The 144,179-nt window shown below is 40.4% G+C and overlaps 6 protein-coding genes across 7 annotated transcripts in view; 4 read left to right on the top strand and 2 right to left on the bottom strand.

Annotated features, from left to right (window-relative positions):
* Vps36 (vacuolar protein sorting 36) overlaps positions 1-14,644 on the top strand; it is a 15,629-nt gene extending 985 nt beyond the window's left edge. Inside the window, exon 2 of the mRNA XM_076212697.1 lies at positions 12,496-14,644. Coding sequence (XP_076068812.1) covers positions 12,631-13,794 — 1,164 coding nt within the window. The 5' untranslated portion in view covers positions 12,496-12,630 and the 3' untranslated portion in view covers positions 13,795-14,644. The remainder of the gene's footprint in view (positions 1-12,495) is intronic.
* Positions 14,645-28,963: 14,319 nt separating this feature from the next.
* Positions 28,964-34,266, top strand: BORCS7 (BLOC-1 related complex subunit 7). 2 transcript variants are annotated; one of them, XM_076212700.1, is made up of 4 exons: positions 28,964-30,025; positions 30,412-30,620; positions 33,521-33,643; positions 33,962-34,266. In XM_076212700.1, exons 2-4 carry the CDS (start codon positions 30,447-30,449, stop codon positions 33,980-33,982), a joined length of 318 nt encoding a protein of 105 aa, XP_076068815.1. In that variant the 5' UTR covers positions 28,964-30,025; positions 30,412-30,446; the 3' UTR covers positions 33,983-34,266. The 2 variants fall into 2 exon arrangements, with proteins under 2 accessions (XP_076068815.1, XP_076068816.1); XM_076212701.1 differs by lacking the exon at positions 28,964-30,025 and adding an exon at positions 30,091-30,109.
* Urm1 (Ubiquitin-related modifier 1) lies at positions 34,086-34,382 on the top strand. Its single transcript, XM_076213085.1, has one exon. It carries the CDS (start codon positions 34,086-34,088, stop codon positions 34,380-34,382), a length of 297 nt encoding a protein of 98 aa, XP_076069200.1.
* A 37-nt stretch (positions 34,383-34,419) lies between these two features.
* Positions 34,420-35,639, bottom strand: LOC143041061 (uncharacterized). Its single transcript, XM_076212699.1, has 3 exons — positions 35,519-35,639; positions 35,220-35,382; positions 34,420-34,936 (listed from the first exon to the last, which is right to left on the bottom strand). Exons 1-3 carry the CDS (start codon positions 35,552-35,554, stop codon positions 34,713-34,715), a joined length of 423 nt encoding a protein of 140 aa, XP_076068814.1. The 5' UTR covers positions 35,555-35,639; the 3' UTR covers positions 34,420-34,712.
* A 1,244-nt stretch (positions 35,640-36,883) lies between these two features.
* On the bottom strand, positions 36,884-81,173 carry LOC143041060 (ribosomal RNA-processing protein 7 homolog A). Its single transcript, XM_076212698.1, has 7 exons — positions 80,932-81,173; positions 72,070-72,209; positions 71,228-71,347; positions 67,780-67,903; positions 62,338-62,491; positions 45,569-45,693; positions 36,884-37,042 (listed from the first exon to the last, which is right to left on the bottom strand). Exons 1-7 carry the CDS (start codon positions 80,969-80,971, stop codon positions 36,957-36,959), a joined length of 789 nt encoding a protein of 262 aa, XP_076068813.1. The 5' UTR covers positions 80,972-81,173; the 3' UTR covers positions 36,884-36,956.
* Positions 81,174-132,547: 51,374 nt separating this feature from the next.
* On the top strand, positions 132,548-140,375 carry LOC143041250 (uncharacterized). The gene is made up of 2 exons (XM_076213086.1): positions 132,548-136,942; positions 139,926-140,375. Exons 1-2 carry the CDS (start codon positions 132,548-132,550, stop codon positions 140,373-140,375), a joined length of 4,845 nt encoding a protein of 1,614 aa, XP_076069201.1.
* Positions 140,376-144,179: the final 3,804 nt, after the last annotated feature.

Consider the following 144,179-nt stretch of genomic DNA (forward strand, 5'->3'; position numbering starts at 1 on the left):
TACATGAAAATCACACATTTTAAAGAAAATAATTTGAATAATTCAATTATATGCAAGGTATTACGCTAATAACCCAATAGTAACAAACTTAATAGTGTAGTTTGATCCATACCACCAGTGATCATAGATAGCGGGCAGGACGAATCGTAGCTGTGGTCCGTAATATTACGGAGGATGAAAACGTAACTTCTCTTCGATCAAATTACATGAAAATCACACATTTTAAAGGAAATATTTAAAATAATTCAACTATAAGTCTATTACACTCATAATATAATAGTAAGAAACTTAATAGAGTGAAGTTTGGTCCATATCACCAGTGATAGATAAGATGGCGGGATGGATGTTGATGTTGTTATCCGATAATCCGACCCGATAGAAAAAAAAACTAATTTTAACAACCAATTTCTCAGCTCTACCGTAACATACTGACTTTATTTTGGTATTAGAATAATCCACGATACTAGTAGTTTTGGTTAATTATGGTCAGTTGCCCGCACAATAAATTTGTTAGCTCATTTTTTACGTTGAAACATATACCAATTTTTGATATACTGCTGAATGCAGGCCGCCATGTTTATCTAATGTTTTTATTGACCGACATGTAACTGATGATGTGAATGTTTGAAATTTATTACGATCGTAGTAAATACACTCACGCAACATTTTTATTAATTAAATTTCCCGCGGTATGTAAATTTGGCCGTTTGAACGGCGTGCGCATAAAATGACGCGCTATTGTGCTCGTCATCGACGGTGGCGCCTCTGGTGGTGTTTGACCTACCTATCTATGGGATCATGCACATAAAGTTTTGATCAGAAAGTAGATTTTTCACTACCTGGCAATCTTCAGATCCTAAAATTTTGAGAACAAATGAGTCTTCAACCTGCTTTTAAAACTTTTCTATCTCCTAACCCTTTAAAGTCAAATGGAAGACTGTTGGATAAGATTCCAGAATCACTTAAACTGATATTGGTAAATTTTTAGTTGTCAACACCCTATGCGTCAAAGCAATGGAAAATTATTTTAGCTGTGCACACCTACGTGATATAGCATTAGAAAATTAGATATCAATTTTGTAAAAATGCAAGGAAATAGTATGTGATTTTCTTGTTTGAAATGGATAACAAAAAACTTTGCTACAAGCATATCTACTACGAACGAAGCTACTAGGATATGGTACGGACACCGTGCTATTGTCTATCCAGTCCAGTCACTGTCAGTTAGATGATGGCTTTTACATTGTGGACCAGGTATTCTCCAACTCTAGGTGATGTTAATAAGTGCTGTTACAAAGATAATATGGCTTCCTTGGAGTTTATGAGAGAACATGGAGTTCTGCCGTTGTCTGTTACCGTATTTTATGGCATATAAGATACATCCCGATTTCAGCAGGTCAGATTCAAGAAAATAGTTTTAGTGTACTTAAGCATATATTGTTGAAAACTGTCTAGCTGTACATTACATAAGCAGAAACATGCTCCATGATGGTGAAGGCATTACTGTGTTTTTGTTGTGATTATGAACTCATTGTACCAAGATGTCTAACCTATATGCACTCTAACTACATGAACTGGCAATGATCAGCGTTGCCAGATACCGTACTTTGTAATCAATTGTTGTAAAATAGGGTTTAAAAATGTTGTACAATCAATAGAAAATCAACAATTCATTAAAAAAATTGTACATATGGACTAAAAAGTCGTTAAAATTTGCTAATTAAGTAAAAATGTCATAGGTCATACAGCACTGGGTCATACATCTGGCAGCGCTGGCAATGATCATACCGTAGTTTTATTCTTTGTCAACAGATGGCATTACCAGTAAGTCAGGGCGCCAACCAACCGATGTTTATAAATGCAAGTCACAGCATTACAGACTAGATTGCTTTCATGCACCGGTAGTAGTACAATAATACCAGCAATAAAATAAAGATGCATGGTGTTTAGGGTAGGTAAAAGTACTGAACGTAAGCTGGGTTAGTGAGCATCAGAGAGATTAGCCTAGACCCATGGGAGGTCTCAAACTTTACCTACGATGTATAAGACGCAGGTCGATTTTTGAGCCAAAATTTTGGGAAAAAAAAAAGTGCGTTCTATATGCCGTCAAATATGGTAATTGCCCAAGGTACTCAAATTGTCCAGTAGTTCCAAATCGAACCTAACCATGCCATGAAAATAGATCTTTCAAATGAAAAGAAAAGGGGGGGGGATGAAAAATGTGTTTGCTTACTATTGGAACAGAACCATACAATCTAGGAGTGGCACACTAGTAAGAATGAAAACCAATATTCTTGGCTCAAAAATCTTGACTCAGACAGTGCAAGTCCAACTGTGTGTTGATGCCTTCAAATGGTTGAGTCACATGTAACAAATTTCTCACAGTGGAAAACTAGTACAGAATAACCATGATCACAGCAGAGGGATAAATGTGGTCATATGTTCATATTAAAGATTTTGTTATTGTCTTGTCTTACTTGTCATAGCTTTAGATGGAGCCATCACAGCCAGTCTGGGGACACTCTGCTTCCATGGCTCTGCCTAATTTTCTTGTATTGGAGCTTGTCAATAATGCTGTTGGATACTGCCCCCCCCCATCATATATATATATATATATATATATATATGATATTTTTTCTTTAACAAATGCAAAATGTGTTTGATGAAGCCTGTAGGGTTTTCTCTGTCTTCTCTATTTCCTATGTGAGGGGATGGTGAGAGGGTGGTCATCAATTAAGTGGAGGGGCCTTGCTGTATTGCTTCTGACCCAGGGCAGTTGGCAGGAGCTAAGATGAGAGGGAGGAAAAGGTGGTGGATAGGAGTGGGTACATTCCTGTTGACTTACCTACTTCCTTAATAAGGGTGGAAAAGCCCTTGGTATATAGATGGAAATGTTCATATCTGGTGACGAGTGCTACTGATTTTTCTATCTATAAGGCCCTCTTCCCCCTTATAAGGGAGATAGCCAGTCAAGGCATAAACTCATTCCCATCCACCATCTATTGTTTCCCATTCATCTTAGTTCCTCATGGATGAAGGATCATCCCTTTCACTTGCCCACTGTCTAGGAAGAAATCTCTTTGGGCTACATCAAAATATCATCCATACACAACCATTCTCTACTCACACCCATCCCCTGCTCTCTCCCTTCCCTGCTCAATAGACATTCCCCATACTGAGGTACTTACTGCTTGTTATCATGCAGTATTATTTGGAAAGTATCATGCAACCAAATATATTTTGAGGCAACCATACAGACCAGAGCCACACATTTGTCATGTTAAAGTAAAAATCTCTATTAGAGGAATTATGCTATTTTGTACTCTGGCTCCACTGTGCTGTTCCCTTGACATTATTCTTTACCACTTCTTGGAATATACCTTTTCCCCTATGTCCCCTGAGGTTGGGAGAGGAAAGAATATTGTGCCACCATGATTCCCATGTGAGTTGTAAAAGGTGACATAGTGGGACAGTGATTGGACTAGGTGTCCTGCTCCCTGTATGTTTATTCCACTGATTTTTTAAATGCTTAATGACTATCATTCACCAGAGGTTATCATATTTGTCATGATAAGTTTACCAAATAGATTTGCTTTTATTTTTGTTTTTAATGGTTCATTATTTTAAAGTGAAAGCACCATCAAACATGCATAAAATTGTACAGTTTATGTTTATACATACACATACATCACACATCACATGAAAACCACCATTGGAGTTAAAAAGAATGGAAACAGGAAATCTATATATTTTCATTGCAAACTGCAATCCTCTTCAGTAGATACTGAAGAGGATTGCAGTTTGCAATCAAAGTATATAGATTCCCTGTCTCCAGTCTTTTTTTATCCAGCAGTGTTTTTCACGTGATTGACAAATGTGTGATTACATTTTTAACCTGTAATATACATACATATACCAAAGGCTTTTTCCCCCCTACAAGAGAGGTAGCAATAAAACAAAGGCATAAAAACCACTCTCACCCATTCCATCTCCTCATACTCCACTCCCATCCACTCCACCCTCCCTCATATCTTGGCTCCTCCTGGAAGACTGTTCATCCCTGCATCTTGCCCATTGCCCTGGGTCAGAAGCAGTGTCATAAGACACAGCACATCCACAGCAAGGCTGGTTCATTTAATTGGCAACTCCCCCTCTCTGTTCCCATATGCAAAAATGGAGATGATGTGGAGAAATCCCTTTGGGCTGTGTCAATTTATTTTTCACACATACTCCCTCACCCCCCATCTTCCACCCACTCTTCCTCATGCATCACATCATCCATACACAACCATTCTCCATTCACCCCTATCTTCTGTCCTCTCCTGTCCTTCCTCAACAGACATTCCCCTATTTCCCAATGGCCCTTTTACCCCATCCATCCATCTCCTCCTTGGTTGCACCCCTCATGTTCACTCCTACCTCTGCCTTCCACACCTGTTTTACTAATTTTCACTCATTCTTTTCATGTGTCCAAACCATCCCAATACTCTTTCATCAACCCTATCTTCCAACTCCCTTTCCACCTCCATTCTACTCCTCACCTCATTTCTCACTCTATCCATCGTATTAACCCCTATCATACTTCTCAGGCACCTCATCTCTAACACATTCAAACTCCTCTCTTCCTCTCTTATGTTCCATGTTTCTGCCTCATACAGTGCTGTTGGCACAATCACTCCTTCATACAATCTCCTTTTAGCCTCCATTCCCAAATGTTGTATTTCTCATTACACTTTTTATTCCCCCAAGGCATTTACTTGCTTCTCTTAATCTATATTCTACCTCCACTCCTCCCTTTTCCACCACATTTGCACCCAAGTATCTAAAAATATCCACTTCCACACACACACACGTCGGTCAAAGTGACAACGAAGTTGGACTCCAGAACAATCAAAGTGGCATTTACATACCTGGACAAAGAAATGGCGAAGAAAATACTGGTCACTTTGATAAGACCAAGATTGGAGTATGCAGCACCGACGTGGTCACCAGGTACAAAAAAATGTGTAACAAAACTTGAAAGAATACAAAGAGCATTTACGAAATTGACAAAGAGCAATTACGAAATTGGCACCAACACTCTCAGAACTATCATATGAAGAGACTAGCAAAACTTGAACTACAAACATTAGAGCAAAGAAGAGAGAGGAGACTTGATAACTATTAAAAGAATCATGAAAGGCATAGAAACTATTGATAGAGAGAATCTAATAAAATGGGATAGTAGAGATACAAGAGGACATAGAAAGAAAATCAAGAAAGACAGTTATAGAAGAGACCTAAAAAAAGAACAGCTTTCTCCACTGGGTAATAGATGTTTGGAACAAGTTAGATGAGAAAGTGGTGTGTGCAAAAACAATAAACAAATTTAAAAACAGGCTAGATAAAATGAGATATGAAGACTGGACACCACAAGCATAACTCCCCTTCCCGTAAAATACAACTAGGTAAATACACACACACACACATATACACACTGTTGTTGGATGGACGGCGAGAATTGGAGTTCCGAAGAAAAAACTAAATCTACGCAGATCTCAACGTCAAGGAAGTACCTTATTGTATTTATAGGGAAGGGGAAAGCTCGTGGTGTAGTGGGAAGGTGATAAAAAAGGAGAGGGATTACTGAGGGAAATGGAAGGAAATGAGGAAGGGGAGGACTCGGTCCAGGAGGCCAGGCGTCTTGTAAACAAACGAAGGATTGAGGATTTTGAAGAAGGGATTAACAAAAATGTAAAGATTAGGAATATAGATAAGAGCAGCACAATGGAAGGTGAAGATAATAATTTCCAGGGATTTAATGAGGGGGGGGAGGATACCAACCTCCCCCGATTAGCAAGACTAGAGGAAAAACTTGAAAAAATGACCGAACAGTGGGAGAATAGGTTCGGTAATATAGCAAAGATTGCGCAGAGAGTTGAAAAATTGGAAGAACTAGAGAAGGTGAACAAAAACTTAACTAATGAAATAGAAGAATTAAAAAGACAGTTAAAAGAAGTAAAAGAGGAGAATGCGGAATTGAAGAGGAATAATAAAGACAATAAAGAGGCCATAGCAAAAGAAGCACAGGGTTGAAAAAAAATCCAAGAAAACAGTAGAGTTGCATTTACTGACATAATGAAACAGCAAATCAAAGAACAAACTGAAGACTCAGTTATTAAAGTGATGAGACAGAAGGAGAATATAGTAAGAGACTTAGCAGATATAAAGAAATGTATAATTATATTAGGAATGGAAGAGAAATATAACCTAAATAGAACCACAAGAATCAATGAGGAAAAAGCAAAAGTAAGCAGTTTACTAGAATTGGTTCAAGAAGATGAACCTGAAATCATGAAACAAATTGAAGAGATGTATAGACTCGGAAAGTATAGTACAGATAAGATCAGACCAATTAAGATTAAATTCAGGTCACAAATGATGGCAGAGAATATCTTAGCAAAAACAAGGAAACTAGCAGCAAGTGAACAATATAAAAAGGTATGGATAAAAAGAGAAATGAATAAAGAGGAAAGAGAGGAGGAAAAAAAGAAAAGACATGAAGCTAAGGAAAAAAACGAGAACAGAACAGTCAGAAAAAGAGAAAAACTATTGGAGAGTAGTGGATATGAAAGTAAGGAAATACAACATACTAGAGAAAAACAAAAGGGAAACGGAGAATACAATGGAAGTGGCAGAAAACTAAAAGTGTCTTACACAAATATAGATAGGTCAATAACAGGATTGAATGAACTGAATGATTATCTGAAGGAAAAAGAACCGGACATAATGAGAATTGTAGAAACGAAATTAAAAGGTCCACTACCACCCAACAGTGTAGGATATGATGCATATAGTTATTGGATTAGAAACAGAGAGACAAAACAAGGGGGTGGAGTTATGTTCCTGACTAAGAAGGATATAAATGTGAGGTGTGTCACATATGGAAAGAATACAATAGAGATGATTATGATCGAAGTGGAAGACAGAGATAAGAAGAGCAGAAAGTTTGTGATAAATTATGTGCCTCCAAAAACAGCCTCATGGGAAGAGAGTGAACATAAAAGTATGTTAGAAGACACAAGGATAACAAATAAGATAATGGAAGATGGAGGAAGAATAGTTGTGATGGGCGACTTTAATTGCAAAGAAGTCTGCTGGGAAGAGATGACAGTAAAGGGTGGAAACGGCTCATGGGGAAATGTTCTACTCGAGATGATTATTGACCATACAATGACACAGTGGATACAGGAGAACACTAGGTATAGAAATGAAGAAGAGCCATCGAGACCAGACCTAATAATCACATCTGAACCTAGAATAGTGGAAAAGATTGAATATAAAACACCAATAAGTAAAAGTGACCACATATTGATTGAACTGGAACTAAATGAGGAAAAATACATGAAAAGAAATGAACAATATAGAAAAGGAAGAATGATGTATGAAAAAACAAACTTTGATAAAATAAGAGAATTCTATCAAAAAGAAAATTGGGAAGGAATATATAAAGAATAGACAACAGTGGAAGAGAAATGGAATATTTTGACAAAAATTTATTAAAAAAGGAGTGGAAAAGTATGTCCCAAGACAAAAACAAGAAAAAGAATATGTGAAGTGCTGGTACAACAAAAGTTGTAGGGAGTTAAAAGACAAAAGAGATAAAGCCTGGACCAAATGGAAGACAAAAGACCTGAAAAATGGAAAATATGTACTTGTTATAGAAATGAATATGCACAAGTGTGCAGAGAAGAAAAGAGAAAATATGAAAAAGATGTCATAGAAAAATGTAAAGATCAACCAAAATTATTTTACAGATTTGTAAACAACAAACTGAAAAACAAACAAGACTTGGAGAAATTAAGACAAGGAGGAGTTGAATACACAGAGGAAATAGAAATGGTGGAAATTATGAACAAGCATTTTAAATCAGTGTTTACAAGGGAGAACATACAACCTGAAGAGATCGAATGGAAAGAGAAAGTCCCCCCTATGAAAGAAATAGAAGTAACAAAGAATGAAATAATGAAACACTTGAGTAATCTTGATGTCAGAAAATTGCATGGACCAGATGAAATAGCAAACTGGATTTTGAAAGAATGCAGGAATGAACTGGCAGACAAAATACATAGCATAATAAACAGTTCCTTGAAAGAAGGAAAAGTTCCAGAAGATTGGAAAAAAAGCAAATATAGTACCTATATATAAAGGGGGAAATAAAGAAGACCCTACCAACTATAGACCAGTCTCTCTAACAAGTACAATAGCAAAAATTTGTGAAAGAATGATCAAAAGTAGATGGGTAAAATATTTAGAAAAAACAATATGCTAAATCCAAGGCAATTTGGATTCAGACAAGGATGATCATGCATCACTAATTTAATATGTTTCTATTCCAGGCTAATAGATATAATACAAGAGAGAGATTGATGGACTGATTGTGCATTTCTAGACCTAAAAAAAGCTTTTGACAAAGTACCACATAAGAAGTTGCTTAAGAAATTAGAAACCGAAGGAGGAATACAGGGCAAACTACTTAAATGGATGGAAGACTTTCTGCAAGAAAGAAAAATGAGAATAGTGATAAGAGACAAACACTCAATTGGGATGAAGTAATAAGTGGTGTTCCACAAGGAACAGTTCTGGGCCTAACAATGTTTGCTATATATATTAACCCATTCAACTCCTATGACAAGATTCCTTGTCATTTGGTCAAATAAAACAAAAAATCATAAAACACCAAAATGTTTGATCAAACGCCAGAAAAATATGACATCAGTCCTCGCTTCGCTCGCAAGCGAAGCGAGGACTGACGTCATATTTTTCTGGTGTTTGATCAAACATTTTGGTGTTTTATGATTTTTTGTTTTATTTGACCAAATGACAAGGAATCTTGTCATAGGAGTTTAATGGGTTAATGATATGGATGAAGAAATTGAAAGTTATATGAGCTTTTTTGCGGATGATGCAAAACTATTAAAAAAAGTGAACATGGAAGAAGATTGTGAATCACTACAGAGTGATCTAAATAAAGTCTGGGAATGGAGTAGGAAGTGGGAGATGGAGTTCAATACTAAAAAGTGTAGTATAATGGAATTTGGAAAAAGCAAAAACAGAATAACAGGATCATATAAATTGGGAGAAGAAAGAAAAAAAAAAGTAGAAAATGAGAAGGACCTGGGAGTCATTGTTATGAATAATATGTCACCTGAGAAACAAATAAATAAGATTTTTGGAGAAACTTATAATTTGATAAGAACAAAGTGGCATTTACATACCTGGATGAAGAAATGGTGAAGAAAATACTAATCACTCTGATAAGACCAAGATTGGAATATGCAGCAACAATGTGGTCACCAAGTACAAAAAAATGTATAAAAAAAACTTGAAAGAATACAAAGAGCAATTACAAAATTGGCACCAACACTCTCAAAACTATCATATGAAGAGAGACTAGCAAAACTTGAACTACAGACACTAGAGCAAAGAAGAGAGAGAGGAGATTTGACAGCTATTTACAGAATCATGAAAGGCATAGAAATTATTGATAGAGAGAATCTGATAAAATGGGATGACAGAAATACAAGAGGGCACAGAAAGAAAATCAAGAAAGACAGCTGTAGAAGAGATATGAAAAAGAACAGCTTTCCTCACAGAGTAATAGACAGTTGGAACAAGATAGATGAGAAAGTAGTGTGTGGAAAAACAATACATGAATTAAAAAATAGTTTAGATAAAATGAGATATGAAGACAGGACACCATGAGCATAGCTCCCCTTCCCGTAAAATACAACTAGGTAAATACACACACACACACACACACATATATATATATATATATATATATATATATATATATATATATATATATATATAGTGTAAAATTCATTGCCAGGTTTTGATATGAAAAGCTACAATTTTTTTTTCATCTTATAGAAATCTGTCATTTCCAAATGCTAACATTATTTTTGAGATAGCTTCTACCTTTGGTGTGCTCCTGTATGATATGAAGTAATTGAATGATGCTATAGAAAACATGACAGCCTGGATTTTCTCTTTCCAAAATTGCTTGTAGCCAAATAATGTGATCTACTCCAACTGTGATAAGAACTGTATTTATTGAAGATGAGCATATGTGGTGTTGCAATAATTGTTGTCCTTAATAAAAAAAAAAAAAAGTATAGATTTTGGCTTTGTGACTATTTGGCTAGACATTTATTCCTCAAGCAATGTGAGGGTTGGGGAATTCACAGGTTCAAGCTTCCAAGCTCTACCTGCCACAGTAAGTTTCCCATCCTCTCAATTTATGCTTGCACAAAGAAGGGAAAAATGGTGTTGAACATGTCTCCAATATAAGTTATTTCTTTATTTATCTAGTTTCTTACCTGGATGACCAGCCCCAGTTACAGTGAAATAGGCTTGATCACTAAAAAACATTGGTAGCCAATAACTGCTGGCATGCCATCCCACCACTAAATAAATGTTCAGAATTACAACATTGATGGTCTTCATAGACTTACATACCACACTTATTGTTTTAAAAAATTAATGTTGCTATTATTGTTAGTATGCAGTGATTTATTGAGAAAGTTTTAGGAGAAAAAAATTAGACCTCATAGAAATGTATGTAATTGATGAGTGCAATTACTATTTGAAACACTGTTTACCATTATGTATGCAGATAGGACCTCCAGGATCCTAGCATATGTTCTGTTAGTGTTTTGAGGTAAAGCATATGTTCTGTTAGTGTTTTGAGGTAAAGCATATGTTCTGTTAGTGTTTTGAGGTAAAGATGGGGCTGCACCAGGGTTGTTATGTTGTCTTTGCTGTTTAATATCTACAAGGATGGGATGGTATGAGAGGTAGATGTAAGGGTGATTGGCAGAGGGTTGGAGATGGTTAGAGGGAAATGGTAGGTTAGCCAGTTGTTGTTTACTGATGACACTGCACTTCTGACCGGGTCAGAGGAGGGTTTTGTGACAGCTAGTGAAAGAGTTTGGGAAGGTATGTGGGTAAAAACAAGGTGATGATGTGCAAAAGGAAAGGGTGACAGTAAGCTGGAGGTAAGGTTTGAAAGTGTGAGGTTAGAGAAGTGTTGAACATATCACATTTAGCAGCGAACAGAGGAGTAGGATTGTAGGTAAACTGTTGAGTGATGTTGGCAAGTAAATATTCTTGAAGTGAAAAGTGTATGAAAGTGGCAGTTGTTGACGTGTATCAAAATAGACACCACAAGTGAGGACAGAGCCTTTATCAGTACGATGTTCCACTTGTTATTACAGCTTTTCCAAGTACTTAGTCATACTAATAAAGGCATCATCCTCACATGGTGTTTATTTTAATAGAAATGAAAAGTGTCATTAGAAATAGGTACCTGGGGATGAATGTGAAGAAGTGATTGTGCCTTTGACACTGTATGTGGCAGAGACTTGGGAGTTTAAAGGTAACAGAAAGGAGAAATTTAAGTGTATTTGAGATGAAGTGTTTGAGAAGTATGATGGGTGTTATGAGGATGGATAGAGTGAGAAATGAGGTGAGGAGGAAAGCAGGGCTGGAAAGGGAGCTGGTAGGCAGAGATGATGAAAAAATATTAGGATTGTTTGGGCACATGGAAAGAATGAGTGAGGAAAGACTAGCAAAAAAAGTGTGAATGGAGTGAACTTGAGAGAAAGATTGAGAATGAGATATATGGATGGGGTGAATGGTGCCTTGAGTAATTGAGGAATGTTTGTTGAGCAGGGAAAGGAGAAGGTTTGATTGGAGAATGGTTGTAAATGGATATGGCCCAAAGGGATTACTCTTTGTCTTCTCTGTGTTTATATGAGGGAATGAGGAGGGAGGGTTGCCATGTAAATGAAATGGCTGGTCCTGCTGTGTCTTGCTGTATTGATTCTGACCCAGGCAGTGGGTGGGGGACAGGGAGGACCCTTCATCTATAAGGAACTAAGATAAAAGGGAAACAAATGGGTGATGGGTGCGTGGATATATGGGGGCAAGCCTTGGGTGGTTATCTTCTCTATTAGGAGAAAGAAACCTCTTGGTGTGCTTTTACTCAATCACCCTCCTGGTAATAGGGAAAGGGAGTATAGGCAATACCAAGTAACAGTAATGAAAATATAATTTTAAGGTTTAGATATATAGAAAACAAAGCAGAAAAAAATGAAAGATAAATACTGTGAGATGGAAAACAAAGGGTGGAAGGAAAAAGAATGTGATAAATACAATACATATTTGAAAGCCTAGAAATAACATGAAAGATATAAAAAGACACATGCAGAGATGGAGAGAGAGAAAGAGGAGACAGACACAGACAGAAGCTGAGAAAGAGAGGGGGGATAGGTAGATTAACTTATGATTAACCAATATAAATGTAAAAGGTCATGTTGCTGTTTGAGATATTGGAAGCACTCAATTTAGGGGTGATACTGCCTCCTGCCATTGCATTTCTTGTCATCATGTTTAATCAAGTCCACATTTGATCAGATTTACATATTGACAAGAAATTTTTCTTTGCAGATTTTGGCAGGAGGCAGGCAGTGTGACCCCTTGGAGAGATGTTAACCTGATAGTTTTGGGTGGTGTGCCAAAGGGATGAAAGACAACTCAGGAAATGTGTGAAAGATAGTTGATGTATTGAGCAACGCTTGCACTATGGATCGATGGTTTTGGTGTGATTCTGCTCTTGTGGCAGGAGAAACTGTGTTGGATTCTGTGGATGGGATAAGGTTGTATGATGGTGATAAGAAGACTGGATATGAGGATGGCTTCCTAACACTTACAAATCATCGCTTGCTTTGGAAACACTCAAGCAATAACTCATCTTTAGCTTTGAGTTTAGACCTTGTTGTACTTGTTGAGGAAGAAGGAGGGGGATTTACATCGAGCCCCAAAGCTGTTTTACATTTGTCACTTCCTCCTCATACAAAACCTGCAGGGCCTGTCACCTCAAGTTCTAACTCCCATATCAAGCTGTCATTTAGGCATGGCCGGCCAGCATCTATTATGAAAAATTTACAGAAGTCAATTTCTGACAGAGAGTGGGAGAAAGTACCTAGTCAGAATCTTCCACTTTCAGGAGTCACTTCAGGTCTAGGTGGAAGGCCAATTCGAGCTGGCATCCTTGGCATAGAAAGAGCAATTCATGAAAGAGCACAGAAAACAGATCAGAATATAAATAAAGCATTTGAAGACCTGAATCAACTAATGGGCTTAGCCAAAGATATGGTTATATTATCCAAAAGTATATCTACAAAAATTAAAGAACATTCTGGGGAAATCAGTGCTGATGAAACAACTCAGTTTCGTTCATATTTGCTAAGCATGGGCATTGATGATCCAGTAACTAAGGAAACCTATGGTTCCACCTCTCAGTACCATCAGGAGCTTGCTAAAGAGTTGGCCAGGGCCATGGAGGAACCAATTCGGGAAGCAGGTGGAATGATGCTTGTTTCTGAAGTTTATTGTAGAATCAATAGAGCTAGAGGTTTACATCTTCTGTCTCCAGAAGATGTTCTTAATGCTTGTAAAGCAATGCAGGGACTTGGTTTGCCTTTACGTCTTCATGTATTTGATTCTGGAGTGTGTGTTGTGCAACTTTCAAGCCTTCAAGAGTCTTCAGTTGTGGCAGAAACAGAAATGGTGCTCCTAGAAAAGCAGGAAGGTATTTCCTCAACAGACTTGGCAAGGTTGTGTGGAATATCTGTTATGTTGGCCCAGGAGAGATTACTGCAGGCTGAAAGAGCTGCCAAAGCTGTGAGAGATGAATCTAGTGAGGGGTTAAGATTTTTCCCAAATTTGTTTTTCAGTAAAGCTTAAATCATATACTCACTTTTCTATTATTATTATTATCATCATCATTTATTATAATTATTATTATTATTTATATATATATTTTTCCATATGATGAAGTGCATGGAACTAAATAATTTTCTAAGATGACTGGGATGGTTAGATAGGTGAAAACTTCCCTTCAAGCTGACATGGCAATAGGTCTCCTATAATAAATGATTTGATGTGGCTAATGAGTGGAAGATTGCATTACAAACCAAGGATAACTGCTGTGACCATTAGTTCAAAGGATTGTTTGAATGTTCTGACTTGTCAGCGTGTACCTAGCAATGCCTGCCATTTAGTAACTTCGTGGTGCCTCATATACCTTATACACTAGGCTGCAGAGCAGTTGATTTAGTTTGTAAAGATTTCAGTAAGAGTACACTGATGATTTCTTTGATGTGGTATGAGTTAATGAGCTAGTTGATGCTGTTCTCATGTGATTCTGTGATTGTAAGTTCTTGTGTTGTCAAAGTTAACATGATCCTGTGCTGTGACAGTAGGTTCAGATGAGGAGTCTTGTTGATATCTACTGAATCATGTCCATACAATCAATATTTTTGTTAAGAAGATGTGCTAGTAAACATATATTGCAATACTCACAAATCCATATAAGTACCACATTAGAATTGTACTATAAATATTTTTGTGCAATGAAACACATTAATATTGTTATGTATTATGGAGCAGAATAACTAGAGGGGATGTATTTGCAAAATCTTAAGTCTTGCTTATCATGGATTGTAGTTAGTATAACGTGTTATTGACCAAGTAAAGCTTTGGAGAACCAATACTTGTTGAACTGCTTTACCACAGTAATAAATGCTAGACAGTTGTGTGTGTCTGAATTTATCCTCAAAAATGTATGAGGTCTTGAACACATTATATATGCACAGTTGGGTTCTATATCTGGAGTGTATAGTAACGTGATCAAAATGGGATCAATTCATCTATATACCAAAGGCTTTTCCCCCTTAAAAGGGAGGTGACCAAGTCAAAAGGCAGATAATTTCTGCATGACAATGAAGGAAAAAGATTCCACAGACCCACAAAGACTGAGAACAAAATATTAAAATAATGCCTTATATAAGACACCCCATACTTTGATATTCGTCTTCAGATTGGCATGTTCTTTGTTCTATTCTTTTAGGAATGTCTTTATTCTTTTCAAAGTGAGTTACAAACATGAAATTGGGCACAGGTACCCAGTAATTACCTACATTGTCATGATAAAACACTTTAGAATTCTTTTTATTTCTCCCCTCTCCTCTCTCATCTCTCACTCATCCCCCCCCCTCTCTCTCTCTCTCTCTCTCTCTCTCTCTCTCTCTCTCTCTCATCCCTCTCTCTCTCATCCCTCTCTCTCTCATCCCTCTCTCTCTCTCTCTCTCTCTCTCTCTCTCTCTCTCTCTCTCTCTCTCTCTCTCTCTCTCTCTCTCTCTCTCTCTCTCTCTCTCTCTCTCTCTCTCTCTCTCTCTCTCATCCCTCTCTCTCTCTCATCCCTCTCTCTCTCTCATCCCTCTCTCTCTCTCATCCCTCTCTCTCTCTCATCCCTCTCTCTCTCTCTCATCCCTCTCTCTCTCTCTCTCTCTCTCTCTCTCTCTCTCTCTCTCTCTCTCTCTCTCTCTCTCTCTCTCTCTCTCTCTCTCTCTCATCCCTCTCTTTCTCTCATCCCTCTCTTTCTCTCATCCCTCTCTCTCTCTCATCCCTCTCTCTCTCTCATCCCTCTCTCTCTCTCATCCCTCTCTCTCTCTCATCCCTCTCTCTCTCTCATCCCCCTCTCTCTCTCATCCCCCTCTCTCTCTCATCCCCCTCTCTCTCTCATCCCCCTCTCTCTCTCATTCCTCTCTCTCTCTCATCCCTCTCTCTCCCTCTCATCCTCCTCTCTCTCTCATCCCTCTCTCTCTCCCTCTCATCCCTCTCTCTCTCCCTCTCATCCCTCTCTCTATCATCCCTCTCTCTCTCTCTCATCCCTCTCTCTCTCTCTCTCATCCCCCTCTCTCTCTTGAGCAGACAATCCTCATCTTGAAAACCAGGATCACACAGACCCACTTGTCATTCACAGATTTTGGGGAAAATGAGGAGCATTGTGGGAACATTGAAAATGGCTTAATTTATCCATGCAAATGTATCGGCTCATGCAATAGCTTAAAAGAAGAATTAGTCCAGTCTAAAGTCAGAAATAAATTTAAAGTTAAATAACTAGATTGTTAAAATAAATAAATACAGGACCCCCACTTCTATACCTCCTTTCCAGTATATTATACCATGATACTTGAGAACTAATGATTAAATAGACATACTACAAACAGCACAAAATATAATGACTACAGTAGAATATCTACACTCAGAAACCAAAATATTTCCCATAGAGCAGCATGGGAATGATAGTTTGGTTCTGTGGTGAGGCTTGTTCTGTTTCTGTACTATTTAATGCTGGAGTGTGTCCAGAATGCGCACATGCCATTGTGGTTCATGCTTCTCTTGAGAGGGATTTTTCTGGGAGGCTGATGTCTGAGGGTTGTTGGCGAGATATCAAGTTGTGGTCTTTTGAAAACCTTGTTCAGTAATCTGGATGTAGACATGTTTGTGGATGCATTGCATGGTATGGGTGGTAGGCTAGTGCATATGTTTGTGCAATGATAAGCTGAAGAACCACAGCTTTGAGGAATCCATTTGTAGGAAATTCTCAAAGTTACAAGCAGTTATGTTCCATTTAGCATAGTCGTATAATGAATTTTGTAAAATCAGTAATAGAGTAGGTAGATGACAGGTGATGGGTGTGCAATTCTCTTTCACTGCCCTCAAACTAGTCTCTGCACATCTGAATCATTGTACATCATCATACAGCCCAGATATGTTAGTGGTAGGGTACACGATTACAAAGGCGGAGCATGCCGACAGGAGACCTTTTGGTCCATATCTAGGTCGGATGCGAAACAAAATCATAATAATAAATTAATAAATAAAAACTATGATAATGTAAATAACAAATAAGATACATAAGTAAATGCATAGATATAGTTAGATAATAAACAAACAGGTAAATAGTAAATAATAATGAATTGACATAATAATAAATGAAAATCAAAACAGACAAATGATAACAAAACAAAAACAAATAATATGAAATAAATTATAATCATTACAGCATCTTGCTTAGGTGTGTATCTAAATGATTTTTAAAGCTTCGAATTGAACTACATTGCACTACCTGTGCAGGAAGTTTATTCCATTCATTAACTACATGGTTGGCGAAGTTGTTTCTACCTACAGTATAAGCTCTTTTAACTGGCACGAGTGGGACCAAAGACGTGCCGGAAAGGGGAAATCCCGGTTACGAGAAGGAATATTAAAAAAATACATTTATTGCCTTTATTCATAGAGTACTTAAATAAAATTCATTCAATGGCTTCAATTTTGTTGTTTATTTATTTACCAGTATATTCATATTTATTTATCTTTATTTATTTTCATGAAATTACGTATGTCTCTTTGTTTAGAATGTTTGTCTCTGCATTAAAAATTCATTTTGAAGACACTGAAGAGACATCACGTCGTGAGTCCCCATGTAGGTGCACTGCTCCGCAAACTTGATAAATGTTGCCAATCCTTTAGCGGCATCCTTCCACGTTACTCTTGTCTCTGGGTCATCTTCCTCTTCACTATCAGCCTCTGTTTCCTTACCATGCTTCTCCTCAATCACTGCCTGAATGATTTCATCGTCAGTTAGTGTGGGGGTGATAGCTTCGTCATTGTCGACCTCCATCCACTCCTGAAGAGCTTCATCAGTGACGCTAAGCTTAGCACTACCACGCATATCCTTCAACTCAGCCATCACTGCCTTCCTTTGTTTCACAACGAAACCTTCAAAATCCTCATCTCCTTCCTCTTGAAACATGACGAGAGGATATAATTTACGCCATGATCGCATGCTTAACATCAGGCGTCTTATTACAGTGGGCACTGGGCCTGATGGAGTGGCGGGATTTGTGGGAGATGGTGGGAAAGATGCGCGCTACCTCTGGCGGCGGCGGGACTGGCGCGGGAATTTTAAATTTTATTTTTTCGAATTTTTACATTTTTATACAAAATTGTTATTTCCTCGTGAATAATATGCCAGTTATAAGAAGGAGCCAGATATGAGAATACAGATAAAAGAGCTTTTACTGTACTTCCAAATTGAATCTATTTCCGGACAGTTTGAGACCATTGTTTCTTGTCTGATTCTCATTCAATGTGAAAATTTGGTCACTTTTGATGTCAATTCCCTTTAGAATTTTAAAGACCTATATCAAGTCACCTCTGAGTCTACGCTTTTTTAGGGAAAACAGTTTCATATGTTTTAGTCGATTTTTGTATGATTTATTTTTTATATTTGGAATCAGTTTTATGGCTCGCCGTTGTACTTTTTCCAGTCTGTCAATGTCTTTAATGAAATTCGGTGACCATACGGAAACAGCATATTCCAAATGTGGACGAATTAACGATTTATATAGCTTGTTAACGAGTGATGGACTTTTGAAATCAAAAGATCACGCAATCAGTCCTAGAATCTTATTTGCTTTCTCAGAGGCTGAAATATACTGCTTGGATGATTTGAGATCGCTACTGATAATTACGCTGAGATCTTTTTCACTATTCACTTTTGTTAACGAATTTCCAAATAACTTGTAATCGTACTTGCTGTTATTTTTACCTATGTGCATTACCTTGCATTTACTTGTGTTAAATTTCATTAGCCACTTTTCAGACCATTGCTGTAATTTATCTAAATCTTCTTGAATATCTAATTGATTTAAGATTTTAAGTGATTTGAATTTGGTAATTTTACTCCCTCCAGACTGTTGTATAATTTTCAAAATTGTATGTTGAAAATAGTCTGTAATTTACTCAGGTTGTGTCATTGAGTTCTCATATATTGAAAAGTTTTTTTAATGGAATATAAAAGAAATATCTCTGTGTCTCCTGTCTTCAGAACCCATCAACATAACTTTTATCAGGAGGTGCAGCCCTGAGGGGGCTGACAATTGGTCTTTGGACCAGGCCCAAGATATCTCAACTTTAACTATATTTCCTCCTTTTCCTGTATGGAGAGCTGACAACCAGTGACTGCTTCCCTCTTCTATAGAAAGCTAGTGACATAGAAACTTTCCCACACTAAAACAACACAGATAATGGTCCAAAGACTTTTCACAAAGAGATCTAATGGAAGGGCCCCAAAACCATTGTTAACCACAGTGGGTCTGGTTTTCCAGTTAGTGAAACTCAAAGCAACAGTTATTATTAAAAAAAATATTTATATAAAGGCCACTGTGGAAAGAAAAGAATAAAGAGTGCACCAAATTAAAGTTGTTGCCAGTGTGGGGAAATGTAAAGATTCAAATTCCCCTTCCAGAAAGATGGACGGAAAGAGAATTCCAGAGTTTTTCAGTGAAAGGAAAAAAAAATGCATACTGGTTAATACTTGTGCAGAAAAATGGTGAGATGTTTCAGAAAATATACTGTATTTTGTCTACAGTCATACCTAAGAGGTGGAGTTATAGAGGTGGTAAAGGATAGAGTTAAGGAAGATAGCAAAATTGAGGGTTAGTGGAAGTTAAACTTGACCACTGGTTGTAAGAATGATAAGTTCTCCATCTGGACAAAGCCTTCATAGTGTCAGGACCAGATTAGGCAGGAAAATTTTTGGGTGGAAGGTATAAATAAGTCATGGAGTGGGAGCAGGGGGATAACACTGAAATTGTCCAAAATAGTTTTTAGTGAAAGTTTCAGAAGAGAGGATCTTTTTCAGAGGAAGGTGCAGCAATACTGCCATTGCTATAAAAGAGAGGGGCTACAGGTAAAACTCTTGAAATGTTGGTTTGGAGTCAAAAATTGTATGAAGAATTAGGAGGAACTTGATTATGCTTATTGATATAAGACTGTCTGGCTTGGTGTACAATAGGTTTTGCATGATTATTGGCTGGAACAAATACTGTACTGTAGTTTGTGATTCTCAGGAGTCTGACAGGTATGGTACCATTTGCAAGAATCATCCCTATCAGCATGAGAAAAAGTAAGGTTAAACAAGAGTTCAGATTTAGAACTGGAAAACATGAAATGTGTTTGGAATATATGCCTCCATACCCAAAATACATCATACATTCTGTAGTCACAAAAGGATCAGTGAGAAAACTGTAATTGTTCCATGGGAAATCAAAGAAATACTGCTGCATAGACTCTTAGTCAGCCCAGCCAAAATTTCTGAGTCATTTACTTAAAGGATTTTAATGCAGTAATGAAGCAGTAGGAGATATGACAAAAACGAAATTGTGGTTGGAGGTACCCAGTGGAAAGAAAATTTTAACAGAATAAGTAGAAGAACAAGTGGTAAGGAAGAGGTCAAGAATGTTGGGTCCATCATCAAGACAGCCAGAAATATGGATAGGGTATTGAACTAGCAGTTCTTGGTCATTTAGGACAGAAAAATGAAGGGCTGGTTCACTGGTTGGATCAGTAAATGAGGAAGAAGATTGAAACTGGTGGTGAACATTAAGATTTCTTAATCTAGAGACTTCAGATAGGAGTTAAGGATAGAATGTGTTTTGCTGAAGAAATGAAATAGTCAAAGGATATATACTATACATTATTAAGTGGAAGAATGAAAATTTACTTTTAGCCAGATAGTTGAAAATTTGGAAGGTTCAAATTTGGGGACATGGAAGACAGCAAGATTGTCTTACATATATTTATAAGAGCTAACTTTGGATTGGAAATTTATATAAGTAGGAAATGGAATACAGATTATCTGTATGCCAGTCCTGGACAATTGAGTTTCAGTGAGATAGAGAAAATGAGTTTTGGAGGAGATAGTATTCCACAGTTAGGAAATTCGAGTAGTCACAAATATAGCAGAAATTGATAGTATTAGATCATCAAGGTACCTCCTGGATTGTCAACCAAAGACTGAACTGTGTTGAGGATGATTCCAGTACCCTTCTTAATATGGGACCCATAAGCTCTTTGAAAGTAGTCCGTTAGATTTTCAGAAACAAAAATGTAGGTGTTGTGTTTAATGGTTCAGTATGGTGATGAACAGAAGATATTTCTGAGAACAAGCTGGACTGCTGTGTGTGTCATTTGTAGCATGAGAATTTATAAGGAAGGGTACTTGGTGCAGCAGATAGAATTATGAGGGGCTCCACAGCACCCCATGGCACTGCCTCTACCCTCCTTGGAGTAACAGCCAATGTGGCTGTGGGTGGTGACCTTCTCTCATTGGTCACTCGATGCAGAGCTGAATGTAGTGAATGCAAGGCAGTGTAAGATAATGTGCTGAATATTTTATGTGTGGTGATTGCACCTAAGCCACATGGTGTCTGGTGCCAGGGCAATTATGTGTTGCTACAGTTTTAGTAGTGGGTGATGACCTAATTACAGGTGTGGTAATGTTTTCAGGAGTGGTTTTTTCTTCTGGTTTAATGTCCAGGTGTGTTTGGTAAAATATTGGATGTTTGTCTAGTTTGAACATTTTCTTTTTAGATTATTTATTATTTAACACATTCCTACTTTCGCTTCAGACAGCTCCACAAAGTAATTTTACTGAATGACATATAGATTGAACTAATGACTGTGGCCAGCTTCCTATGGGATACTCATTACCTGTGAGAGATACAGCTCCCAGGTAACTGGCAACACCCATCAGAATGCCCCACAAGTCACCCAAGGAAGAGACAATGTATTGATGTCTGGGTGAAGCTAGAGTAGGGCAGTGTAGGATATGTACAATGTCATCTGTAATTGGATCTGGGGCAATTTGATTCTATGGCCAGGCCTATTCTCTGTTGGTACTCTTTCAAAACTGAGTGGGAGCCCAAACACAGTTTTGCTTGTGGGAGAGATTTTCTTGATTGGGCTGTCTTCGGGGTTGGTCTTGAGTATGTGTTTTTGTATGGATGTATTTACCTAGTTGTATTTTGTGGGAGGAGAGCTATGCTCATAGTGACCCACTGTTGTGTCTTTCTGCATCCAGTTTTTTTCCTTAAGTCATGTATAGTCTTAGGACTCACTGTTTCCTCTTTCAGCTTGTTCCAGATATCTATAACTCTATGTGGAAAGCTATTCTTTTTCAGATCTCCTTTGTAACTGTCTTATTAAGTTCCTTCTCGTGTCATCATGTAGCTCTTCTGTCCCATTTTAGTAGGTCATCCTTATCAAGAATTTCCATCCCTTTCATAATTCTGTAAATGGTTATCAAATCACCTTTTTCTCTTCTTTGTTCTAGGGTTGGTAAGTTTAGTTTATCCAATCTTTGTTCGTATGTCAAATTGCAAATTGTTGGTGCCATCTTTGTTGTTGCTCAGGTGTATGTGGCAGGTAGTTTTAGATGTTTGAGTAGTATGCTGCTGGTGTTTTTTAATGTTCAGTTGGTTGTGTTTGTGTTATGTGTGGGTATTGTAAGTTGTGTGTGCTCACAATTTTCATGATAGGGTAGACAGAAAGGCACTGTGGGAGGTTATGCAGATTTATGGGATAGGAGGAAAGCTTTTGGGAGCTGTCAAGAGTTTTTATGAGAGTAGTAGAGCTTGTGTCAGGATTAGAAATGGAGAGAGTGAGTGGTTTGAAGTAAAGGTGGGACTTCGTCAAGGATGCGTTATGTCGCCCTGGCTGTTCAACTTATACATGGATGGGGTGGTGCGAGAGGTGAATGCTAGGGTAGTGGGTCAGGGATTGGAGATGGTTAAAGAAAATGGAGAAAAGTGGGAGGTGAGCCAGCTGTTGTTTGCGGACGACACTGCGCTTGTGGCAGGGTCGGAGGAGGGATTGAGGAAGCTGGTGGCAGAGTTTGGGAGAGTATGTGATAGAAGAAAGCTAAAGATAAATGTGGGTAAAAGTAAGGTGATGAGATGTACAAGGGGTGAAAGTGGCAGTAGACTGGAAGTGAACATTAAGGGAGAGCGACTGGAGGAAGTGGATAGTTTTAGATACTTGGGTGCAAGTGTAGCAGGAAAAGGTGGAGTGAAGGTGGAGGTAGAATGTAGATTGAGAGAAGCGAGTAAATGCCTTGGTGGATTAAAGAGTGTAATGAGGAATAGACATTTAGGAATGGATGCGAAGAGGAGACTGTATGAAGGAGTGATTGTGCCAACAGCACTGTATGGGGCAGAAACGTGGAGCATAAGAGAAGAAGAGAGAAGGAGTTTGAATGTGTTTGAGATGAGGTGTCTGAGAAGTATGGTGGGGGTTACTAGGCTGGATAGAGTGAGAAATGAGGAGGTGAGGAGGAGAACAGGGGTGAAAAAGGAGCTGGGAGATAGGGTTGATGAAAGAATATTAGGATGGTTTGGACACATGGAAAGAATGAGTGAAGACTAGTAAAAGAGGTATGGAAGGCAGATGTGGAGGGAGTGAACATGAGGGGACGTCCTAGGATGAGGTGGATGGATGGGGTGAAGGGGGCTTTGGGGAAGAGGGGAATGTCTGTTGAGGAAGGAAGGGAGAGGACGGAAGACAGAGGTGAGTGGAGAATGGTTTTATATGGATGATGTGTGATTGCATGAGGAGGAATGGGCGGGGGGGTGGGGGGTGGGGTAGTATGTGTGAGTAAATTTTGACGCAGCCCGAAGGGATTTCTCCCTGTCCTCTCCTTATATGCAAGGGGGGACGGAGAGGGGGGGTCGCCGATTAAATGAAGCGGCCTTGCTGTGGATGTGCTGTGTCTTGCGACACTGCTTCTGACCCAGGGCGGTGGGCAAGGTGCAGGGATGACCCGTCATCCAGGAGGTGCTCAGATGAGAGGGAGGGTGGGAGGGGTGTGGAGTGTATTTAGGGATGTAATGGGTGGGAGTGTTTTTATGCTTTTCCCTTTTTGGCTACCTCCCTTGAAAGGGGGAAAAAGCCTTGGTATATGTATGTATGTATGTACTCTGTGCTGTTTCTAAATGTGGGTATTCTATTGGGATGGTTTTTGTGCCTTTGAAACATTTGGTTTTATGGAGTTTGTAGGGTGTTTTCTTGGTTGTTGGGAACCATGCTGTGGAGGTATAGTGAAGTATGATTCTAAAGAGCCATTTGTATATTGTTGTTAATGTTTTGTTTTGCTGACCAAAATTTGTGCTTGCTGCTGGTCTACTTTCTTGGTGATTTTCACTGTTAGATCTTTGATGTATGGGCTGAAGGATGTGTGCTTATCAAATGTAGGGCCTAGAATTGTAAGAAATTTTATTTAACAGAATGAGATAACTATTCATTTAACTATTGCATGTTTCTTTGATTTATGGTTGTCAGGGATGAACAATGTCACCAGTGATTTTTGAGGGAAGGCTGCAGTTCTGTTTTGTTTTGGCCATTGTTCCAGTTTTTGGGACATCTCAATGCTAGGGTAGGAGATGAACCAATAGATGGAGTGGTTGGAAAGTGTGTAGTGCAAGGAAAAAATCATAGTGTAGAGTTGATGGTAGAGATGTGTAGAGAGTTATTGATAGCAGACACATTGTTTAGGAAGAAAGTCAAGTATAAGTACACATAGGAGAGGGTGGTAGATAAAGCTTTAATGGACTATATAGTGGTAACCAGGAGAAGAGTAGTTTTGGATGTACATGTTCGTAGGGGAGAGAGTGGAGGAATATCAGATAATTTTTTGGTAGAAGGTAAGTTGAGAGTGGAGGATAGATGGAGGAAGAGGAAAAGGATAGAAGGTAGGGAGATGTTTAGATTAAACTGCTTAAAAGAGAAAAAAAAGGAGGAGGAGTACAAGAAGAAGCCAAGAGAAGAGTGGGAGGGAGTGAAGGATAGAGCAGAAGTTGGAGTGAGGGAGGAATAGGGATGTTTCAAGGAGAGAGTCACAAGGGGAACAAGGAGGACAGGAGGAAGGGTAGTGAGTGCTGGGATGAGGAAGCAAAGAAGGTTGTAGAAGAGAAGATATAAGCATTCATAGATTGGTTGTAAAATAGGATGAGAGAATCATATGAGAAGTAGAAAGAAAAGAAAAGTAAAGCATAAGATAAAGGAGGCAAAGAGGAGAACAGATGTGAAATGGGGTAAGAATATGAATTTTTTTTTAAAGTAATAAAAAGATGTTTTGGAAGGAAATTAAGAGAGGAAGAGGAGATGAATCAAGTAGATAAGGTAAAAGGTGTAGATTTAGATATGATAATGGAAGAGACAGCAGTAAGAGGAAGATGGGCAGATTATTTTAGGGAGTTGTTAAATGTGAAGGAGGATAAGGAGGGAAAGATAGTTGCAGTGGGAAGCACTAAGAAAATTACAGTGAATGAGGAAAATGGAGTGGAGATAAGGAAAGGTGAGGTGAAAGCAGTTGTTAAAATTATGAGAACAGGTAAGGCACCTGGGTTAGATGCATGTCTAAAAAAGGAAGGTGGACTGGCTAGTGATGTTAATCACTTACATACGGTGACGCCTACGTAGGCATCATGAGGAGCAAGTGGGTACGCAATGATGCCGACGTCGGCGTCTTGATTATATTTATTGTAGTCGTACTTACGTAACCTCCATTCTTTCTAAACTGGCTTCATCATATTTTCTATGGTTATCAAAATTCATGTGTGAAAGAGAATGAACAATTGAGTACTGACTTTATTTTTTATAATGCGATTATTATGATGCAACATCGCACGTCGGGCAGCTAATGCTGTCAGACGTGCGATGTGCCCCGGAGTGAAGAGGTTAATATTTGTCTAAAAGAGGGTAAAGTGCCAGAGGACTGGAGGAATGCATGTATAGTTCCACTTTACAAGGGAAAAGGGGACAAATGTGAGTGTAGTAATTTCAGAGGGACCAGTTTGTTGAGTGTAGTTGGGAAGGCTTATGGGAGGGTTTTGAGAGGATTAGGAGAGTAACAGAGAGAGTAATTGGTGAGGAACTGGGTTTAGGACAGGTAGGGGTTGTGTGGATCAGATTTTTGTGGTAAGGCAGATATGTGAGAAATATTTAGGAAAAGGTAAGGCTGTTTTTTGGGTCTTTTTTGATTTGGAAAAGGCTTATGACAGGGTAGACAGGAAGGCACTATGGAAGGTATTGGAGATATATGGGATAGGAAGAAAGCTTTTAAGAGCAGTCAAGAGTTTTTATGAGAGTAATAGAGCCTGTGTTAGAAATGGAGAGAGTGAGTGGTTTGAGGTAAAGGTGGGACTTCATCTGGGATGTGTCACTATGGCTGTTCAATTTATACATGGATGGGGTGGTGCGATAGGTAAATGTAAGGGTAATGGGTCAGGGATTGGAGATGGTTAAAGAAAATTGAGAAAAATGGGAGATATAAGCCAGTTGTTGTTTGCTGACAACACTGCACTTGTAGCAGGATCAGAGGATGTTCTAGGGATGTTAGTGACAGAGTTTGGGAAGGTGTGTGAAAGAAGGAAATTGAAGATAAATGTGGGTAAAAGTAAGGTGATGAGATGTACAAAGGGAAGGGATAGCAGCAAATTGGAAGTGAGTATTAAGGGAGAAAGATTGGAGGAAGTGGATAGTTTTAGATACTTGTGGGCAAATGTGGCAGGAAAGGGAGAAGTGGAGGTGGAGGTAGAATGTAGATAGAGAGAAGCGAGTAAATGCCTTGGGGGATTAGAAAGTGTAATATGAAATAGACATTTGGGAATGGATGCTAAGAGGAGATTGTATGAAGGGGTGATTGGGTTGACAGCACTGTATGAGGTGGAAACCTAGAACATAAGAGAGGAATTTAAATGTATTTGAGATGAAATGCCTGAGATATATGGTAGGGGTTACTAGGCTGGATAGAGTGAGAAACAAGGTGAGGAGGAGAACGGGGGTGGAAATGGAGTTAGGAGATAGGGTTCATGAAAATATTAGGATGGTTTGGACACATGGAAAGAATGAGTCAAGAAGGATTAGTAAGAGATGTGGAAGGAGTGAACAGGAGGGGGCAACTAAGGATGAGATGGATGGATGGGGGTGAAAAGGGCACTGGGAAAGAGGGGAATGTCTGTTAAGGAAGGAAAGAAGACAGAAGACATGGGGTAAGTGGAGAATGGTTGTGTATTTACCTAGTCGTATTACACAGGAAGGGGAGCTATGCTAGTGGGGACCCGTTTTTGTATCTCGCAAGATCAAGTTTATTCTTAAATTCTTGTATTGTGTTTGCACACACTATTTTATCATCCAATTTGTTCCATATATCTATCACTCTGTGTGGGAAGCTATTTTTTTTTCAGGTCTTCTGTAGTTATCCTTTTTGAATTTCATTGCATGTCCTCATGTTTTTCCTCTGTCCCACTTTAATAAGTCCTCTGTATCAAAGTGTTCTTTTCCTTTCATAATTCTGTAGATGGTTAGTAGGTCCCCTCTTTTTCTTCTTTGTTCCAGGGTCGGCAATTCCAGTTCAGCCAGTCTTTGTTCATATGTCAGGTTTGAAAGTGTTGGAGCCATCTTTGTCGCTGCTCTTTGTATTCTTTCTAATTTTCTTATATTAATTTTTGTACTGGGTGACCATATCAGTGTGGCATATTCCAGTTTTGGCCTTATCAGTGTTTGTAATATTTTCTTAATCATTTCCTTATCCAGGTATTTAAAGGCCACCTTTATTGATCTCAACAAATTGTATGTTTCTCTGACTATTTTATTTATATGTTTATCTGGCGACATGTCTTTGGTGATGATTACTCCTAGGTCCCTTTCAGAATTTACTTTCTTTACTTCTTTTCCGTCAATTTTATACTGTCCTGATATTCTATTCTTGCTTTTCCCAAATTCAATTATACTGCACTTCTTGATGTTGAATTCTACCTCCCATCTCTTGCTCCACTCTGAGACTTTGTTCAGATCACTCTGTAATGAGTCACAGTCTATTTCGGAGTTTATTCTCTTTAATAACTTTGTGTCATCCGCAAAGCAGTTCATGTAACTTTCAATACCTTCATCCATGTCATTTACATATATAGCAAACATTATTGGAGCTAGTACTGACCCCTGTGGGATGCCACTACTCATTTCTTCCCATTTTGAATATTTGTCTCTGAGCACTACTCTCATTTTTCTTCCATGTAGGAAGTCCTCCATCCAATTCAATAGTTTTCCATGTATGCCTCCTATTGTTTCCAGTTTATATAGTAATTTTCAGTGTGGTACCTTATCAAATGCCTTTTGTAGGTCCAGGAAGGCACAGTCTGCCCAGCCATCCCTTTCTTGCAATATATCTATCAGTCTTGAATAGAAACAAATCAAACTAGTGGTACATGATCATCCCTGTCTGAATCCAAATTGCCTTGGGTTCAATATATTATTCTCCTCCAGATATTTTGTCCATCTATCTTTGATGATTCACAAATTTTAACTATTGTACTCATTAGGGACACCGGTCTATAATTTGTTGGGTCTTCATTATTTCTCCCCTTATTTATTGGCACTATATTGGCATTTTTCCAGTCTACTGGTAGTTTTCCTTCTTTGAGTGAGCATTCAATTATTTTGTATATTTTTCCTATTAGTTCATCTATACATTCCTTTAGTATCCAGTTTGCAACTCCGTCTGGGTCATGTGACTTGTTAACGTCAAGCTTTAATATTTGATTCATTATTTCATTCTGAGTAATATTTAATTTCTTCATTGGAGGAAATCTTACCTCAATTCTATGATCACAGTTTTGTAGATTTTTTCCTCTTCGGTGAATACAGATTTGAAATGTTTGTTCATAATATCTGCCATTTCTATATCTTCTGTGCATTCTCTGTTACCTTAACTTAATTTAAGTATTTCCTGTTTATTTTTTATTTTGCTGTTTACATATCTATAAAACAATTTGGGTTGATCTTTACATTTGTCTATTAGGTGATGCTGTGATGTATGGAAGGGAGTGGGTGGGGGATGGGGGGTAAGGGAGTATGTGTGAAAAATAAATTGATACAGCCCAAAGGGATTTCTCCCCATCTTCTCTTTTTCTGCATTAGGGGATGGTTGGGGGGGGGGGTCGATGATTAAATAAAGCAGCCTTGCTGTTGATGTGCTGTCTCTTGATGCATTGCTTCTGACCCAGGACAGTGGTCAAGATGCAGGGATGACCCATCATCCAGGAAGAGCCAAGAAAATAGGGAGGGCGGGATGGTGAATGGAAATGGAGTATGTGGGGATGAAATGGGTGGGAGTGGATTTATGCCTTTGACTTTGGCTAACTCCCTTGTAAGGGAGAAAACCCCTTGGCATATATATGTATTTATGAATTGTTCTAGTTGGTTGAGGTATGTTTTGGTGTTCTTGGCAGTTTTGTAGTAGTTTTGCTGAGGTATTATATCATTAGGTCATCGGCATGGGTGTTATACTCTGGATTTGGAGTGGGGAGGTCACATGTGATGAGATTGAATAGTGCTGGTAATAGTCATGCTCCATGGGAACTCCATTATACAATCTTTTGGTCCATAATAGTTGGTTGCTTTGAGATACTCTGCACTCTCTTCCAGCTAAGTTTGGTAGCTATTTCCTGTTGTTGTGGATGTCAGTCTTGATTTGATTTATAGATATGTCTAGGGACTGTATCAAATAAGTCTGTTGCCACAATTACTATTCTTCCTGGTTGCACACTACTGATAAATCCCTCTAGTACTTTGGCTGTTGGGTCTTGCTGTGGAGGTGCACTGTCTTGATTCATTGCCTCTGTCCCAAGCAGTGGCTGGGGGACAAGTAGGATTTCATCCACAAGTAGCTAAGATGAAAGGAACAAGTGGGTTTTTGGATGGGTGTGAGAGAGTGAAAGATGGATATATGCTTTGACCCCTTTTGTAAGTGGAAAAGGACCTTTTATGTTATGTATATAGTTGTTGAGTGATATTTGCAAGTAGCATGCTGGTGAAATGGCCGTCTTTGAATCCAAGTTGATTCGTGGAAATGGGTGTATGTTGATGCTTTCCAAGATCAATCTTTCCATCAGTTTGGGAATGGTGAATGGGAGGGAGATTGGTATGTTGGATAATAGGTTTTCTGGTGGTTTGTTTGGTTTTAAGATGGGAATTGTGTGTGGTCTTTTCCAGATTGTTGGGATTTTGTTGTGGTTGAACACATGTCAGGGGTTTAATAGTAAGGCATTGCTGCTCAAGGTCTACACCTCTTGGTTGTAGAAATCTTTATTTCCTCTCCCAAGCATTTATAAACCCCCTAGACCCCGATTACAGAATGATTTGATGTGGCTGTAATGAATAGAGGTTACACAGGAAGAGCTGAAGACAGATCTCATCCCAAAGTCTTCTAATTTTTATGGAAATACAGGTAGGGGTTGCTCTTGGTGTCTGACAAGGTGTCTACATAGATGCATGTGAAAACAGGATGCAGACTGAGCAGGTGCAAATACTCGTAAGCCTGGCATGTAGTGCCCAAAGTACCTTTGCTGCTGTATTTAATGGAATCATATATTTTATGGAATATTCCACTAAATCCAATGAAAATAATGTGAGATTTAGTGAAAAATGTAGCTTGAATTAGCTAATTGAATTAAGAGCTTCTCTATTGTATAATTGTCATGAGGTGAAGTTGTTCTTCAGATATGTAATGTGTTCTAGTGAATTCTCGTAAACTGTGTGACATTAAGTGCCATTATAAATACAAATTCATCATTAACAATACCAAATTTTGATGATTCAATTGTTGATTTGCAGTGTGCATCTAATCTGTAATACACTGAGCTTTGACCATGGCTTCTGCATCAAGCACAAGTGCCAAGAATCTTTTCATAGATTCAAAAATGAGACTGGCAGAACGTGTGCAAATCAACATAAACAACATGGGTTCCATCTGTCGTCAGATTAACAGGGGATCTCGCTCAGCTGACTGCCTTGTGCACTCAGCAAGAAATTTTGCATTACAGGTTAGGGCTGATATTCTTGATGTATAAAGTATCACTATTATTTTATGTATTTATTTATTTTATTATTTTATTTTTTTGGTATGAGGTATCTTGTCCGTATTTTTTTATTGGTAAGTATTGTATAAGATTTTATGAACCCTGTTCCATTTAGTTCCATTTTGTTTCATTTATTGTAATAATGGTTTTTCTTGAAGTCACCAGCATGAAATGAATTTCAAAAATGTAATATTGCATTAAATATATGGCCGGTATACTTCTTGCATCATCCTTAAGCTTGTGGTAGTCTTTACAGCATACTATTTTCTAATAGAATTTAATTATTGTCTTAAGTTTTACTAAGTGGAAAACCTGCAGCCCGGCTGGGAACAGTCCTTGGCTTCTCCCATGGATCTCTGGAAAGAAACTTCATACTATTGTCTGTGTTGTATTAGTGTGGGATCGTTTCCAAGTCACTGGCTAAAAATTGTTGAGGAAGGGGAGTAATTGTTGGTTGTCAGCTCTCCATGTGTGAAAAAAAGCCTAAGAAATACAGTGAAGTTGATTAGAGATCTTAGTCTTAGTCCATAGACTGGATGTCAGTCCCTCAGGGATGCACACCTTGATGGAGGTGAGGGGCCTAACAGGTTTTGAAAATGGGCATTTTTGCTGTCCATTTTATAGGACCATCACATAGAGATACCCATCATTGGTCCTCTCATATGTTCTAAGTATTTGAAATACCAAATAGAGTAAGAAATGTGTAGGTGATGAAGAGAACTGGGTGGTAGAAATAGAGCACTTGGATAGGATAGATCAAAGAATGCTGATGGTTTAAGCATGTGGAAAGAATGATGAATGGCTGGGATGACCTTCAGAGGAAGACCAAGAATTTGATAGATGTGGGTGAAAGGAGCTTTGAATGCATAAAAAATGTCATTTGAGTAGGGAAATGAGAGTGCATAAGTTAAGAGAATGGAGGAATATGAAAGGATTTGGCCTAAAGGGATGTTGTTCTCTCTGCTTCATAAGATATTTTGAGTGGGTGAGGAGGTGGAGGATGGCTATATGATGAACCCTGCTGTGGAAAAACTGTGCCTCACTACATTGACTTTGAACCATGCAGTATGATGGAGGACAGTATGACCTTTCATCCATTTACCTAGTTGTATTTTATGGGAAGAGAGCTATGCTCATAGTGACCCGCTTTTGTATCTTTCAGTATCAATTTTTATCTTAAATTCTTGTATAGTTTTTGCACTCACTGTTTCCTCATTCAGTTTGTTCCAGATATCTGTCACTCTGTGTGGGAAGCTATTCTTTTTGAGATCTTTTCTGTAACTATCCTTTTTAAGTTTCTTTCCGTGTCCTCTTGTTTTTCTCCTGTCCCATTTAAGTTAGTCATCTCTATCAAGGACTTCCATCCCTTTCATAAGGGTTAGTAGATGGTTAGTAGATCTCCTCTTTCTCTTCTATGTTCCAGGATTGGTAGTTCGAGTTTGTCCAATCTTTGTTCGTATGTCAATTTGGAGAGTGTGGGTGCCATCTTTGTCATTGCTCTTTGAATTCTAATTTCTTTATGTTCTTTTTAGTGCTAGGTGTCCATAGTGTCATGGTGTACTCCAATTTTGGTCTTATCAATGCAACTAATATTTTCTTTACCATTTTTCATCCATGTAGTCAAAGGCCACTTTCATTGATCTTAATAAATTGAAAGTTTCTCCAACTAATTTGTTGATATGTTTGTCTGGTGCCATGTCATTGGTGATAGTTACTCCTAGATCCCTTTCTGAGTTGACTTTTTTTTTAACTTCCTTTGTACCAATTTTATATTGTCCCAATATTCTATTTTTGCTTTTTCCAAATTCCATTATACTACATTTCTTGATGTTGAAATTCACTTCACACTTTTGATTCCATTTCCAGATTTTGTCTAGGTCTTCTTGTAGTGATTTGCAATCTTCCTCTGTACTTACTCTCTTTAGTAGTTTTGCATCATCTGCAAAGAAGTTCATATAACATTCCACACCTTCATCCATGTGTGTGTGTTTTTTCTACATCCTTATACAGTAAACTAATTGTGTTTTGTATAATTGTATTGAAAGTGTGCACAGTAGCATCTATGTGATTAGTGTACCGTTTTGTGTCTCAAATTGTTGTTCTGTCTCTTCAACGAAAGCTTCCTAGTTTGTTCTCTTGTAATTTGTGTATGTGTGTCTGTGTCCAACTGGGGTGCATCATGTTTTGGTGGTGATGGTGATTGGAAGGTGGTTGGATCCAAAGGCCCCAACCACTCTCCATAAAGTTGTTGGGGTCAGGCAGGGGGAACAGAAGCTGATGTCATGAGAGGAGGGGTTGTAGAGGGCTTGTAGAGGGCTTGATGGGGGATATGTGTGTGATCATGGGTGTTGTTCAAGATGGTCAATGAGTCAAGTTGTGTTTGTATATCAAACCCTCTGTCCATGTCAGGGTTGTTGAGACACCAGGCCAATGACTTGGTATAAAAGTTACCACCCAGGATATAGTGGCAGTTTGGTCAAAGTTAGGCCTAAAGGTGTTTGGAACTGTGGGGGATGATTGGAGGGGGGATGTACATCTCAACTATTGTCATTGTGGATTTGTTACCAGTTTGAATTTGTATAGATTGGTTTTCTGTGGTGTTGTCTATAGTAGGGAGGAGGGTTTTGGTACTTTTGTCATTACCATCATACAAGAAACAAAATTACGACACTCTCAAAAGACACCCAGTTCATAATTTCACCACCATCAGACAAGACCAGACCAATGGCAATGGTGTTGGACTCATCACCCTTATCCACCAATGTGTTGTTAGTTGATGTAAGTGCTCGACAATGTCTTCTTCAGTGTGATAATGAAGACATTTTGATGTTATTTTTCATTCAATGTTTCTCTTTCTTATGCAGGAACATGCCATAGAAAATTCAGAGACAAACTTAAAAAAACTTGCAATTCTTATGACTCATCTTGGATATCAACAGGAATCTATTCAGCGCTCTGCTTTTAATCTTGATAATGTAAAGGAGCAGGTAAGGTTACTTCAATATTGGTATTAGGCTAGGTTTGTGGAAGGATTTTTTGAAATGGCTTACCTTTGATCTCTTAAATTTATATGTACATACATATACCAAGGGTAGCCAAGGTCAAAAGGCATAATTCCACTCCCACCCATTTCATCCCCACCCATTCCACTCCTATTCACCATCCCTCCCTCTTTTCTTGGCTCCTCCAGGATCTCTTAAATGTAATGTTAAAAACTCATAACATTTGACTAATAGAATAGAATGTGAAACAAGTAATATTTTCTTTTCCATAGACCTGAAGTTTTTGTATAATTTCATTTACAGGTTCGGGACATGCAACGATGAATTATTGAGGTACAAGATAACTTATGTTTTGTACAAGATTAACCTTATTTAAACAAGCAGTAGACTTATTAGTATCACCAAAGTAGCTCAAAACCTGAAGAAAATGAAGGTGACTGTTGAATTTGGAGGTGGAGCTGAGCTGCTTTTCAATAATGTTAAAAGTCAAGAGGTGGACTTGCCAGATTGCAAAGAATCTAGCTGGACAATGCGTTCTCTTCTTGTGTGGATGAAGGAAAACATGGTGAAAGAGAGGCCAGAGCTTTTCATTCAAGGAGATAGTGTTCGTCCAGGGATATTAGTTCTAGTCAACAGTGCAGACTGGGAGCTTCTTGGAGAACTTGATTATGAGCTGAGTGAGAATGATACAATAATGTTTATCTCTACTTTACATGGTGGATAAGTATCAAATTACAGGTTCAATGAAGTCAGCATCAGTCTTAATTCCTATACTTAAGTTTATTTGTTTTGTAAGAAAAGCATTGGATTAATATTAAATATCTCTAATGCATTCAGTTTTATTCTTTTCTACCTGATACATTGATTTCTTATATCTGGGAACTTTTGTGTAATGTATTTTCATGACATTGTATCAATGTTACAAAAGTTTTAGAAGAGAAAATGTGTGTGAATAAGTATTTTGGTTGATAATAAAGTTCTTTTGGCAACATATTATCCCTATTGAATTCTCATTATTTTCACAACTAAGAAAAATAAACTATTGGAGAAAATTTCAATTAACATCTCTTGTTAAACTCTTAATGGCCTTAACATAATGTCTAGCTGGTATCACAGAAGGCCTTTGTGTAGGGACTGGCAGAAACAGGTTAGAATTTCGAGTGGTTGGGTCCATCATGTAGTAGAAAGGATGTTGGTAGCCTGTGAAATTGCCATTTTCCTTTGAGTTGGTTAAGACCTCAAGGATGTCTTCTTCTTCAGGTGTGACACTTTCCAGATCTGAAGTGCAGGTTAATCTTTCATAACAGGAATAACTAATTTTGCAGACCAATTTTTTTTTGTATTTGTTCAGTCTGAATATTATCAATGGAGAACATTGGCAGAAAAGTGACAATGGAATATTTTAGTCATCTTTAAAACTAGTAAATCTATATACATAGTATTCCAATGGTTGTGAAATTTATAGATAAGAAATAATCAAGATGGGATTGTATAATGCCATTTTATATCTAACTTATCTCAGAGAACCTAGGTTATGGAAGGTGTGGAATCAGGCTCTTACCTCTCCTAACATGTTGTTTGGCCACGTCATTTTTGAAGATTGTATAAATAACACGTGCATCTCTGAGTTGATTAGGACTCCGTACATAATTCACCCAATCAACTTCATAGTTGCTTAACGGCACATGGCGGGGTTGTACCATCCCTACCAACACACAGCATACCTATTTCATTGGATGGGAGAAATCTAGAACTGGCAGACATTGAGAATATAGTTAACTGAATGCTATCAATTGAAGTTAGTCCATGGTTTGGATAACTTGTTAATCACATGATTAGCAAATATTCAAGTGTACTTACCACAAAAATATGCTGCCAAAGACTCATAATGTACATTTCCACACAGTTTCCCTATCAATGCCTAGGCCCAACTGTCTGACTCTCCTCTTCCCTCCCTTTATATACACAAGGCTGGGCTTACCAGGACTGGACTTTTGTAGTGGTGAGCTCTGCACGTCACGGAGGCTTTGTTTGTACTTGGCCATGGGTCACATTTTAATCCCTCTGATACTGTTGGTTAGGGGAGAGGAGTGACTGCAATATCAGTAACTGAATAACATTACCATCATACCACTTCACATAAACCTACTATACATGCTAACTTTACACATTAATCATAATCTTATGATTTTGGTCAAAACAAGCACTTATTTGATTTTTTATTATGTAACTTCTCATCCATCTATCTACTTCAGATATTACCCAATGTACACACATTTTAAACCCAGCATGGAATGTCTCAAATCCTCTGGAACTATAGTGTACACAAAGGCTAAACTTGAAACACGGTCCGGTACCCCACAAAAAAAAACAAAATCCCTTGCAAACAAGCATCAGTGATAAAGCAGTCTGTCACAGCCACACCAACAGTTGATTGTTCCTTCATGAACAGTGTATTGGAAACACGAAAAGACTTCTTTCCCCTTAAAAGGGGGTGGTTCTTAATCTTTTTACCAGTGCTGTACTTTATAGATTTTGTTCTGAACAAACTTGGTTGTGAGGTGGAGCCTGAAGAAAAGGGGGAGCTCTGATTTGAATCTGGAATGTCTTTCAATTCAATAAAGTTGTCTGTTATTATCCTTAAGAAATATTTTATATTTTCTAATTATGCTACAATATGAAGACAAAATGGATAAGGAGGGGGTTTCCATATGATGAAGCAGTGAGGTGAATCAGCTCCAGCAATATGTTCCTACTGTGGTGTCTTCCTGCACTGGTTCTGACCCAAACAGTATGATCAGGTACAGGGTGACCTACTTTTGAGGTGCTGAGATGGGAAGGGATGGCTGAATGGATTTATTTGTTTATGATATTAGTGCATGCTTTTACTCACCCACCACACTCTTGTAAGAGAAAAGGGCCTGTGTGTATATGCATGTGATTCACCATGGTCTTGGATCATGTATTGATCTTGTGATTGACAGCTATTACCCTCCAAGGTGAGAGTTCAGAGCTTGTATATGGCCCAATCTATGGGCAATAATGTGGCATTATACCATGTGCATGTGTGTATTTACCAAATTGTAGCATACAAGAAGGGAGCAAAGTTCATGGGGCCCTGTCTCTTGTTCTACAATTCAACCTAGCTATTGTGTATATGTCTGCATATGTAAGTGTAAAACTACATTCCTACATTTTTAATCTAGTTAGAACTAGGATTTCAATGAAACTGTCTTTTTCATTTAAACAGAATTTATTCAGTGTAAATATTTTCTTCCTCAGCTATGTTAAAAAATATTTAGTAGGGTTTAAATTTTCTTAATGTTCTCATCTGAGCAATCCTCTTCTTATCATCCTCAAATTTTTTGCGCAGCACTGCTAGATCTGGAAAAAAAAAAAAAAAAACTACAGATGCACACACTATGAACACAATTTTCTATAGAAAATAATTACATAAATAATCAGATTAAGAAACTGCTTTTTTACAACAACAGTACATTGTGAACCCCTTACTAAGATGATGTATACCAGATTTTATTTTGACTAACGATGAGCAATTTTCTTCAACTGGGGTACTGACTGCATGATGACATGTAATTGACATTTTAGAGATGGTTTTTAAACACCCCTACAAACTAGAGCCATACATCACTAATATGCTACAGTAAAATCTATATTGGGAACCTTGCTATATTGTTTCTGATCCAGGATATTGGGCAAGATGCAGGGATGACCCATCATCCAGGAGGAGCCAAGATAAGAGGGAGGGAGGGTGGTGAATGGGAGTGGAGTATGTGGGGATGGAATGGCTACCTCCCTTATAAGGGGGGAAAAAGCCATTGGTATATGTATGTACTACTACTACTATCTTTTCTATTGAACCCCCAAGTTCTTTACTACTACTATGATAACACACACATATAATGACCCAATTTTTGGGTTCTGGTTGGAGTTCTCCCAAACCCTCTTATGCCTTAACTTCTCATGGGATGAGGATACAGAGAGCAGGATCCCTAGTCCCAAAAGTGTCCCACTTTGTTGCTTTTTATGATTTGCATAGGAATCATGGTGGCAGAATTATCCCCCCCCCCTACCACAGAGGATATGAAAATATATATTCATAGAAATGGTAAAGGACAGTTTCATGGGAGTAACATAAGGGATGGAAAGGTATTGTACAAAAGTAGCATAATTCTTCTATGAGTAGAGATTTTAATCCATCACAGACATATGATGTGCAACTCCAGCCTGTAGGGGAGTCTCAAAACAGTCCTTAAAACATGAGCTGCATGCTGCCATGCAATCACTAGAGCATGACACTATGCATTCAATATCCCAGTAACAGGATAGGAAATAATGGCCTCAAACTATCTGTAACCGTTACTAACCATCACCAACCACGCACATGATCTACACACATGCGACATGGCACTCACCTTGAGCAAGACTTGTATCTTGCAGACTTCACATATTTCCCTATTGCAAAATGCAAAGTAAGACAACAGGATGTCACCACACAAGATGCCTCATGTCACCAGACAGACCCATTGAACCCCTTCTTATACCTACCCCAATTACATTACCTGTAAGCTAACATACACACACCATGTCTAACCACACCCACCAAATCTACAGCAACACTTCTCACCAACTGGATAAAAGAACACAAATACATTCCTCATCTCTATATCAACAACACTAATACCACACACACACACACCCTGAAAATTCATGGTGTAACATATGATATATCCATGTCATTTAAATAACACATCACAAACAAAAATAAATGCACACCTAGACTCAATGTACGTAAATCAATCACTGGAACAGCATTTGGACAAAACAAAGAAACTAATACTACAATATACAAACAATGCATATGCTCAGTGATGAATTATGAGAGTCCAGCATGGACACCTAATCTCAGTGAGATGCACCTCAACACCCTTCAGACCATACAAAACAAAGCCTTAAAAACAATTACAGGCTGTACATATACAACACCTACAGACCATCTACACTATGAAACAAAAGTCCTCAAAGTCAACGATCATCTTGACACGAGAGGCACACAAACACTTGCTGCAGCCTCTACAAACACAGCATACCTGCTACACTACATAGTAGAACACCCACACACACCAAGAAATATAAAAAAACACCCAAATACCTATATCACATACAAATACTCTCTTCTCTTCCTCCAAAACCACCAAATACCAGCCTCCGGAAACATTCATAATCACATCACTCACTGCTCCATTAACACACTAAACGACAATACATTGCTGCATGCCAGACCCCCTGATATCCATCCCTCTGAATCCTCTCTCCCATGAAAGGACAGAGTCCACCTGGCCAGACTGCGATGCGGCCACCACCCAGCCCTTCTAAGCTACCAGAAGCTTCTAAGCTGCCCAGGATGTAACACTTCACCCCATACCAGAAGCTTCTAAGCTGCCCAGGATGTAACACTTCACCCCATACTATACAACACATAATGGAAGACTGCATTATACACAATCATGCACGCAAACAACACAACATACACTCTATAAAGGATTTGTGGGAAAACCCAGTTTCGGCTATGGCATTCCTTGGGGAGACGGGACTGCTCGGACAGACAGTCTAGGGAACAACAACAACAACAACCAGAAGAGACTGGATGACTGCATTGTGTACAAATGCCCAGGATGTAACACTTCACCCCATACTATTCAACACGTCATGGAAGACTGCATTATAGACAATCACGCATGCAAACAATACAACTTATACTCCATGAAGGATTTGTGGGAAAACCCCGTTTCGGCAGTGGCATTCCTTGGGGAGACGGGACTGCTCAGAGAGACAGTCTAGGGAATAACAACAACAGCAACCATATGACTAACCCCTATAAAATAGAACTAACACCAATGCCTAGAATTGTGAACTGACATGTCTCACATATGACAACCCACTAACCCTCTTTATTATGGGATGGCTATGCTGCCGAGAATGCCAGAGCTGGTCAGGTCATGAGCCTGCCAAACAGATTTGCCCAGGTTGTGCACCTGGCAGAGGGCAGACATCTGCCCAGGGCAGTGTCGAGGTGAAAGCCCAGCACTTAGAGTATTCTGGTGAAAGGACCTATTTGTAATCTTAACAAACCCAGATCATATTGTCAATAAATAGAGGAAACTCCAACAGAGAGTTTATCTCACCCGCAAAACCACCATTGCTTGTATCACAGCTTGTACATTGGTAGCATGCCCACCTTGTACACAGACTACAGCTTGTACACTGGTGGTGAGTGGTGCTCTCATGCCACAATCCGTAGAGACACATCTACCTTGTACAACAGCTTGTACACTGGTGGCAAGTGGTGCTCTCATGCCAAAATCCAAAGAGACACGTCTACCTCAGTAGGCTGAATAAAATTTTTGTCTTCAGGCACTCAAGCCACGCCTACCATTCAAAAGGAACAGACCACTGTCTATGAAGGAGACACCACCTGTCTTCGACTTCTCATATCTTTAATCAAACTCCCCGGAATCAAGTTACCAGATTCCATTCAGCTCCAAGCAACATATACACCTACCATTCAGAATAATCAGTCTATCCATTGCCTGAGGCTTCTTTTGGAAGAGACCTATGTAACAGGCTACAGCCACTGGGTGGGGCATAAGTCACTCAAGGAAAAGCTATTGTTGTTGTCTGGGGACTGCTAGTGTGGGGCACAGGAAATTAAGGTGTTCAGTGTTCTCATCTAGGACAATTCATTTCTGTGGCCAGGCCTATTTTGTGCTGATCTGTTTTAATGTTGGATGGTGTCCTGAATGGAAACATGCCAGTGTGGTTCTTACTTCTCTTCAGAGGGACTTTTGAGTGGGAAGTCTAAGGGATTTTGATGGAATATCGAGCTTGATGGCCAGTCCTGAAGTGTTTGTTTGGTGATCTGGGTGTTCCTGTGTGGATGTATTGTGTGGTACTGACAGTAGGTTGTTGTATGTGTTTATACTTGGGTGTTCTACCCAAGACCTGTATAACTACCATGTTCATATGTGTGCAGGTGTCCTGTTGGAGTGGTTTTGGTGTAACCTGTTGTTACTCTTATTTCCTTGTTTTGTACAGTTTGAAGAGTGTGTTTTGCTGATTGTTGGGAAACATGCTGTGGAAGCATATTTTAGGGTGGTTCTTGCAACTGTGAAGATAGTACAGTAGATACACATAATATGCAAATTCAGCACACAAATGTAGTACACGAGAACCCTTCAAAATATATTTTCCTGATAAACGTGGTCACCTGAGAGGATGAGGCTTAGGTGATCAAATCCATCAAAAACTGCATTTCTCATTGCATGCAACCACCCCCCCTTACACTACACTCCTGTTAGTCATATGTGTTTGGTGTTTAGTGTGTAACTGTTATTATATTGCACAGTGTGGATGGTTTTGCGTGGTATAACCATTACAACAGTACCTATACAGATTCAAACTGCCCTAGATGCAACCCCCTCACAGGGACACTGAAGATCTACAATGCTCCACACTAACAATCCCTACACAACACAATATATCTTAACATAGTGACTTGTGGCCCCACCCAGAGGCTGTTGTCATTTGCCTGAAGGCTGCAAGTGCTGGGTTTTTATTGTTAGGCCATTTGCATATGAGAGAACATTGGTGTTTAGTTCTAGTTCTGGATTATTCATGCAGAGGTCAAACAGTAATGTTGAAAGTATTGCTCCTTAAAGGTCTCCACTGCATAACCTTTTTGCTCAAGATTTGGTTGTTTTGGGTTAAGTTGCACTGTCTTCCTGCTATAAAGTTGGTTAATCATTTCCTGTTATAATGAATGTCTGTCCCAATGATCTTTTTGGATGGCATGTTTGGAATGATAGGATGAGTTCTGGATATCCATGTTCTTAAGAGAGAGTGTGGGAATGTCAGAAATTTTTGGAAGGTAAGTTGAAAGTGGAGAATAAAGGAAAAGGGCAGAAGGTAGAGAAGTGCTTAGAGTAAACATTTTAAATGAAATGAAAAAGGAGTAGGAATACCAGGAGAAACTGAGAGAAGTGTGGGAGGTGGTGAAAGATAGAGGAGAGGTGGGAGTGGAAGAGGAATGGATGTGTTTCAAAGAGGAAGTGATAAAATGCGCACAGATGGTATGGATTTACCTAGTTGTATTTTACGGGAGAAGCTATGCTTGTAGTGACCCGCTTTTGTATCTTTCAGCATCTAGTTTGATCTTAAATTCTTGTATAGTTTTTGCACTCACTGTTTCTTCATTCATTTTGTTCCAGATATCTATCACTCTGTGTGGGAAGCTATTCTTTTTCAGATCTCTTCTGTAACTATCCTTTTTAAGTTTCTTTTCATGTCTTCTTGTTTTTCTCCTGTCCCACTTTAGTAAGTCATCTCTATCAAGGACTTCCATGCCTTTCATAATTCTGTATATGGTTAGCAGGTCTCTTTCTCTTCATTGTTCCAGAGTTGGTAGTTCAAGTTTGTCCAATCTTTGTTTGTATGTCAATTTGGAGAGTGTTGGTGCCATCTTTGTCATTGCTCTTTGAATTCTTTCTAACTTCTTTATGTTCTTTTTAGTACTTGGTGTCCAGTGTCACAGCGTACTACAATTTTGGTCTTATCAATATAACTAATATTTTCTTTACCATTTCTTCATCTATGTAGTCAAAGGCCACTTTCATTGATCTTAATAAATTGAAAGTTTCTCCAACTAATTTGTTGATATGTTTGTCTGGTGCCATGTCATTCGTGATAGTTATTTTTAGATCCCTTTCTGAGTTGACTTTTTTTAACTTCCTTTGTACCAATTTTATATTGTCCTGATATTCTGTTTTGCTTTTTCCAAATTCCATTATACTACATTTCTTGATGTTGAAATTCACTTCACACTTTTGACTCCATTTCCAGACTTTGTCCAGGTCTTCCTGTAGTGATTTGCAATCTTCCTCTGTACCTATTCTCTTTAGTTTCACATCATCTGTAAAGAAATTCATATAACATTCCACACCTTCATCCATGTGAAACAAGGAGGATGGAAGGGAATAGAAGGAAGGGTAGTGAATGGTGGGATGAAGTGAAGATGGTAGTAGAGGAGAAGAAGTGAGGGATTAGGGATTGGTTGCAAAATAGGACTCAGGAAGCATATAAAAAGTACAAGGAATAAAGAAGAGAAGCAAAACATAAGAGAAAGGAGGCAAAGAGGGAGTAGATGTAAAATGGGTTATGAGTATGAAAGAAAACATTGACAAGAATAAAAAGATGTATTGAAAGGAAGTTAAGAGAGGATGTGGGGGGGGGAGTCAGGCAGAGGAAAAAGTAATAGGTGCAGATGGACAGTAGGGGAATATGGTTAGAGTATTCAGACAACTGTTGAATATGGAGGTAGACAGGGATTGACTGATTGCAGCAGTGAGGGGGAGCTAAGAAATTTATGGTGATGGGAGAAGAAAATGGTGGAGATATAGGAGAAGCTGAGGTACAAGGAGCTTTGAAAATTATGAGAGCTGGTAAGGCACCTGGGTTGGATGGGTATCGTAGTGTCTGAAAAGGGGAGGTACAGTTATAGTGGACTGGCTAATGAGGTTATTTAATATGTATTTATGGGAGGGGAGAGTGCCAGAAGACCAAAGAAGTGCCTGTATAGTTCCACTTTACAAAGAAAAAAAAGAGGACAAATGTGATTGTAGTAATTTTACAGAGATCAGTTGGTTAAGTGGAGTTGAGAAGGCTTATGGGAGGGTAATTGAGAGGATTAGGAGAGGAACAGAGTAATTATTGAGGAGCAGTGTGGGTTTGGGGAATGGTAGAAGATGTGTGGATAATTTTTTTATGGCAAAGCAGATTTATGAGAAGGCTTCTGCAAAAGGTAATGATTTTTTGGGGGCCTTTATGGATTTGGAAATGGCTGAAGACAGGGTAGACAGGAAGGCACTGTGGGAGGTATTGCAGACATGGAATTGGGGGAAGTTGTTAAGAGCAATTAGAAGTTTTGACAAGAGTAATACAGTCTGTGTTAGGATTGGAAATGGAGAGAGCAAATGGTTTGAGGTAAAGATGGGTCTGCACCAGGGCTGTGTCATGTCACCATGTCTGTTCAATGTGTACATGGATGGGGTGGTATGGGAGGTAAATGTGAGGGTAATGGATAGGGGATTAGAGATGGTTAGACATTGTGCAGAGAAGTGGGAGGTGAGCCAGTTGTTGTTTGCAGGTGATACTGCACTTGTCGCAAGAGCAGAGGAAGGATTAAGGTAGTGATAGAGTTTAGGAAGGTATGTGATAGGAGAAAGTTAAAGGTAAATGTGGGTAAAAGGTGATGAGATGTATATGGGAAGAAGATGGCAGTGAATTGGAAGCAAGTCTTAAAAGAGAGAGGCTGGGGGAAGTGGATAATTTTAAATATTTGAGGAGGCATGTGGCAGGAAATGGAGGAGTGAGTGAAGCAAGTAAATGCCTTGGGGGATTGAGAAGTGTCATGAGAAATGGGGATCTGAGAATGGATGCAAAGAGAAGATTATATGAAGGGGTGATTGTGCCTATGACACTGCATGGGATAGAAACTTGTAATTTAAGAGGCAGAAAGTAGTAGTTTCAATGTGTTTGAGATGAAGTGTCTGAGAAATTTGGTAGGGATTACAAGGTTGGATAGAGTGAGAAATGAGGAGGAGAACTGGGGTTGAAAGGGAGTTGGCAGATGGGAATGATTACTGGGATGGTTCGGACACATGGAAAGAATGAGTGAAGAAATATTAGCAAAAGAGGTGTGGAAAGCAGAGATGGATGGAATGAACTTGAGGGGACAACCAAGGATAAGAGGGATGAATGGAGTGAAAGGGGCTTTGAACATGGAAGGGAAAAGGCAGAGGTAGAGAACAGCTGTGCATGGATAATATACTGATGCAGCCTGAAGGGATTTCTCTCCTACTCTATTTTCTACATGAGGGGATGGGGAGGGTGGGTTGCCTTGTAAGTGAAGCAGCCCAGCTGTGGATGTACTGTGTCCTGCTGCATTGCTTCTGACCCATGTGGTGGGCAAGAGACAGGAATGACCTTTCATCCACAAAGAGCTAAAATAAGAAGTAAATGTGGTAGATGGGAGTGGGTGCATGCCTTTGATTTGGCTACCTCTATATATAGGGGAAGAAGCCCTTGGTATACAGATAAGAGTAAATATCATAATAAATTATATTTATTTTCTGTCTATGGTGAGTAAAGTGTGATTAATTTTCTTAACCCTCCCCCACCCATATCTAATTTTCCCTGGAAGTTTATATCTTTACAGTATGCAAAATTTACAATACTTGAGGTTGAAGACTGCCTACATTCTCGCACACTGTGCAAGCCTACTGTAATCAAAGTTTCTGTTGTCTGAAGCCAGTGTTTGTAATGGATTTATTATGTTTATTTTCTTGTTGATTCTTGCTGTTAGATCTTCAACAAGTGGATGCTATGAATATCAAAAAACAAGGCCTTAAATTTTTGGATTCTTTTCCAATGCTTGGCCATTCCATTTTGCTGTATGATGATTTTTTGACTTATGGTTGTCTGGATTGAACAATATTAATGATGATTCCTGAGGTGATGCTTCCATTCTATTATATCTGAGCCACTGCTCTATTTTGTCTAAGTAGGGATGGGTATTCTAACTGCTATTTTGTAATTTCTATGCTGGGTTATAATAGGTAATCTGCACATGTAAGTAGGTTGAAACAATTTCATCAACTGCATTGTCAATGAAGGAAATATGCTTCCTGCCAAGGCAGTTTAATGTAATATAGTTCAAAGTTTGAAAATTTACTCGGATATAAGATTTTTTTTTTTTTTTTTAATCCAACTTCATTATGGATCAAAAGGCCACATGTTGGCATGCTTTACCATTGTGACTCATTGTATACTTACGTTCCATCTTCTTTTCCCGCTCTTGGAAAGAATAGAAGTTAACAATTTGCTTCTTCTTCTTCTTTTTCTTACTTCGTTTTTTCTCAACATCATTTAATTTTTCCACACGAGGCTTCTTTTTCTTCCTGAAAAATAGGAATAACAACCCAATATTATTAAGAGAAACTAATTCATGACAGTTTCCAAATACTCTTATATATCAAACAAAGTAGGTTCTCATTTTGGGTTTGAATTATGTGATTTTGGAGTAATGTGAGGGACCAATGTTAAGTACCTATTAGTGGCGGCTCTGTAAGATGAATGGCAGAGGATCAACTCCTTGTTGCTCATTCTCAAAACCTCTCAACCCTTTCTCCATCTGGATGTGCAACCCCAAAGATCTGGCTCTCAGTCTCCAGACTCATTATTTTTCTCTATGACTGTTCCCTTCCTCCTACTTCTTCCACCAGGCCCAATGACAAGTACCTGCATATGGTGCTCCTGCAAGATGGACAGTCAAGCTGCCCATTTTCAAAGCCTATCAACTCCCTCACCTCTACCAGGAAATGCTGCCCCAAGGGGCTAACATTCAGTCTCTGAATTGGGACCAACTATCAACTTCAACTGTATTTTTTACATTTTTTCACACAGAGCTCACAACCAGCACTGCTCCCTTGCTTCTACCACTTTCAGCCAGTGACATAGAAACTGTCCAACACTAATACAACACAAACAACAATCCAAATGTTCCCATAGAGATCTGTAGGAGGGGCCAAGGACCATTGCCAGCCACTGTGGGGCTGCAGGTTTTTCATTTAGTGAAGTTTGAGGCAACAATTAAATTAATTACTGCCTCCAGTTGGTTACATTAACAGTCCTACACAAAAACAACACAAATACCAGTCCAAAGTTTCTTCTTAAAGAGATCTATTGGAGGGCTCAAGAACCATTGCTGGCCGTTGTGGGGCTGCAGGTTTCCAATCAGTGAAACTCATGGCAACAATTATTATTATTGGTGTCCAACACCAAAAGGCCATTTCCCCTTATAAGATTGGTGGCCCACCCTTCACCCATCCCACAACCATCCAAAAGTTATTTGGATGAAGTATCTAAAGTACACTGCACAATTAAAACTATATACTGAGAGCTTTTTCCTCCTTATAAGGGAGGTAGCCAAGTCAGAGGCATTACCTATTCCCACCCATTTCACTCCCTTCCACCACCCCTCCCATCTCAGCTCCTTATGGATGACAGGTCATTCCTACATCCACCAACTGCCCTGGGTCAAATGCAATGAATCAAGGCCACTTCACTTAATCAGCAACATCCTCCTCTCTGTCCCCTAATGCAGAAATTGAGAAGGGGAGAAATCCCTTTGGGATGCATCAAAATATCATTCACACATAAACACCCCCTATTCCCCATCCCTCCCTTCCTTGCATAACAGTACCATCCATAAACAGTCATTCTCCACTCATCCTATCTCCTGCCTTTTCCATTTTTTGCTCAACAGACATTCTCCTCTTGCTCAGCACCCCTTTCACCCCATCCATCTATCTTATCTTTAGTTGTCCCCTCAAGTTCACTCCCTCCACCCCTGCCTTCCACACCTCTTTTACTAATCTTTCATCACTTGATCACCTCTTTCTCTTCTCTGCTCCAGTGTTGGTAGTTCCAATTTTGATAATCTTTGTTTTGTATGCTAACTTGGAAAGAGCTGGTGCCAACTTTGTCATTGCTCTCCGTATTCTTTCTAGTTTCCTTATATTCTTTTTAGTACTGGGTGTCCATAGTGTCACTGCGTATTCCAGTTTTGGCCTAACCAATGTAACTAATATTTTTTTAAATAATTTTTTATCCAAGTAATCAAATGGGGTGAAATGGGTGTTGAGCAAGGAGGGAGGAGGAGATGGGGGTGACTGGTGAATGGCTGTGTATAGATGATACTGTGATGCAAGAGGGGAGGGGTAGGAATGGTTATGTGTGAATATTTTGATGCAGTTCGAAGGATTTCTCCCCATCTTCTCTTTTTCTGCATGAGGAGACAGAGATGGGGGGGGGGGAGGGGTGCTGATTAAGTGAAGCAGCCTTGCTGTGGATGTGGTGTCTTGCTGCACTGCTTCTGACCAAAGGCAATGGGCAGGATACAGGGATGATCACTCATCCATGAGGAGCTAAGATGAGTGGGATGAAAGGGTGGTGGATGGGAATGGAATAGGTGGGAGTGGGTACTTGCCTTTTGACTTGGCTACCTCCCCTGTAAGAGAAAAAAAAAACCTTGATATATAGATAGACATGGGCCTGGGTGGTTGGTGGGAGAGGAACTGAGAAAGCATTTATGGATTATATGTTGGTGTCCAAGAAGGTGATTGGAAGGGTTTGGGATATGAATGTGTTGAGAGAAGAAAAAGGTGGAACCTATGCCAGGAGTTGTGTAGCTGTGGCCAAACACCTTTACCCTAAGTGCTTGGGCTGTTGGGGCAGGTAATAATAACTGCTAGGAATTGGGGAGAAGTGCAGGATTTGACAACACAACTAAGCAAATGCAAGACCAGCACACTTCCAATTATGCCACTAGTGTAAAGGAATGTAGTGGAATGTCTGATTAATTATCATCTAGCAGAGGAAAGATTGAGTGTGACTGTAAGGTGGAGAAATGAGAGCAGGGAAAAAGGCAAATCGATGCTGAAATTGAACAAGTTGAAGTACAAAGGGAAAGAGAATGAAAAAAGAAAAGGGGAAAGGGAGCAGAAGAAGAAAAAGAAGTTCAAGAAGAAGAAGAAGAGAGATACAAGTAGCATAGAAAGATGTGAAACCTGGAAAAGCACTTGGATTGCATGGATGTCAAAAGGTGTAGTAACAGTGGAGTGGCTGGTGAGACTTCAATATTTACCTTAAGGAAGGGTGTTGGTGGATTGAAGAGTGCAAGTACAATGCTGCTATACAAGGAAAGAGTGAGACAAGTATAACTAGAGTAATTTTAGAAGGATCAATTTGTTGAGTGTGGTTGATAAAGTGTATGGCCATATGTATAATTCAGAGGATTAGGAAGAGAACATTGAGAGTAATTAGGAAAGAGCAGTGTAGGTTTAGGAGAAGATGATTCATAGATTAAGTTTTTGTGATAGGACAGGTATTTGGCGAGTATTTAGCAATAGTCAAGGATGTTCTTTGGACTTTCATGGACTTGAAGTAGGTGTATGATGGGGATGAAGGTGGTCAAAAGTTTTTACATGAGTAGTAGGGTATATGTGAGGGTTGGGAATGAAGAGAATGTAGGGCTGCACTGCAGTTATGTGATGTCATCATAATTATTTGATGTGCATGTGAATGGGGTAATAATGAAGGTTAACACAATAATGCTTGGCAGAAGTTTGGAATTGAAGAGTGAGAATGAAAGTATATGGGATGTGAACCAGTTGTTATTTCAAGATGACACTGTGCATAAGGCTGAATCTATGGGAATGACTGAAGCAACTGATGATCGAGTTTGGAGGGGTAAGGGGAGAAAGTTGCAATTGTAGGTAGGCAAAAGTAAAGAGATGAGATTTGTCTTTCTGAAATGACCACAGCATGTTAAACACAAAACTGTGTAAATTTGAACTATCCCTGGGATAGGAGGAGAGGGGAAGAACAAACTTGTATGATTTTACATCTAATGAACCATGTGCTATGAAAGAGTGGATGTGGAGTTGAATTACAGTACAACATAAAGGATGGATGTATAAATGGATGCTGAGAGGAGATTGTATGAAAGGGGTGATTGAGCAGACAGTGCTGTATGGGGCAGAGACACGGAGCATAAGAGAAGAAGAGTTTAAATGTGTTTGAGATGAAATGCCTGAGAAGTATGGTAGGGGTTACTAGGCTGGATAGAGTGAGAATCGAGGAGGTGAGGAGGAGAGCAGGGATGGAAAGAGAGTCGGGAGATGGGGTTGATGAAAGAGTATTGGGATGGTTTAGACAAATGGAAAGAATGAATGAAGAAAGATTAGTGAAAGAGGTGTGGAAGGAGTGAATATGAGGATAAGATGGATGGATGGGGTAAAAGGAGCATAGGGAAAGAGGGGAATGTTTGTTGAGGAAGGACAGAAGACAGAAGATAGGGGTGAATGGAGAATGATTGTGTATGGAAGAAGCTGTGATGCATGAAAAGGAGTGGGCGGGGGATGGGGGTGAGGGAGTGGATGTGAAAAATAGTATGATGCAGCCTGAAGGGATTTCTCCCTGTTTTCTCTTTTTCTGCATGAGGGGACAGAAAGGGGTGGTCGCTGATTTAAGGAAGCAGTCTTGCTGTGGATGTGCTGTGTCTTGTGACACTGCTTCTGATCCAGGGCAGTGAGTGAGATGCAGGGATGACCCATCATCTAGGAGGAGCCAAGATAAGAGGGAAGGAGGGGGTGAATGGGAGTGGAGTATGTGGGGATGGAATGGGTGGGAGTGGACTTATGCCTTTGGTTTTTGGCTACCTCCCTTGAAAGGGGGAAAAAGCATTTGGTATATGTATGTATGTATGTATTTGAAAAATATGGTGGGGGTTAGGAGGATGGGTAGAATGAGAAATAAGGAGATAAGGAGAGCAGGGTTGGAAAGAAACCTGGTAGATAGGGCTGATGAAACTATATTGGGATGGTTTGGGCACATGGAAAGAGGAAAGATAAGTAAAAAAAAGTGTAAGGTAGAGGTGGATGAATTTGACAGGATGACTGAGAATGATATGGATGGAGTGAGGGGAGCCTTGAGTAAAAGTAGAATGTTGAACAGAGAAAAGGCAAAGGATAGGCGTGACTGGGGAATGTCTGTGAATGGACAATAAATTGGTGCAGCCCAGAGGGATTTCTCCTTGTCTTCACTATTTTTGCATATAAATGAAATGGCCTGCCCTACTGTGGATATGCTGTGTCTTGCTGCAATGCTTCTGACCTGGGCAGTGGGTGGGAGGTAAAGATGACCCTTCCTCCACGAGGAGCTAAGATGAAACAGAAACACATGGGTGACAGATGGGAGTGGGATGGGTACTTGGCTGGCTACCTCTCTTATAAGGGCAAAGAGGCCTTTGGTATATAGAGAGTGTATAGTGTGTTGCTTTGACTAAGCCATCCCCCAATAAAGGGAAAAGGTTATTTAATGTTTGTTTAAGAGAGGGTAGAGTGCCGGAGAACTGGAGGAGTGCCTGTATAGTTCCACTTTACAAGGGAAAGGGGGACAAGTGTGAGTGTAGTAGTTTCAGAGGGATCAGCTTGTTGAGTCTAGTTGGGAAGGCTTATGGGATGGTCTTGATTGGGAGGATTATGAGAGGAACAGAGGGAGTAATTGGTGAGGAACAGTGTGGGTTTAGGACAGGTAGGGGTAGTGTAGATCAGATTTTTGTGGTAAGAGATATGTGAGAAAGCTATAGGAAAAGGTAAGGATGTTTTTTGGGCTTTTTTTGATCTGGAAAAGGCGTACGACAAGGTAGACAGGAAGGCACTATGGGAGGTACTGCAGATATATGGGATAGGAGGAAAGCTGTTAAGAGCAGTCAAGAGTTTTTACGAGAGTAGTAGAGCTTGTGTTAGGATTAGAAATGGAGAGAGTGAATGGTTTGAGGTAAAGGTGGGACTTTGTCAGGGATGTGTTATGTCGCCCTGGCTGTTCAATCTTTACATGGATGGGGTGGTGCAAGAGGTGAATGCAAGGGTAGTGGGTCAGGGGTTGGAGATGGTTAAAGAAAATGGAGAAAAGTGGGAGGTGAGCCAGTTGTTGTTTGCTGATGACACTGTGCTTGTAGCAGGATCAGAGGAGGGATTGAGGAAGTTAGTGACAGAGTTTGAGAAGGTGTGTGAAAGAAGGAAGCTGAAGATACATGTGTGTAAAAGTAAGGTGATGAGATGTACAAGGGGAGAGAGTGACAGCAGGCTGGAAGTGAGCATAAAGGGTGAAAGACTGGAGGATGTGGATAGTTTTAGATACTTGGGTGCAAATGTGGCAGGAAAGGGAAGAGTGGGGGTGGAGGTAGAATGTAGATTGAGAGAAGCGAGTAAATGCCTTGGTGGATTAAAAAGTGTAACGAGAAATAGACATCTGGGAATGGATGCTAAGAGGAGGTTATATGAAGGAGTGATTGTGCTAACAGCATTGTGCGGGGCAGAAACATAGAAAATGAGAGAGGAAGAGAGAAGGAGTTTGAATATGTTTGAGATGAAATGTCTGAGAAGTATGATAGGGGTTACTAGGCTAGATAGAGTGAGAAATGAGGAGGTGAGAAGGAGAACAGGGGTGGAAAAGGAGCTGGGAAATAGGGCTGATGAAAGAGTATTGGGATGGTTTGGACACATGGAAAGAATGAGTGAAGAAAGATTAGTAAAAGAAGTGTGGAAGGCAGAGGTGGAAGGAGTGAATATGAGAGGGCATCCTAGGATGAGATGGATGGATGGGGTGAAAGGGGCTTTACAAAAGAGAGGAATGTCTGTGGAGGAAGGAAGAGAAAGGACAGAAGATAGGGGTGAATGGAGAAGGGTTGTGTATGGATGATGCTGTGATGCATGAGGGGTAGTGGGTAGGGGATGGGGGGTGAGGAAGTATGTATGAGAAATAATTTGACGCAGCCCAAAGGGATTTCTCCCCATCTTCTCCTTTCTGCATGAGGGGACGGAGAGGGGGGGTCGCCGAATTTATGAAGTGGCCTTGCTGTGGATGTGCTGTGTCTTGCAACACTGCTTCTGACCCAGGGCAGTGGACAGGATGCAGGGATGACCCATCATCCAGGAGGTGCCAAGATAAGAGGGAAGGAGGAGGGTGGAGGGAAGAGGAATATATAGGAAATGGAATGGGTGGGAGTGGTTTCTATGCCTTTTTCTTTTTGGCTACTCCCCGTGTAAGGAGGAAAAAGCCTTTGGTATATGTATGTATGTGTGTGTGTATATATATATATACATATACTATATATACATAGTGTATATATATATATATATATATATATATATATATATATATACACAGTATATATATATATCTTAAATTTTTTGTAACTTTGGTGACTGCAGTCACCTCAATTCATGGTATATAGGTTCAACCACTACCAACTTGTCAAAAAGGATGACGGCACATTTGCAGGACGGGGCCATACTCCATCACACCAGTAATACACATGGACACTCCCTCACCAGGCAACAACTAGAAACACAAACAATGATACTGTATCGAGAACAAGACAGAAGGAGATTAAGGATGGCAGAATCAATTTTTATTCGTCTGGATAAATCTGCCATCAATATCCAGCTACAACCTGAAGTTTCACTCCCATCAATGAGGAAACCTTACCAGCAACCTACGGGGAACCCGTTGGCACTCTGTGGGTAGCTATGTTGACCTCCTGTCTCAGGATTTCTTCCTAGGTACAAAATCTCCTGCCACACCTCATATGACTTCCTGTCCCATTATTTCTTCGCGGGTACAAAATCTCCCCCGCCACACCTCATATGTCATTCCTGTTTCTTATATTATTGTGTGTATTGTAACTCCTGAAGATGACCTCTGATTGAGTCGAAAGACAGCTAGAGTAAACAACATGTACCTTGGAGATTCTATCAATACCCTGACCTCCAACCTCCGCTCTCTCATTAGAAATATTGAGAGTACTTCTTACAAGTTGAACAATACTACTCCTGCTGTAGACTTCAACAAAGCCTGTATTCAGAATGGCCTCCTTCCAATATATATACATACATATACCAAAGGCTTTTTCCCCCTTACAAGGGAGGTAGCCAAAAATCAAAGGCATAAAATCCACTCTCACCCATTCCATCCCACATACTCCACTCCCATTCAACACCCTCCCTCCCTCTTATCTTGGTTCCTCCTGGATGACAGGTCATCCCTACATCTCGCCCACTACCCTGGGTCAGAAGCAGTGTTGCAAAACACAGTACATCCACAGCAAGGCCACTTCATTAAGTTGGAGACAACCACTCTCCGTCTCCTCATGTAGAAATGGAGAAGACAGGGAGAAGTCCCTTTGGGCTGTGTCAGTTTATTTTTCACAAATGCTCCCTCACCCCCCATCCCCCACCCACTCCCTTTCATGCATCACAGCATCATCCATACACAACCATACTCCAATAACCCATATATTCTGTCTTCTCCCATCCTTCCTCAACAGACATTCCCCTCTTTCCCAATGCCTCTTTTACCCCATCCATCCATCTCATCCTTGGTCACCCCCTCATGTTCATTCCTTCTACCTCTGCCTTCCACACCTCTTTCACCAAATTTTCTTCACTCATTCTTTCCATGTGTCCAAACCATCTCAATACTCTTTCATCAATCCTATCTCCCAACTCCTTTTCCACCCCCATTCTCCTCCTCACCTCCTTGTTTCTCACTCTATCCAGCCTAGCAATCCCTTTCATACTTCTCAGGCACCTCATCTCAAACACATTCAAACCCCTTCTCTCTTATGTTCCATGTTTTTGCCCCATACAGTGCTGTCGGCACAATCACTCCTTCATACAATCTCCTCTTAGCATCCATTCTCAAATGCCTATTTCTCATTACACTTTTTAATCCCCCAAGGCATTTACTTGCTTTTTTCAATCTACATTCTACCCCCATCTCCACTCCTCCCTTTATCACACATACTCCCTCACGCCCAATCCCCCACCCATTCCACCTCACGGATCACATCATCCATATACAACCATTTTCCATTCACCCCTATCTTCTGTCTTCTCCTGTCCTTCCTCAATTGACATTCCCCTCTTTCCCAATGTCCCTTTTACCCCATCCATCCATCTCATCCTTCGTCAACCTCTTATGTTCTCTGTATTATTACATAACTTTGATAGTCATTAGGTGCACCTGAGCACTCATATTTCTTATAAGCCTGTCTCTTTTTAGCAATACTTTTTCAGTTTCTTTGTCAAACCATTTTGGGCAAGCCTGATTTGAGGGGGGTATCTGTCCTTGAACAGGATGTACGTATGAATCATCTTAGTACGCATATTTTGGAACATTTCCCTCATCTGATCTACAGGTCTTTCATTTAATTTTGCCTCTCAATCTGTAAGCTGAAGCTCCTGATGTAGTTCTATGAACTGAGCTTTACTGAGATCAGGTATTTTAGATACACAAGTATTTATTCTAATTTTTTTTAACAGTTTGAATCTAAGTTCTGATCACTACTTGCAATAGTTTCACCAACTTCTACATCGGTTATCATGCTTTCATGGCTAGTGATCAACAGATCAAGTAAATTTCCATGTCTTGTGGGCTCTTTTACATGCTGAACTAAGTAATTGTTACCGAGAAAATCTATCAAGCGACTACCTACAGTATTTGTCAAAAGTATGTGACCCCTACTCCCTGTGGCCACTTATTCATGACGAAAATAGGAAGGCATTTTCTGAGGTGAAATTACGTAAATAGAATGTATCTGGCCATTCTCTGCTGTCATGCTGGTCCATCCCACACCCATTCCACCTCACAGATCACATCATCCATATACAACCATTTTCCATTCTTCTGTCCTCTCCCGTCCTCCCTCAACAGACATTCCCCTCTTCCCCATATTTATCTTCAACTTCCTTCTTTCACATACCTTCCCAAACTCTGTCACTAACTTCCTCAATCTCTCCTCTGATCCTGCTACAAGCACAGTGTCATCCACAAACAACTGGCTTATCTCCCACTTTTCTCTTTCTTTAACCATCTCCAATCCCTGACCCACTACCCTTGCAATTACCTCTCACACCACCCCTTCCATGTATAAATTGAACAGCCAGAGTGACATAACACATTGGGTGAAGGATTTCTTAAATGGGAGAAAAATGAGAGTGGTACTTAGAGACAAAACTTTGAAATGGGAAGATGTAAAAAGTGGCATCCCACAAGGCTCTGTTTTGGCTCCTTTAATGTTTGCCATATACATAAATGATATGGATGAAAGAGTAAATTGTTACATGAAATTTTTTGCTGATGATGCCAAATTACTCAAGAGAGTGAAAACAGAAGAAGATTGCAGATCACTACAAGATGACCTGGATAAAGTATAGGAATGGAGCTGGACATATGAAATGAACTTTAACATCAACAAATGTAGCATAATGGAATTTGGAAGAGGCAAAATAGAGTTTTGGGAAAATATACAATTGGAAACAAAGTAGTCAAAAAAGTAAACTCAGAGAGGGACCTAGGAGTAATCATCTCAAGTGATTTGACATCTGACAAACATGTAAATAAGTTATTTGGAGAGACCTACAACCTATTAAGACCAATGAAAGTGGCCTTCGACTACATGGATGAGGAGATGGTTAAGAAAATAATTATTACATTGATAAGACCGAAATTAGAATATGCTAAATATTCCAGGAAAGAATCATAGTGGACAGGTGATGGTGAAGATATGTCTAAAAAGAGAGTTGATGATAGCAAATACAGTGTTTCGGAAGAAAGTCAAGCATAAGTACACATGGAAGAGGGTGGTGGATGGAAGGGTGGTAGATAGAGCATTAATGGACTATGTAATGGTAGATTGGAGTATAATAGGAAGAGTTAAGGATGTACATGTGCTAAGGGGAGAGGGTGGGGGAATATCAGCTCATTTTTTGGTGGAAGGTAAGTTGAGAGTGGAGGATAGATGGAGAAGGAGGAAAAGGACAAAAGGTAGGGAGGTGCTTAGAGTGAACTCTTTAAATGAAGAGGAAAAGGAGTACAAGAAGAAGCTGAAAGAGGAGTGGGAAGGAGTGAAGGATAGAGTAGAGCTAGGTGTGGAGGAGGAATGGGGATGGTTCAAGGAGGGAGTCACAAAGTGTGCAAAGATGGTGTGTGGAACAAGAAGGATGGGAGGAAATGGAAGGAAGGGTAGTGAATGGTGGGATGAGGAAACAAAGAAGGTTGTAGAAGAGATTGTTACAAAATAGGACGAGGGAGTCATATGAGAGGTACAAAGAAAAGAATAGAGAAGTAAAGCACAAGGTAAAGAAGGCAAAGAGGAGAGCAGATGTGAAATGGGGTACGAGTATGTCAGAAAATTTTGAAAGTAATAAAAAGATGTTTTGGAGAGAAATTAAGAGAGGAAGAGGAGGCGAATCAAGTAGAGAAGAAAAGGTAAAAGGTGTAGATAGAGAGATGATAATGGAAGAGAAGGCAGTAAGGAGAAGATGGGCAGAGTACTTTAGGGAGTTGCTAAATGTGAAGGAGGATAGGGAGGGAAAGATAGTTGCAGTGGGAAATGCTAAGAAAATGACCGTGATGAGCGAGGATAATGGAGGAGAAATAAGGAAAGATGAAGTGAAGGCAGTTGTTAAGATGATGAGAGCAGGTAAGACACCTGGTCTGGATGGATGCCATGCAGAATGTCTAAAAAAAGGAGGTACAGTGATGGTGGACTGGCTGATGAGGTTATTCAATGTTTGCTGGAGAGAGGGTAGAGTGCCGGAGGACTGGAGGAGTGCCTCTATAGTTCCACTTTACAAGAGAAAAGGGGACAAGTGTGAGTGTAGTAGTTTTAGAGGGATTGGCTTGTTACGTGTAGTAGGGAAGGCTTATGGGAGGATCTTGATTGAATAGGAGAGGAACAGAGGGAGTGATTGGCGAGGAGCAGTGTGGATTTAGGACAGGTAAAGGTTGCGTAGATCAGATTTTTGCGATAAGATAGATATGTGAGAAAGTATAGGAAAAGATAAGGATGTTTTTTGGGCTTTTATGGATCTGGAAAAGGCTTATGACAGGGTAGACAGGATGGCACTGTGGGAAGTTTTGCAGATATACCGGATAGGAGGAAAGCTTCTAGTAGTTGTCAAGAGTTTTTATCATCATCATATCTTGTTGCACCAGAACCGTGTCCATATAAGGGCAGTTTCATTTGCTTCCCTAAGGTCTTGGTCGGAGCAATGGGGACTCAATGGACATTCCCGGAGGACGTGGACCATCGTCTGTACTTCGCCACAGGGACATTGGGGGCTATTGGTGTATCCCCACTTGTGTTTGTTTTCTTTCGTTTTGCCCACCTTGGCTCTTCCTCTGTTTAAGGTAACCCAGTCCTTCCTGGTTAGGTTTGCTCCTGGGGGCAAGGTCTCGTTTGGGCATGGTATGGCCTCGTTATGGCCCAGATTGTCATATTCCTGCCAACATTTTAGTCTATGGGCCACAGCTTGGGTTGGATCCAGTCCCTCCACCGTCATGAAGCTTTGGCGAGACTTCAGTCTCTGTCCAGCCTGAAGGTGACCGTATAGTGGATGCCTGGGATCATTTTGTTGTTTATATTTTTCTATCTTGGTAATTATTTCGCGCCGAATGTGGGGAGGTGGAATCCCTGCCAGTCTGTAGATAGTATGTAATGGCGTTGGTTTTAGGGTACCTGTAATTATTCGACACGACCTGTTCAGTTCTGGATCTATTTTGTGTGCATGGCATGACCTGGCCCATACTGGTGCGCAATATTCTGCAGTGGAGTAACACAGTGCCAAAGCTGTTTGTCGCAGGGTGTTTGGATCTGTTCCCCAGCTGGTGGTGGCAAGTTTGCTGAGGAGGTTGTTTCTGGTTGAGATTTTTCCAATCAACTTGTTGATATGCTCTTTGTAAGAGAGAGTCCTGTCGAGAGTAACACCTAAATAGACAGGGTGTGGGTGGTGTGCCAGATCAGTGTTGTTCCATCTGATTCGTAGCTCTCTCTTGGCTTGGTGATTTTTAAGGTGGAATGCACACACCTGTGTTTTGTTTGCGTTCGCATTGAGATGCCACTTTTTGTAGTACGTGGAGAGTGTGGTTAGGGCCTCTGATAGTCGGTCTTCGATGGTGTTGAAGGAATCAGACTGAGTGGCAATGCACAGATCATCTGCATAGATGTACCTATGGGTATTCTGATACTGTGGCTGGTCATTGGTATAAATGTTGAACAGTGTTGGAGCCAACACAGATCCTTGTGGGAGTCCGTTCTTCTGGAAACGGTACCTGCTTTTCTTGCCATCCATTTCCACATAGAAACGGTGGTTTGTTAGAAGAGACTGGATGATGTGAACCAAGGTGTGATTCTGTAGTGTTTTGGCAACTTTCAAAAGGAGTGCCCTATGATTGACTGTATCATAGGCGGCTGTAAGATCTACAAAGACAGCGCCAGTCATTTTCTTTTTCTCGAATCCATCTTCAATATATTGCGTTAGGTTCAATACCTGACTGCAGCATGAGCGGCCTGGTCTAAAGCCTGCTTGATCAGCTGAAAGTTGTTCATCAACTGTTCTCTCAATGCGTGCAAGGATCATTCTTTCATACAGCTTGTATAAGGTACACAAGAGGGATATTGGTCTATAGCTTTTGGGAGATGATGGATCTTTCCCTGGTTTGAGAAGGGCCACTACTCTGGCTTTTCTCCATATCTTAGGAATTTGGTAGGACATGGCGCAGTTGTTAAATAAGGTCAGTAGCCATGTCTTGGCGTTTTCCCCAAAATGTTGTATCATCTATGGAGTGATGCCATCCTCTCCAGAAGCCTTGCCGCATTTCAGATGTTTCATTGCAGCATTTAAATCAGCTAGTGTGAAGGGTACAAGGCCTTGTTTACAATCTTGCATGATGCAACCCATCTCATGCTTCATTTTCTTTAAAAAGCCTCTCTCTTTATTGGCTGGCTTGCCGTTGAGTAGCATTTGATTAGCCACCTGGTTCGGTGTGACAGCAGCTACTCTGGGCTGGGGGGCCTTGTCTGAATTGAGTTTTTTAATTGTTGCCCAAGCTTTCTTGCTGTTATGGGTCATGTCAATATTAGTTATGATCTCATGCCAGCGTTCTTTCCTTTCCTCGCTGATTGAGGCAAGTAGGCTATCTCCGAGCTCAGTGGTACTTTCAGAGAAAGGATCTTCATTATATGCCTGAATATACTCGTTGTATTGGTCTTTGCTTTGCTCAGAGAGGCCAGGGATGTAATTCTTTCTGCATCCTCTGCAGAGTAGTAGAGCATGTGTCAGGATTAGAAATGGAGAGAGTGAGTGGTTTGAGGTAAAGGTAGGACTTTGTCAGGGATGCGTTATGTTGCCCTGGCTGTTCAACTTATACATGGATGGGGTGGTGTGAGAGGTAAAGCAAGGGTGGTGGGTCAGGGATTGGAGATGTTTAAAGAAAATGGAGAAAAGTGGGAGGTGAGCCAGCTGTAGTTTGCAGATGACACTGCACTTGTAGCAGGATCAGAAGAGGGATTGAGGAAGTTGGTGATAGAGTTTGGGAGAGTGTGTGAAAGAAGAAAGTTGAAGACAAATGTGGGCAAAAGTAAAGTGTGCTAAGATGAGAGGGAGGGTGGAGGGGTATGGAGTGTATTCAGGGATGGAATGGGTGGGAATGATTTTATGTCTTTTCCTTTTTGGCTACCTCCCTTGTAAGGGGGAAAAAGCCTTGGTATATGTATGTATGTAAAAGTAAAGTGATGAGATGTACAAGGGGTGAAAGTGGCAACAGACTGGAAGTAAGCATTAAGGGAGAGCGACTGGAGGAAATGGATAGTTTTAGATACTTGGGTGTGAATGTGGCAGAAATGGGTGGAGTGGAGGTAGAATGTAGATTGAGAGAAGCGAGTAAATGCCTTGGTGGTTTAAAAAGTGTAATGAGGAATAGACATTTGGGAATGGATGCTAAGAGGAGATTGTATGAAGGAGTGAGTGCCAACAGCACTGTATAGGGCAGAAACATGGAACATAAGAGAGGAAGAGGTTTGAATGTGTTTGAGATGAGGTGTCCGAGAAGTATGATAGGGGTTACTAGGCTGGATAGAGTGAGGAATGAGGAGGTAAGGAGGAGAGCAGGGGTGGTAAGGGAGTTGGGAGATAGGGTTGATGAAAGAGTATTGGGATGGTTTGGACACATGGAAAGAATGAGTGAAGAAAGACTAGTAAAAGAGGTATAGAAGGCAGAGATAGAGGGAGTGAACATGAGGGGTGACCTATGATGAGATGGATGGATGGGGTGAGAGGGGCCTTGGGGAAGAGGGGAATGTCTGTTGAGGAAGGACGGGAGAGGACAGAAGACAGGGGTGAATGGAGAATGGTTGTATATGGATGATGTTGTGATGCATGAGGTGGAATGGGTGGGGGGATGGGGGTGAGGTAGTATGTATGAGCAAAATTTGATGCAGCCTGAAGGGATTTCTCCCTGTCTTCTCCTTTTCTGCATAAGGGGACGGAGAGGGGGGGTGATTTAATGAAGTGGCCTTGCTGTGTATGTGCTGTGTCTTGCAGCACTGCCTCTGACCCAGGGCAGTGGACAAGATGCAGGGATGACCCATCATCCAGGAGGTGCCAAGATAAGAGGGAGGGTGGAGGGGAGTGGAGTGTATTAGGGATGGAGTGGGTGGGAATGGTTTTTATGCCATTTTCTTTTTGGCTACCTCCCTTGTAAGGGGAAAAAAGCCTTTGGTATATGTATGTATGTATATCTATGTGGGCACCTAGCACAAAGAAAAACACAAGAAAATTAGAAAGAATCCAAAGAGCAGTGACAAAAATGGCACCAACACTATCAAATTTGACATATGAGCAACGATTGGAGAAATTACAGTTGTCAACATTGGAACAGAGAAGGGAAAGAGGCAATTTGTTGACCATTTTCAGAATTTTGAAAGGGATGGAAGTTCTTGATAAATATGACCTATTAAAATGGAACAAGAGGACATGTAAACAAACTAAAGAAAGACAGTTACAGAGGGGACCTAAAAAAGAATAGTTTCCCACACAGAGTGATTGATGTCTGGAACAAACTGAACAGTGAAACAGTGAATGCCAGAACTATACACAATTTCAAGAAAAAACTGGACGTGGAGAGATACGAAAACGGGTCACAATGAGCATAGCTCCCATCCCATAAAATACAACCAGGTAAATACAACTAGGTAAATACATCCTTGACGAAGTCCCACCTTTACCTCAAACCACTCATTCTATTTCTAATCCTGACATACACTCTAATACTCTCATAAAAACTCTTGACAGCTCCTAGAAGCTTTCCTCCCATCCCATATATATGCAATACCTCCCACAGTGCCTTCCTATCTACCCTGTCATAAGCTTTTTCCAAATCCATAAAAGCCCAAAAAACATCCTTACCTTTTCCTATAGCTTTCTCACATATCTGTCTTACCCCAAAAATCTGATCTATGCAAAACCCCTACCTGTCCTAAACCCACACTGTTCCTCACCAATTACTCCTTCTGTTCCTCTCCTAATCCTCTCAATCAAGACCCTCCCATAAGCCTTCCCAATTACACTTAACAAGCTGATCCCTCTGAAACTACTACATTCACACTTGTCCCCTTTTCCCTTGTAAACAAGGAACTATACAGGCACTCCTCCAGTCCTCTGGCACCCTACCCTCTCTTAAACAAACACTGAATAACCTCACCAGCCAGTCCACCATCACTGTACCTCCTTTTTTCAGACATTCTGCATGACATCCACCCAGCCCAGGTGCCTTACCTGCTCTCATCATCAGCGAAATGAGAAAATGAATATTCAGAGAAGTGGTACAGGACAGTAACAAGAGTTGGGGGGCAGCATAACAGAAAGACCGTCACACTATAATAAAGTAGCATCATTTCTCTATGAATAAAGATTTCCTCTACCACATAGAAAATTATGTGTGGCTCTGGTCTGTAGGGGTGCCCCATATAGACCCTAAAGTATCAGCTGCATGCTACTAAGCAGCTTTTAACCCCACAATAACATGCAGCCAATACCCCAGCACACACAAACACCAGCTCGCTTAATGTAGTCAGTTCTATTATTGGCATGCATCAAAAGATTTTACAGATATTAAAGGATAAAGATACGCACTCATTAGAAACTGTGATCCATCCTCCATCATCTGGTTCCTCATTTTTCTTCTTAGTGGCTTCTTGATTTTTGTCATATTCTGCCACAATCTTTTCTATTTCAACCTTCAATACTTCTGGGTCAGGCATAGCAGCTCTGGTCTCTTGATACCATCCTACCAAACCAAAATATTTAGTTAGAACAATATGACTATTCACAAAATGAAAAAATCACCATTTCATAAGCAGTTTACAAATTTTGTTTTGGTTACTGCCACAAAATTTTATTCAGTTGAGGAGAGGCTACCATTCTAAAGAGGTTTAGGTTATGTGATTCAGCCCCTTCACAATTATGATGCCTCTGAAGAGGCATGGTCACAACAGAATTGGTTATAACATTTGGTCTGCATTTTGTGATTTTTACTACTGATGTAACTCTTAGTATCAGAAAATGGGCTTTCCTGTAGCAATATTAACTTCCAAGAAGAAACAAAGGTCTACAGGATGACCCAAAGTTCCAAAGTGAACCCAATTATCTTCAAGAAGTCATTGCAAATCCCCCATCTCATCCTGAGGGGTGAGATCCAGAGGAATTTGTACCTGACCTCAAAAACTGGTGCAGAAACTCGCTCATTTTAGTCTCTCAATTCTTTCCAAGTGTCAGGTAAGAATTACAGCAGAGAGATGATATCAGAGATGTGTTTAAAGAGTTGATGATAGGAAACAGTATTCAAGAAGAGAGCCAAGTGTATATGTGAGAAAGCATATGTGGGGGGAGTGGTTGAAATGGCATTAATAGACTATGTAGTAGTACCCAAAACGGAATTGTACAAGTTCTGGCTGTTCATGTTTTCAAGGGTAGAGATGGGGATTGTCCAATAATTTTTTGATGTAAAGGAAACTGAGTGGAAGAAAAGTGGAGGAGGAGAGGGAGGGAGGTAGCAAAGTGCTGAGGATACATAACTTAAATTGGAAAGATACATACATATACCAAGGCTTTTTCCCCCTTACAAGGGAGGTAGCCAAAAAGGAAAAGGCATAAAATCATTCCCACCCATTCCACCCCTGAATATACTCCACACCCCCTCCACCCTCCCTCTTATCTTAGCACCTCCTGGATGACGGGTCATCCCTGCACCTTGTCCACTGCCCTGGGTCAGAAGCAGTGTCGCAAGTCACAGCACATCCACAGCAAGGCCACTTCATTAAATCGGCGACCCCCCCTCTCCGTCCCCCCAAGCATAAAAGGAGAAGACGGGGAGAAATCCCTTTGGGCTGCGTCAAATTTTGCTCACACATACTACCTCATCCCCCATCCCCCCGCCCATTCCACCTCATGCATCACAACATCATCCATATACAACCATTCTCCATTCACCCCTGTCTTCTGTCCTCTCCTGTCCTTCCTCAACAGACATTCCCCTCTTCCCCAAAGCCCCCTTCACCCCATCCATCCATCTCATCCTAGGACGTCCCCTCATGTTCACTCCCTCCACATCTGCCTTCCATAACTCTTTCACTAGTCTTTCTTCACTCATTCTTTCCATGTGTCCAAACCATCCTAATACTCTTTCACCAACCCTATCTCCCAACTCCCTTTCCACCCCTGTTCTCCTCCTCACCTCCTCATTTCTCACTCTATCTAGCCTAGTAACCCCCATCATACTTCTCAGACACCTCATCTCAAACACATTCAAACTCCTTCTCTCTTCCTCTCTTATGTTCCATGTTTCTGCCCCATACAGTGCTGTTGGCACAATCACTCCTTCATATAGTCTCCTCTTAGCATCCATTCCCAAATGTCTATTCCTCATTACACTCTTCAATCCACCAAGGCATTTACTCGCTTCTCTCAATCTACATTCTACCTCCACCTTCACTCCACCTTTTCCTGCCACATTTGCACCCAAGTATCTAAAACTATCCACTTCCTCCAGTCGCTCTCCCTTTATGCTCACTTCCAGTCTGCTGCCACTTTCACCCCTTGTACATCTCATCACCTTACTTTTACCCACATTTATCTTTAGCTTTCTTCTATCACATACTCTCCCAAACTCTGTCACCAACTTCCTCAATCCATCCTCTGATCCTGCCACAAGTGCAGTGTCGTCCGCAAACAACAGCTGGCTCACCTCCCACTTTTCTCCATTTTCTTTAACCATCTCCAATCCCTGACCCACCACCCTTGCATTTACCTCTCACACTACCCCATCCATGTATAAGTTGAACAGCCAGGGCGACATAACGCATCCTTGATGGAGTCCCACCTTTACCTCGAACCACTCACTCTCTCCATTTCTAATCCTGACACAAGCTCTACTACTCTCATAAAAACTCTTGACAGCTCCTAGAAGCTTTCCTCCTATCCTATATATCTGCATAACCTCCCACAGTGCCTTTCTGTCTACCCTATCGTAAGCCTTTTCCAGATCCATAAAAGCCCAAAAATCACCCTTCCCCTTTCCTATAGCTTTCTCACATTTTGTCTTACCACAAAGATCTGATCTACACAACCTCTACCCATCCTAAATCCACTGTTCCTCACCAATTACTCCCTCTGTTCCTCTCCTAATCCTCTCAATCAAGATCCTCCCATAAGCCTTCCCAACTACACTTAACAAACTAATCCCTCTGAAACTACTACATTCACACTTGTCCCCTTTTCCCTTGTAAAGTGGAACTATACAGGCACTCCTCCAGTCCTCCGGCACTCTACCCTCTCTCCAGCAAACATTAAATAACCTCACCAGCCAGTCCACCATCACCGTACCTCCGTTTTTTAGACATTCTGCATGGCATCCATCCAGACCAGGTGCCTTACCTGCTTTCATCATCCCAACAACTGTCTTCACTTCATCCTTCCTTATTTCTCCTCCATTTTCCTCACTCATCACGGTCATTTTCTTAGCATTTCCCACTGCAACTATCTTTCCCTCCCTATCCTCCTTCACATTTAGCAACTCCCTAAAATATTCTGCCCATCTTCCCCTTACTGCCTTCTCTTCCATTATCATCTCTCCATCTGCACCTTTTACCTTTTTTTCTCTACTTGATTCGCTTCCTCTTCCTCCTTAATTTCCTTCCAAAACATCTTTTTATTACTTTCAAAATTTTCTGTCATACTTTTACCCCATTTCACATCTGCTCTCCTCTTTGCCTCCTTTACATTTTGCTTTACTTCTCTTTTCTTTTCTTTGTACCTCTCATATGACTCCCTCGTCCTATTTTGTAACCAAACTGTGAAAGCTTGCTTCTTCTCTTCTACAACCTTCTTTGTTTCCTCATCCCACCATTCACTACCCTTCCTTCTATTTCCTCCTGTCCTTCTTGTTCCACACACCATCCTTGCACACTTTGTGACTCCCTCCTTGAACCATCCCCATTCCTCCTCCACACCAAGCTCTACTCTATCCTTCACTCCCTCCCACTCCTCCTTCAGCTTCTTGTACTCCTTCTCCTTTTCTTTTTCATTTAAAAAGTTCACTCTAAGCACCTCCCTACCTTCTGCCCCTTTCCTCTTTCTCCATCTATCCTCCACTCTCAACTTACCTTCCACCAAAAAATGATCTGATATTCCCCCACCCTCTCCCCTTAGCACATGTACATCCTTAACTCTTCCTATCATAATCCTATTTACCACTACATAATCCATTAACACTCTATCTACCACCCTTCCATCCACCACCCTCTCCCATGTGTACTTATGCTTGACTTTCTTCCAAAACACTGTATTTGCTATCATCAACTCTCTAGACACATTTCCACCATCAACTCTCCACTACAATTCTTTCCTGGAACTCCACATTTCCCAACCACTCTATCAATTGGACCATTTCCTACCCTAGCATTAAGGTCTCCCAGTACTATTACATTGACATTTCTCCCTAAATTCTCTATGCACTCATTTAGATCTATCCAAAAGGCCTCCCTTTCTTCTACACTCTTCTCACTGCCAGGCCCATATGCACTTACAAAGACCCACATCTCCTTTCCCAGTTTCACCTTCATCCACATCATCCTTGAGGAAACCTCCTTCCACTCCATTACACGTTTACCTATCTCTTCACTTACTAGAATAGCCACCCCTTCCCTCCCTCGCCCTCTCTTCACTCCTGATAACCTCCCACTTACACTCCCACACTTACACTCACCCTTCCCTTTCAACTTAGTTTCACTCAAAGCCAACACATCCATCTTTCTTCTCACAAACATACTACCTATCTCTTCCCTTTTACTCTCATCTGTACCACATCCATGCACATTAAAAGACCCAAACCTTAGGCTACAAGGAGAAGGATGCCTAGCCCCAATTCCCGTCCCATTCTTCTTGCCTCTTACAATCCAAGTGGAAATACTTGGTGGCAGTATTCTTTTCCCCCACCACCAGAAGCTGAGAGAAGTGTGGGACATGGTGAGGGATAAAGGGGAAACAGGAGTAGAAGAATGTGTGTATTTCAAAGAGGAAGTGATGAAGTGTGCAAAGATGGTATGTGGGATGAGGAGAATGGGAGGAAGCAGGAGAGGCAGTAAATGGTGGAATAAGAGATGAAGGTGGTGGTGGAAAAGAAGAAGCAAGTAGGAGGATTGATTGCACGGTTGAACTAGGAAGGCATATGAGAGGCACGAGAGAGAAGAGAAGCAAAATGCAAGGTGAGGAAGGCAAAGAGGAGAACAGATATTTAGTGTGTGTGTGGAGTGGGTGGTGGTGGTAAGAGTTCTGGAGACAGGGATGACCCTTCATCCACGAGGTGCTAAGATGAGAGGGAAACAAATGGGTGGTAGATGGGAGTGGAATGGGTGCATGCTTTGGCTTGCTACCTCCCTTGTAAGGGGGGAGAGTCCCTTAGTATATAGATGGATAGATAGTTTAATAAAGAATTTTGAAAAGAATAAAAAGATGATTAGGAAGGAAGTAAAAAGTGAGGGGGATGAGTCAGGTGGAAAGGAAAAGGAGAAATGTGCAGATGAATAGATATTAATGGAAGTGAGGGCAGTATGTGAAAGATGAAAAGAGTATTTCAGGGAATTTTTGAAAACAGAGGAAGTTAGGGAGGGAGGGATTGTGGCAGTGGAAGATGCTAGGAAAATGAACGATTGGCAAAGAAAATGAAAGGGCTATGGGAAAAGATGATTTCAATGAGCAGTGAAAGTGATGAAAGCTGGTAATACACCTGGGTTATATGGGCTTCATGTGGAGTGTCTGAAAAAATAAGAGATAGAGAGAGAGAGAGAGAGAACCAGCATACTACTCAAACATGTATAACAACCTATCACCTGTACTATACATCCACACTCAAGATAAAAACAAGCTCTTCAAGGCAGACCATCAAACTCAATACTCCAGCAAATTCCCTGACATCAACCCCACAGAAATATCCATTTCATAAGAAGCAGGTACTTTGGTATGAGAACCACACAATTACTTTAAAGCTTTAAGATCTCTAACATTAGCAATTTTACTTACTATCAATACCCATCACAATTGGTTCTTCCTCAGTTGACAACACATGTTCCTCTTGAAGGTCTAATGCAAGAGCATTTTTTATCCCAGATGCATGAGAGAACACAACATATGCAACTTTAAATCCCTGAAATAGAAAACTTGTTTTTAAAACCAGTGACAATTTCATGGAATATAAGATAGGTTGTATGAAAGACTGATTGTAATGATGATGAGATGCTTGAAAAGTATGATAGATGTTTCAAGAATGGGTTGTGAGGAATGTAGAGGTGAGGCACTGGTGTTGGAAGTTGAATTGTGAGAAATGTGGAGATGAAGTGTTGGTGTGGGATGAACTAGTGAGTCTGACTGGTTCTGGAGTTTGTGATGATTTTTTCTCCTCTAGTTTTTACGAGAGTAGTATGATGGGGGTTACTAGGCTAGATAGAGTAAGAAATGAGGAGGTGAGGAGAACAGGGGTGGAAAGGGAGTTGGGAGATAGGGTTGATGAAAGAGTATTAGGATGGTTTGGACACATGGAAAGAATGAGTGAAGAAAGACTAGTGAAAGAGGTATGGAAGGCAGATGTGGAGGGAGTGAACATGAGGGGACGTCCTAGGATGAGGTGGATGGATGGGGTGAAAGGGGCTTTGGGGAAGAGGGGAATGTCTGTTGAGGAAGGACGGGAGAGGACAGAAGACAGGGGTGAATGGAGAATGGTTGTATATGGATGATGTTGTGATGCATGAGGTGGAATGGGCGGGGGGATGGGGGATGAGGTAGTATGTGTGAGCAAAATTTGACGCAGCCCAAAGGGATTTCTCCCCGTCTTCTCCTTTTATGCATGGGGGGACGGAGAGGGGGGGTCGCTGATTTAATGAAGCGGCCTTGCTGTGGATGTGCTGTGTCTTGCAACACTGCTTCTGACCCAGGGCAGTGGACAAGGTGCAGGGATGACCCGTCATCCAGGAGGTGCTAAGATAAGAGGGAGGGTGGAGGGGGTGTGGAGTGTATTTAGGGATGGAATGGGTGGGAATGAATTTATGCCTTTTCCTTTTTGGCTACCTCCCTTGTAAGGGGGAAAAAGCCTTGGTATATGTATGTATGTATGTAGTAGAGCATGTGTCAGGATTAGAAATGGAGAGAGTGAGGGGTTCGAGGTAAAAGTGGGACTTCGTTAGGGATGCGTTATGTCGCCCTGGCTGTTCAGCTTGTACATGGATGGGGTGGTGCGAGAGGTAAATGCAAGGGTGGTGGGTCAGGGATTGGAGATGGTTAAAGAGAATGGAGAAAAGTGGGAGGTGAGCCAGATGTTGTTTGCGGACGACACTGCACTTGTGGCAGGATCGGAGGAGGGATTGAGGAAGTTGGTGAGAGTTTGGGAGAGTGTGTGAAAAAAGAAAGCTGAAGATAAATGTGGGTAAAAGTAAGGTGATGAGATGTTCAAGGGGTGAAAGTGGCAGCAGACTGGAAGTGAGCATTAAGGGAGAGCAACTGGAGGAAGTGGATAGTTTTAGATACTTGGGTGCAAATGTGGCAGGAAAAAGTGGAGTGAAGGTGGAGGTAGAATGTAGATTGAGAGAAGCGAGTAAATGCCTTGGATTAAAAAAGTGTAATGAGGAATAGACATTTGGGAATGGATGCTAAGAGGAGACTGTATGAAGGAGTGATTGTGCCAACAGCACTGTATGGGGCAGAAACATGGAACACAAGAGAGGAAGAGAGAAGGAGTTTGAATGTGTTTGAGATGAGGTGTCTGAGAAGTATGATGGGGGTTACTAGGCTAGATAGAGTGAGAAATGAGGAGGCGAGGAGGAGAACAGGGGTGGAAAGGGAGTTGGGAGATAGGGTTGATGAAAGAGTATTAGGATGGTTTGGACACATGGAAAGAATGAGTGAAGAAAGACTAGTGAAAGAGGTATGGAAAGCAGATGTGGAGGGAGTGAACATGAGGGGACGTCCTAGGATGAGATGGATGGATGGGGTGAAGGGGGCTTTGGGGAAGAGGGGAATATCTGTTGAGGAAGGACGGGAGAGGATAGAAGACAGGGGTGAATGGAGAATGGTTGTATATGGATGAGGTGGAATGGGTGGGGGGATGGGGGGTGAGGTAGTATGTGTGAGCAAAATTTGACGCAGCCCAAAGGGATTTCTCCCCGTCTTCTCCTTTTATGCATGAGGGGACGGAGAGGGGGGGTCGCCAATTTAATGAAGCGGCCTTGCTGTGGATGTGCTGTGACTTGCGACACTGCTTCTGACCCAGGGCAGTGGACAAGGTGCAGGGATGACCTGCCATCCAGGAGGTGCTAAGATGAGGAAGGATGGAGGGGAGTGGAGTGTATTTAGGGATGGAATGGGTGGGAATGATTTTATGCCTTTTTCTTTTTAGTTACCTCCCTTGAAAGGGGGAAAAGGCCTTGGTATATGTATGTACAGTGAAACCTCTCATTAATGGACATTAATTAGCTGTGTTTGCGGTGTTTTTGCTATGTTTTCGGTGTTTTTAGTGCTGTTGTTTAGTGCGTGCAATCACTATGCTACCCAAAAACCACTCCAAAACACTAAAAACACAGCAAAAACACCACAAACACAGCTAATTAACGTCCGTTAATGAGAGGTCTCACTGTATGTATGTAGGTTTGTCTGAGAATTAGTTCAGGGATGACCTGTCATCCAGGAGGTGCCAAGATAAGAGAGAGGGTAGAGGGTGGAGGGGAGTGGAGTATATCTAGGGATGGAATAGGTGGGAATGGTTTTATACCTTTTTCTTTTTGACTACCTCCCTTGTAAGGGGGAAAAAGCCTTTAGTATATATATGTATGTATAGATGATACTGTTATGCAAAGAAGGGGGTGGGAGATGGGAGAGTAGGGGTTGTTTATGTGTGAATGATATTTTGACACAGTCTGAAGGGATTTCTCACCATCTTCTCTTTTTCTGCATGAGGGGACGGAGAGGGGGGAAGGTCACTGATTATGTGAAGCGGCCTTGCTGTGGATATACTGTGTCTAACTAAATTGCTTCTGACCCAGAGGAATGGGCAGGATACAGGGATGACCCATCGTCTGTGAGGAGCCAAGATGAGAGGAGGAAAGGGTGGTGGAGGGGAGAAAAGACTCTTGGTATATAGACAGATATAGACAGACAATCCTCTGCCTTCTACTATTCTGAGATTGTTCAGGCCAGACACTACCACTAAAAATCCCCACTATATCTGGCATAACATTTGATAAATGTGGTGTTCATTCCCTAAACAAAAATCTTCATTGGGATAACAAGAAATTGATAAAAAGAGGTACACAAGATGTCTCCCTTTAGTAGAGATTGACATTCCAGAGAATATGGTTGTACTGCAATATTAAAGAAAGAAAAGAATAAATAAATAAAAAATAAATAAATAGAATAAGTTTATGCACAATGGACATGTATCAATATCTATCAAGGGACTTGAAATTCAAGACTCAATACCAACCTTAACAGGTTCTGTTTCATCAAAGAAACCTTGCTCTGGATGCACACCAGCACTGGGATTCTTATGAAAGAAGACACTAACAACTTTGCCACAGGTGGAAAAGATCCGCTTGAAACATGCCTGAAAACACAAAGATATCTTACATATGATAAACCATTAATAGGTACCATTGACAGGTACCTGTATGTGGTGGTTCTGCAAGAGGGGCAAGTGAAGCTGTCCATTTCCAAAACCTGTCAACTCCCACACCTCATGTGAAGCTGTCCATTTTCAAAACCTGTCAACTCCCACACTTCCCTTAGGTGTAGCCCTGAGGGGCTGACACTCAGTCTCTGGACTGGGCCCATGATCTCTCCCTGTCAACTTCAACTGTATTTCTTACACCTTTTTACACATACAGACCTGTCAACTGGGAACTGCCCTCATCCTCCTTTTCCTACTACTTTCAACTAGTGACAGAAACAGTCTCACACCAATACAACACAAACAACAATCTAAAATTCAGGTTGTGGGCTTTCTATTTGGTAAAACTTAAAGCAAAAATTATTACTATTATTATTAACCACTTTGATATGATGCCTACATAGTTGTCATGAGGTGCAAGTTACCCATGGATTCTGTGAATTGGTTTGATCATGTTTTCTTTGTAAGAGAACAAGTAATACAGCAGTGACTTTACATTTTATAATGCAAATAGTGTGATGCAAATTACATATGGCAGCTGATGCTGCGTGCAAGAATTTGAGTCGTACTCAAGTGGTTAATCATAAAGATAAGGATAAGACACCACTTATAACACTTAAAAATATTTTGTCATATAAAAACTAGAACAAGTAACTTACTTCATTGCAATATGGTGGTACATTTATTAAGAACAGTGTTCTATCAGGTGGTTTCTGGACATTTTGTGTACGAACTTTGTGTTGCTTGAAGAGGATTTGATGACATATTTTACTTCTTTCATTAAACTTCACACATAAAACTGAAAAGATATGAAACCATATCACTGAAGTATCCAATACTCAAGATATTCATAAATATGCTCCTTACACTAGTCAAGCACTGAAGATATTCAAATTATCAGTTTTACAATTCAATTCTTGAGCTATAAATACGAAACAGACTTATTTTCAAAAGACAGCAGGTAATACTCCTTGGGTTCTCCAGGAGATCTTTTGGACTTTTGGGGACTTCAATGCTAGAGCAGGAGATGAACTGATTGGTGTAGTGGGGATGTTTGGTAAGAACTATAAAGGAGAGATGTTTGGTAAGAACTATAAAGGAGAGATGTTTGGTAAGAACTATAAAGGAGAGATGTTTAAGATTTGTTCAGAAAGGGAGTTGATGATAACGAACATTATTTAGGAAGAGAGATAAGCATAAAGAACCATGCTGTTTAAGATGTGTTCAGAAAGGGAGTTGATGATAATGAACAGTATTTAGGAAGAGAGATAAGCATAAAGAACCACGAATCCTGCTTGACTATGCTTCCACATGTTTACCGACAATCAGCAAAAAAAAAAAAAAAAAAAAAAAAAAAATATATATATATATATATATATATATATATATATATATAAATAATAACAAAGCACCAAAACCACCCTTATAGAAATCCTCCACTCTGAAACTAAAAAATCTGCCCCAGGGAATACCATGGGCTGTTGCTTGTTACCTAAAAGCATCTGCATAAGAGACCAAAGGCAATGGATTGATACCATATCAAAGTGATAGGTACACAGTTTTGTTAACCACTCAACCACACTCATCCCTATCATATTATACAAGCACTACCTGCTGAACTTAAAAACTTTTTCTACTTGAATGTATAAATAAAAACTTCTACTAATACCACCCAAAAACACCATCAAGCTCCAGTACCAACAAAGAATAGGCCCAGCCACAGAACTGATCTGCCCTAGACACAACCACCACACTTTCCTTCTTCTTCATCTGTCTACAATATATACCAAGGGCCTCTTTCCCCCTTATAAAGGTGGTAGTCAGCCAAGGCACACATCCACTTCCATCCACCATCCAATTGTTTCCCTCTCATCTTAGCTCCTCATGGATGAAGGGTCATTCTCATTTCCTGCCACTGCCTGCCTGGGCCAGAAGCAATGGAAAAAGATACAACACATCTATAGCAAGACTATTTCATTTACATGGCAACTCTCCTTCCTCATCCCTCCACGGAAAAAACAGGGATGAAGAAAAACCCCTTCAGGCTACTTTGAAATATCATTTATATACAACCATTCTCCACTCATATCTATTCCCTGCTTAACATACATTCCCCTCTTCCACAAATCCCTTTTCATCCCATCCATCCATCTTATTTTTGGTCTTCCCCTCAAGTTCACTCCATCCACCTCTATTTTCCACACTCTTTTTGTTAACATTTCTTTACTCATTCTTTCCATTTGCCCAAACCATCCCAATAATTATAATGTTTCATCAATCCTATCTACCAGCTTCCTTTCTATCCCCTCTTTCCTCCTGTATCTTCATACAGGTAATAGTAATCAAGAATATACTACAAGCTATAATTGTTGTATTGGGGAAATAACAGATTAGTCTAAAACCATTGCAAAATGAAAATAGCACTATAAAAAAAGTTTTAACAAAGCATGCACTGGTATGTGGTGGCCTGTCTTTTAGTGATTATCTCATGCTCTGTAAATCAAAATTAGAGTATCACCACAGACAACAAATATCAGCATCCTTTCTGTCACATCAAAAGCTACTAGACAACACAAGTTTCATTTTAGAAATCCGTGTTCAGGACTTTCATTTTAGAAATCCATGTTCATGACTTTCTCATAATTTACCCAAGATATTGCTGTTGTTATGTAGTTTTATGAGGTTTTCAATTAGCTGAGTTGATTCACAAGCATATGCCTTTTTCAAGTATTATGTCTGAACTGAAGTGAGGTTAGGTTAGGATATGCAATGCCAAATATTAGCTATTATTTACAAAATACCTCCATACCATAATCAGTTGGCCCTCTAGGCGTGTAAGTGGAGGAACAGTCAGTGACTGAGCAGAACAGGTCATTAGGGAGCCAACATGAATGAACAATGTGTTAACCCCTTCCATACGGTGCCGCACACGTAGGCGTCATGGACTTAGATCTCGGTGGCAGCAGCCAATGCCAGCCGTACGACGTGTCGTAATAATACTCGCATCATAAAATATAGTCACCGCTTATATCGATCGTTCTCTCTTCACCCGTGAATTTTGATAACCATAGAAAATGCGACTACAAAAGAATTAGAAAGAATGTCATTATGGAGGGGCGACTACAATAAATATAATCAAGACGCCGATATGGCAGCCTCGCGAATACACTCGCTCCCCATGACGCCTACGTGTGCGGCACCGTATGGAAGGGGTTAACCTTATTTTTACCAACAACTGTGAATTAATACATAGTATGCACATTGGTAAAACAATTATGTTGGACCTATAATTCAATAGGAGTGAATACCTATCTAGCAAAATCAACACAAAGAAAAGCAAAATGACCCACTCATCTAGAAAAGAATCTGAAAAAAAAAAAAAAAAAAGCAAAAGAGCAAAGTGGTTGTCACTCAATGAAGATTTAGAAAGGGAAGACTGAGCTATGATGAATGATTGCGAAACTGTTAAAGAAATGTTAGTGTCTTTTGTGAACTAGTGCAAAAATTTATGTAAGAAACATATATACATATACAAAAGGCTTTTTCCCCTTACAAGGGAGGTAGCCAAAAAACAAAGGCAGAAAAAAACACTTCCACCCATTCCATCCCCACATACTCCACTCCCATCCACCCCTTTTCCTCCCTCTTATTTTGGCTCCTCCTGGATGATGGGTCATCCCTGTATCTCGGCCACTGCCCTTGGTCAGAAGCAGTGTTGCAAGACACAGCACATCTACAGCAAGACCGCTTCATTAAATTGGTGACCCCCCTCATAAAGAAATGGAGAAGACGGGGAGAAATCCATTCGGGCTGTGTCAATTTATTTTTCACACATACTCCCTCAACCCCCATCCCCCACCCCACTCCCCCTCATGCATCACAGCATCATCCATACACAACCATTCTCCATTCATCCATATCTTCTGTCCACACCCATCCTTCCTCAACAGACATTCCCCTCTTTCCTAATGTCCCTTTTATCCCATCCATCCATCTCATCCTTGGTCACCCCCTCCATCTCTGCCTTCCACACCTCTTTTACTAATCTTTCTTCACTTATTCTTTCCATGTGTCCAAACCATCTCAACACTCTTTCCCAAAATGTGACACTAACTTCCTCAATCCATCCTCTGATCCTGCCACAGGTGGAGTGTCATCAGCAAACAACAACTGGCTTATCTCCCACTTTTCTCCATGTTCTTTAACCATCTCCAATCCCTGACCCACTACCCTTGCATTTTCCTCACACCACCCCATCCATGTATAAATTGAACAGCCAAGGTGACATAACACATCCCTGGCAAAGTCCAACCTTTACCTCAAACCACTCACTCTCTCCATTTCTGATTTTAACACAAGCTCTACTCTTGTAAAAACTCTTGACAATTAATTGACATCAGCAAGAATTGGCACTTTTTGGGTGAATCATCACTTTTTTTAGAAATTGATACAACATCGGTAATATTTTGCTGATGCCAATTCAGTAATTCACCTATTATTCATTGTTCTGGTGGTTGTATAGGGCCATGCAGCATATTATGTGCTATATGAGATACCACTACCAAATAATCATTGCTTTATTTTATTTTCACATAGCATCACAACTGTAGGGAATGAGGTGGCTAGGAATATGCTGTGTTACTGATAAACCTACACTGCTGTCTAATGCCACAACATACATTTTGAAAATATTATGCAGAGGTGATAAAATCTGTAGACATGAGGATGTACAACCGGAGAAACTTTTAAAATAGCAGCACAAGTGAGAGTAAATGTTATACCAAATTATATTAATTTTTAATTTTATTTTTGGATTTCTTATATATATATATATATATATATATATATATATATATATATATATATATATATATATATCATATTTTGAAACAGCAAAGTTTCTACAACAGAAATTAAGCAAGATTAATATGGGAGTAATTTGTCTGGGTGTCCATGGACTCAGTCAATTTTACCTGCTTATGAGTGCAAAAAATCTCTGGACAGATTTATGCCCACTTACTCTGTAGCAACTTATAGCCAAACAAATCATTTATAAAGAATTTTGTATGTATTTTGACAAGTAAATACTTAACAATATATCTTTAAGGTTTTTGACAATGACAGCTATGAATATGACTCATGTTTAGATGATTTGCTGTCAAATTCATAATCACACAAGTCAAATTTGGACAGTGGAGAGGAGAAAAAAAAAAAAAAAAATCTTTGTCTGTTGACACTAAAAAGCAAAGTTGATCAATTTTACTCCTTCCCACTGGAACCACATCACTCTGATTTCTTGAGTTGGTGGAGAGACAACCACAACTCATATCCTGAACTTGGAAAAGTTGCCAACAAAATGCTTTGCTCTCCACCATCTTCAGTGGAGAGTGAACGTCTCTTCAACATTGGTGGTAATGGGTACACCCCACACTAACTGGTTGACTCCAGAAACATGGCAGAAATTTATGCTGTGGAACTTTAATTTGGAAATGTTTTACTATTATCCTTATTCCATGTTTGGTTTAGGTTTTACTATTAAGTTAGGATTAAGAAAATGATTAATAAATTTTACACTCTGTACATGTGTTTTATTAAAACCATGCATTAAATGATTCATGTTACTTGAAGTTAGTAGTTACTAGGAGGTAAGGGAACACAGGCTGAGGGAAATACTTTTATTCCTGACTAGTTTCGCCTGAGTGGCTTCTTCAGAGGAATAAAAGTATTTCACTCAGCCCGTGTTCCCTTACCTCCTATCCACATTCGTCACAATGTATACACGTTAGTAGTTACATCAAAATCTATACATACATATACCAAAGGCTCCCCCTTACATGGGAGGTAACCAAAAAGAAAAAGGCATAGAAACCACTCCCACCCATTCCATCCCCTACATACTCCACTCCCCTCCACCCGCTTCCCTCCCTCACATCTTGGCATCTCCTGGATGACGGGTCATCCCTGCATCCTGTCCACTGCCCTGGGTCAGAAGCAGTGTCACAAGACACAGCACATCCACAGCAAAGCCGCTTCATTAATTCGGCGACCCCCTCCCTCTCCGTCCCCTCATGCAGAAAAGGAGAAGACAGGGAGAAATCCCTTTGGGCTATGTCAATTTATTTCTCATACATACTTCTTCACCCCCCCCCATCCCCAACCCCCTCATGTATCACAGCATCATCCATACACAACCCATCTCCATTCACCCCTATCTTCTGTCCTCTCCCATCCTTCCTCAACAGACATTCCCCTCTTTTGTAATGCCCCTTTTACCCCATCCATCCATCTCATCCTGGGATGCCCCTCATGTTCACTCCTTCCACCTCTTTTACTAGTCTTTCTTCACTCATTCTTTCCATGTGTCCAAACCATCCTAATACTCTTTCATCAACCCTATCTCCCAAACTCCCTTTCCACCCCTGTTCTCCTCCTCACCTCCTCATTTCTCACTCTATCTAGCCTAGTAACCCCTATCATACTTTAGGCATTTCATTTCAAGCACATTCAAACTCCTTCCCTCTTCCTCTCATATGTTCCATGTTTCTGCCCCATACAGTGCTGTTGGCACAATCACTCCTTCATATAACCTCCTTTTAGCATCCATTCCCAAATGTCTATTTCTCATTACACTTTTTAATCCACCAAGACATTTACTCGCTTCTCTCAATCTACATTCTACCTCCACCCACACTCCTCCCTTTCCTGCCACATTTGCACCCAAGTATCTAAAACTATCCACTTCCTCTAGTCTCTCTCCCTTAATATTCACTTCCAGCCTGCCGCCACTCTCTCCCCTTGTACATCTCATCACCTTACTTTTACCCACATTTATCTTCAGCTTCCTTCTTTCACACACTTTCTCAAACTCTGTCACTAACTTCCTCAATCCCTCCTCTGATCCTGCTACAAGAGCACTGTCGTCAGCAAACAACTGGCTTATTTCGCACTTTTCTCCATTTTCTTTAACCATCTCCAATCCCTGACCCACTACCCTTGCATTCACCTCCCGCACCACCCCACCCATGTATAGATTGAACAGCCAGGGTGACATAACACATCCCTGATGAAGTCCCACCTTTACCTCAAACCATTCACTCTCTCCATTTCTGATCCTAACACAAGCTCTACTACTCATAAAAACTCTTGACTGCTCTTAACAGCTTTCCTCCTATCCCATATATCTGCAGTACCTCCCACAGTGCTTTCCTGTCTACCCTTTTATAAGCCTTTTCCAAATCCATAAAAGCCCAAAAAACATCCTTCCCCTTTCCTATAGCTTTCTCACATATCTGTCTTACCACAAAAATCTGATCTACACAACCCCTATCTGTCCTAAATCTACATTGTTCCTCACCAATTACTCCCTCTGTTCCTCTCCTAATCTTCTCAATCAAGACCCTCCCAATTACTCCCTCTGTTCCTCTCCTAATCCTCTCAATTAAGACACTCCCATAAGCCTTCCCAACTATACTCAACAAGCCAATCCCTCTGAAACTACTACACTCACACTTGTCCCCCTTTCCCTTGTAAAGCGGAACTATACAGGCACTCTACCCTCTCTTAAACAAACATTAAATAACCTCACCAGCCAGTCCACCATAACTGTACCTCCTTTCTTCAGACATTCTGCATGGCATCCATCCAACCCAGGTGCCTTACCTGATCTATTCATCTTAACAGCTGCTTTCACTTCATCTTTCCCTATTTGTCCTCCATTTTCCTCACTCATCACTCACATTTTCTTTGCATTTCCAACCTTTCCCTCCCTATCCTCCTTCACATTTAGCAACCCCCTATTATACTCTGCCCACCTTCCTCTCACTGCCTTTTCTTCCATTTTCATCTCTCCATCTGCACCTTTTACCTTTTCTTCTATACTTGATTTGACTCCTCTTCCTCTTTTAATTTCTTTCCAAAACATCTTTTTATTACTTTAAGAATTTTCTGTCATACTTGTACCCCATTTCACATCTGCTCTCCTCTTTGCCTCCTTTATCATATGCTTGACCTCCCTTCTCTTTACTTTGTACCTAATTTGTAGCCAATCTATGAAAGCCTGCTTCTTCTCTTCTACACCCTTCTTTGCTTCCTCATCCCACCATTCACTACCCTTCCTTCTATTTCCTCCCACCCTCCTTGTTCCACATACCATTTTTGCACACCTTATGACTCCCTCCTTAAACCATCCCCATTCATCCTCCACTCCTAGTTCTACTCTATCCTTCACTCCCTCCCACTCCTCTCTCAGCTTCTTATACTCATTCTCCTTTTCTTTCTCATTTAAGCAGTTCACTCTAAGTATCTCCCTACCTTCTGCCCTTTTCCTCTTTCTCCACTCTCAATTTACCTTCCATCAGCAAAGAAAAGTGTATGAGAGAGTACTTAGGAAGAACCTAGGGTAAATTTTTAAAAGTGTACACCTACACAATATAGCATTAAAAAATCAAAAATCAATTTTGTGAATTATATCAACGTAATATACATTATTTTCTTGGCAGAAATCAACAGAGAAAGTTGCTAAAAATGATTCACTAATGAATGGAGCTGCAATGGCTCCTTGAAATGCCATTTTTGTTTTGATAGATGTGGAGACTGAAGAAATAAATATGTAATAATTTCCTCTATTCTAACCTAACTTAACCTATCTACCTAACCTGAACAGCATTTAGTAATGAAGTTCCTATAATTCTATACGTGATCAGGGTTGTTGTCATGTTCGACGTCCAAATCAATTAAAAACAAATATGGCATCTTAAGGAGTTGTTGTGACTCTATTTGTGTATCACTTTTAAAGTTTTCTATTATTGATTTCCACCAAGAAAAACATATATTACATTAATGTATTATGATTTACAAGATTGTTTAATTTTCTAATGTATCGTGTAGGTGGGCACTTCTAAAAAATACCAAACCTAGTGAACTTTAAAGAGAGGACAGGGCAGTTCAATCCATGACAACATGAGTTTTGGGAAGGACAATCATGCCTTTCCCAACTCCTGAGGCTAAACCACCACCATAACATTTTGGACAATCAATGTGAACAATTGTTACAATAACAATGGAAGAAAAGTTGATGTAGTCTACCTACACTTTGCTAAAGTATTTGATAAGGTTGACCACAGGGTGCTACTAAACACAGTAAAAAATGTGGGATCACTGGAAAACTGGGACTATAGCTCCATGAATTCCTAAGTGACGGAGAGCAGAAAATAGAAGTGGATGGAGCCCAGTCAAAAATACTTAATGGTAACTAATAGTGCCACAGGGCTTGGTACTTGGCTCACTGTTATTCCTGGTCATGATAAGTGATATAGACCAGGAGGTAAGAACATCCCAGATACGAATACTTGAGAAATATCCAAATTATGCAAATAAAAATATTTAATATAACCATGCTACTTTAACTTCATGTTATGTTTTGTCATCTCTGAACATGTGGAGCCATATATTAGACAGTACACGAATATATGATCAAATATAGCATGTTTTACTGATATTCAAAATGATCATTCAATATTTACCTTTAAAACCATTTACATCCATAACTTTGGAAACAGGCATGCTTTTTCGACCTTAATCCTTATCTTCAGTTTGAATGTTTACATTAGTAGTACATGCCTTCGTTTACAAACAAGTGTAATTGTCAAATACAATAAATGTGTAAATTTTATCATAAGAATATGTCACATCACTACAAATATATATATTAAATATATTTTAGTAGTTCTAGTAATTTCAGTATTACATATGAATTTTGTTGTGTCTGTATTCTAAACATGTCAAAATGGCTTCAATTACGGAACTTATTGAAATAGTATAAATAAGTATAAAAAATTAAATAGTTTTGATCACTCTGTCTCGAAAAAAATACACATCAACCACTAAAGTAAAGATGAAACTGTAAAATTTGTCTTCAACCTATATTAGCTATAAATTTTATACCTTCGGAACAAGTGATGACGTACAGATGATGTCGTCATATGGCAGGGCGTAAGATTGAAATAACAAACACAATGGTTGATGAGGATTGAGGCCAGTGTCTTGTTAAATTGTTTATTCGGTATGTCAGTCACTACTTCAAACCTTATGCCCCACACTGTTATCGTGTTATTTACGACTGTTATGATACAGACATGTAAACCGGGTTCTTCACTATTTTCATATCATCCCGTCTGTATGACATTTGCAGTAAGTATTTATCTAGACTGTCACTCTAGTTGTATAAATTTATATTTACCTAGTTGTATTTTACGGGAAGGGGAGCTACGCTCGTGATGTCCCGCCTTTGTATCTCGCAGTGTCTAGTTTGCTCTTAAACTCATGAATGGTTTTTGCGTACACTATAATCTATTTCATGCCCTGTTTTTAATGCTCAAGAGTGAAGAGATGCAGATGGGGTACGAGGCTTGCCTTCAATCTTGTGTTAATCCTGTTTCAAAGTCTTGCAGCCCTATCCATACTATGACTATCTCTTACATAAGAAAAGGGAGGCAAATTCTCGAAACGGGATTTGAAATCAAGAAGGAAAACCAACCTTGGCTTGGGTAACATTGAGCGATCTCACTAAACGCCGACCAAAGCCGACCAAAACCACACAATGACGGTTTTGCTCAAATGCATAATTTATATATATATAAAATAGCATATGGTTGCATTATTTGACCTATTTTCTTTAAAATGTGTGATTTCCATGTAAAATCATCAAAGAGAAGTTACGTTTTTATCCTCTGCAAAATTACCAACCGGCAACCAACGCCGACCAAACCCAAACAATGACGGTTTTTGCTCAAATATAAAATTTTAAATAAAAATTAGCATATGGTTGCATTATTTGACCTATTTTCTTTAAAATGTGTGATTTCCATGTAAAATCATCAGAGAAGTTACATTTTTATCCTCTGCCAAATTATCAACGTCAACCAAAACCACACAATGACGGTTTTTGCCCAATTGCATAATATATATATAAAAAATAGCATATGGTTGCATTATTTGACCTATTTTCTTTAAAATGTGTAACTTCCATGTAAAATCATCAAAGAGAATACGTTTTTGTCATTTGAGCAAAAGCCGTCACTGTTTGGGTTTGGTCGGCATTGGTTGCCGGTTGGTAATTTTACAGAGGATAAAAACGTAACTTCTCATTGATGATTTTACATGGAAATCACACATTTTAAAGAAAATAGGTCAAATAATGCAACCATATGCTATTTCTTATATATAAATTATGCATTTGATAAAAAACTATCATTGGTCGGCTTTGGTCGGCGTTTAGTGAGACCCACATTGAGAACCGACAGAGATTTGACAGTATATTCATATTGTCACCATCTCTCCCCCTAACTAACAATAACTTAATTTTTCCTACTAACAGTAACACCCACCCCATGAGTCCTCTGGCAATATGACAGTGGCCATGGGGGAAGAGATATCTCAGGCGGCTTTGCTTATTCAGAATCCACTTGGCATGTGGTGTAGGCCCAATCATCCAATGGTTGGCCTATGAAAGATCCGCCCTGCCCACCTTGCGTGTGGAAAAGGTGCCCTGAACATGATCTTGAACCTGACCATGCTGGAGAACCACTCCTAGCATAGTCTCCCATAATGAAGTATGAATAATAATGGTAAAATTTTAGTCGTGCACACCTACGCGATATAGCAATAGAGAATTAATTTACTTGCTTACTTGGTTTACTTGGAGAAGTTCCGAAGTCAATTCTCACAGCCGTAGTGATCTACTGCTGCTGCCAGTCCTGCTGTCCCTCCTCACAAGGGCCAGTTGGTCTGTTATTGTGTTTGATGACAACCTACTGATGGCGGTGTAGCCTGGCACTGGGGGCTCGTCTGGCACCTTCCATAGAAACCTGTCCAGTACATGCTTGAAGCTGTCCACCGAGCAGTTGGTTCTCTCTCTTCTTTTGGGAGAGCATTGAAAATTTTTGGACCCTCGTGACCTAGGCTGGATGCCAGTAAGGTCTTAACCCTCTCTGGGGCTCTTGGTGGGAGCGTTTGTCTCTCACACTTGCGTCCATGCCTTACACTGTGATATGGCTTGATTGTTGAGGGCGTGGGGTCAGGAACAAGGCCCTCCAGGATTTTCCATGTATAGATGGCCCTCTACCTTTCTCTCCTTTGTTGGGAATAGAGTCCCAGTGCTTCCAAGCGATCCCAATAATTGAGATCCTTCATCCCTCTGATGTGCCTGGTGTAATTTCTTTGGACAGCCTCAAGCCTCTGGATGTCTCCTTGTTTATGTGGTGACCAGAGTTGGCTGCAGTAGTCTAGGATAGGTTGAATTAGCACCTTCCAAAGGGTATTAAATTTGTAAATTATAATAGATCAACATATGTGATGTTCCTGGAGGAAATAACAAAAAAGTTGCTAAAACCTATTTTCTAATGAAGTCGCAGTGGTTGAATGATATGCCATGTTTGTTTTGATAGGTGCTGAGGTCGAAGAAATACAAGGATGATAAATTAGTCTATTCAAACCTAACCTAACCAATGTTTAGTAATTCGGTACCTCAAATTCTAAAGATCATCTGGGTTGTCGTCGTCACAGATGCTGACGACCTGATTATTATTGTACCTCAGGCAATTAACAGATGATGCAGGACCCCATGTTCTCTCAGAAAGTCCAAGGAAGCCCTATTGTCTTTGTAACAGTACTTATTAACATCACCTGGAGTTGGAGAATGCCCGGGCTACAACGTGAAAGCCGTTGTCTGATAGTGACTGGACTGGCATGGTGTCTGTACCATATCCTAGCAGCTTTGTTCGTTAGTAAATTTGCTTGTAGCAAGTTTTTTTTTTCCCACCAAGAAAGTCACATATGTTCATGCATTATAATTTACAAAATTAATATTTAAATTTCTAATACTATATTGTGTAGGTGTGCACAACTAAAATACATACATACATATACCAAAGGCTTTTTCCCTCTACAGGGGGGTAGCCAAAAAGAAAAAGGCATAGAAACTACTCCCACCCATTCCATTTCCTATATATTCCACTCCCCTCCACCCTCCTCCCTCCCTCTTATCTTGGCACCTCCTGGATGACAGGTCATCCCTGCATCCTGTCCACTGCCCTGGGTCAGAAATCAGTGTCGCAAGACACAGCACATCCACAGCAAGGCCGCTTCATAAATTCGGCGACCCCCCCTCTCCGTCCCCTCATGCAGAAAAGGAGAAGATGGGGAGAAATCCCTTCGGGCCACGTCAATTTTTTTTTCTCATACATACTTCCTCACCCCCTAACCCCCACCCACTCCCCCTCATGCACAACTAAGATAATACCATAATAATTATAATCATGGCTTCAAAAAGAAATTTGATAAATTTTTATTTATAAGTCCACACCTACACGATATAGCATTAGAAAATTAAATATTTTGTAAATTATAATAATACATGAACGTAGTATGCAATTTTTTTTGGAGGAAATGAATAACAAAAAACCTTGCTACAAGCAAATCTACTAATGAACAAAGCCACTAGGATACAATATGGACGCCATGCTGTCGTCTGTCCAATCCAGTCACTATCAGTTAGACGATAGGTTTCATGTTGTGGACTGGGTGTTCTCCAACTCCAGGTGATAATAAGTGCTGTTACGAAAATAATAAGGCTTCCTTGGACTTTATGAGAGAACATGGGGTTCTACCATTGTATGTTAATTGCCCGAGGTATAATAATAATCAGGCCGTCAGCATCTGTGGCTATGACGACGAAGACCTGGATGATCTTTAGGATTTGAGGTACTGAATTACTAAATGTAGGTTAGGTTACATAGGTTAGTTAGGTTAGAATAGACGAATTTATCATTCTTTCATTTCTTTGACCCCAGCATCTATCAAAACAAACATGGCATCAACTGCTGCAACTTTGTTCATTAGTAAATCAGTTTTAGAAATTTTTCTGTTATTGATTTCCATCAAGAAAATCTCATATTATATTGATGTATTCTACTTTACAAAATAATTAAATTTCTATTGTTATATTGCATAGGTGTGCACAACAAAAAAATTACCATTAATCTTATAAATTATAATACATCAATGTACATACATATACCAAGGCTTTTTCCCCCTTACAAGGGGGGTAGCCAAAAAGAAAAAGGCATAAAATCATTCCCACCCATTCAATCCCTGAATACACTCCACACCCCTCCACCCTCCCTCTTATCTTAGCACCTCCTGAATGACGGGTCATCCCTGCACCTTGTCCACTGCCCTGGGTCAGAGGCAGTGTCGCAAGACACAGCGCATCCACAGCAAGGCCACTTCATTAAATCGGCGACCCCCCCTCTCCGTCCCCCCATTGCATAAAATGAGAGGACGGGGAGAAATCCCTTCGGGCTGCGTCAAATTTTGCTCACACATACTACCTCACCCCCAATCCACCTCATGCTATCATAACATCATCCATATAAAACCATTCTCCATTCACCCCTGTCTTCTGTCCTCTCCCGTCCTTCCTCAACAGACATTCCCCTCTTTCCCAATACCCCTTTTACCCCATCCATCCATCCCATCCTTGGTTGCCCCCTCAGGTTCACTCCTTCCATCTCTGCCTTCCAGACCTCTTTTACTGGTCTTTCTTTACTCATTCCTCCCATGTGGCCAAACCATCCTAATACTCTTTCATCAACCCTATCTCCCAACTCTCTTTCCACTCCCATTCTCCTCCTCACTTTCTCACTCTATCTAGCCTAGTAACCCCCATCATACTTCTCAGACACCTCATCTCAAACACATTCAAACTCCTTCTCTCTTCTTCTCTTATGTTCCATGTTTCTGCCCCATACAGTGCTGTTGGCACAATCACTCCTTCATACAGTCTCCTCTTAGCATCCATTCCCAAATGTCTATTTCTCATTACACTCTTTAATCCACCAAGGCATTTACTCGCTTCTCTCAATCTACATTCTACCTCCACTTTCACTCCACCTTTCCCTGCCACATTTGCACCCAAGTATCTAAAACTATCCACTTCCTCCAGTCGCTCTCCCTTAATGCTCACTTCTACTCTACCGCCACTTTCACCCCTTGTACATCTCATCACCTTACTTTTACCCACATTTATCTTTAGTTTTCTTCTATCACATACTCTCCCAAACTCTGCCACCTCAATCCCTCCTCTGATCCTGCGACAAGCGCAGTGTCGTCCGCAAACAACAACTGGCTCATCTCCCACTTTTCTCCATTTTCTTTAACCATCTCCAATCCCTTGCCCACTACCCTTGCATTTACCTCTCGCACCACCCCATCCATGTATAAGTTGAACAGCCAGGGTGACATAACGCATCCTTGACTCGGGTGCATCTAATGACTATGAAAGTTATGTATCAATACAGAGAAATTTAAAAAAGACAATAAGAAAAAGAAAACGACAATACGAAATGAACATCGCTGATAAATCCAAAGAGAATCCCAAAGAATTCTATAGTTACATTAGAGATAAAAAGGTTGTTAGGAATCACATTGGTCCACTATTATCTGCTGACGGTCAACTTGAATATTCAAATGAAGGAATGTGTAATATCTTAAACAATTATTTTAGCTCGGTATTTGTAAACGAAACACCTCAAAGTGAATTCCAAACTGAAACCTGTGAAAAGTCTGGGGTAAACTTACTCACTACGGTAAATATAACAAAAGAAAAAATTAAAAGGTGTATAGACAAACTCAAAGTTAATAAAACACCAGGGCCTGACGGTTGGCATCCAAGAATCTTAAAGGAAATGAAAAATGAGATTGTTGTTCCATTAGAAATTATTTTCAAGAAATCCATCATATCCGGAGATGTCCCAAGAGAATGGAAGCTAGCTAACCTTACTCCCATATTCAAAAAAGGTGACAAAAAGAAACCAAATAACTATAGGCCTATAAGTTTGACTTCAATCGTAGGAAAAATAATGGAAACTATCATCAGAGATGCTATCGAATATCATTTAGAAAGTAACCGTTTGATAAATGATAGCCAGCATGGTTTCAGGCGGAAACGTTCTTGCGTGACTAACTTACTCGAATTCTACAACACAGTTATCTCGAATTATGACAAAAGAAACAATATAGATTTAATATATATAGACTTTGAAATTGCTGTTGATACCGTCCCACACGAAAGACTACTTACTAAATTAGCTTTGCATGGAATAAGTGGTAGCCTATTAGGTTGGACTAGTAATTGGTTGAAGGGTCGAAAACAGAGAGTTGTTTTAAATGGAAAAACTTCTGGATGGAAAAGTGTTGCAAGTGGAGTTCCTCAGGGTTCCGTTCTTGGGTCACTTCTATTCATAGTATATATAAATGATATAGACCATGGACTAAAATCTACTGTTTCCAAATTTGCTGATGATACAAAACTGTGCGGAGTGGCAAATGATCACTCAAACCAATTAGATATTCAAGAAGATTTAGATCAATTACAGCAATGGTCTGAAAAGTGGCTAATGAAATTTAACACAGGTAAATGCAAGGTAATGCACATAGGTAAAAATAACAGTTAGTAAGATTACAAGTTATTTGGAAATTCGTTAACAAAAGTGGATAGTGAAAAAGATCTCGGCGTAATTATCAGTAACGACCTCAAATCATCCAAGCAGTGTATTTCAGCCTCTGAGAAAGCAAATAAGATTCTGGGACTGATTGCGTGATCTTTTGATTTCAAAAGTCCATCACTCATTAACAAGCTATATAAATCGTTAGTTTGTCCACATTTGGAATATGCTGTTTCCGTATGGTCACCGAATCTCATTAAAGACATTGACAGACTGGAAAAAGTACAACGGCGAGCCACAAAACTGATTCCAAATATCAAAAATAAATCATACGAAAATCGACTAATACACATAAATCTGTTTTCCCTAAAAAAGCGTAGACTCAGAGGTGACTTGATACAGGTCTTTAAGATTTTAAAGGGAATTGACAACATCAAAAGTGACCAAATTTTCACATTGAATGAAAATCAGACAAGAAACAATGGTCTCAAACTGTCCGGAAATAGATTCAATTTGGAAGTAGGTAGAAACAACTTTGCCAACCGTGTAGTTAATGAATGGAATAAACTTCCTGCACAGGTAGTGCAATGTAGTTCAGTTCGAAGCTTTAAGAATCATTTAGATAAATACCTAAGTAAGATGCTGTAATGATTATAATTTATCTTATATTATTTGTTTTTGTTTTGTTATAATTTGTCTGTCTGATTTTCATTTATTATTAGTTATATGTCAATTTATTATCATTTACTATTTACCTGTTTGTTTGTTATTCAACTATACCTATGCATTTATTTATGTATTTTATTTGTTATTTACTTTATTATAGTTTTAATTTATTATTAATATGATTTTTTTTTTTCCATCCGACCTAGATATGGATTAAAAGGTCTCTTGTCGGCATGCTCCGCCTTTGTAATCCTTTGTAAGTCCCACCTTTACCTCGAACCACTCACTCTCTCCATTTCCAATCCTGACACAAGCTCTACTATTCTCATAAAAACTCTTGACAGCTCCCAGAAGCTTTCCTCCTATCCCGTATATCTTCATAACCTCCCACAGTGCCTTTCTGTCTACCCTATCATAAGCCTTTTCCAGATCCATAAAAGCCCAAAAAACATCCTTCCCCTTTCCTATAGCTTTCTCACATATCTGTCTTACCACAAAGATCTGATCTACACAACCTCTACCTGTCCTAAATCCACACTGTTCCTCACCAATTACTCCTGTTCCTCTCCTAATCCTCTCAACCAAGATCCTCCCATAAGCCTTCCCAACTACACTCAACAAGCTAATCCTTCTGAAACTACTACATTCACACTTGTCCCCTTTTCCCTTGTAAAGAGGAACTATACAGGCACTCCTCCAGTCCTCCGGCACTCTACCCTCTCTCCAACAAACATTAAATAACTTCACCAACCAGTCCACCATTACTGTACCTTCCTTTTTCAGACATTCCGCATGGCATCCATCCAGACCAGGTGCCTTACCTGCTTTCATCATCTTAACAACTGCCTTCACCTCATCCTTCCTTATTTCTCCTCCATTCTCCTCATTCATCACTCTCATTTTCTTTGCACTTCCCACTGCAGCAATCTTTCCTTCCCTATCCTCCTTCACATTAAGCAACTCCCTAAAATATTCTGCCCATCTTCCCCTTACTGCCTTCTCTTCCATTATCATCTCTCCATCTGCACCTTTTACCTTTTCTTCTCTACTTGATCCGCCTCCTCTTCCTCTCTTAATTTCTTTCCAAAACATCTTTTTATTACTTTCAAAATTTTCTGTCAAACTCTTACCCCATTTCACATCTGCTCTCCTCTTTGCCTCCTTTACCTTTTGCTTTACTTCTCTTTTCTTTTCTTTGTACCTCTCATATGACTCCCTTGTCCTATTTTGTAACCAAACTGTGAAAGCTCGCTTTTTCTCTTCTACAACCTTTTTTGTTTCCTCATCCCACCATTCACTACCCTTCCTTCTATTTCCCTCTGTCCTTCTTGTTCCACACACCATCCTTGCACACTTTATGACTCCCTCCTTGAACCATCCCCATTCCTCCTCTACACCCAGCTCTACTCTACCCTTTACTCCCTCCCACTCCTCCTTCAGCTTCTTTCCGTACTCCTTCTCCTTTTCCTTCCCATTCAAAGAGTTCACTCTGAGAACCTCCCTACCTTTTGTCCTTTTCCTCTTCCTCCATCTATCCTCCACTCTCAACTTACCTTCCACCAAAAAATTATCTGATATTCCCCCACCCTTTCCCCTTAGCACATGCACATCCTTAACTCTTCTTATCATAATCCTATTTACCACTACATAATCCATTAGCGCTCTGTCTACCACCCTTCCCTCCACCACCCTCTCCCATGTGTACTTATGCTTGACTTTCTTCCGAAACACTGTATTTGCTATCATCAACTCTCTTTCTAGACACATTTCCACCATCAACTCTCCACTACGATTCTTTCCTGGAACTCCACATTTCCCAACCACTCCATCGATTGGACCATTTCTCACCCTAGCATTAAGGTCTCCCAGTACTATCACATTGACATTTCTTCCCAAATCCTCTATGCACTCATTTAGATCTATCCAAAAAGCCTCCCTTTCTTCTACACTCTTCTCACTGCCAGGCCCATATGCACTTACAAAGACCCACATCTCCTTCCCCAGTTTCACCTTCATCCACATTATCCTTGAGGAAACCTCCTTCCACTCCACTACCCGTTTACCTATCTCTTCACTTACTAGAATAGCCACCCCTTCCCTCCTTCGCCCTCTCTTCACTCCTGATAACCTCCCACTTACACTCCCAAACTTACACTCACCCTTCCCTTTCAACTTAGTTTCACTCAAAGCCAACACATCCATCTTTCTTCTCACAAACATACTACCTATCTCTTCCCTTTTCCTCTCATCTGTACCACATCCATGCACATTAAAAGACCCAAACCTTAGGGTGCTGGTCCGAGGTTTTCCATCCCCTCTTATGCCTTCTTTTCTTTTTTAGGAATTTACCCTGTGGTGCTACAAGGAGAAGGATGCCTATTCCCAATCCCCGTCCCTTTCTTCTCGCCTCTTACGATCCAAGTGGGAATAATTGGTGGCAGTATTCTTTTCCCCCACCACAGGGAATTCCCCCATCACAGAAAAGGAATACTCAGAGAAATGGTACAGGACAGCAACAAGGGGTTGGAGGACAGCATAACGGAGGGATAGTCGTAGTATAAAAGTGTCATCATTTCTCTATGAACAGAGTTTTCCTCAATGTAATATACAATTTTTTTTTTTTGGCAGAATTCAATAACAAAAAAGTTGCTATAACCAATTTACTAATGAATAAAGTTGCAGCAGTTAAATGATATGCCATGTTTGTTTTGATAGATACCGAGGTTGAAGAAATGAAAGGATGTTAAATTAATCTATTCTAACCTAACAGACATAACCTAACCTATATTTAGTTATTCGGTACCTCAAATTCTAAAGATCATCCGGGTTGTCATCATCATCATGGATGCTGATGGCCTGATTATATTATTGTACCTCGGGCAACTAACAGATGACAGCAGAACCCCGTTTTTACTCATAAAGTCCAAGGAAGCCCTATTGTCTTTGTAAAAACAGTTATTAACGTCACCTGGAGTTGGAGAATACCCACTCCACAACGTGAAAGCCATTGTCTAACTGACAGCAACTGGACTGGTGTCTTGACCGTATCCTAGCAGCTTCATTTGTAAATAGATTTGCTAGTAGCAAGGTTTTTTTGTTATTAATTTCTGCCAAGAAAATTGCATATTATATTCATGTATTATAATTTACAAAATTAATATTTAATTTTCTAATACTGTACTATATTGCATAGGTGTGCACAACTAAAAAAATATTGAATTTTTTGCAAGGCAGTAGAGTAGAAGATCTCTTTGGGGCCCCGAGACAGACATGTATTTTTTGTAGAAGTGCACACCTATGTGATATAGCATATGAAGATTAAATATTTTGTAAATTATAATACATCAATGTAATAGCTATTTTTCTTGGCAGAAATCAATAACAGAAAACATTGCTAAAAGCTATGCACAAATGAATGAAATTGTGTAGACTCCTTTAGATGCCATCTTTGTTTTGATAGATTCGAAGCTCAAAGACAACGGCCCTGATGACCTCTAGAATTACAGGTACAGTAGAACCTCTACTTACGATTGCCTAAACATACGAATTTTCCAACATACGATGTGAAATTCGATCTGATATTTGACTACACCCGAAGTAATTTCCAACATACGAAGTCGTCAAAGTTTCGCATATATACGGCGTCAAAGTTTCTCGTAGTGTTGCAGTTTCATGGTTAGCCCACTAGACGGCAGTCAGTTCACAGCTCTCCTTCGTGTCGCGTGGTTCTCCTTGTTCTGATCATAAATAACAGTGCTTAATACCTTCCTTTTTTATTTTATCATCATGGATCCCATAAAGGCTAGTGCGAGTGGTAGCAGTGGTGAAAAAAGGAAGAAAGTAATGTTTTCCTTAGAAGTAAAGCAAGAAGTCATAGAAAAGCATGAGAGCGATGTTCGTATAAGTGATCTGGCTAAACAATATGGCCGAATCATGTCTACTATCTCGACGATCTCCAAGGTAAAGTAACAATAAAAAACCCTTTTTATTGATTATTTCCTTATGAATTATTTTCTTACATCTCTCTTATATACAGTAATGCATTTATTTCATTGCTATGTGTAATTATCTGCAGTACAGTATTTATTAAGGAGTTATCATAGGTTTTTGGGCTGTGGGACGAATTAAACGAATTACAGTGTATTCTTATGGGAATATTTGATTTAACATACGGCCATTTCAACATACGAAGTAGGTCCTGGAACGAATTAAATTCGTATGTAGAGGTTCTACTGTACTGCATTACTAAATGCAAGATAGGTTAGAATAGACAAAGTTATCATACTTTCATTTCTTTGACCTCTGCATCTACCAAAGCAAAGACGGCAACTCAGGCAGTTGAAGTGTTTACATTTGTTTGTGTATAGCTTTAAGGAACTTTTTCTGTTATTGATTTCTGCCAAGAAATTGCTGTATCACAAAGGTGTGCAATTCTAAAAAAATACCAATTTTACTCGAAATTGAGTATTTGGTGTCCAGTGAATCTATAATAATTTATAAATTCTAATTAAAAGAGGTAAGTGAGGTGGAATAAGTATAATGATATTTGTGTATGTGAATTTAAGTGTATGTTGGGCTGGGGGTGTTTGTTCTCAGGGGAGGGGTGGATGTTGCATGGTTTCTGTGGGGCTCTTTTTAGCTCTTAGGCCCCAGAACAAAGTATCGGGTGGATCCCCTCTCATAGGCCCTAATAGGAATAACAAAACAACAAGGAGGAGGAAGCAATAGCCCTCCAAAAATAAGATTCTCTTTTTTGCACTCCTGCCCCAGCCTACAACAATTTGCAGTGAACAGAATGAAGAGAGCCACCCCCAAACTCAAGAACAATGTAGAAGGGTAACACCAGAGCAATAACTGGTACCTGCAAGTGGTGGTACTAGAAGGACAGTGAAACTCTATTTTCAAAACCTGTCAACTACCTCATTCCATCAGGAGGTGCAATCAAGGGCTGACAGTCAGTCTCCAGACTGGGTCCAAGATTTCTCTCTATCAAATAAAGTTGTATTTCATACAATTTTTCACACATAGAGAACTGACTAGTGTTGGCTGGTCTCCTCTACAACTGTTAGCCAGTGATATGGAAATGGTCCCACACTAATGCAACACAGACAACAATTCAAAGTTTCTTCCCAGAGAGATCTGTGGAAGGTTTTGAGGACTGTTCCCAGTAACTGTGAGGATGCAGGTTTTCCACTTAGGGAAACTTGAGGTGACATTTGATTGAACACCAGAGTAACTAACCCCCCCCCCCCTTCCCTCCACAGAGGGTAATACCTGCTACTGTTAAGATTATCAAAACAAACCCAAACACCACAATCAGTAACCACAGCCCTGCTAACAACTTACCAAGATGAAGTGGACCATGAACTTGACTACCCTAGAATTTTTATCCTGAAGTCTACCAACAGTGAATCAATAACAAAGAATTGCCTCATGAGAGTACATGATGAATTTGAAGACAAATGCAGAATTCCTCATGATATGTGACCTCAAGGAGACACCCTAATAGTAGGACTAGAATGAAGAACTCAGTTTGACATGTTCACAGCTCTAATAACCCTGGCAAGCACCCCAGTTCACATAACACCACATAGAACATTTAAAACCAGTGGATATGTGGTCTATATTCCACCTCTATGATACCATACCAAGAAAAGACCTTACTTTCCAGGAGAAGCCATAGAAGACACAGTGGAGTATGCCAACCATACCACACCATTACACCCCTCCACCCCAAAAATGCCAACAAAATTTTCTGGTGTGCATAATATAAATTTTAGGAATAGTGTACCACAGGGCTTAGTTCTATCTCACACTCTTTACATGCACAGTATACCCACACCCCACACCTCAGAAATACAAATCTCTTTTTCTTATGCAGACAAAATAACAATTACATGCACACACCATAATGCAAAACTGCAGAAATACTGCATCCATACCTTGACATACTCAATACCTGGTTTACTGGTAATAGACTCAAAATAGCCCCAACCAAATCTACAGCTACACTTCTCACCAATTGGATAGTAGAACACAAATACATACACCTCTTTATCAACAGCACTCTCTACCACATGCACATACACCAAAGATTCTTGGTGTAACATTAAACACATCCTAATAATCACATCAGAACCCGAAATAGTGGACAAGATTGAATATAAGATGCCAATAAGTAAAAGTGACCACATATTGGTTGAACTGGAACTAAATGAGGAAAAATACATGGAAAAAAATTAACAATATAGAAAGGGAAGATTGATGTATGGAAAAACAAATTTTAATAAAATAAGAGAATTCTTTCAAAAAGCAGACTGGGAAAGGATACACAAGGAAAACAACAGTAGAGGAGAAATGGAATATTTTGACAAAAATTTATAAAGGAGTGGAAAAGCATGTTCCAAGACAAAAACATGAAAAAGGATATGTAAAGTATTGGTACAACAAAAGATGTAGGGAGTTAAAAGACAAGGGATAAAGCTTGGATGAAATGGAAAAAAGACAAAAGACCTGAAAAAGAGAAAGCAGAGCAGAAAAGAAAAAATACGAAAAAGATGTTATAGAAAAATGTAAAGATCAACCAAAAGTACTCGTATTTATTACAGATTTGTAAACAACAAACTGAAAAACAAACAAGAATTAGAGAAACTATGACAAGGAGGAATTGAATACACAGAGGAAATAGAAATGGCAGAAATTATGAACAAGCATTTTAAATCGGTGTTTACGAGGGAGAGCATACAACCTAGAGATATCGAGTGGGAGGAGAAAGCCCCCCCTATGAAAGAGATAGAAGTAACAAGGAATGAAATAATGAAACACTTGAGTAATCTCGATGTCAGAAAATTGCATGGACCAGATGAAATGGCAAACTGGATTTTGAGAGAATGCAGGAATGAACTAACAGACAAAATACATAGTCTAATAAGCAGTTCATTGAAAGAAGGAAAAGTTCCAGAAGATTGGAAAAGAGCAAATATAGTACCAATATATAAAGGGGGAAACAAGGAAGACCCTACTAACTATAGACCAGTCTCTTTTACAAGTATGATAGCTAAAATTTGTGAATCATCAAATTTAGATGGATAAGGCATTTGGAAAAAAACATACAAAATCCAAGGCAATATGGATTTAGACAAGGACAATCATGCGTCACAAACTTAATGTGTTTCTATTCAAGGCTAAAACATGTAATACAAGAAAGAGATGGATGGGCTGATTGTGCATTTCTAGATCTGAAAAAGCTTTTGATATGGTGCCACTTAAGAAATTGCTAAAGAAATTAGAAACTGTAGGAGGAATACAGGGCAAACTGCTGAAGTGGGAGGAAGACTTCTTGCATGAAAGAAAAATGAGAGTGGTGATAAGAGACAAGCATTCTAATTGGGATGAAGTGATTAGTGGAGTTCCACAAGGAACAGTTCTGGCCCCAATAATGTTTGCTATATATATCAATGATATGGATAAAGGAATTGAAAGTTATATGAGCTTCTTTGTGGACAATGCAAAATTGTTGAAAAAAGTGAACACTGTAGAAGATAGTGAGTCGCTACAGAGTAATCTCGGTAAAGTATGGGAATGGAGTAGGAAGTGGGAGATGGAATTCAATATTAAGAAGTGTAGTTTTATGGAATTTGGAAGAAGCAAAAAAGAATAGTGGGATCATATAAATTGGGAGAGGAAGAAATTAAAAAAGTAGAAAATGAGAAGGACCTGGGAGTCATTATTATGAATAATATGTCCCCTGAGAAACATATAAACAACATTTTTGGAGAAACTTATAATTTAATAAGAACAATCAAAGTGGCATTTACATACCTGGACAAAGAAATGGTGAAGAAAATACTGGTCACTTAAAATACAAAAAAATGTATAACAAAACTTGAAAGAATACAAAGAGCAATTACGAAATTGGCACCAACACTCTCAGAACTATCATATGAAGAGAGACTAGCAAAACTTGAGCTACAGACATTAGAGCAAAGAAGAGAGAGAGGAGACTTGATAACTATAGAATCATGAAAGGCATAGAAACTATTGATAGAGAGGATCTAATAAAATGGGATAGTAGAGATACAAGAGGACACGGAAAGAAAATCAAGAAAGACAGTTATAGAAGAGACCTAAAAAAAGAACAGCTTTCCCCACAGGGTAATAGACATTTGGAACAAGTTAGATGAGAATGTGGTGTGTGCAAAAACAATACACGAATTTAAAAACAGTCTAGATAAAACAAGATATGAAGACGGGACACCACGAGCATAGCTCCCCTTCCCGTAAAATACAACTAGGTAAATACATATATATATATATATATATATATATATATATATATATATATATATATATATATAGATATATATATATATATATATATATATACACATATACAGAGAGAGAGAGAGAAAGAGGAAATAGATATTCCCTATGAGTAATCTACTTATTTTTAGAAATGTTAAACAATTAAATGCGTACATTGCTATGCAAAAAATTACTAATTAAAAAAAAATTGCATTGAAATAAAAATATCTAGTGATTAAGAATGTAAAGTGATTTAAAATTATGCTTATTATAAAGAAAAATTATATACCATATAGATCAAAGAAACCTGAATAATTATCTTATTATTCACTTTTTTTTGACTGGTGTTTGGTCCAGAAGTGCTGGAACCAGTGCAATTGGATTTTCTTCAACTGAGTATTCACTGTACAGATCTTGATTTGAAGATATTATGTCACTCAAATCACTGCTTGAAGATGATTCAAATAAATGTTGCTCAGTCTCATTGTTTTCAATAGTTTTAAGTATTGTGGGGTTATTCATTATTAGTGTCCAACAGTTCACACACAACAATGAGTCTTTTTTCAATCTTCCATCACACTTTTCAATAAGCACATCAGTCACTTTTCTAAGATTGATTGTTATGCGCTTCCTATGTTTTTTAGTAGGGTCTTGGCAGTATTTCAAGTGCTGAACCATTGTATTTTGCTGAAAAGGCCTAATAGCCAAGATGTAGATATCACTATGAGTAATTTCTATAAATCTGTAAATAAAAAATATACAATAAGATGACACATTTTAGAATACAGTTATAGACTATATTTTAATTCTTGATATTCTATGAGGCTCATTAGAAAACCATAACAACCAACCACACACACTTCTGGCTGAACCTGTACTAACTTGTAGATCTAAACTACAACTATCTGTGCTGATTCTGTACAAGTAGTGACATGTTACAAAAATTGCCAGATCGGTAGGCACTCTTATGAATTGACAAACAATTTGAAAATACATAGTGTTCACTTATAAGTTAATTACATGAAAATTACCTAGAAAAAAATTTATATGGCTGTTTATAATAGCCTAGAAATATGCTTTTATTTTTTTTATTAAAATAAAGGTAATGAGATTAAGAACTTAAGTGTGAAAAATATGTACAGTTGACGGACAACATGAATATGGTGCTCACTTATGTGTTATATGAAAAACACCAGCATAAACAAACTTTCATTTACTGATTCTAATAGCCAAATTTTATGCCTTCATTTTTCTCATCAATAATTTTTTTTCTTTCAAATTTGATACCCCAGGGGTCAAAGCTTGACCTCAAATTTTTGCTAAAGTGGGATTTTTTATTTTTCATTCTAGAGTTCTAAAACTCTCATATTTGGATTTCTCGTCTTTTTCTGATTCTAAATATATATACATCTATAGCTATTACTTTTATCACTATAATTTTGAATTGTCAAATGTTAGTGACCTCTCATATGACTGCAAAATATCTGAGGTCATATCTGAATGGTTGTTCAGATTGACCTTTAAATTTCAGAAATGTGTTTAAAGCCCTAAAACTACCTATGAAACAAATTTCAGCAAAATTGGAGAGATGAGGGTGCTAATTTCAATTTTTTTTGTCTATCTCACAGAGAATTCCCCAATAAGGGATTTGTGGGAAATCCTGTTCCAGCTGTGGCATTCCTCAGGGAGATGGGACTGCTGAACCAGACTATCTAGGGAATGACAACAACTAAGAATTACAGTAATCCCTCCCATATCTGAACAAATTGGGCTACAAGGTGTTTAAATTTGGGGAGTATTTAGATATATGAAGTAAAATTATCAACCCCCCTCCCCTCATCTCCATTTTGTCACTCCAGTGCTAAGTTTTCAATTCTGAAGGATTAGAAGTGGAATACAATACACATAAATCATCTAATAATAAGTAATGGTGTGGATATGGGAGGGATTACTGTACTACCTTCCCAGTGGTAGAACAGATCCAATTTCTGGGCCTAATTTTCATTAATATAACACTCACCTATTATTCCCACCTCAAAAAACTAGTAAAATAATTTTTTCTCAAAATTTTTTATTTCCTGGAAGTACACAAGATGGGGAATAGAGAGACAATCACTCTAGTACTTTTACCAAGAACTTATATGCTCTCCTGTAATACAAAGCACAGGTGCCTTATGAAGTGTTCAAATAAAAAGCTTGTACACAGAAAGTGTATCAAACATAGGTTTGGTCAACAGAGAGAAACATCAATCACAGCATATAAATAAATCTTGAGGCTTATATTTGACTACACCTCCACAGCCTGGTTCCCAGCATTCAAGAAAATAGACAGACACCCTATAGAATACAGAAAACAGAACATTAAAAGGCATTAAAGTCACTCTAATAAAACATCTACACTCAGAAATAAAAATCCCCCCCATAGAGAAACACATGAAAATTATAGGCACACAGTTTTGTGCAAAGGCCCTCAATCCCACTCATCCATCCCATCACATAACAAGCACAGTTAAATGTGACAAAAGCTTCAGGACATGACAGGATCTCAAACTGGATATTAAAGAATGTAAGGAACAAATGACTCAAAACAGAATGCATTCCATCAGATGTCTTTAGTGATGCTGTCTACCCCTGAGCTTCATGAATCTGAGAAACATCTAATAATCAGACTTAATGGTCAACTTTTTGCAATAGCCAAAAATCCTTAAATACTTATATTTGATATACATAACATTCACCCCATACACAAAAGACCTCACGGTGAAGGCAAACAAGAAGCTGAGCATAGCAGTCACTGGCACAAGATTCAGATTGCAGAAACTAGTAATTGTATATAAACATCCACAGTATGGTTTCCAACACTCATAAACAAAAGCAGCCTATAAGCAACACAAAATAAAGCCATAAGAATAATAATTGGCGGAGCCAAAACATTAGTAATAGAATATCTACACTCAAAAAATAAAATCATCATCATAAAGCAAAGCATGAGAATGATGGACATACAAATATATGCAAGAGCCCTCAAATACACCAACCTCTCACATCAGACAAACACAGCCCATACACAACAAAAAACGACCTCAGCAACATTCTACTTGTGTACAACCAACATTGCACAATACATCCATACAATGAAAAACAAACAAGAAATAGAAAAACTGTGCCAAGATAAAAAGGAATATACAGAAGAACTGGGAATGGCTGAAATTATGAACAACCACTTCAGATCAGTATTCACAATAGAAAACTCGCCTAACAGTGTAGATAGAGAGAGAGAATTATCCCCAGCAATAAAAAAATAAACGTAACACAAAAGGAAATCAGTGATCAAATTAAAACCCTTGATGTAAGAAAATCACATGGCCCAGACGGAATTGCAAACTGATACTGAAGGAATGTATGGAGGAATTTAACTGACAAAATATATAATATAATTAAATCCTCATATAAAGAAGGAAAAGTACCATTGGACTGGAAAAAGGCAAATATTGTACCAATTTATAAGGGAGGTGATAAAGAAGATCCATCTAACTACAGACCGGTCTCACTAACAAGCACAATAGCAAAAATTTGTGAAAGAGTTGTCAAAAACAGATGGGTTAAATACCTGGAAGAAAAATCTATACTGAACCCAAATCAATTTGGATTCAGACAAGGGAGATCATGTACAACAAATCTGATCTGCTTTTACTCAAGATTAGTAGACATAATACAAGAAAGAGATGGATGGGTGGACTGTGCTTTTCTGGACCTGCAAAAGGCATTCGATAAGGTACCTCATAAGAGACTAATAGATAAGATAGAGTCAAAGGGTGGCATCAGAGGAAAATTATTGGAATGGATGAAAGACTTCCTGATTGGGAGGAAAATGAGAGTTGTAATTAGAGAAAAATTCTCCAACTGTGAAGAAGTAAAAAGCAGTGTCCCGCAAGGATCAGTATTGGCCTCGATCATGTTCGCCGTATACATTAATGACATGAATGATGGCGTGGAGTGCTATATGAATTTTTTTGCAGATGATGCAAAATTACTTAAGAAGGTAAAAACGGAAGAGGACTGCAACTCATTGCAACAAGATCTGGACACGATATGGAATTGGACTCAAAAGTGGGAAGTGAAATTTAATATAAAGAAATGCAGTATAATGGGATTTGGAAAGAGTAAAAACAGAATATCAAAAGATTACAGAATTGGGGAAGAAAAAATAAAAAAAGCAAACTCTGAAAAAGATCTTGAGGTGATGATTGGAAAGGACATGAAACCAGATTAGCATATAAATAAAGTATTCGGAGAAACCTACAATTTATTGAGGTCAATCAAAGTGGCATTTACTTATATGGATGAAGAAATGATAAAGAAAATACTAACTACACTAATAAGACCAAAACTTGAGTACACAGCATCACTTTGGACATCCAGTACCAAAAAGAATATTAAGAAACTAGAAAGATTACAAAGAGCGACAACCAAACTAGCACCGACTCTTGCCGAACTAACATATGAGCAAAGACTCTCCAAATTGAACCTACCAACTCTGGAACAAAGAAGAGAAAGAGGAGATTTGCTGACTATCTACAGAATAATGAAAAGAATGAGAGTTTTAGACAGGAATGACCTGTTAGTGTGGGACAACGGTAAAACGAGAGGACAGAAATAACTGAAAAAAGATAATTATAGAAAAAACTTGAAAAGGAACTGTTTCCCACACAGAGTGATTAATACATGGAACAAATTAGACAACAAAACAGTATGTGCAAACACTATACAAGATTTTAAGATAAAACTTGATGCGGAGAGATACAAAGACGGGTCACCACGAGCATAGCTCCCCTCCTGTATATTACAACTAGGTAAATACATACTCGTACACACACACACACACACACACATTACAAATAAAACTTTCCTTAACAGAACATCACATTCCATACTCCAAATTCCTCCAGAAATCAATGCATCAGAGAAATCACTCCCAGAACAAAGAGGAGTGACATGCCAACATTCAGGTCACCACCCAATACTAGCATCCCCAAGATGCAACACAGAAAACAGAATGCATAATACTATACTGCACTTCATTCACTTTTGACCATAGTAAAAGATCTCTTTACTAAGTGACTTCATGACCAAACTGGGGACCATAGTTAGTTTTCTGTTAGGGGGGGTAGGGGTACCTTGGTCCTCCTGCAAGAGAGAATCAGAGCAACATATTGATTGATAAAGGAAGCAAGTAAGAATAGTAGTAAAGCTATCTAGAGAAAAAATGTTGAAAGGAAGAATCACTGTAGACTTGGATTTTCTATTGCAGGAAAGAAAATAGTGATGTGGCCACATTTTTGTCACAAAAATCCCTGTGGTATTTACTACTTTAAGCTTATGCATTCAGAGCCACAATATATTTAAGTGTGTATAACGTCTTTTCCCCTTTGTTATAATACAAGGTGTTCTTTTTCTTTTCCAGTTTACGGTATGCATGACAGAAGCCATCTTGGTCCTGAGCAAGAACAGCATCTTTGGAGTATTTTCAAGAGACAAACGCATTTTGGCTCATTGGTTGCTTCTTTGTTTTGGTGCATTAATGGAGATTGCTGGATTCTATGCCATTTATACCAACAAAATGATAAATGACAAGCCTCATTTTACTTCATGGCATGGGCTCATTGGACTGATAACAGTCATTTTATCTTGTTTCCAGTTAAGTATGGGGGCTTTTGCAAAGTACCCAAGATTGTTATCACCTGTAGTGAAGATGAAGAATGTCAAGTTTGCACATGCTTTGTTTGGAGGATTTGTGTATTTACTTGGAGTTGTAACAATTGTAATAAGTTTTTATAGTGCATTCAGCATTGGTGCCTTCTCCCGCTTTATTTGGATTCTATTATTCAGTGCCCAGTTGGTTTTAGGATTTATTGTATTAAGAGGTGTTTCTTCGTCATATCTACCAAAATTATTTAGATAGTTTCTCTCCACCAGTAATCATCATTCATATCAAAGATAATCTATTCTGTCTGTCTCCTTATAAGGGAGGTAACCAAGCCAAAGGCATGCAGGCATTTACACCCATTCTACTACCATCCACCACCCTTGTTTCCCTCTCATCTTAGCTTCTCGTGAATGATCATCCCTGTCTTGTGCCCACTGCCCACATCATAAGCAAAGCAGCAAGACACAGCACATCCACAGCTAGGCCACTCACTTGCACAGCAACCCCCACTCTCTGTCCCCTCATGGAGAAAATAGAGATGACATGAAGAAATCCCTTTGGGGTGCATCAAAATATCCACACACTACCATTTTTCCCCACCCCACATCCTCTCCCTTGCATGGCAGACATAGACAATAGAGAAGACGGAGAAAATCCCTTCAGGCTGCATCACAATATCATCCATACACAGCAATTCTCCACCCACTCCCATCACATGCCTTCTTTTTTGCTCAACAGACATTCCCTTCTTGCACAATGCCCCCATTCACCCTATCCATCCATCTCATCCTTGGTCATCCCCACGTGTTCACTCCATTCACCTCTGCCTTCCACATCTCTTTTGCTAATATTTCTTTATTCATTCTTTCTATGTATCTAAACCATCCCAATAATTTTTCATTAGCCCTATCGGCCAGCTCCCTTTGCATCCCCACTCTTCTCCTCATTTCTCACTCTATCCAACCTTGTAACCCCTACTATACTTCTAAGACACTTCATCTCAAACACATTGAAACTTTAATTTTCTACATCTCTGAATTCCAAGTCTCTGCTCCTTAAAGTGTTGTTGGCACAATCCATTCCCCAGAGGCCTATTTCTCATGACACTTTTCAATTTTTCAAGATGTTTACTTGCTTCTCTCAATCTATAATTTACTTCCAACTCTACTTCCTTTCCTGTCACATGGAACTCCAAATACTCAAAACTTATCAAATAATTACTACTTATCAAAGACAATAAAAAAAAAAAAATGTAGCTATGAGAGGCACAGTAGTGTAGTATTTTTTTTACTTTTATTTTTTATTTTTAGTCATTTTTTATGTACATGATAAAGGCTAAGAAAAAAATGTAAAAATAATATTTGTGGTAATATTATTAATTATTGCACAACAGACACTAGTTGCCTTGGATGCAACTACCACACATGACACTGAACACTATATACTGCACTGCTTACTCACTGTTTCTAGACAGAAAAAAAAAAATCACTGAGTGACTTACTGGCTGAATCAATGGCCATCACCAATTTCCTGGGGCCACAGATGTCCTGTAAGAAATCTATCTGCTGTTACTTTGAGTTTCACTAACTGGTAATATGCCCCACAGCAGCTGGGAGTGGTCCTCAGGCTATCCCATAGATCTCTGTTTGAAAACCTTGGACTGATGTCTGCAGTGTATTAGCATGGGACTTTCTGTGTCACCAGTTAAAAGTAGTTGAAGGAGGGAAGCAGTTGCAACTTGTCAGCTCTCCTTGTGTTTAAAGGTGGAGGAAATACCAACAGTAATAAATAAGAAAAATCTTGGGCTCAGTCTGAAGATAAAGTGTCAGATCTTAAATGGAAGTGAGAAAGTTGACAGGATTTGAAGATGGATGGAAGGGAGGTTACTCTCTCCAGCATCCTTCTTACAGGATCACTTTGTGCAGGTACCCATGGTTGGTCCTTCCTATAAGAGAGAACAAGGACAATGGACTCATTGATTAATAGACATTTGCCTTTTATGTCCATGCATGCTATATTTTGACTGCATGTGATATCCCGTATAGGGATATCACAGCTATCATATAAATGTATATTTTGTAGTCATAATCTAACATGTATGTTTGCTAACTTAGAGTTTATATTGATCTACCAGGTGCTATGATTTCCTGTTGTCTTATATATTTTTGATAATATAGATTTCAGGTATACAGTAGTTTATGTATAGTTGAGTAATGATATCCATTTTGCTGATATAGTTATGAATAGTAAATTATATATTTGTTATAAAGATGTTCAAATTTTTATTCTTAGTCATTTTCTTTACCCTTAAAACTGCCTGTAACTCTTTTACAATTGGCCTTCAAGTGTTCCTTAGGTTTTCTTGGACCAAAAACCTGTTTCTAATGGTTCTAGTAATGGTTCTCCCTTAGATTTCTCCTGGAGGAAGTTCCATTGGCTAGTTGCTTCTGTTTTATTTACCATTTATCATAGTTATAGTCTTTTTTTTTGGGGGGGGGGCAGTGGACAGGATGCAGTCAGGCTGAGTCATTTAAGCTGTTCCAAGAGTTGATGCATCTATATGAAAAACTAGTTCTTGACAGCCTATAGATATGTGGGGTTCAATTTGTTTTCATGATTTCATTGCTTATTCTGTGAATGTAGGGATGTTTCTGTGTGTCTAGCTAGTAGTAGTAGTTTTGTAACAAATTGAAAACTCCTACTATGAATAGGTGGCAAATTTTGAGGAACTGGTCCAAGATCTTGTTGCCACCTCCTCAGAGATGTACCTGCAGGTAGAGTTCAGGCTATTAGTGGGGTTTAGCTATGGAGAGAAAATTTTCTATTTCATCTATCCCTATCTGGGGTGGCTGCATGTTATTGTGGGGTTAAAAGCTGCTCAGTAGCATGCAGCTGATACTTTAGGGTCTATATGGGGCTCCCCTTACGAACCAGAACTACAACATCATTTTGTCTGTGATAGAGGAAATCTCTATTGAGAAATTATGCTACTTTATTATACTGCAACTGTCCCTCCATTATGCTGTCCCCCCACTCTTAATACTGTCCTGTACCACTTCTCTGAATATTCATTTCCTTTTTTGCCAAACCCTGTGGTAGGGGAGAAAGAATACTGCCACCAAGTGTTCCCACTTGAGTTGTAAAAGGCAACAAAAATGGGATGGGGATAGGACTAGGCATCCCACTCTCTGTAGCCCCAGAGGGGACATTCCTAAAATAAAGCAAATACATAAGAGGCAGTATGTTTGTGAGAAAATGGATGTGTTGGCATTGAGTGAAATGAAGTTGAAAGGGAGGGGCAATATTGAGTTTAGGAGCATAGTTGGAAGGGTGTCACAAGTGAAGAGAGGACAAGGGAAAGAAAGGGTGACTATACTAGTGAGTGCAGGGATAGGTAAGCATGTGGTGGAGTGGAAGTTTTTTTCAAGGTTAATGTGGATGAAAGTGAAACTGGGAAGGGAGATGTGGGTGTTTGTAAGTGCATATGGGCCTGGTAGTGAGGAGTGTAGAGGAAAGGGAGGCTTTTGTATAGATTTAAATGGGTGCATAGAGGGTTTAGGGAGAAATGTCAATGTAGTGGTACTGGGAGATCTCAATGCTAGGGTAGGGGATGAACCAATAGATGGAATGGTTGGGAAATGTGGAGTTTCAGGAAAGAATTGTGGTGAAGAGATGATGGAGCTGTGTCTAAAGAGTTGATGATAGCAAATATAGTATTTAGGAAGAAAGTCAAGCATAAGTACACATGGGAGAGGATGTTGGATGGAAGGGTGATAGATAGGGCCTTAATGGACTATATAGTGGTAACCAGAAGAGTTTTTGGATGTACATGTTCTATGGGGAGAGAGTTGGGGAATATCAGATAATTTTTTGGAAGGGAAGTTGAGAGTGGAGGATAGATTAAGGAGAAACATCAATGTTATGGTATTGGGAGACCTGAATGCTAGGGTAGGGAATGAACTAATAGATGGAGTGATTGGGGAGTGTGGAGTTTAAAGAAAGAATCATAGTGGAGATGTGTCTAGAGAGTTGATAGCAATTACAGTGTTTAGGAAGAAAGTCAAGCATAAGTACACATGGGAGAGGGTGGTGGATGGAACGGTGGTAGATAGAGCATTAATGGACTATGTAGTGGTAAATAGTATAGTATGAAGAGTTAAAGATGTACATATTCTAAGGGGGGAGAGTGGGGGAATATCAGATCATTTTCTTGTGGAAGGTAAGTTGAGAACGAAGGATGGAGAAAGAGGAAAATGACAAAAGGTAGGGAGGTGCTTAAAGTGAACTGCTTAAATAAGGAAGAAAAGGAGGAGTACAAGAAGATAAAAGAGTGGGAGGGAGTGAAGGATAGAGTAGAACTAGGAGTGGAGGAGGAATGTGGATGATTCAAGGAGGGAGTCACAAGGTGAGCAAAGATGGTGTGTGGAACAAGGAGGACAGGAGGAAATAGGAGGGGTAGTGAGTGGTGGAATGAGGAAGCAAAGAAGGTTGTAGAAGAGAAGATGCAAGCTTTCACAGATTGGTTACAAAATAGGATGAGGGAATCATATGAGAGGTACAAAGAAAATAGAAGAGAAGTAAAGCATAAGATAAAGGAGGCAAAGAGGAGAGCAGATGTGAAATGGGGTAAGAGTATGACAAAATTTTGAAAGTAATAAAAAGATGTTTTGGAAAGAAATTAAGAGGAAGAGGAGGTGAATCAAGTAGAGAAGAAAAGGTAAAAGGTGCAGATGGAGAGATGATAATAGAAGAGAAGGCAGTAAGAGGAAGATGGGCAGAGTAGTTGCTAAATGTGAAGGAGGATAGGGAGGGAAAGGTAGCTGCAGTGGGAAGTGCTAAGAAAATGACTGATGAGTGAGGAAAATGAAGGAGAAATAAGGAAAGATGAAGTGAAGGCAGTTGTTAAAATGATGAGAGCAGGTAAGGCACCTGGGTTGGATGGATGTCATGTGGAATGTCTGAAAAAGGGAGGTACAGTGATGGTGGACTGGCTGGTGAGGTTATTTAATGTTTGTTTAAGAGAGGGTAGAGTGCCAGAGGACTGAAGGAGAGCCTGTATAGTTCCATTTTACAAGTGTGAGTGTAGTAGTTTCAGAGGGATTAGCTTGTTAAGTGTAGTTGGGAAGTATTATGGGAGGGTCTTGATTGAGAAGATTAGGAGAGGAACAGAAGGAGTAATTGGTGAGGAACAGTGTGGATTTAGGACATGTAGAAGTTGCGTAGATCAGATTTTTGTGATAAGACAGATATGTGAGAAAGCTATAGGAAAAGGTAAGGATGTTTTTTGGGCTTTTATGGATTCAGAAAAGACTTATGACAGGGTAGACAGGAAGGCACTGTGGGAGGTATTGTAGATATATGGGATAGGAGGAAAGCTTTTAGGAGCTGTCAAGAGTTTTTATGAGAGTAGTAGAGCTTGTGTTAGAATTAGGAATGGAGAGAGTGGTTTGAGGTAAAGGTGGGACTTCGTCAGGGATGTGTTATGTTGCCCTGTCTGTTCAATTTATAAGTGGATGGGGTGGTGAGAGACATAAATGTAAGGGTAGTGGGTCAAGAATTGGAGATGGTTAAAGAAAATGGAGAAAAGTGGGAGATAAGCCAGCTGTTGTTTGTGCACGACACTCCCCTTGTAGCAGGATCAGAAGAGGGATTGAGGAAGTTAGTGACAGAGTTTGAGAATGTGTGTGAAAGAAGAAAGCTGAAGATAAATGTGGGCAAAAATAAGGTGATGAGATGTACAAGGGGAGAAAGTGGGAGCGACTGGAAGTGAGTATTAAGGGAGAGAGACTAGAACAAGTGGATAGTTTTAGATACTTGGGTGCAAATGTGGCAGGAAAGGGAGGAGGGAGGTGAAAGTAGAATGTAGATTGAGAGAAGTGAGTAAATGCCTTGGTGGACTAAAAAGTGTAATGAGAAATAGACATTTGGGAATGGATGCTAAGAGGAGATTGTATTTACCTAGTTGTATTATATGGGAAGGGAGCTATGCTCATGGTGACCCGTCTTTGTATCTTTCAGCAAGTTTTTTCTTAAAATCGTGAATAGTATTTGCACACACTGTTTTTTTATCTAAGTTATTCCATATATCAAGCATTCTGTGTGGGAAGCTATTCTTTTTCCTATCTCTTCTATTGTCCTTTTTGAGTTTCTTTTCATGACCTCTTGTTTTTCCATTTTCATTTTTTAGTAAATCTTTTCTGTCAAGGATTTCCATTCCTTTCATGATTCTATAGTCAGTAGATCACCTCTTTCTCTTCTTTGCTCTAGTGTTGGTAGTTCTAGTTTCGATAATCTTTGTATGTTAATTTGGAAAGAGCTGGTGCCAACTTTGTTGTTGCTCTCTGTATTCTTTCTAGTTTCTTTATATTCTTTTTAGTACTGGGTGTCCATAGTGTCGCTGCATATTCCAGTTTTAGTCTAATCAATGTGACTAATATTTTTTTTATCATTTCTTCATCCAAGTATTCAAATGCCACTTTCATTGACCTTAGTAGGTTGTATGTTGTATGAAGGAGTGGTTGTGCTGACAGCACTGTACATACATACATACATATACCAAGGCTCCTTCCCCCTTACAAGGGGGGTAGCCAAAAAGAAAAAGGCACAAAATCATTCCCACCCATTCCATCCCTGAATACACTCCACACTCCTCCTCCCTCCCTCTTATCTTAGCACCTCCTGAATGACGGGTCATCCCTGCACCTTGTCCACTGCCCTGGGTCAGAAGCGGTGTCGCAAGACACAGCACATCCACAGCAAGGCCGCTTCATTAAATCGGCGACCCCCCCTCTCCATCCCCCCCATTGCATAAAATGAGAGGACGGGGAGAAATCCCTTCGGGCTGCGTCAAATTTTGCTCACACATACTACCTCACCCCCCATCCACCCGCCCATTCCACCTCATGCAATCACAACATCATCCATATACAACCATTCTCCATTCACCCCTGTCTTCTGTCCTCTCCCGTCCTTCCTCAACAGACATTCCCCTCTTCCCCAAAGCCCCCTTCACCCCATCCATCCACCTCATCCTAGGACATCCCCTCATGTTCACTCCCTCCACATCTGCCTTCCACACACCTCTTTTACTAGTCTTTCTTCACTCATTCTTTCCATGTGTCCAAACCATCCTAATATTCTTTCATCAACCCTATCTCCCAGCTCCTTTTCCACCCCTGTTCTCCTCCTCACCTCCTCATTTCTCACTCTATCTAGCCTAGTAACCCCCATCATACTTCTCAGACACCTCATCTCAAACCCATTCAAACTCCTTCTCTCTTCTTCTCTTATGTTCCATGTTTCTGCCCCATACAGTGCTGTTGGCACAATCACTCTTTCATACAGTCTCCTCTTAGCATCCATTCCCAAATGTCTATTCCTCATTACACTCTTTAATCCACCAAGGCATTTACTCGATTCTCTCAATCTACATTCTACCTCCACTTTCACTCCACCTTTCCCTGCCACATTCGCACCCAAGTATCTAAAACTATCCACTTCCTCCAGTCACTCTCCCTTAATGCTCACTTCCAGTCTACTGCCACTTTCACCCCTTGTACATCTCATCACCTTACTTTTACCCACATTTATCTTTAGCTTTCTTCTATCACATACTCTCCCAAACTCTGCCACCAACTTCCTCAATCCCTCCTCCGATCCTGCCACAAGCGCAGTGTCGTCCGCAAACAACAGCTGGCTCACCTCCCACTTTTCTCCATTTTCTTTAACCATCTCCAATCCTTTGCCCACTACCCTTGCATTTACCTCTCGCACCACCCCATCCATGTATAAGTTGAACAGCCAGGGCGACATAACGCATCCTTGACGAAGTCCCACCTTTACCTCGAACCACTCACTCTCTCCATTTCCAATCCTGACACAAGCTCTACTACTCTCATAAAAACTCTTGACAGCTCCCAGAAGCTTTCCTCCTATCCCGTATATCTGCATAACCTCCCACAGTGCCTTTCTGTCTACCCTATCGTAAGCCTTTTCCAAATCCATAAAAGCCCAAAAAACATCCTTCCCCTTTCCTATAGCTTTCTCACATATCTGTCTTACCACAAAGATCTGACCTACACAACCTCTACCTGTCCTAAATCCACACTGTTCCTCACCAATTACTCCTGTTCCTCTCCTAATCCTCTCAATCAAGATCCTCCCATAAGCCTTCCCAACTACACTCAACAAGCTAATCCCTCTGAAACTACTACATTCACACTTGTCCCCTTTTCCCTTGTAAAGAGGAACTATACAGGCACTCCTCCAGTCCTCCGGCACTCTACCCTCTCTCCAACAAACATTAACTAACCTCACCAACCAGTCCACCATCACTGTACCTCCCTTTTTCAGACATTCTGCATGGCATCCATCCAGACCAGGTGCCTTACCTGCTTTCATCATCTTAACAACTGCCTTCACCTCATCCTTCCTTATTTCTCCTCCATTCTCCTCATTCATCACTCTCATTTTCTTTGCACTTCCCACTGCAGAAATCTTTCCTTCCCTATCCTCCTTCACATTTAGCAACTCCCTAAAATATTCTGCCCATCTTCCCCTTACTGCCTTATCTTCCATTATCATCTCTCCATCTGCACCTTTTACCTTTTCTTCTCTACTTGATTCACCTCCTCTTCCTCTCTTAATTTCTTTCCAAAACATCTTTTTATTACTTTCAAAATTTTTGTCAAACTACCCCATTTCACATCTGCTCTCCTCTTTGCAACCTTTACCTTTTGCTTTACTTCTCTTTTCTTTTCTTTGTACCTCTCATATGACTACCTCGTCCTATTTTGTAACCAATCTGTGAAAGCTCGCTTCTTCTCTTCTACAACCTTCTTTGTTTCCTCATCCCACCATTCACTACCCTTTCTTCTATTTCCCCCTGTCCTTCTTGTTCCACACACCATCCTTGCACACTTTATGACTCCCTCCTTGAACCATCCCCATTCCTCCTCCACACCCAGCTCTACTCTACCCTTTACTCCCTCCCACTCCTCCTTCAGCTTCTTTCCGTACTCCTTCTCCTTTTCCTTCTCATTCAAAGAGTTCACTCTAAGAACCTCCCTACCTTTTGTCCCTTTCCTCTTCATCTATCCTCCACTTTCAACTTACCTTCCACCAAAAAATGATCTGATATTCCCCCACCCTCTCCCCTTAGCACATGTACATCCTTAACTCTTCCTATCATAATCCTATTTACCACTACATAATCCATTAGCGCTCTATCTACCACCCTTCCCTCCACCACCCTCTCCCATGTGTACTTATGCTTGACTTTCTTCCGAAACACTGTATTTGCTATCATCAACTCTCTAGACACATTTCCACCATCAACTCTCCACTACGATTCTTTCCTGGAACTCCACATTTCCCAACCACTCCATCGATTGGACCATTTCCCACCCTAGCATTAAGGTCTCCCAGTACTATCACATTGACATTTCTTCCCAAATCCTCTATGCACTCATTTAGATCTATCCAAAAGGCCTCCCTTTCTTCTACACTCTTCTCACTGCCAGGCCCATATGCACTTACAAAGACCCACATCTCCTTTCCCAGTTTCACCTTCATCCACATTATCCTTGAGGAAACCTCCTTCCACTCCACTACCCGTTTACCTATCTCTTCACTTACTAGAATAGCCACCCCTTCCCTCCCTCGCCCTCTCTTCACTCCTGATAACCTCCCACTTACACTCCCAAACTTACACTCACCCTTCCCTTTCAACTTAGTTTCACTCAAAGCCAACACATCCATCTTTCTTCTCACAAACATACTACCTACCTCTTCCCTTTTACTCTCATCTGTACCACATCCACGCACATTAAAAGACCCAAACCTTAGGGTGCTGGTCCGAGGACTTCCAGCCCCTCTTATGCCTTCTCTTTTTCTTTTAGGAATTTCCCCTGTGGGGCTACAAGGAGAAGGATGCCTAGTCCCAATCCCCGTCCCTTTCTTCTCGCCTCTTACGATCCAAGTGGGAAAACTTGGTGGCAGTATTCTTTTCCCCCACCACAGGGAATTCCCCCATCACAGAAAAGGAATACTCAGAGAAATGGTACAGGACAGCAACAAGGGGTTGGAGGACAGCATAACGGAGGGACTGTCATAGTATAAAAGTGTCATCATTTCTCCATGAACAGAGTTTTCCTCTATCATAGACAAAATGATGTGTGGCTCTGGTCCGTAGGGGTGCCCCATATAGACCCTAAAGTATCAACTGCATGCTACTTTGCCACAATAACAAGAGGCCAATACCCCAGACAGCACTGTATGGGGCAGAAACATGGAACGGAAGAGAGGAGTTTGAATGTTTTTGAGATGAGGTGTTTGAGAAGTATGATAGGGGTTACTAGGCTGGATAGAGTGAGAAATGAGGTGAGGGGGAGAATGGGGGTGGAAAGTGAGTTGGGAGATGGGGTTGATGAAAGAGTATTGGGATGGTTTGGACACATGGAGAGAATGAGTGAAGAAAGACTAGTAAAAGAGGTATGGAAGGCAGAAGCGGAAGGAGTGAACATGAGGGGATGACCTAGGATGAGATGGATGGGGTAAAAGGAGCTTTGGGAAAGGATGGGAGAGGACACAAGATAGGGGTGAATGGAGAACGGTTGTATATGGATGATGCTGTGATGCATGAGGTGGAGTAGGTGGAGGACGGGGGGTGAGGGAGTATGTGTGAGAAATAATTTAATGCAGCCCAAAGGGATTTTTTCCCTGTCTTCTCCTTTTCTGCATGAGGTGACAGAGAGTGTGTGTGTGTGTGTGTGGGGGGGGGTTACCGATTTAATGAAGTGGCCTTGCTGTGGATGTGCTGTGTCTTGTGACTGCTTCTGACCCAGGGCAGTGGGCAAGATGCAGGGATGACCCGTCAACTAGGAGGTGCCAAGATAAGAGGGTGGAGAGGAGTGGAGTGTGATAGTGATGGAATGGGTGGGAGTGGTTTTTATGCCTTTGTTTTTTTGCTACCTCCCTTATAAGGGAAAAAAGCCTTTGGTATACGTATGTATGTATATATATAAATGACATGGATGAAGGTGTAGAATGTTATATGAACTTCTTTGCAGACGATGCAAAACTACTAAAGAAAGTAAGTACAGAAAGACTGTGAATCACTACAGAGACCTGGACAAAGTCTGGGAATGGAGCCAAAAGTGGGAAGTGAACTTCAACATCAAGAAATATAGTATAATAGAGTTTGGAAAAAGTAAAAAAAGAATATCAGGACAATATAAATTCGGTACAAAGGAAGTAAAGGAAGTTAGCTCTGAAAAGGACCTAGGAGTAATTATCAACAAAGACATGTCACCAGACAAACATATATTCAAAATAGTTGGAGAAACCTACAATTTACTAAGATCAATAAAGGTGGCTTTTACTTGGATGAAATAATGGTAAAAAAAAATTTAGTCACACTGATAAGACCAAGATTGGAGTATGCTGTGACACTATAGACACCCAATACAAAAGAGAACATAAATTGGAAAGAATCCAAAGAGCAATAACAAAGATGGCCCCAACACTTTCAAAATTGACATACGAACAAAGATTGTCTAAACGGGAACAAAGAAGAGAAAGAGGAGATCTATTGGCCATTTACAGAATCATGAAAGGCATGGAAGTCTTTGACAGAGAAGATTTATTAAAGTGGGATAAAAGAAAAACAAGAGGACATGAAACTCAAAAAGGATAGTTATAGAAGAGATCTGGAGAAAAAAAAAAAAAAAAAAAAAAAAAAAAAGTTTTCCAGTGTGGTGGATGTCCGGAACAAACAAGATGAAACAACAGTGTGTGCAAAAACCATACAAGAATTTAAGAATAAACTAGATGCTGAAGAATACAAAGACACTACGAGCATAGCTCCCTTTCCTGTATAATACGGCTAGCTAGGTAAATACACCAAGACAGCAACATCATGATTGTCTAATGTGCCCACAGCACAGTCAGGTGAAGTAACAATGTAGATATGGGTAGTATTTCTCTACTTCATATCTTAAATAACTTATATTCAGGTAGGTTGGAAGTTGTAGTTGATAAGTTGTTTTTAGCTGTCACATGTCTTTGTATGTTTTTTTTTTTTTTTTAACTATGAAATTAGGGGAAGATTGAAAATGAGATTGATGGATGGTGTGAGGGGGGAGTTGAGAAAGAGGGAAATGTCTGTTGAGCAGGGAAGGGAGGAGGAAAGAGTGAATAGAGTTGTGAATGGACAATAAATTGGTGCTTCCTGAAGGGATTTCTCCTTGTTTTCCCTATTTATGTATGAGTAGGGAGGGTCACCATATAAATGAAGCAGTGAGAATAAACCAGCTTAGGCTATCAGACCCTGCTGTGGATGTGCTATATCTGGCTTCTGACCTGGGCAGTGGGTGTGCGGCAGGGTTGGCCCTTCATACACAAGGGACTAAGATATTGGGGAAACAAATGGGTGATGGCTGGGGGGGACAGGGATGGTCTTTCATCCACATTGAGTTAAGATGAAAAGGAAACAAATGGGTGATGATGGGTGGGAGGGGGTGTGAGTGCATGCCTTGGCTGGCTACTTCCTTTATGAGGAGAAAGAAGCTTTTTGTTGCAAGGCCTTGAAATGTGATTCATAATAGGAAAAACCTACCCCCCAGGGAACAGGAATGACCCATTATCCATAACATACTAAGATGCAAGAGGTGATCATTAGGTTTTGGATGGGAGTTGGGTGGCTGTATGCTTTGACTTGGCCATTCCCCATATATAAAGGGGGAAAAGGTCCTTTGGTATGCAGGTATTTTTTAGTGTACATTTTATCTGTGACTCTACATGGTATTTTTGGATGTAGGTTTGGATATCTTATTGCAGCATGTCCTGATTTTTGTAAAGGGGTAAAAGCCCTTAGTATATGTATGCATTTGTGTTTAAAAGCATTTATGGTGGACCCAGGCTTTGGAAGTGTTGCGTAGTATTGAGGCAAGTGTGTAATTTGCTTTTGACCCAGGGCAGCAGGTGGAATACAGGGATGACCCATCATCCATGAGGATCTAAGATAAAAGGGGGGAAAGGGTGGTGGATGCAAGCCACCTTCCTTATAAGGGAGAAAAAGCTCTTGGTATAAAGATAGACAGATTGGCCATGAGTATTTTTCTCAATTACCCAGCCTGGAGTACTGGCTGCATGTTATTGTAGGGTTAAAAGCTGCTGAGTAGAATGCAGCTGATACTTTAGGGTCTATATGGGGCACCCCTATGTACCAAAGCCATACTTTGTCTATGATAGAGGAAATCTCTATTCATGTAGAAATGATGATACCTTATAATACTGCAACTGTCCCTCTGTTATGCTGTCCCCCTACTCTTGTTACTGTCCTGTACCATTTCTCTGAATATTCATATTCTCAATTTGCCAAACCCTGTGGTGGGGGAAAAGAATACTGTCACCAAGTCTTTCCACTTGAGTAGTATAAGGCAACAAGAATGGGACAGGGATAGGACTAGGTATCCTTCTCCCTGTAGCCCCAAATGGGACATTCCTAAAATAAGTAAAGACATAAGAGGGTCTGGGAGTTTTCCAACCAGTACCCTAAGGTTTAGGTCTTTTAATGTGCATGGATGTGGTACAGATGAAAGTCGAAGGGTCTTGGAGGAGTTTTTCAACCAGTACCCTAAGGTTTGGGTCTTTTAATGTGTGTGAATGTGGTACAGATGAGAGTAAAAGGGAAGAGATAGGCAGTATGTTTGCAAGAAGAAAGATGGATGTGTTGGCATTGAGTGAAACTAAGTTGAAAGTGAGGGGCGAGTTTGAGTTTGGGAGTGTAGTTGGGAGGATCTTGGAAGTGAAGAGATAACGAGAGAAAGGGTGGCTGTACTAGTAAGTGAAGAGCTAGGTAAACATGCGGAGTGAAAGGAGGTTTCTTCAAGGTTAATGTGGATGAAAGTGAAACTGGGAAGGGAGATGTGAGTTTTTGTAAGTGCATATGGGCTTGGTAGTGAGAAGAATGTAGAGGAAAGGTTTTTTGGATATATTTAAATGAGTTCATAGAGGAATTAGGGAGAAATGTCATTGTAGTGGTATTGGGAGACCTTAATGCTAGAGTAGGAAATGAACCAATACACAGAGTGTGGATTTCCAGGAAAAAATTGTAGTGAAGACTTGATGGAGATGTGTCTAGAAAGAGAATTGATGATAGCAAATACAGTGTTTAGGAAGAAGTGAAACATAAGTACACATGGGAGAGGGTGGTGAATGGAAGGGTGGTAGAGCATTAATGGACTATATAGTGGTAACCAGGAGTATAGTAGGAAGAGTTAAAGATATACATGTTCTAAGGGGAGAGAGTGGGGGAATATCAGATAATTTTTTGGTGGAAGGTAAGTTGAGAGTGGAGGATAGATGGAGAAAGAGGAAAAGGACAGAAGGTAGGGAGGTGATTAAATGAGAAAGAAAGGGAGTACAAGAAGAAGCTGAGAGAGGAGTGGGAGTGAAGGATAGAGTAGAATTAGGAGTGGAGGAGGAATGGGGATAGTTCAAGGAAGGAGTCACAAAGTGTGAAAAAATGGTGAGTAGAACAAGGAGGACAGGAGGAAATAGGAGGAAGGGTAGTGAGTGGTTGGATGATGAAGCAAAGAAGGTTGTAGAAGAGAAGTGAGCTTTCACAGATTGGTTACAAAATAGGATGAATCATATGAGATGTACAAAGAAAAGAGAAGTAAATTGTAAGATAAAGGAGGCAAAGAAGAGAGCAGATGTGAAATGTATGACAAAATTTTGAAAGTAATACAAAGATTTTTGGAAAGAAATTAAGAGAGGAAGAGGAGGCAATCAAGTAGAGAAGAAAAGGTAAAAGGTGCAGATGGAGAGATGCTAATGGAAGAGAAAGCAGTAAGAGGAAGATGGACAGAATATTTTAGGGAGTTGCTAAATCTTTTGATGGTTTTGACACATGGAAAGAATGAATGAAGAAAGACTAGTAAAAGAGGTGTGGAAGGCAGACATGGAAGGAGTGAACATGAGGGGCATTGGGAAAGAGGGGAATGTTGGTTGAGGAAGGACAGGAGAGGACAGAAGATCGGGGTGAATGGAGAATGGTTGTGTATTTACCTAGTTGTATTTTACGGGACGAGAGCTATGCTTGTAGTGACCCGTTTTTGTATCTCTCCACATCCAGTTTATTCTTAAAATCATGTATAGTTTTAGCATTCACTGTTTCTCCGTTCAGTTTGATCCACACATCGATCACTCTATGTGGGAAGCTATTCTTTTTCGGGTCTCTTCTGTAGCTGTCTTTCTTTAGTTTCTTTTCGTGTCCTCTTGTTTCTCTTCTGTCCCACTTTAATAAGTTCCAACAATGTTGACACTTTTAAATACTTTACAGTTACAGCAAATGGAAAATATTATCAGTGTCAGTGTATCACAGAGGATGACGATGATGGTGAAAAATGATGTGAATCGAAAATCAGTAGTTTCAATGGTTCTGGAAAAAGTGCTCCTTCAAGAGCATCAAACCTGAAAAGACAATTGCAACACTATCCTCCTAAGGAGCTAAAAGAAGTAAATAGGAAAGATAAAGAAGACAGTAATGTAAGCACTCCATCTACTTCAGCTAAGAAGGATGAGAAATCTTCTGGAAGATAATCCCAAATATCAACTTTTTTTTGCTACTGATAAAGTTACCATAACAATGACATCACAGAGGTTTAAGAATTACATCATTGAAATGGTGGTGAAAAATAGTGTTCCTATATAATTTTTCTCACAACCAGCCTTTCTCAGTTTAAATGGAGAAAAGTTGGAGTTTCACTGGACATAAAGACTTGTAATTGAAGTGGCTGAGAATAAAAGAGACGAACTTAGAAAGTCTAAAGGGATGCTTTGTCTACATAAAAATGGATGCATGCACACACCACAGTCAACTGTTTTGCCATTAATGTGTGGTTTGTTGACAAGAATGATAGGGTAGTGACATGGACATTGGGAGTAAGATACTCAGGCACATCACACTAGTGAACCTCTTCATAAGTTGGTGGAAGATGTATTAGAAGATTTTGAAATAAAAAAAGAGCAAGTTCTATGTATTGTAACTGATAATGCTTCAAATATGCTGAGCACAATTGAGAAAATGAAGAAAGCAACTGAAGAAAGTACAAAAATGTGTAATGGTGAAGAGAACATTCCTGAAACCTCAACAGAACTAACTGAAGAGTCAGAGGAGAACTTTATTGTTTTAGATAATACTGTTGAAGAAGTAGCTGAATTATTTACAATTCAACATATGTGTTGTGCTGTACATTCACTGCAACTAGCAATAAGAGATGGATTGAAGGATTGACATGCAGCTACCCTCATTGGAAAGCTGAGGCAAGTAGCAGTTGCAGCCAGAACACCAAAAACTGATGCTATTTTCAAGAGACGAGCTGGAAAAGGGGCTTTTTTAGATCAAGCAACATGCTGGAGTAGCACCTATTTGATGATCAAATGCTTACTTGAACTAAAAACTTTCCTGGAGGATCTAGATAACTAGAATGTTTCACTAACTGAAAACCAGTGGGCACAAGTACAAGAACTAGAAAGTCTGCTTTATCAGCCTTATGTCGTTACCAAGAATTTGCAATCTGAGAAATTAACCCCCTGGTATTTGTATTTGTATTTACCTAGTTGTATTTTGCGGGAGAAGAGCTATGCTCGTAGGGATCCACAGTTGTATCTTTCCACAACCAGTTCTTTCTTAAAGTCATATATAGTTTTAGCACTCACTGTTTTCTCTTTCAATTTATTCCATGTATCTATCACTCTATGTGGAAAGCTATTCTTTTTCAGATCTCTTCTGTAATTGTCCTTCTTAAGTTTCTTCTTGTGTTCCCTTGTATTTCTTTTGTCCCATTTAAGTAGATCATCCCTGTCAAGGATTTCCATCCCTTTCATAATTCTATATATGGATATCAAATCGCCCCTTTCTCTTCTCTGCTCCAGTGTTGATAAGTTTAGTTTGTCCAATCTTTGTTCATATGTCAACATGCTGAGTGTTGGTGGATTCTTGTTGGAGTGGAAAAAGTTAATATTTAGCCAGAACAAAAAAGGAGGATTAATTGCTGATGAGATTGTTCTTTCAATGAAAAGAAGTGTCTTAATGGACAATAAATTTTTGCTCGCTGGTATTTACATTGATCCAATGAACCGAATCCTACTACAGTGTTGATAAGTTTAGTTTGTCCAATCTTTGTTCATATGTCAACATGCTGAGTGTTGGTGGATTCTTGTTGGAGTGGAAAAAGTTAATATTTAGCCAGAACAAAAAAGGAGGATTAATTGCTGATGAGATTGTTTTTTCAATGAAAAGAAGAGTGTATTAATGGACAATAAATTTTTGCTAGCTGGTATTTACATTGATCCAATGAACCGAATCCTACTAAGCAGTAAGCAAACTGATCTAGGAAAACAAGCACTGATTGAACTAGCATGTCACATGAAAAGACCAAAGAGACAACCTGAAGCTGAAACTAAAAATGATGCTTGCAATATCAGTAACTTAGAACTTGAAGGAACCTTTTCAGAATCAAATGAAGAATTAAATTTTGAAGCTGTTTTGGACAAAAAGATGGAGCGACAGTGAGTGATTGTACAACAAAGTACAATACAACCAGTAGATGTTGCAAAAGGAAAATTTTGGGAATGAATTGAATAATTGGGATTTATCTGGCATTGCAACATCAATGGTCATTGATGCCGTGTATTTATGATTAAGAAAAGGACGTGGTAAAAAGCCTAAAGAATAAATAAAATAAAAAAAGATTGAAATCTAAAGATTATTGAGAAGATCAATAGCACTAAGAAAATTAAAAATAGAATTTATATTGCAGTTACATCCCAGAACACTTCGAAGGGACAGATCTCCTTCATCTCTGTGTTTTGACAAATATTGTTGTCTTTCTCTATCATAACTGGGGCATTCCACCATAATGTGTCTAATGGTCATAGGAACAAAGCAATCATTACAAAATGGAGGAGGACTGCCCTCCATAAGAAAGCCATGGGACAATCTAGAGTGACCAATCCTCAACCAGCAAAGGGTTACTTCCTGTTTTCTGTTCAGTAATGTATAAGACCAAGGATGCATAGTATCAGTAATCTCTTTCATCTTGGTACCAGCCTCAAGATCCCATTGGAACTGCCAAAGAGATGAGATCTCGGCTTTGATTAGAGGGATATAATCTTCATGAGGTATAGGCCGTAAGCGAGGTAAGGGTGAGAGAGCGGCTTCCTTGGTCAATTTATCGGCCTGTTCATTTCCTGGTACTCTGACATGTGCTGGAACCCAGCAGAAGTTTATTTCATTACCTCGACGCTCGATTAAAAAAAGCCATTCTAAGATCTTTAAAACTATTGGGTGCCTTGAGTCGAATTGTTCTAGAGACTGCAAGACTCTTTGAGTCACTAAAAATTGTAAAACATTTGGCTCTGCTTTTCATGGAGGATATAATCTCCATGGCGGACAGTATTCCCATCAGTTCGGCAGTGAAATTAGATGTTGTATCAGGCAAGGTACCCTTACGATTAAAATCATTTGAGAATATTCCAAAACCAACGCCAGCGCTAGTTTTGGAGCCATCAGTAAAAACAAACACAGAGGGTTGGTGACTAAAAGAATGTTCTAAAAAAGCATTGTGTAGTTCATAATCCTTAAAATCAGGCTTACAATCGTTAAAATATTTACAGAAAGATACTGTGGGCAGTCTCCATGGGGGGACAACCGAATATTTAAAAGGGAGGATGGGAATCTTGGGAAGATTCATGTCCTCTAAAATCCTTTTCATCCGGTATCCAAAAGGCTTTGGAAGTCTGGGGTGATTGTTGAAACAAGTGCTGTTAAAATCTGCTTGAGCTGTTCTAAAAGCGAGAGAGTTGGGAAGCCTCTGCAATCTATGCCAGTATCTAATAAATGAGGTCTGGCGAATAAGATCTAATGACATTTCCCCTGCATCAACTAATAAACTTGGTATTGAGGAAGACTTGAAAGCACCTGTGGCCAAATGAACTCCACTGTGGTGTATCGTATCTAAACTTTTCAGTCTGGATGAAGTGGTCGATGAGTAAAACTCGCATCCATACGATAGTTTCGATAAAATGAGGGAGTGATGTAACCGTAAAATTGTTCTGCGGTCAGCGCCCCATGAGGTATATGCTAAAACTTTTAAAATTTGCATTGTCTCTAGACATTGTGTCTTCAAGGTTTTCAGGTAGGGTACCCAAGAAAGGCGCTTATCAAAAATAAGTCCTAAAAACCTGGTTTCATCAACACAAGGAATCTGGTCATCCTTTAACCAAATAGTAGGGTCAGGGTGCAGACTTCTTAGCAGAAATGTACAACGATAGTTTTGCTGGGTGAAATTTAAAACCATTATTATCGGCCCATGAAACTTTTATTGATGCAGAGTTGTAGTTTTCTTTCAGCTATTGCCATGTTACTAGCTCTAAAAGAAATGGAGAGGTCATCTACAAAAAGGGTGGCAAGTATATCAGAAGGAATCACAGATGTCACCCCATTTATAGCTAAACTAAAGAGAGTGACACTGAGAACACACCCCTGAGGTGCACCTTCCTGTTGCCTTATTTCAGATATGACGTTCCCAACTCTCACTCTAAAAACACGATTTGCTAAAAAATTCTTGATGAAAAAGGCCATTTCTCCTCGAATGCAAATAGCATGTACAGCCTTAAGAATACCATGCTTCCATGTGGTATCATATGCTTTCTCTAAGTCAAAGAAAACACTGATATGATGTTGCTTAGAGACAAAGGCTTTACAAATAGAAGATTCTAGTCGAAGTAAGGCATCAGCAGTGGAGTGCATGTGATGGAAACCACATTAAATATCAGATATGATGTGGTTTCGTTCAAGATACCAGACTAGTCGTGCATTGACCATTTTTTAAAAAATGTTGCACATGCAGCATGTGAGGGCAATAGGACGGTAATTTGATGGAATTGAACCATCTTTATTAGGCTTAAGAAAAGGTAAAATAATACCAATTTCCCAAACACTGGGAAACGAATGTTCAAACCACATCCTATTAAGAAGTGCAAGAATAAAACCTTTAGTTACAGGAGATATATGTTTCAACATGGCATATGTAATGTCATCAGGACCTGGAGAAGTATCACTGCAGGAGTTCAAAGCTGAATCATATTCCTTTTCAGTGAAAGGGAGGTTATAGGATTCTTCATGAGAAGCAGTGAAGTCAAGATTACGTTGTTGTTCTCTCATTCAGTACTGATATCCAGGAGAGCTGTTGTCTGGTTTAGATATATTAGCAAAATGATTTGCTTAGGCATTACTGACATCTTTAGGATTGAAGACCAAAAAGCCATCTAATTTTAAAACAGGTGGAGGGGTAAAAAAGCCATCTAATTTTAAAACGGGTGGAGGGGTAATGATGTATTTCCCCGATATTTTTCTCAAGTTTTTCCAAACGATCGATGCCGGTGTTCTATAGTTGAATGATGATACAAATTTAGCCCAAGACTGATGCTTTGCTTCTTTGATGGTACGTCGAAGTAATGCCCTGCTTTTACGATAAGCAACTAAATTCTCATAATTTCTATGGCGATGTAATCTAGTCAAAGCTCTTCGTGTTGCTCTATGTAGATTTTGTATGGTATCAGACCACCATGGTACAGGGTGTCTCCTAAACTTTCCAGATGACTTTGGGATGGAATTAATGCCAGCAGTGTAGTGTGTCATTTAAGCACTCCAGTGCAGCTTCTACTGAAGAAAAACTGTCAATACTGTTCTGGACAGTACTCAATTCTTCAAACTTGTCCCAGTCGGCTTTTTCAGTGCACCAGCGAGGAATACCATCTGTAGGAGCACCTTCCTCTGTATACAATACAGTGGGATAGTGATCACTGCTTTGTAAGTCATCAAGGACTTTCCTTTCAAAGTCCAAAGCACAATTTGAGCTGCAGATTGATAAATCTATACATGATGTAGAGCCAGTCTGAATGTGATGATGAGTAGGTTCACCAGTATTTAAAACAGTAATGTCCTCCTGCTCCAAAATAGATGAAATTAGATTTCCTTTCTGATTTGAGGTAACATCACCCCATAATGGGTGATGAGCATTAAAGTCACCCATAATAACGAATGGCTGAGGTAACTGTTGAATAAGATTCAACAGATTATCTTTGGTTATATTAGTATTTGGTGGTAGATATAGGGAGCAGACTGTATATCTGCGATTCAAGCCAGCTTGTATCGTGACAGCTTGCAATCGAGACTGAAGAGGGATGGGAACATGAGGTATATCTTTACGGATATACAACATGCTTCCCCCATGGATACCAATATCTGGATCATATGTAGTACGGTATGCTGTGAAGTCTTTAGGGCATGGGGTGAATGAGTCTAACATTATTTCTTGTAAGGAAATAATATTAGGTTGCTGGTCATGGATTAGCAGTTTCAATTCCTCATACTTGGCTCTTAGTCCCTGACAATTCCATTGGAGCAGAGTGAATTTATTTATGGTTCAGGGAATGTCGGGTGGTGTTGTTACCCGACTTCTTGGTCTTAGATTGTGGGATTGAATGGACCTCAGCTTTAATTGGAAGCTTTGGTGGTTTAGATGATTGAACTCCAGGTTTAATTTTAGTAGGACCTTCTTTAGGTCTACCAGAGGTGGCAGAACTTCCCTGTGGCCCTACAGGTACAGGGGGAAGGACTGGCACTTTCTCTATAGGTATAGAAGGATCTCTTGTTGATCCTTCTAGGTTGAGGGAAAGGTTTCCCACTCCCCTCTCAGGGGTGGGAAGAGGGCCACTATCTGGGCCCTTGGGTGATGGTGTAGGGCCCCCCATGGCCCCAATATGGGAAGAGTTGTTTGATGGCATTTTGGATACAGCTGTTGTAGAATCTCTATTCTGAATTTTGCCACTTGGGCAATCCAAAGAGTCTGAACTCTGTGTTCGCTTATTGCGAGTTAGTTGGTCAACTGATCAGTTGGTTGATTGTTTGTACTTTATCTGGTGTGACTGATCGGTCTCCATTTTATCTGTATTAGACTGTGTCTTAGTGGTGAGGTGGCCTGTAGGCTGTAATTTGTTGCCAAGGGCTTCTGAGTATGTCTTAGTATTAAGTTTTAATGAATCAATCACTTTTCTTCTTGCTTCAGAGTAGCTAATATGTTCTCTGACCTTTATATTTAGGATTTGTTTTTCTAGTATATATTTTTCACAAGATCTAGAGGAAGCTGGGTGCTCTTCATGACAATTAAGACATTTCGATTTGTTCGTGCATTCTCCATGTTCACTTTCACTGCTATTGACACAAATCGGTGGTGTCCCTGCTAATTTCTTGCGACATGTGGTGAATATATGACCAAACATTTGGCAGTGGTAACCCTTCGGCTATAGTATCAGTGTGGCCTCCTAGTGGCACTCCCGGGAAACGCTTGGAAGGTATTGTCTGGATTGCCCAACCCAGATAGCCCCCAAGTAGGCAAACGACACTGAGCGAGGTATTGTTGCGGTTGACAACAACACAACGTAAAGCGTTCCAAATCCGGTGGGCACGGAACTGAGCGCACGGATCAACCCCAGTGAGCTTGGGCATTGGCATAAACGAGTAGCACAGTGGAACTGCATTCTGGTTAACCCCGCGCAGAACTGCTGTGCTATTTCGGTAGGTGGCATTCCGTTAGAAGTGCAAATCGCAATATTCTCCGTGTATTGGTGACCAGGCCTCTTCACGAGCCACCACTTCTGACCCCAAGCGGAGGGTCCTCCCATCGAGACCTCCAGATTTTAAATTTTAATCTCCCAAGAAGATCGGGAATGGACTTGCCTAAGGGAGGTGACCAACACCCCTGCCCGGAGTGTGGTCGCCTCTTTACGACTAAAAATGGGGTAGGGTTGCACCGCAAGCGTGCACACCCTGCCTCGTTCGAAGGGGCTGCCTTGGCCGCTGCCACCAATAAGGTCAAGGCAAGGTGGGACGCTGAGGAGTCTCACCTATTAGCGCAGGAGGAGGCCTCGATAATCCTGCGTGAGGGGGCGGTGAGGAACATCAACCAAAGGTTGGTGGGAGTCGTCCCCTCAAGGACCCTTGACGCGATCAAGGGCCTGAGGAGGAAGCCGGAATATAAGGCGGCAGTTCAGCGCCTGGTCAACGCTGACCCGACCTCGTCCGGCACGCCAACCTCGCCCCCCCCCCTCCCCGACTCTTCCTGGAACAGCTGGGGAAGAGGAACAGGAGGAGGGGGTAACTAGCGATTCCGACCTTCTGACAGCGTTACTAGCCTCAGCTAGGGCCAACCTGTCTAAGGTGAAGGAGGATTCGCAGCTCCCAGTTACTGGCCTCTGGGCTGCCTTGGCAGCTCTAGAGAGAGGGGAAGAAGCCAATGGGTTTCTCGAGGAGCACGCAGCAGCCTTCTTTGGGGCATTGCACGCTGCGTCGCACGGACGGGACAGAAGATCTTCATCCCGACCCCGACCCAGGAAGCAGAAGACCCTCTCTCGAAGAAGTGCCAAAAAAAAAAAACAGGAGTACCGGCGGATTCAGAGATTGTATAAGTCTGACAGGAGACAGGCTGCTAGATCTATTCTCTCCGGAGAATTGAAAAAGCAGCCGACAATCCCTCCCACTCAGGACTCCCTTGCGTTCTGGGCCCCCATCTTCGAGCAGGCCAGCAAGCCTGATGCTAGGCAGGTAACGCCAGTCGGCCCGAAGATACCAGGAATTATTTCCCCCATTTCAGCTGACATGGTCTTCACTACCATCAAGAAGACCAAGAAATCCGCCCCGGGTCCTGACGGGGTTAAGAAGGGTTCCTTATCCCAGATCGACCCAAATCTCCTGTCGGCCATATACAATCTCTGGATCGCGGCCGGCCACATGCCGCGTCACGCAAGATCGGCGCGTGTGACTCTGGTGCCCAAGGTGCAAGGATCGAGCAACCCGGGAGACTTTCGGCCCATCGCCGTGGCCTCCTTGGTTGTGCGAACCTTGCACAAAATCCTCGCTTCGAGAATGTGCTCTCTGCCTATCAGTGAGCGTCAGGTGGCCTTTCGGCCAGTAGACGGCTGCCTGACGAACGTCTGCTTGGTCTCGGGGCTCATTTCCGAAGCGAGGGAAGGGCACACCCCTCTATCCATGGCGTTCTTAGACGTACGCAAGGCTTTCAACACGGTGTCTCGCGAGACGGTAGTGAGGGCCGTGAAATGACTGGGAGTCCCGGATCTTTTTGCCAGGTATATCTAGTCTTCACTTGCCGAAGTGAAGCTGGATCTACTGGGCACCGAGGTCATGTCGGGAGCAGGTGTTAAGCAAGGAGACCCTCTTTCACCGCTGTGTTTTAACGCAGTGATGGATGAGGTGCTCTCCGAGCTTGACCCTGAGCTCGGGGTGACTATCGGGCATCAGCGCCTCTCCCACCTCGCTTTCGCTGACGACCTCATTATCGTCGCGCGAACACCAGCTGGGCTCAATTCCCAGCTCAAGAGGGTCGAAGGCGCCTTGCTGGCGGCTGGCCTCTCCCTCAACCCGTCCAAGTGCGCCTCCCTGGTGCTACTTGTTGATGGGAAGAGGAAAAGGTCGGTCGTTGACAACCGACCTACCATCTTTGTCGGCGGTACGTCCAACAACGCTATGGATATTGGGGCCACATATAAGTATCTGGGGGTCCCAGTCGGGGCTAGGGGTGTTGTGAAGAACAGTGCCACTATCCTCGACGAGCCCCTTGAATACTTATCCAAGGCCGCCCTCAAGCCACAGCAGAAAATGTATGTGCTGAGAGTCAACCTTCTTCCTGGACTCCTTCACCGTCTCGTTTTGGGAAAGGTAACCCTGACCCAACTCGAGATGTGGGATCGAATCCTAAGGAAGACTGTGCGGACCTGGTTACGCCTACCTAGCGACGTAACGCTCGGGTACTTTTACGCGCCAGTGTCTGCCGGAGGACTGGGAATGTGTCTTAGGATGGCAGTCCCGCTCCTAAGGGGCAGCCGCTTCGGCAGGCTCGAGCTGTCGGAGGACCCGGTTATCGAGGCCTTGGTGAAGACTCGTTTCTTCACCCAGCACCGGGAAAAGTTCCCTGGTAGTGTCAACTATCAGGGAACTTTGGTCCGGAGCAAGAAAGAGGCTATCGCTTTCTGGACCAACCGACTTCACGAGTCTGTCGATGGGGCTGGCCTGAGGGAGGCGGAACTCGAGCCTAAGGTGCACTTCTGGGTGTCCGACGGGACTATGGCGCTACCCGGCAGCATGTATATAGATGCTATGAAGCTCCGCGTGAATGCCTTACCCACCTAGGTGAGGTGCTCACGCGGGGCGGCTCGACAGGGGGCCGACGCCAAGGGGTGTGTGCGGTGTGACAAGGGGTGTGTTAGACCGGAGACGCTTGGGCATGTGTTGCAGGTCTGCCCCGCCGGCTATGGAGCCAGGATTGCTCGTCACGATTTCGTGGTTGATCGCCTTGTTACTCTGCTGTCTGAGCGCCATGATATTGACAAAGTACTTGTCGAGCCCCACCTCAGAGTACCTGCAGGGCTGAGGAAGCATGACCTGGTGGTCAAACAAGGAAATATCGTTCATACCATCGACGCCCAGATAACCGCAGACGTTGAGTTCACCTCTTTAAGCGCTGCACACAACCTGAAACGGCGTTATTATGACTCTGATCCCCTTAAGTGGGAGGCCGCGAGGAAGATCGGGTTAGCCGAAGCCGATGGCCCAGGGGTTGTTGGTAGAGTATTCGTGTCCACCGCCACATTCAACTGCCGTGGCTGTGTGGCGCGAGAATCTGCTAACACACTCCCGGCGTTAGGTATAACCGAAGGTCAAATAAAGTTCCTCGCTATGAGTGTGGTCCGCGGCGGAGTCTCCATTTGGAGAACCTTGCGCCGGACCACCGGCGGGGGACATCATCCGACCTGAGGGTAGATGGCGCCCGTGCCTCCTCGTGGTTACTGGCCAGGACTTTCGTGAGGTACCTGTACCTTCTCTCTTGTTTTTCTATCCACTCCGTTCTGTATATAGCTCCTACTACTTTTACCCTGTCATCTTTCTTCTACTATCAGCCCGTTGGCTCTTTTTAATCTCCCGTTTACCCCCTCCCTGCGAGGGGGTATCTTTGCTTTTTATTATATCCGGTTATTGCAGTAAGTTTTTTATATTTATGTTTATGGAGGCACTCGATGGGAGGCCCTATGATGCTAGGGTCAGCCCCAAATGGTTGAGCATCCATATCAAAATGCGAATAATAATCGAGTCGAGCTTTTATGGCCTTCTCACCCCCATTCGGTGTCCCGGCCTGCTCTTCAGCGTAGGAGAGGCTGGGCCCGGCGGGGGACAAAAAAACAAACAAAAAAAAAAACAAAAAAAAAATATATATATATATATATATATATATATATATATATATATATATATATATATAAATATATATATATATATATGGTCTAACCTTCAGTTTATACCAATCAGCAGATATTGATGATGGACGATTAAGCAGGTCAAATGTTAAGATTATTAGAGGTTGGCCTACAAGAATGCCATTTTCTTTTTGTTTCATCCAGCGAACACTTGAAACGTGCTGTTAAGAGCTTTTCTTCAGAAAACCTCAGCAGTTCCTTGGAGTAGACAACTCCTCTACACTGGTTGAGTGTCTTGTGAGGGGTACAATCTGCCTCATGCCCAGCAACTTTTCCAATGTTCTGCAATTTTGAGCTCTCTTCTGGAGAGTTAACCTCTATCAGAAGTGATCCACTACTTTGGGGGATGATTTTGGGTTCCCTGCCAATACATTGGATAATTTCTCTATGGACATTAAAAATGTCTAGAGAGTCAATGGGGTTGTCATTGGGCATGGATAAAGTTAAATATTTATTATAATGGGACTCAAAAATCCCAGGCAAAACTTCCAATTGTCCTCGTGGATTAGTTAGAGGGGGGAAAGACTTTTCTTTATTTTTATTTTTCCGCTGTGGTTTAGCGGAATAGGGTTCCAGTGTGATGAAAGACTGTGGACTTTCATCTCTAGAACCAGTAGAGGCCTTGCTCATATCCTTGGTCATGCATAGGTCGTCAGCGTTAGGAGAGTTTTCTCTTATGGGTTTGTCTTGACCGCAGTGAAAAAAATTTCGGCAAGATGTTCTTACATATATATACCAATGCTTTTTCCCCCTTACAAGGGAGGTAACCAAAAAGGACAAGGCATAAAATCATTCCCACCCATTCCATCCCTGAATACACTCCACTTTCCCTCTCATCTTAGCACCTCCTGGATGACGGGTCATCCCTGCACCTTGTCCACTGCCCTGGGTCATAAGCAGTGTCGCAAGACACAGCACATCCACAGCAAGGCCACTTCATTAAATCGGCGAATCCCCTCTGCATAAAGGAGAAGACGGGGAGAAATCCCTTCGGGCTGCGTCAAAATTTGCTCACACATACTACCTCACCCTCGATCCCCCCGCCCATTCCACCTCATGCAATCACATCATCATCTATATACAACCATTCTCCATTCACCCGTCTTCTGTCCTCTCCCGTCCTTCCTCAACAGACATTCCCCTCTTCCCCAAAGCCCCCTTCACCCCATCCATCCACCTCATCCTAGGATGTCCCTTCATGTTCACTCCCTCCACATCTGCCATCCATACCTCTTTTACTAGTCTTTCTTCACTCATTCTTTCCATGTGTCCAAACCATCCTAATACTCTTTCATCAACCCTATCTCCCAACCCCATTTCCACCCCTGTTCTCCTCCTCATTTCTCACTCTATCCAGCCTAGTAACCCCTATCATACTTCTCAGAGACCTCATCTCAAACACATTTAAACTCCTTCTCTCTTCCTATCTTATGTCCCATGTCTCTGCCCCATACAGTGCTGTTGGCACAATCACTCCTTCATAGTCTCCTCTTAGCATCCATTCCCAAATGTCTATTCCTCATTACACTTTTTAAACCACCAAGGCATTTACTCGCTTCTCTCAATCTACATTCTACCTCCACCTTTTCCTGCCACATTTGCACCCAAGTATGTAAAACTATCCACTTTCTCCAGTCGCTCTCCCTTAATGCTCACTTCCAGACTACTGCCACTTTCACCCCTTGTACATCTCATCACCTTACTTTTACCCACATTTATCTTCAGCTCTCTTCTATCACACACTCTCCCAAACTCTGTCACCAACTTCCTCAATCCCTCCTCCGATCCTGCCACAAGCGCAGTGTCGTCCGCAAACAACAGCTGGCTCACCTCCCACTTTTCTCTATTTTCTTTAACCATCTCCAATCCCTGACCCATTACCCTTGCATTTACCTCTCGCACTACCCCATCCATGTATAAGTTGAACAGCCAGGGCGACATAACGCATCCTTGACGAAGTCCCACCTTTACCTTGAACCACTCTCTCTCTCCATTTCCAATCCTGACACAAGCTCTACTACTCTCATAAAGACTCTTGACAGGTCCTAGAAGCTTTCCTCCTTAAAAGAAATGGACAGTATGACCGATCATCGAAACTTACTGTAGAGGAAGCAATCTCACTTTATCCAGAGATTATCCATGATGTAGCAAGAACTTTAAGAACAATGCCGCCCACCCAAGTTAGTGTTGAAACACTGTTCTCTGCTCTAAAGATAATCAAAACTGATTTGAGGGCTTCAATGAAGGAGGACTTGGCAGAAGCCATTCTATTTTTACAAACAATGTGATTAGTTTAAGTAAATCCTTAACTTTTGTTTTACTTTCGTTTCTTAGAGCATTCCTAATTTCTTTATCAAACCATAATTAAATGTTGTTATTACAGGTATTTTCCTATTTCTTTTATGTAAAAAGTATTACGTTATAGAATTTTTTCTACTGTATATTCTTTATTCCTTCAAAGATTTACTATTTCATGTAAAAAATTCAGCTGTTTTTCAGATTTTTTTTTTTTTTTTTTTTTTTGAACTGCAGACCCATATCTATATAAAAAGAAAATAATGCTCCCCTATCTCGGAACGTGGCAAAACGGTCACACGCTCGGGCCCGGTTGGGTGTAAGGGTTTATCCACGTTTCTCGGGTGTGCAAGGTTTGAACCGTTTTACTATGTTGGTTGTGTTAAATATTGCGCAGGAAGATGGGTAAAGATTCGTCAAAGTTAAAGATGCAGAGGAACCGTCACTTCTGGGGGTGGATTACGAGAGAAAAAAAAGTTCACTAAAGGACAGTTAAACACCAATAAGAAACTGAACCAAATGATGAAAAATGAACACATGTCCAAGTTCCCACACCTATATCAACAAACTAAGGTCTCAAATGTAAAAGAAATGATAAAAGTGTTTCAACGAAAGCTTTGGACGTTCAATAAGAAGTTAAGTGAAGATAAACATTACGATTATAGTGATGGGGTTTTAGATTCCTTGGAGGTTTACGTTGGTGAAATACCTAAAGAGAGAACAGAGGGGTTCGAAAAACACTATTTTGCCGGTTATAAAAGTTTCACTAAGCATGGAGGTAAATCTGATCACACAGAGTACCAGAAACACTATTTGCAGAGAACTTTTCAATCTCAAAGGAGGCTAGACAAAACAAAAAAGTATGCCATAAAAAGAGCATGCCAACAAAACCCAAAGCCTGTAAGTGAAGTGAAAGAAAAAGACAGTAGCTCTTCTACGGTTGAAGTGGAAAAATTCTACAGATGTCATAACTGGCCCAGTGACCTCAAGCTTATCAACTGATGTCGTGACACCAGAGCCACTTCCGTTAGATGCAGATAACACACTGGAGGAGATAAAGCTAACCCTGAAGGAAACTAAAGCAGAAATGAGAGCAGCAACAAAAAGTAACCCACTGAGACGTAGAAAACGAACAAAAGAGGATATTCAAGCAGACAAAGTTAAGAGAGCAGAGGAGAAAAAACGTAAGGAAGCTATAATGCAGCAGGTGAAGTTCATGAAGAGGGATAACTTCTTAGCTTCTATAGCCAACTCGGATTGGGCCTAATGAAGCCAAGTTTGTTAGCAGAGCAACAAAATGACAAACCGGATAGGCCGTTTTGGAAGTCTTCGGAGAATTTTCTCGATTTGTACTTTTACCATGATAAAGAACAGCAGATAAAGTTACGATGTGATAGATTTGAACGCTACACCGGTAATAGACACAAGGGAAAAGAGGTGTGTGATGAAACCGTTAAACGAAGACGGCGGGAAACTGCTGAGTTGTTAAGGAACGAAAACATTATCGAGCAACTTTACGATTACTTGACAAACAACAACGTCTCCCTGAAGGGTATGTTAGAAGAGATAAAAACAGCAAAGAAGTTGATTCAGACTTACATTGAAAAGAGGAAGACGATACCAGACATGACAATAAGTTTGCAAACTGCAGAAAAGGTTACAACAAAAGAGCACAAAGGCGTCTACCATCTACCAACAGCTTCCTGTCAGGTTGGGGCTATAGTCAATCTGGGGCCAGAAAAGGATACTTTAAGAGTTACAATCGCATCTCCTCTCCCCGAATCAAAGTTTGCTCTTAGAATGATGCATTCGACCAATTTCTTTTACGATATCTTCCAATATCCATTGTTGTTACCTAATGGAGACAGAGGCTACAGTTTTAAAATGGAAAAGAAAGAAAGCAGTAAGAGGCTTTCAGCGTTGATGTACTATTCGGCGCTTTATATGGAAAGAGAAGGGGTTTTCAATTACATTTTAAGAGGACGACGGCTTTTTCAACAGTTTGTCATCGATAACTATGTGAAAATCGAGACAAGTAGGTTGCTATTTTTAGAACACAACCACACCAACATACGTAAAGAGAGGATAGATCTTTTACGAGTAAGCGATAAAAACAACACAGGGCAAAGGATTGTGCTTCCTCCAACATTTGTAGGAGGTCCAAGGTATATGAAGCAGCGCCAGCAGGATGCTTTAGCATATGTGACAGCTTATGGTTCTCCCGACTATTTCATTACGTTTACTATGAACCCAAAATGGCCAGATCTCACGGAAGTGTTAGATAAATTCAACGGGCCGGGAACACAGCCGTACGACCGCCCAGATATTGTGAGTAGGGTCTTCAAGTTGAAATTGGATAGTCTGATCGATGATTTGACTCGAAAAAATGCCTTTGGGCCTGTTAAGGCGTATCTTTACAGCGTTGAATGGCAGAAACGTGGTTTACCTCATGCCCATATATTACTTTGGATGGCGGTTCGTGTAACTGCAGACACAGTTTCACAGGTAATAAGAGCGGAGATACCTGATAAAGAGAAGGAGCCTAGGCTGTACGAGACAGTAACACGTTGTATGATACATGGTCCTTGCAAAGGCTATGATGAGTCTCAGGTGTGTTGCCACGGAAAGAGCTCAAAACCCGGCCAGTGTGCTAAAGGATTCCCTAAAACATGCAGAAATGACCTATTGTTTGGAAACAACGGTTACCCGGAGTATATTAGACGTTCGATTGGAGAAGGGGGACACTCTTTTCAGTTAAAATTGAAAGACGGGATCAAAACTATAGACAATTCATGGGTTGTTCCTTATAACCCCTTCCTCTGCGTGAAATACGACGCGCATATCAACGTAGAATGCTCCAACTCGATTAAAGCAATCGCTTATGTGACCAAGTATGTCAATAAAGGTTCTGATCGAATACTGTTTACAAAAACTTCGGGAGAAAATGATGTGAACGAAGTCAAGAACTTCCAAGAAGCACGTTACATCAACGCCAATGAGGCAACGTGGAAAATATTCAAATTTGATATCCATAAGTCTTCTCCTCCGGTATTTCCGTTGGATATACACTTAGAGGGTGAAAATTCGGTGTTCTATAGTGAAAAAGTGTCAGAGAAAGAGCTCACTTCTAAGGTACAAAAAGACACTCAGTTAACCGCCTTTTTTAAATTATGCAAGAAAGATGAGTTTGCAGCGACATTGTATTACAGCCAATTGCCCTTTCATTACGTTTATGATGCACAAAAGGCTATTTGGGAGGAACGCCTAGGGCGTACGTATAGTTTGGGACGCATTCGCGCTGTAACCACCAAGACAGTAGAACTGTTCTACCTGAGGCTCCTGCTTACACATAAGAAGGGCCCAAAATCGTTTGAAGACCTTCGCACTATTGACGGAGTCATGTACGGGACAAATAGAGAAGCCGTTAAAGCGTTAGGGTTACTGAGTGATGAAGAAACTTGGAAAGAGACGATTTTAGACATCATCAACCACACCAATGACAGAAATCAACTTCGAGAAACTTACGCGAGTATGTTAGTCTTTTCAGATCTTGAGGACCAGTCCGGTATATGGGAAGAAGTTAAAGACTACTTTTCCAGCGATTACTTACACAAGGCTAAATTGACAGAGTACAACGATGAAATCTATCTGGATGCTTTAGACAACATTCAACAACACGTGTGGAATTGCGGTGGAGGATCGATTACGCAATACGGATTGCCGGCTTCTAGAGGTGGCATACGGTCATCTAATGTCATCAGAAGGGAAAAAGCTTACAACAAGCAACAACTTAAGGAGACTGTCGACGAAAAGATGAAGCTTCTAAATGACAAGCAACGAAATGTTTATGAGACTGTTATGAAGCGAGTGGAAAAGGGGTATCTTTATAACAACAACGGTATATTTGTTAAAGCTGCTGGAGGCACCGGGAAATCGTTTGTTTTGAATCTTTTGTTGGATACTGTTCGTTCTCAAGGAAAGATTGCCTTAGCTGTTGCTTCCTCTGGGATTGCAGCTACGGTTCTTTCAGGAGGAAGAACGGCCCACAACATGTTCAAGATACCATTGATGGAACATGATGAAATAAGAGCGTGTAGTGTTAAGAAAAACACAGAAATGGCAAGATTACTACAAGAAACTTGCCTTATAGTGTGGGACGAAGTTGTGATGGCCAATAAAAACATGTTAACGTCGTTAGATATTACTCTGCGAGACATTATGGAGAACGACAAGTTTATGGGAGGGAAAGCGTTTGTCTGCGCAGGCGATTTTCGACAAATCCTGCCAGTTATAAGAGGCGGAGGCAAGGCGGAGGAACTCGCTTATTGCATCAAGTCGAGCTACATGTGGGAGGGGCTAACAAAGCTTGAATTGACAGAAAATGTACGCCTTAAGAAGGGTGATGTTAAAAATAAAAAGTTTGCGAAACAGCTTCTAGCTATTGGCACCCATAAAGACGGTGACATCTTTTTTGAGAAGGATTTTGGTGTACGGGCACACTCACGAGACGAGTTGGTGTCAAAAGTTTACGATGAGTTTGAGGAAAACCACTTGAACATGTCTTACTTTGAAAAAAGAGCAATAGTCTCACCCACAAACGATGATGTCGACAGTGTCAACCAGATGATACATGAGAGCAATAAAGAAAAGGAACGGATCTACTATAGTGTTGACACACCAGTGGAAGAGGAAACTGATGTTCAGGCATCAGTTTTCAACGCGATGACAAGCCCATCGTTGCCCCTACACGCTCTGAAGGTAAAAGTAGGAAGCATTCTGATGATTATCCGAAATATTTGTCCTCCTAGGCTTTGTAATGGCACTCGAATAATGGTAACCAACTTGAAGAAAAATGTAATAGTCGGCAAGATACTTGGAGGCAGTTACCGAGGTGAACAAGTGCTAATACCCCGTATAGTATTGGAATCACAGGACACACCAATTCACTTCAAACGTAAACAGTTTCCGGTCAAACTAAGTTATGCCATGACTATTAACAAGAGTCAAGGGCAAACTTTTGAGCGGTGTGGGCTACTACTTGATTCTGTCCAATGTTTTGCTCACGGACAACTATATGTGGCATGTTCACGAGTTACCAGTTGGGATGCGTTGATATATTACACAGGATGGCGCAAAGGGGACGAAGGTATTGTACAGAGGCCAGCTCACAATAGGGTATATAAGGAGTTGTTCATTGAAGACGAGACCGTTGTTGTCGATGAGGAGCCATCGAGAGACGCTGTCGAGAATAAAACTCTTTTTGAAGAAGAAGAAGTCGAACTCGAAACAAAAGATATCCACAATATTACGGAAGAGGAATCCATCAAAATGATAATGCCAGATTGGGTCATGCGCGATGATGTTGAAGAGGAAGAAGCTGTAAGTAAAGGAGAGGACAAAGAAGCCACATCTCCGGAAAGTGTTAAAGAGATGTTTGCTTATTTGAAGAAGAGAATCGACGACAGCAACCAAGCGTTGTTTGAAATCAAAGAGACGATAAAGCGGCAAAGCGACGATGAAGACAGCAGATCACCGAAGAGAAAACGGTCTTCAGAGGACGAAGAAGTTACCCGAGACGACAAAATCGCCGAGGAAAATGGGTCGTCTTCGCCTCCATCATCAAAGAAGCAAAGGGATTGTAAAGATGTTGTTGTCCAAAAAGTGGGCGAAGCCCAGGGCGCGAAGCGCCCCGCGAGCGAAGCGAGCTTTGCCGAAGGCCAAGCCCCCAGGCGAAGCCGGTGGGCTTGTATGTACAAAAGGAAACGAGTGAAGAAAAAGAGAAAGACAAAGCGCTCAGAATTGAAGCCAATGGTAGAAATGAGAAGAGAACAGAGACGGAAAAAAAAAAAAAAAAAAATTAGAGTGCTGGACTTCACACTGAAAAAATACATACATACATACATATACCAAGGCTTTTTCCCCCTTACCAGGGAGGTAGCCAAAAAGGACAAGGCATAAAATCATTCCCACCCATTCCATCCCCGAAAACACTCCACACCCCTCCACCCTCCCTCCCATCTTAGCACCTCCTAGATGACGGGTCATCCCTGCACCCTGTCCACTGCCCTGGGTCAGAAGCAGTGTCGCAGGACACAGCACATCCACAGCAAGGGCGCTTCATTAAATCGGCGACCCCCCCTCTCCGTCCTCCCATATAAAGGAGAGGACGGGGAGAAATCCCTTCGGGCTGCGTCAAAATTTTGCTCACACACACTACCTCACCCCCCATTCCCCCGTCCATTCCACCTCATGCATCACATCATAATCCATATACAACCATTCTCCATTCACCCGTCTTCTGTCCTCTCCCGTCCTTCCTCAACAGACATTCCCCAAAGCCCCCCTCACCCCATCCATCTATCTCATCCTAGGACGTCCCCTCATGTTCACTCCCTCCACATCTGCCTTCCATACCTCCTTTACTAGTCTTTCTTCACTCATTCTTTCCATGTGTCCAAACCATCCTAATACTCTTTCATCAACCCTATCTCCCAGCTCCCTTTCCACCCCTGTTCTCCTCCTCATTTCTCACTCTATCAAGCCTAGTAACCCCCATCATACTTCTCAGACACTTCATCTCAAACACATTCAAGTTCCTTCTCTCTTCCTCTCTTATGTTCCATGTTTCTGCCCCATACAGTGCTGTTGGCACAATCACTCCTTCTTAGCATCCATTCCCAAATGTCTATTCCTCATTACACTTTTTAATCCACCAAGGCATTTACTCGCTTCTCTCAATCTACATTCTACCTCCACCTTTTCCTGCCACATTTGCACCCAAGTATCTAAAAACATCCACTTCCTCCTGTTGCTCTCCCTTAATGCTCACTTCCAGATTACTGCCACTTTCACCCCTTGTACATCTCATCACCTTACTTTTACCCACATTTATCTTCAGCTTTCTTCTATCACACACTCTCCCAAACTCTGTCACCAACTTCCTCAATCCCTCCTCCGATCCTGCCACAAGCGCAGTGTTGTCCTCAAACAACAGCTGGCTCACCTCCCACTTTTCTCCATTTTCCTTAACCATCTCCAATCCCTGACCCACTACCCTTGCATTCACCTCTCGCACCACCCCATCCATGTATAAGTTGAACAGCCAGGGTGACATAACGCATCCCTGACGAAGTCCCACCTTTACCTCAAACCACTCACTCTCTCCATTTCTAATCCTGACACAAGCTCTACTACTCTCATAAAAACTCTTGACAGCTCCGAGAAGCTTTCCTCCTATCCCGTATATCCGCATAACCTCCCACAGTGCCTTTCTATCTACCCTGTCATAAGCCTTTTCCAGATCCATAAAGGCCCAGAAAACATCCTTCCCCTTTCCTATAGCTTTCTCACATATCTGTCTTACCACAAAGATCTGATCTACACAACCTCTACCTGTCCTAAACCCACACTGTTCCTCACCAATTACTCCCTCTGTTCCTCTCCTAATCCTCTCAATCAAGATCCTCCCATAAGCCTTCCCAACTACACTTAACAAGCTAATCCCTCTGAAACTACTACATTCACACTTGTCCCCCTTTCCCTTGTAAAGGGGAACTGTACAAGCACTCCTCCAGTCCTCCAGCACTCTACCCTCTCTCTAACAAACATTAAATAACCTCATCAGCCAGTCCACCATCACTATATCTCCTTTTTTAAGACATTCTGCATGGCATCCATCTATACCAGGTGCCTTACCTGCTTTCATCATCTTAACTGCTGCCTTCACTTCATCCTTCCTTATTTCTCCTCCATTTTCCTCACTCATCACGGTCATTTTCTTAGCATTTCCCACTGCAGCTATCTTTCAAAAAAAAAAAAAAAAGGAAACTTAAACCAAAAAAAGAAAAGAAGAAACTAAAAGTGGCATACACAAATATTGATGGCATCTCTGGAATCAATGAACTAAATGACTATCTAGAAACAGAAAAACCTGATATCATGGGCATAGTAGAGACAAAATTGAAAGGACTTCTATCAACACGCATAGTGGGACATGGTCTATACAACCACTGGGTGAAAAATAGAACAGAAAAGCAGGGAGGTGTCATGATATTGCCCAAAATGGGTCTAAATGTGACAAAGATTATTGAAGGCAAAGGCAATGTAGAATTAATTATGATCAAAATTGCTAACAAAAAGATGAAAAGCAGAAAATTTGTAGCAGTGTATGTGCCACCAAAACCACATGTGTGATCAGACAGCGAATATTCCAAATTATTGGAAGACATAATGATTGTGCTCAACGAGTTACTGAAAGAGGGTGGAAATATAGTATTCATGGGGGATTTTAATGCAAAAGACATAATCTGGGAAGAAATGATAGTTAAAGGGGGAGATGAACTTTGGAGCAACATTCTACTGGATAGGACCATCAATTACATCCTAACACAATGGGTTAAGGAAAATACTAGATATAGAAACAATGAGGAACCATCAAAACTAGCTTTAATACAGGGTGGGGCATGGAAACTTCCCGATTTGAAATGTGTCTGTTTATGGCAACACTAGTTGTGGTAAAGTGGGGAGGGGCTAGCTGGGAGGTTTGTGTTCACACCCGAGTCAGTTGGAAATATGCAGTGGTCGAGGGAGGATCGCGCTTTTGCTGTCGAGGCGTATTTCTCTAACGGCTGTTCTGTCATCACAGTGCAGCGTGCCTTCAGACATCACTTTGGAATTCCTCCTCGAGGCCGTGTTCCTGATCACAAATCAATTTCATTGTGGGTGGAAGCCTTCAGAGAAACGGGGAATGTTTCCAGAAGAAGAAGAGGACCAACAAAGACCGTTAGAACACCTGAGAATGTGGAACGGGTCCGCCAGTCTATGCTGCGGTCACCCAGGCTTTCCGCTCGGAAACATTCAGCTGCTCTTGGCATGTCAACACATTCTCTTCGTCGAATTCTCCATGATGAACTCCATCTTCACCCATACAAAATGGTTTTGGTCCCAACAACTGACGGAACATGATTATGTAACCCGGCAAACATGTGAGCAGCTGCTCGACACCTTACCCAACGGTGCACTTGTGTTCTTCTCAGATGAGGCACATTTTCACCTTAGTGGCTGTGTGAACAAGCAGAATGAGATACTGGTGTGAAACAAATCCCAGAGAACTTCATGAGAGGCCCCTTCATTTGGATCGTGTCACGGTATGGTGTGCAGTGTCAAGAGTAGGGATTGGCCCTTACTTTTTCCAAGAAAACGGTGTTGCCGTAACAGTGACTTCAGAATGCTATGTGACAATGCTCAGGGAGTTTTTTATGCCTGCTCTCATTAATATGGACCTGGATAATGACAATGTGTGGTTCCAGCAAGATGGGGCCACAGCACACACTGCACGCATTTCAATGGGATTCCTGAGAGAAGCTTTTCCCGACCGACTGATTTCCCTGAGAGGAGACTTAAACTGGCCTGCGCGCTCACCTGATTTAGCCTCCTGTGATTATTTCCTGTGGGGATATCTCAAATCCCTGGTTTATAACGACCGTCCAGAGACCCTGGAAGACCTACAGAACGCCATCCGAACTGAAATAGCCGAGATACCGCTCAACATGCTGGAGAGAGTAGACCAAAGCTTCCAAAATTGTCTGAATCAGTGTATTGACAATGGAGGTGGACATTTAAAAGATATTGTCTTTAAAACAGCGTAAAAGTAAATCTCCCATGTTGTGTGAAAGGCATAAAAGAAGAATAAAGAATTGTGAAGTGTGAACAGGTTTTTATTTCATTCTCAAATCGGGAAGTTTCCGTGCCCCACCCTGTATTAACTTCTGAACCAGATATTGTGAACAAAATGGGAATATAAAACACCAATTGGAGAGTGACCATATAGTAATAGTTTGAATTAAAAGAACAGAACAATGTAGATAGGAGTGACAGACACAGAGAAAGAAGATTAATGTACAACAAAACAGATTTTGTTAAACTATGAAAATTTTTCCAAAACACAGACTGGGATAAATTCTCTAAAGAGGAAACAAAGACGGAAGACAAATGGAACATATTCAAAGAAAAGTACAAGGTAGGAATTAACAAATATGTACCAAAAAAGAAACAAAAAGAGGTTTACATAGAGTGTTGGTTTAACAAAAGGTGTAGTAAGGCTAGAGACAGGAGAGACAAAGCCTGGAAAAAAAAGATAAAAAAAGAAAATCCAAATGGCAAACATATATAAAACTTAGTAACGAATATGTGAATATACCCAGGAAAGAAAAAAGAAATTATGAAAAAGATATTATAGACAAATGTAAGGACCAACCTAAACTCTTTTACATATATATAAATGAAAAACTAAAGGATAAACATGAAATAGTGAAATTGTGTTCAGAAGATAAAGAATATATAGATGACACAGAGATGGCAGAAGTTATGATCAGACATTTTAGATCTGTTGTTACAATTGAGAGCTCACAATCTTGGGAAGATGAACAACAAGAAAGATCACTATGGTGAAAGAAATAAAGGTAACACAAAAAGAAATATGAGACCAGATAAAAAAAAACCTAGATGTCAGGAAATTGCATGGACCAGATGGAATCGCAAATTGGATACTGAAAGTGTATAGATGTACTTATGTCTGACTTTTCTCCTAAACACTGTGCTATCATCAACTCTCTAGATGCATCTCCACCATCATCTCTCCACTACAATTTTTTCCTGGAACTCCACACTTCCCAACCACTATGTCTATTGGTTTGTCTCCTACCCTAGCACCGATCTCCCAGTACCACTACATTGACATTTCTCCCTAAACCCTCTATGCACTCATTTAAATCTATCCAAAAAGCCTTCCTTTCCTCTACACTCTTCTCACTACCAGGCCCATATGTACTTACAAAGACCCACATCTCCCTTCCCAGTTTTACCTTCATCCACATTAACCTTAAAGAAATCTCCTTCCACTCCACCACATGCTTACCTATCTCTTCACTTACTAGTATAACCATTCCTTCTTTCTCTCATCCTGTCTTCACTGACACCCTTCCAACTACAATCTGAAACTCAAAACTCACCCCCCTACCTTTCAACATAGTTTCACTTGATGCCAAATCCATAAAGTCTCAAAAAACATCCTTACCTTTTATTTAAGCTTTCTCACACATCTCCCTTACCACAAAAACCTGATCCTCACAACCCAATCTGTCCTAAACCCAATGTTCCTCACCAATTACTCCATCTGTTCCTCTCCTAATCCTCTCAATCAACCCTCCCATAAGCTTTCCCAACTACACTTAACAAATTGATCCCTCTGAAACTACTACACTCACACTTGTCCCCTTTTCCCTTGCAAAGTGGAACTATAAAGGCACTCCTCCAGCACTCTACCCTTTCTTAGACATTAAATAACATCAACCAGTCCACCATCAAAGTACCTCTTTTTTAGACATTCTGCATGGCACCCATCCAACACAGCAGGGCTATGGAGTCGAAGTTGGAGTTGTGGAGTCGGAAGCAATCATGGTGTCACTGGAGTCGGAGTCGGTAAAAATATACCGACTCTGACTCCAGTTAAATTTACACTTTATAAGGCCTTCATTTAGTCTGTAGAGTTATGCAGTGCACACTCCTTATAAGTGGATTATATATATAAAAAATATATATATATATATATATATATATATATACAAATGTAATAAATCTCATCGTCTTATCTTCATGGTCATTCCACTAAACCCCCAAAATGTCCTAGTGCAACACTGGCTTTCAAATTTATACATAGATAAACATCCAAAGTATTACTTGAATAAATTAAACACCTCAATATTACACCTGTTGACACACAGTCATGGGAGCTGTAATATTCCTGTCAAGTTCCATATGCATTGTTTCCATCACTCCATCAGTTTGGTGGTTTCTCCCACTGCTGTGTTGCCAAACAGTAGGATAATTATGATTTCAACTGTAGACTAACGCAATAATACTATCTCTTCTCTCCTTTCCCCTCTATACTTTTTAACAATGAATTATTGAAATAAGGATATTTAAAGTTGAAAAAAAAAAAGTTTCACGATTCAAACATGTTCAGCTGTATCTTGTTTTGTACTTGTATTGATGAGATCGGTTCCAGAACCAGAGTAATGTCCGTCGCAATAATCGCATAGCAGTACCAGTATGTAGTTAAACCAAGAGGTACTTGTGTCAGTAATTTCAGTACATTAAGACAAAAGAAGGTATGAAAACATATGAGGGATAATGATACCCAAAAAGTATGTATGATACATATACCCTTCAGTATCATACATGTTAAGCTGTAACACTCAAACTTGTACCGTACTTGTATCAATAAGGTTTATTTTCTCTATATTTACGGTTTCCTTTAAAGAAATTTGCCTAAACTTCTACTACTCTCATAAAAACTCTTGACTGCTCTTAACAGCTTTCCTCCTATCCCATATATCTGCAGTACCTCCCACAGTGCCTTCCTGTCTACCCTGTTGTAAGCCTTTTCTGGATCCATAAAAGCCCAAAAAACATCCTTACCTTTTCCTATAGCTTTCTCACATGTCTTACCACAAAAATCTGATCTACACATCCCCTACCTGTCGCAAAACCACACTGTTCCTCACCAATTACTCCCTCTGTTCCTCTCCTAATCCTCTCAATCAAGACCCTCCCAACTACACTCAACAAGCTGATCCCTCTGTAACTACTACACTCCTTTGTAAAGTGGAACTATACAGGCACTCCTCCAGTCCCCTGCCACTCTACTCTCTCTTAAACAAACATTAAATAACCTCACCAGCCAGTCCATCATAACTGTACCTCCTTTCTTTAGACATTCTGCATGGCATCCATCCAACCCAGGTGCCTTACCTGCTCTCATCATAAGGAGAGATGTACATGGGGAGAGGCTGGCAGCAAATTGGAAGTATTAAGGGAGACTGGAGAAAGTGGATAGATT

Source organism: Oratosquilla oratoria, chromosome 30 (genome assembly GCF_046742065.1).
Source record: "Oratosquilla oratoria isolate Oo_2021 chromosome 30, ASM4674206v1, whole genome shotgun sequence".
Classification (NCBI taxonomy): Eukaryota; Metazoa; Arthropoda; class Malacostraca; order Stomatopoda; family Squillidae; genus Oratosquilla; species Oratosquilla oratoria.

Bases quoted from the DNA above. Each gene is read 5' to 3' on its own strand.
- LOC143041061 (XM_076212699.1), bottom strand. From the start codon at position 35,554: ATGTACATTATGAGTCTTTGGCAGCATATTTTTGTG. The intron at 35,383-35,518 runs GTAAGTACACTT...CCAATGAAATAG, and splicing joins TTTGGCAGCATATTTTTGTG to GTATGCTGTGTGTTGGTAGG. The intron at 34,937-35,219 runs GTAAGAGCCTGA...CCTGCACTTCAG, and splicing joins CAAACAACATGTTAGGAGAG to ATCTGGAAAGTGTCACACCT.
- LOC143041060 (XM_076212698.1), bottom strand. From the start codon at position 80,971: ATGCCTGTTTCCAAAGTTATGGATGTAAATGGTTTTAAAG. The intron at 71,348-72,069 runs GTAAGTTACTTG...TTGTGTTTTCAG, and splicing joins TACCACCATATTGCAATGAA to GCATGTTTCAAGCGGATCTT. The intron at 67,904-71,227 runs GTTGGTATTGAG...TTTCTATTTCAG, and splicing joins ATGAAACAGAACCTGTTAAG to GGATTTAAAGTTGCATATGT.
- Urm1 (XM_076213085.1), top strand. From the start codon at position 34,086: ATGAAGGTGACTGTTGAATTTGGAGGTGGAGCTGAGCTGCTTTTCAAT.
- BORCS7 (XM_076212700.1), top strand. From the start codon at position 30,447: ATGGCTTCTGCATCAAGCACAAGTGCCAAGAATCTTTTCATAGATTCA. The intron at 30,621-33,520 runs GTTAGGGCTGAT...TTTCTTATGCAG, and splicing joins CAAGAAATTTTGCATTACAG to GAACATGCCATAGAAAATTC. The intron at 33,644-33,961 runs GTAAGGTTACTT...TTTCATTTACAG, and splicing joins TTGATAATGTAAAGGAGCAG to GTTCGGGACATGCAACGATG.
- LOC143041250 (XM_076213086.1), top strand. From the start codon at position 132,548: ATGAAGCCAAGTTTGTTAGCAGAGCAACAAAATGACAAACCGGATAGG. The intron at 136,943-139,925 runs GTGGGCGAAGCC...CTGTCATCACAG, and splicing joins AAGATGTTGTTGTCCAAAAA to TGCAGCGTGCCTTCAGACAT.